The sequence below is a fragment of the Pseudoliparis swirei genome, chromosome 20 (genome assembly GCF_029220125.1).
Source record: "Pseudoliparis swirei isolate HS2019 ecotype Mariana Trench chromosome 20, NWPU_hadal_v1, whole genome shotgun sequence".
NCBI classification, from domain to species: domain Eukaryota; kingdom Metazoa; phylum Chordata; class Actinopteri; order Perciformes; family Liparidae; genus Pseudoliparis; species Pseudoliparis swirei.
Genome location: NC_079407.1, coordinates 14,125,713 through 14,250,383, shown reverse-complemented (window position 1 = coordinate 14,250,383; position 124,671 = coordinate 14,125,713). Strand labels below are relative to the sequence as shown.

The following is a 124,671-nucleotide window of genomic DNA, read 5'->3' as shown; positions in this document are numbered from 1 at the left end:
ATTAAAGTCCTGCAAGTCATAATTATGACTTACTATCTCATAATCAAGAGGGGCGTAACAAAGCAGAGCAGGGAAGCCATGGTGAAGAAACTGAAGTAAAGATGAGGTTTGAGTTAACTCCACGTGTCACTGTAACAACCTGCGCAGGTGAAAGCCAATGAGAGGAGGCTAACGGCCGCGATATTTGACGCTATTTTCATCGCAGTGTTAAGCTAGCATCACATCGTTGTAAAAAAATAAGCTAAAGATGTCTGTGTGACCGACCTGTTCAGTTTCGAGTTTGTAATGTAGGATATCTTAAAAAATGGCTACCTTTGGTACCTGCGCGCGGGTCAATGCGAAACACAACTGTTTTGTTGTCAGTGATTTGTTGTATCATTATGAATTTGTGACACGGTATTATATTACTAAGTTTATATATAAGCTATGTATAGACTCGTGTATATACATTCACAACAATACCCGTACACTATGCATAGGGTACTTCAGTGGGTCGTACTACATTGTATGATTCCATTTTCAAATACTGGCGTGGACCAAGTTTAAGATAATATAATTAAACTGTTATTGTTACAGAAATGTATTTGACCATAACTTTACTGGAGGTACAGCAGCAACTAATTAGAGTGACTGCCTCAAACCTCAACATAATATTTAGTGGCCATTTTTATAAGCTGCATTTAAGACTTTCCTTGTAGGTGTTTAACTGTTTAACTGTAGAAGGTGTTTAACTGCAAAAGCAGAGCATTTGAGTCAAACAACTGTAATTTTCAAAGATGTTTTAGTGTTTGTAAATTATTAAACAAATTACCAAAAATTATTAGGTTATCTAATCAGGAAAAGATTGCTCTTTTTTAAACAATGTGTCCATGTTTACATTGATGCCAGCACCATACAGCTGATGACAGATGAACAATTATAGATGTATTTGCCATCATATGGTGATCGCCTAGCAGTATTAGGATTTTGTAATTCGAAGGAAAACAGCCACAACAAAACTGAAGCTAAAGCTTTTTGAGCACCTGAAACAAAAATTGGCCAAAAGAAACCCTTGTTATGATGGAGAAGCAAGGGGAGCACTAACAACCATCTCAGAAAAGAAATGGAAAAACAATGAGAAAAGTAAAAATAGGATGGATGAATTATGATAATGAAAAAGAGGCTTTAATGCAAGTGAGAGTCAGACGAGGGGGCGGAACAAGGAAAGTCGATGTTTCAAAGGATGCTCGGAAAAGAGATTTGATTCAGCAAACAATTGACCCGTTCTTTCCACAAGGTGTAACACCCTCCTCTGTGTCACCTCTGTGTTGATTGTTTCATTCCCTGCACCTGCCCTCAGCCACTCCGGTATTGATTGTTCATTCCCTTCACCTGCCCCCAGCCACTCCTGTCTTGATTTTCGGAATCACATAAGCGATGACATTTTTTACTTTGCACTGTATTCCACCCAGGGTGGGTGTGAGGATGTTTTTTGAGAGCAGCAATGTTGTTTTTGTAGGAGACTTTTCTGAAAATGAGCAACAGAAATTGGATGATACACTTCCTGTTTCACCACTAACTATTTAGGCGATGAGGGACTTCAAGAAGTTTGTGAAGGACCAGGGGCCACAGAACTTGGAGAGCAGGTAAAGGTGGATCAAATATGGATTTCATTCACCCAATAATATATACAAGGATTTAAGATGGGAATAAAATCAGGTGCAAGATAAGTGCAAAATAAGAACAAATAAATAAGTTCCACATAATTGCGCCATAGTTGACAAAAATGTATTTAACTAGAATTTAAATTACGAAGGACAACATGCTGAGGACTGTATGGGTTAAGAGCCACTTCGATCCATCTTCACAATGCAGAATATATAAGGATAAGTCTGTAGATGATTGAAGGGGAGACAAGTCCTCTGTCCTTAGATAGACTGCCGTTGAGCACACCCATGTGGCTGTGGGAACATTGTGACAGATAGTTCAGCCGTCACAATGTTGACATGAAAATCTAGCTTGTTCTGCCAGATTGAACATCTGAGATGGGGTATGATGACGGCGGAGCTGTAAAAGATTGTCTCTCATAATTCTGGAGTGAATTTTACGACGAGGGAGAAATATCTTCCTGTGAAGATCGCGCCTTTCATATTAGAGCACGCTGATTTTGGATACGTGAAGAGTGATGTAGTGGATAAATTCCTCAAATACATACCTGAGTCCGAACGTAGTGTTTGAATCCTGAAGATCAGAATTTTACAGCGTCGACCAAGAATAATTCATTGAGATCCTAGATAACCACAGCTGCAGAAGGTTACCAACAGCCAGCAATGTCAATAACATCCTCCTGGAGCGTGCCCACAAAAGGCTGTTGAAGAGCCTGCCTACGTCATTTAACATTGGGCAAAAATACTCGGCACCACCGGGCACAGCCTTCAGGACCTCACAACTGACTACGAAACCCTGCAACCGACTGTGAGAAAGGTTGGAAAGTCTCTCTCCTTCTGAGAGACAATGAATGTCCACAAAAAGGACATTCAAAAGTACCTCACCACATATTTGAGGAATGCTTATTTGCAGCATATCTGTGTCTGTTCCTCAGGTTGTGCACAGAGTCGGATGTATTCCTGGGGAAAGACATTATTATTGACGTCCCCCAGGAGCCTAAAAGCCTATAGCATCATATCTAGGGGCTGGACCAGGGCAAACCTGATTCAGCCCTAAACCTGCCACTGAACGCACCATGACTGTCTTCACGATCGGCAACACCATGAACAGGTCAGGTAATACAACTTCGGAAGAGCCGGCGGTGTAAATTGATTAGCTCCGGAGTCCGGACCCGTTGCTACGGGCTATCCGGTCTCTGTACGCCTGCAGTAGGAGCTGTGTTCGCATCCTCGGCATTGTCAGACACGTTCCCGGTGGGTGTTGGTCTCCGCCAGGGCTGCCCTTTATCACCGGTCCTGTTTGTGATTTTCATGGACAGGATATCTAGGCGCAGCCTGGGGGTGGAGCAGGTCAGGTTTGGGGGTCTTGGGATCGCCTCTCTGCTGTTTGCAGATGATGTGGTCCTGTTAGCATCCTCAGACCATGACCTCCGGCACTCACTGGGACGTTTTGCAGCCAAGTGTGAAGCGGCAGGGATGAGAGTCAGCTCCTCCAAATCTGAGGTGGATTGCTCCCTCCAGGTGGGGACAGAGTGCCTGCCTCAAGCGAAGGAGTTCAAGTATCTCGGGGGCTTGTTCACGAGTGAGGGTAAGATGGAGCGGGAGATCGACAGGCGGATCGGTGCGGCTGCAGCAGTGAAACAGGCGCTGTACTGGTCTGTCTTGGCGAAGAGGTGCTGAGCCGAAAGGCAAAGCTCTCAATGTACTGGTCGGTCTACGTTCCAACCCTCACCAATGGTCACGAACTTTGGGTAGTAACCGAAAGAACAAGGTCGCGAATACAAGCGACCCAAATGAGTTTCCTCCGTAGGGTGGCCGGGCTCAGAGAGAGGGTAAGGAGCTCGGACATCAGGAGGGAGCTGGGAGTCGAGCTGCTACTCCTTCGCGTCGAAAGGAGTCAGCTGAGGTGGTTCGGGCATCTGTTTCGGATGCCTCCTGGACGCCTCCATTCAGAGGTTTTTCTGGCACGTCCACTGGGAGGAGACCCGGGGAAGACCCAGGAGACGCTGGAGGGATTATATCTCCCACTTGGTCTGTGAACAGCTCGGGATCCCCCAGAAGGAGCTGGAAAATGTTGCGGGTGAGAGGGAAGTCTGGGTCAGCCTGCAGTTGAAAATGGATGGATGGATTTTTTTAAATACATATGTATATATCTATATATCTATATATATACGTGTTTCCTCTCTCTCATTCACTGTATCCTTGCCCGCCCAATTAGTAGGCCAAGTATACTAAGAGACTACATTACCCATGAGTGTTGAGTGTTGACTTCAACTCCCAGAATGCACCACCAGCCAGTCAGTGCAGGTAGTAAGTTTATTTAAGTGGGAACACCTGATGCGCTTTTTTGTTTGAAATAATTTGTTGGATGGAAATTGTTAAAAGAAAGAATAAATATTGAGCTGTGTTGAAGAGTTGTCCCGTGCGTCCATTGGGGTAACGCTAAATGTACAAGGCCGTTTCAAGTTGGGCAAGAGATGAAAAGAAAACACTTAGGAATTTGACAGTGAGTATGATCTTTTGTCAGGGAGATGTTTTGCATTGGGGCTAAGTGTTGTGCAGCTAAGTGGTGCCCGTAGTGCATGAAGAAGGTCGATGACCAAAAATGTGTTTATTATGAAATAGAGTGCAAGGAACAAGGAGTATGTTTTTGTGTCCACTTGTGATTGTCCTTCCAGCACCTCCATCTATCAGCCAGGTAAGCATGCAGTTGACACAATATGACAAAGACATTGACTGCTTTCTAATTCCAAAATCGCTTGACATACCTAACAGCCCATTGAAGTAAAAAATGCCATTTTTTACATTTCAGTGATTACTTAAAAGTTGATTTCCAGAGCCTAAATTAATTATTGTATCTGCCTGGATGCTGGTAGTGTTATTTTGAGTCCAGCAGTTAGGTCTGCTACTATGTAAATAATTGGTTTTATTTAGTGTTTAAAAAAATGTATGGATATAAATAGTATATTGTAGCATTAAAAGAAAGTGTCACGGTAAAGTTGTGAAAGATTCATAAAAGAAGAAATGTAATGTCATGGTCAAAAGTCTTCGCATAATATGCCATCAAATAAATCATAATATAGTATGTTATAGAACATGTAACTCTTTAGTATGCTAATGCTAATATTATCATGCTACTTAAGTCAAGATATGATCTTAATGCCACAATAAACATGTTGTACCATGCTGAGTATTGCAATAACATAGTTTGTTATATTGCAATTTTTTACCATTTTTATCAGCAAATTATGCGGTTTGTCAACTTGTGTTTAATCGAATAAGATCAAGTTTTCACCATGCACTTGGAAAACTGGACTGTTTTTATTTCAGTCTAAATAGTCTAATGCCGCTGACTTTACCCATGACATCACCAGAAAAAAAGCTCAGCACCATCTAGTGGACCAACAAACTATTGTTAAAGGTTGATTTTGTATTTGCAATATCACGTTTGCATAATAAACTAGAATGGGCACTCGGTAGAGCGCATACCTTCGCATATCACAAGATTGGGCATTGAATTATGAACATTTTGGCATTAGTTGCATGCCAATTAGATAAAAAATTGACCGCTATGGTAAAAAGAAGATGTTGACCTTTATATGACCTTGACCTTTGACCCGATCGATCGCAACAACTAATAAAATGGTCCCCGGATAATAACCAATCATCCCACCAAATTTCATGCGATTCGGTTTAATGCTTTTTGAGTTATGCGAGTAACACGCATACAAATAAATAAATATATACACGGCTATCAAAACATAACCTTCCGCATTTTCAATGCGAAGGTAAATATTGTATGGATGTAGTAGGAATAAAAACTAAACCAATAGCTATTATATAGGATAAGTAAAAAAGTATTTAAAAAAAGTCATAAATAGGTCATAACATGTCGAACTAGAATGGGCACTCGGTAGAGCGCATATCTTCGCATATCACAAGATTGGGCATTGAATTATGAACATGTTGGCATTAGTTGCATGCCAATTGGATAAAAATTGACCATGCTATGGTAAAAAGAAGGTGTTGACCTTTCCATGACCTTGACCCGATTGATCCCAAAATCTAATCAAATGGTCCCCGGATAATAACCAATCATCCCACCAAATTTCATGGGATTCAAGAAGATTTTGACCTTTTCTTGACCTTGACCTTTGACCCGATCGATCCCAAAATCGAATCAAATGGTCCCCGGCTAATAACCAATCATCCCACCAAATTTCATGCGATTCGGTTTAAAACATTTTTTGTTATGCGAGGAACACGTATACAAATAAATAAATAAATAAATACAAGGCGATCAAAACATAACCTTTCGCATTTTCAATGCGAAGGGGTAAAGATATAACTTTCCAATAGTACAGTTAAATCCCTTTTCATGGTATATCTAAAATAAGTCATGAAAAATTCAAAGCATAGTATGTTCAAAATAATTAAAAGAAAAAAAATAAATGCAAAGAAATTTGTGTTTGTCCGAAAAAGCAATTGTATGACAAGTCACGTCGAAGTAATACAAATGTGATAGTATATGTTGGAAAGTTATTTAATAGCCCTAATATATTATGTCAAAAAACAAATATAAGTTAGTGTAGTAAGTCAGAAGTCATTACAAAGTAATGTTTGTGAAGAAAAACTAACAGACTATAGTGTATTAATACAAATAATTAAAGCGTCATACTATAAGCGACTGTCAAAAATCATAGAGTATGTCCCAACTAATTAAATTAAATAAATTGTATTTTATAGCATGCCATAAAAAAAGAAGTTTGTAAAATCTTAATCCGCACAGTAACTATTTAACTCCAGCTGTCTGCTAAATGTTGAGGAATAAAAGTTAAATATTTCCCTCTGAAATGCCATGGAATAGAATTATATAATATAGTAAATTCAAATACACAAGATACAAACATTTTACTCTAGTCCAGTGCTTGAGTAATTTGGAATCATGTTTAGTTACTCAGGGAGGAACTGAAGCATATGAAAAGCACTTCAAATCTTTCAACATGAGAACATTTTGTTAAAAATAAAAGACAATTCGTGACTTTTCTAGTCATGGACAAAGCAAAAGCCAACATGACGCATGAGCTAAGAATGTTAATTTGCTTAAAATAGATTCTTAAAAAAACGATGAAATACAATGCCACCACACAAGAAAAATATTAACACAAAAGTATATACTTTATTTCAGGCCAATTTCAAAGTATCATATGAAGCAAGATATAATGTAACAGAATTTATTGTTCTAAAAACACATGCACATATCTATCAACAAAAAAGAAAACAGATCATTACTGAATAAAAATTCATTTCATGTGCATTTAGAAAAGTCGAAATACAAAATCCTTTAACTTGTGTGATTAGTTCTACGGCTACAATGACAGTCAACAGCTAATATGCTCAGACAATTACACACTAAGTAAGCATAAAATCAGGTTTGTGTGACAAAATGCGGCATTGCATCACAATGAAAACCGAAGCCGTGCAATACAAGCACTGTAGTGTACCACTCGTTTTAGTTGCATTGTTCTCAACAACACTGTTTATCCATCTTAAATTCATCAACACATGATTTAATGATCAATAAAATCCAAATTTAAAAAAGATTTCTCACACAGAATAAAAAAAATTGTTCATGATCTCTGATCCCAAAAAAAAAAAAAAAAAATTGTTCCATCAAGTTAATGCCACCAACTATTTGTTGGCAACATAAATCAGTGTGACACCCTCCAAGGATTCAACCAAGGGCATGCACAGCAGGCTGATTATTCAAAGGTTACTGCAGTCATGCAAGGATGTAGTCATGGTGTAAACATCAAAACAATGGGATTATGAGAGAATTGCCAGTGGGTTGTCTCCACTGCAGCTGTAGCAGTTTCCTACTCCGATAATGTAAACATGTGAGCGCTTATAGAAGAATCACTTACTGAAACCTCATCCTTAAATCTCAGGGTTAGTCACTCAAAACAACCATCTTGTCTCAAGGAAAGAAAGAAAGAAAGAAAGAAATAATCTCTCAGCTAGACCTATTCATAGACATGTCCATTAACACTTTTTTAAACCTACATCATTTTCTCATTAGCTTATACAGTGTGTTCAGAGGCTGATTTACAAATCATACTGGTTCTGGACTCTGTGAAAATGGAAGCAAAATTAAGTGTTAGCGTCATTACAAAAACATCTTTGGAATCTGCCACAACAATTCCTGACTGAGATAACTGATTGTTTTTTAATTATTTCACACACAAAAAAAACAATCTGCGTAAGTCCCCGCCGTCAGTCAAACCCTGGCCTTCTACACACCCCTCAACATGGCTCTCAAACCTGCTTAAACTTGTCTTAGCTATAGTCTCTAACCCCTCATTTCAACACATAGCGTTGCACAGAGGGGTCCGCTGCCCCGTAGGAAGACTGTTGTTGTAACGGTTGTATACTGTACATTGTCACAAGGTTCAATGGATCAAAGAGCTGTACTTTCTGTTAAGCCAAGAGATCTACCTTTTTGGTTACTGTTTAGGAAAGATAGTAAAAGCTGCATGTGATCATAAACAACAACAACAACAACATGAATATGTATAAAGGAAATGGGAAACGAGTAGTGAATCAGCAAAATGGTTAAAAAATAAAAAAGCCCAAACTGAATCATTCTGTGTCTTGGCAGACCTCATCTTGGTGAAGTGGTCAAAACAGTCAACTCATTAAAAAAAATAAAAGTATTAATTAATCTATGAAAGAAATTCAAAACAAGAAGCAAAATGCCATTTGATCAAAGCAATCATACATATGTAGTAACCTACAAATAAAAGGATACTAAAAAGATTAAACAAAGAATGACTCATGAGTTAGGCTTGGATAAGACTCAGATACCGAGAGAGAAAAAGCAGAAATCCAGAAATCCCCTTATGAGTTTATACAATACAATTTTGATTATTGAACATTAGATAGAGGAAAGTGTGGCTGATGTAAGTGAACACAGCCTAATGCTTATTGCTGTATTACAGAAACTTAGTAATTGTTCATGTTGCTCGCATCTTAAAAAAAATACTACTGAAGGCACTTGATCTATCAAAGGTTTAACTTAGACTTGCTGGCACAGCCAAGAAGCAATGTAGTCGGGCCCCAGGCTACAACCCCCCCCCCCCACCCCCACCCCCCACCCCAAAGGAAGCCAACATGTCCAAACTGGGCCTCACATTACCTTTACTCCAAATCAGTATTGTTCTTTATGCTTCAAATACATCATTTTTGGTTTCTCAGGTTCGTTGAAAACAAACTAAAAATGGATGAAAACGTACATGGCCCAATATAAAGCTATATAAGCTAGATGCAATAGTCCCACGCGCAGTTAGGTAGTGCTGCTTGATGCTATATTGCAAGAAAAAGAAGGCACCAGAGACTCCAGGCGATTAATCGATGACGGCAGTCCTTGCATCAGAGTTCATGCAGCCGCCCAGCGCAGCTCTGAGGGGAGGCCAGGGGAAGAAGCGCCCCTGCCCTAGGTAAAGATGCCCTAAATTCACTGACAGATCTGTGAAAGATTTGGGGACCCTTGCGTTATTGTCTGTTCATGGGCCAGCCTTGAAGACACAGACAAAATAAAGAGATAACACACCAGTGAAAAGAACAATACTGCCTCAAAAAGAGGTTGGCCTTACATGCCGAGACAGAAACCGAAGTCCAGAGAGGCTCGCTGAAATGTCTTGTCAAAGCATCTACGACTCCTTCACAGATAAGAGCAGGCAGCAGTTCAGTGTGGGGAGAGGAGTGAGGAGGGTCCTGCTCGGATCGTCTATAACCACGTGAGGAAGCTCTCCTTGTCGATCTTGGTAGCTGCCAGCACCGTTTCCATGTCATTGAGGATGTCGGAGCTCAGCGCCTCCTGGAGACTGGGCATCAGCTCCTCGCCCTCCACCGCCATGCTCTCACTCTCCAGGGTGCCCAGGTCGACGTCTGTTCCCGGGATGGCGTCCAGGTAGTCGGGGAAACGACTGGGCTGCGTTGCCATGGAGGGTGGAAGAGGGTCCCCTAATGAACAGACAACATATGTGTTAGAAAAGGGCACATCGTGAAACTGTAGAGATGCTCCGACACTTGCTGATCCTCGATAAACCGCATCGACCAACACAGACTTGTTTCTGCCGTTACAGCAGCTGGTAAACAAGGTTCCAGACAAACGTCACAAAAAAAAGTTCTCTCTCTAGTTTTTATATTGCTGTGAAAACATCTCTCTATTTATTCAAGTTCAGCACACACCTGAGGATCCACATGTGCAGGTGGGACTCCACGAGGCAGGCTCATGTTGCACAACACGGTTGAACCCGCATCCACAGGCGTGTTGTTATTTTCCAACCTGGATCCTGTTTTACCATGTGTTTGTGTCAATCTGGCAGATTTCTGGTGAATTAATTGGTCCAGTGGGGAGAGAGACCTGGAGATGCGTCATCACCATCGGCTCTCGCTTGTTTACATTATTTATATTTCTTGTTCTGCAATCTCACGCGGTGCCAAAGGACAACAGTGTGCTGGGCCAGCAGAGGGTTCTGTAGTTGTTTGTGCATTTACAGAAACGTGAGTACAGCTCAACCCATTCCGTCACGGCTTTATACAGTATGTGGAGCTTTTTTGACGGTATGTATGGAGGTCTTTGCATTTGACAGCCGCCCATATTTATCTGAGCCAGAATAAACGGATGAAGATTTCCCACAAATCGGAGAGCAGTCGCGGGGAGAGACCGAGGAAAAATGACAGTCGGACCGGCTGCTGGCTCCCCCGCGTACGTCGGGTGAGGTAAATGATTCTGCATGCGAGTATCTCCAGACACTTCTTGACCACTACCGTTGCAAAGGTGCGCCACATTTTTCTTGCAAGCCTATCAGAGCAGACTGGAATTTTTGGGGGAGGGGGGGTTAAAGAAACGGATGCTTGAACTGACCAATTTACAGTATTACTTTTTACATTTAATTATGTAAGCATGTTCTAATAGAAAACTTAGACTACAAGTACAAACCTGCTAATTAGTATAATACATCCACAATAGATGATTTAGATTAAGCCAACAAGAGAATGTTTGGAAGATCTCGTCAGCTTAGTCTAGTAGTTTAGCTAATTGAACCACATCTTTTTGTACAGACTGTAAATATGAGCCGCCTAGTGGGCCACTTTTGGTAAGTAGAACTGGCGCTGCGGGATGAACCGAAAATGACTCCACCCCTTCCCCGACCCACTCCCCCAGCAAACACGAGTCACGGTCTCAATTATTTTCCGCAAAAACAACAAACAGTCACATACACAGACTCCTAGCAGTAACCACGAGCCAAAGATCAGGGGGAAGACGGCTATGACATCTGCCTCGTGGCGGCCGAAAGAACTGTGAAACACAAACGAGCCACGATGGTGATGTTTCATTTTTTAAACACGGGATCACTCTGGTCTACCTAATTGGCGAACATGAGCACACAGCTAAACCGGGAGAAAAGAACTGAGCACCGACGACAGAAGGTTCACCAACGGCCTCACACAGACCGGTCAGAGAAGATGCCCATTTGGTGTCCAGCCTCACCTGTGTCCATCTCATCCACGCTGTTGAGGAAGTCGTCTGGAGTGCGAGGGACGCTGTAGCTGCTCATACTCAAGCCGCTGTCTGTGCTCTCATCCCTGGAGTGGTAGGTCCCGCTGAAAGAATGAAGATAAAGCAACCTCTGTTGTAAACTCTGCACAATCGCTAATAAACACCAGGATTCAAACCGAAGTGAATAAAAAAGCTTTTGGTCTCGGCAGAGTGTGTGGATGACCTTAATGACCTTCACGTCACTACGTTAATCTAATTGACTGATCCAACAAAGCAAACGCACTCGGTTATTAAAGGCGCAGAGGCTGAAAAGCAACAGAGTGGCCTTAATACTCTCGGGGAGCTTCAGCATGAAGCCACAGTTTACACACTCATATTGATTTGAGCGACTGTGGTGAATAATCCACGGTGGCACCGAGCCTCAATATCTCGCGCTCTGTGGCAGAAGATAGGAAACCGGCCACAATGTAAGGGACAACAGAGAGACCAAGAGGCAGAGAGAGGACTTGTGACAAGCCTATACTAATTAGCAGAGGAAAAATATGTAGGCAGAGTATGGCAGAGGCAGGATGAATGAGACCATTGTGAGAGTAAAGGAGTGGAGGCAACGGGGGGAGGAGGGGAGATTAGGTCGGGCTGTCTACTGACTGGACCACATGTTCTCATGGCCTGCTTACTATTCAGCTCTTTTCTCACTTCCTCCGCTCACAGAAGAACTAGAGCTTAAACTACTTGGAATGACTTCCCAGAATGCCATGCAGCAGTATTTAGGAAGGGACAAGGGTTATTTTTTTGATTACATGTTTTTCAAACTAAGTGCGGCCGTTTTCACATCTAGTGTCAGTGCATCGAGTTTTGTGTCGTTACCTATCAAATTCTAAAAGTAGTTCATCTCCACTTAAAACAAATATGATGAAACCACACTTTATTTAAACACCGCTATTTCGGTTGTGATGGCCTGCAGAGCAGCAGTTGTCCACCAGGGGTCATCCTTGTGCAGCAAACGCTGTCCCAAAGCTGCAGGTCTGCATGAGACATGACCATGTGAGGAGGGTGAAGCCCAGAGACTGGCCTCCTGTTTGTCCTGCTTGTGTAACTCGAGGAGCTCTCACCAGAGCTCAAACATACATCAAGTCTGACGAGCCGGACAGGAATGGAAGCCCTCGCCAACTGCACCTCAGCTGTGATTGTACTGTACTGGATGGGAAGTGACGACAAGGAGGCTGCCTCCGAGTTTTGTATTGAACCAACCTGTTGAGGAATGGGTCAGAGCTGTTGGCGGTCATGGTCCGGGCGTCCTGGGCCATAGGGGAGGAAACGGGGTTTGTGCCGCCATCTTGATCCATACTAGTAGGCTGCTGATTCCTTATAGCGAGCTCCTGTGGACAATAAAGCACAAAACCCATGAGCAACACAATCCACCCCGAACCCTAACCCAGGTGCTAATTACACACAGCTTTGTAAAAAAACAACATTTTTTCACCCCTGCTGCTCTGCTGTCACTGCATTAAATGGTAAATTAAGGAATTACACACAGACGGCCAACATGCTCCATTCCTCCCCATACAGGGTGTCACATTACACGAGGGGCCCGACAACAGTTGGACACAATTGTTTTCTGCACATGCTCAGATCATGCTCCGATCAGACAAGGCAGCGGATGTGAAGTCGTGCTCTTTTTCGCCTCCTTCCTCTGGAAGTCCTTGAACGGGAAGGTGAAGGGACTCGACCAATGTCACCGATTGAGATCTCATGAAACATTTATGGGGTCGTAGACGACAGAGAGGCAGCCACTGGGAGGTTGTTAGTATAGACGGAGAACCGCCACAGGACACCTCTGAGGGCTTATGAGAAGCTTTTATTGGTCGTGGAGGAGAAATGGACAACGTTCTCCGGGGCAAAGAGATGAAGAGAAAGCCTGAATCGGCTCTTGATAAGATTACCATGTTCCTCAGCTTTACTCGCAGCAGTGCTGGAAGGCGTCTCCTTCTCAAACTACTACATTGCACACATGCAATCAATCTTGTGTAGTTTAAGCGGGGTTATGAGGGCTGTGTACTGTCAACAACTTTATAAGCTTCCTTTTTTCAGCATTACTGAGCAGCCTTAGCACTGGACTGCCACTAGTGAGTTGTATACCCCGTTCATCATACTGCTGCCATGTGGAATCCATTTGGGTGTGGCAGGTTTTGCCCTGAAGTTGAACTCCCTCCACAAGCATATAGCCTGAGCACACACACTTGCAATTTCCTACTACACTCATGCTCTCCTATATTTGTGCGCACAGTATTCGCCTGCAACTTCCAAATCTCATGAAAAGTTACAGAGATTTAGGGTTTACTAGATTCTAGTCAATAAATAGCCTGATGGTGGAGCTCTTGAGATGTGAACCGCCTGGTCTGCAATCCCATCTGTTATTTTCCATGAGGCTTTGTTTAACAGGATAGCGAGGATGTCTGAGGTTTGGATGGACTGGGCTGCTCATGTGTCATAATGTTTTCCTGACGAGGTCAAAACTCCATCTACACTTGTAGTATATACAACTGGTCAAAGATTACGGTTGTTCCATGTACTTGTGTCGCTGGAGTTTGGACCTCTCCGTGCACCTTGGAAGTAGTCGTGCCAGAAACCCCCACTCTGCGTCAGAATGTTTTCCTGGTCGGGAAAGCAGGAAATAGAAAATGCATGCACTGCAATAACCTGGTTACTATAAAACCTTTGGTTTCAAACTTTTGGTTTTAATGCTTCTGTTGTGCATGTAAACAGTTTAGAGCGTTGACATGGTTCATAAATAGTGATACTCCAGCGGAGGGCATATTGTGTCAATTGCATTTCTCTTAATGCCTTACCCCATTATGGCAACTAAATTTCTCCTTTGCCCGACATGTCAGAAAGGCGACAATAACCAGGCCACTAGAGCTTACATTGCATGTGCTCGGAGTACTTTCAGTAAGGAAAGTCCAAATCCTCTTTCCCCGGCTCCAGCCAGGAGCATGTGCACATGCGGGGCACTTCCTAAATGATGAACTTTAAACAACCCGTGGGACTGGCTTGGGAAACAGGTAACCAGCAGCCTCATTTATAATAATAAAGCTCTCTGACACGGCCTTGAGTAAACGACTGGTCTCGGCTGCACCACCCTGTGTGGGCGGTGCGGTGACACATCACAGTTAGGAAGTGATCAAATCACCACGTATGACTCACGGGACTTCATTGCAGGGTGCTCGAACAATAAAGAACGATCAAAGAAGCAAAAACCGCTCTACCTATGAATGGTGACTGATTTTTTTTTTTAAAGGGCACAATCAGGATGTTTCATCACATTTAAAAGATAAACATGTTCCCGATTATCTCATTCAGGAGCAGCTAGGGATCCGGTGTCCTGCTGCTACAGCGAGGGACGTTCACATCATGAAAGTATCAACCGTGAGACGTTTTGATACAGGTTGGTTGTTCCTCCATGAGGCCACGACGCCTCCCGAAGGCCGTAGAACCTTTTCTTTAAAAAGAAAAAAACGCTTTAACTTATTCCTGACCTGTGGTCTCTGCCGAAGCAGCTCCTGCTGCTTCGGTCTCGGCCTCTCCTTCTCGATCTGCTGCTGTCTCATCTGGTTGTTGCCTCCCATGACTCCGGGAGGGAGCTGCCCTCCCTGCTTCACTGGAGCACTCTGGGAGATCCTCTGCTGGTTCAGGGCTGCAAAAGAGAAGGGGATGAGTTGAAATCGGTTGCTGCTATAGTATACATCGTGTGGTGTTCATTTTAAAACATTGCTTACTTGTGTTACTACAGTATAAGGTGTATAGGGTTTAAACTGTGCACACCAAGACTGTAAACGGTGCATCTAAACTTTTAAAAAGTAGCTGCTAGATATCAAAGGAACTAGAGGTCAATGGTAGATCGGTGAAGCCACTATATCCGTGTCCAGATTGAGCACAGTCTATTTTCTGAAAAGTAAAAACCTAACAGCAAAATGGTCTTTGGCGCAAACAGGGGAAATCTTCAGGGTCTCAATTAAGTGGGATGAGCGATCTTTGTTTCTTCCCCTCACTGGTGTTGGGCGATAAACGATACGAGCAGTTTCAATGAGGACAATTGTCAATATCGGATGCAGGTTCCCCGGTGGACTAAAAATACACTACCGTATCCAGATCGTACACCTATTCACGCCTGGCTGCGTAACAAGACCGACAACTTGAGCGTTTTTATTGACATGGTGAACTTGTTAAAGAGTGAATCCAGTGCAGCAGGTTATGTAGGGCACGGGAAGTCTCCTACCTAGTGTGTGAAACAATCACTGTTCCTGTAAGACCTGATCCCCTCCCACTCACTGACTAAGACGGGCTCTGTTACTTTCGTACATTGCATCAGTTATGACTTGTCCTTTCATTGTGCTTTCCGTTTCCTTCTCAACAGATTATCCTGCGAAACCGACTGCCTGACGGCTCTGTGCACCAATCAGACAAATGCATTTTATAATAGATTAGGTTCCGTAAACACTGCACCACTATCAACTTTCGTTTGAATGTTCTTCCATCCGAGAAATGTAATTGCATTGTGCCCCGACAAGCTAACGGCGAGTTTACATTATCAGGACAAATGCGTGTGTATTGAAAAACACAGCTGTCCGGTTCTCCCCCCCCCTCCCCCCCCCCCAGTGAAATCTTTGTTATTCTTTACTCTAGAGAGGGTGGGTCTAATAAACATGAGTATGAAAGCAGCACAGCAATCTCATGCATGTAAAGTAGGTCACACACTTTGTCGCTACAGTGGGGAAAGAAAAGCAAATGTGCTCGACCACGAGGGGTGTAACAGTAACGGCACCAATGGCTAAAGCTGTTTGCTTATGCGGTTGAAGCACCAACCAAAACAAAGCCTTTGGTGGGAGGCAGAGGGGGGGGGGGCACAATTTTCATGCGGGGCTGCCTCTCTGGGCTGTCCTGCCCACCCCGGCACCTTTCTCATCACCATTCAATCACTGTCTGTTTACACTATCTCAGGAGCTGAATGAACACCGTGGCTCAGGGCTCTCCCTGGGAAGCTCTGCATGCCCCGCCCTGCCTGCAGTCATCCCCCTCTCTCGCTCTCTGTCCACGCTGCCTCCCCCAACAACCCCACCCCACTCCTGCACACAAACACACACAGAGCCATAGAGCCGCCTCCTCTCTCCCACACATGCATATCAACTGAAGCCATGGGAGAGAGTGTGTTACTACTCCCCGCTTCTTATCTTTTGCAGATACTGAGGGCTTTTGAGGCCGGATAGCTCCACTGTTGGGGCTCCATTAGCAGTTCCCGAGGTAGATGGTGCTGCACATGGGCCTCGTCAGCAGCAGTAGTTCTGCAGAGGCCTGAGCTTTGAAGCAGAGGCACGGGGGGAAATATTTGTCGATACACAAGGCCGCACATTAAACCACCTGGGTCTTTATTTTCACAGTCTGACCATCGCTTGGAACAATAAGAACAATCGAAATGTAGTATTGATAATATGAAGTCCGACAGGGCATTGAACCACAACCAGCTACACTTATTTGGAACAGAAACTAACTTTTTGTTTTTATTACCACGACTGACATGCTCCGAGATTAAAGCAATCCCAATGGAGAGTACTACGTTATCATAAACTGTCATAATGTCAACGTAGCCAGATTAGCTACGTCAATAATGCCAAGTTGTTGGCAATGTTTCTTTAAAAAAAAAAGGTGGCAGTCACAAGGAAGAGTATGCATTAAAAAAGCGAGTGGTTAATTTGATGCACGAAACCGTATGTCGACAAATGGAGTCGTACAGCAGAGTTTCTACTGAACCACCACGTCAAGGACTCCCTCGCAGACCAAACAGCGAGCAGTAACCAACGCTACTGGAGGAACTATGCCTAAACAATGAGCGTATCGCTGCAGGGAATTACATCTGTGTCGAAGATAGCCACGAAGGACAGGTTCACGTCAGGGCCAGAGTGAAAGCAGAAAAGAAACCGAGCCCAGGCTCGTCTGAAGAGACGTGTGCGAGTGTATGCGTGTGGTTTTGAAAACGCCGGTTGCAGTCAGCAGCACATATGGGCTGTGATGGCTGGTGGCCCGGGCAGATTAGAGACAAGTTAATGCCGTCTGCCTTTTGTCTTCTTCACACGTCCCTGCAAAACAGGCCCTTATCAGCCAGATCACACCGTCAGGCATATTGAGCCACGAGATCACCTGGGGCTGCTAGGCTTCAGGGTGTGCCAGCTGTGGGAAGTTCTCCATGTGAACAGGGCACAGTACCTTTTGAAGGCATGGTAAATATTTGTCTGCTGTCAATTTAACAAGTCTTTCAAAAGAGGCCCCGAGCAAAGGTGTTGCGTTTCTATTGTCGGGATAGAAAGAGTCTGGATGTGAATAAAACCCTATTTTATCATCTTGTACAACAGTCATGTCGGAGTAAAGCCAGCAGGCTGTGTCGACCGGGCTCTGCATGGCGAGGAGATGAGGGGGAAACCCAGAGCCAGTGATCAACAGCGTACCTCAGCATTTATGGGAATTAGTTTGCTACAAAACTGCTTAAAATTGGAAGTTGTGTTGCAGTTAACTGTTTAATTAAAGTAGTGTCGTTTTACTAAAAACTAGAATGCAAATATTACTTCTATGGAAATGAACTGGAAGGTATCCCTTTTAAAATAGTTTGTTCAATAAAAAATAGTCGGTCCGAAATCAATAAATTGAATAAAGCTGCTCAAAACCTGGTCGGCAGGTGATCCAAAGTGAATGCGATATTGTTTTTTTAAGTAAGTTACATTTGAGTTCTAAATGTATTGTTAAAGCTTTATGGCACCACAAACAACATTAGTTTCAACTCCATGGTATTGGAGTTGGTGCAAATACCGAAGATGTTAAAAAAATAAACAGTGCATATGTGGACAAATATGAACCGACCCTTTAAACTGACTCACTGCTGCCTCATCACACGATGCCAACTTTTCTTGTACTCTTGACGGCAGAGGAAGGAAGAAAACAAATTTACAAAAATAATACCCATCACATGACAGTTAATGAAGCAATGCGTTTAGCAAACGGCTTTAGATTAGGCCTTCAAAGCAAACCATTATACTTCCAGGGGGAAATCAGTGTAATTGTTTTCTCCAGTATCCTCCTCGTATACTTGTGCCACGCTATTCCTCCGGAGCAGTGCGTTCAGAAAACAACAATCTACATAGCGGCGGCCCCCTTTCGGGCTCGGCCACAGTGCACTCATGGCTCATTCGCTGCTCACCACCTCCTTGTATGTTAAAGAGGATGCATGCTTATCCTGTCGGCATATTCCCTCTGTTCCTCTGTTTTTCTTTCTTCCCCTTTCGCCCTGTCTCTCCCTGCCCCCACGTCCCCTCTCACATTGGAGTTCTTTGACTGAAAAGGTCTGGAACAGATTAAGAGTTGGACCACAGAATAAAGAGGTCTGGCAGAGCTTCAAGTCTGTCTGGAGCTGGAGCAGAATGGGGCTGTGCCTGCGCTGGGCCTCACGCAGGGGAAAGCCAGCCGGCAACAGCCCTCAGTTAAAGGCGCTCCGCTGCTTTTCTTCTCAAAGCTCAAATTAGCCTCCATTATCAAAGCAGCTGGCTTATGATGGAAGACCTACATAGCACAAGTATACACGTTTCTGAAGCTGAGGAGTGCATTGCTGTGAACAAATGTAAAAAAAGAAAAGGGAGGAAAAATGTGATTGAAGAACAACTACAAAGAATATCATTACATTTTCCTTCAACCACCGAGCCACACTATGAAATGTAAAGCAGTTTCAAGTGCAGATCACTCAACAACAGCATGTGAGCAACATATGTGGGATAAATGTGAACCATTTAAATTATTAAAGCACAGAAAGATTTGATCTCATGTAGCGCAAAATGATGTTTGATGGCACATAATGAGTTAACATGATCTCTTTCTCCCTCTCACTCGCTTTCAGGGGCCCAGCAGCCTTGTGTGTTCAAGACTTATAAATCTTCAAAGAGCTCCGCCGATCGGAGCCGCCATCTCTCCCCAGCTAACCCCACTCCCCTTACAACTCTGTTACGAACTGCCCTGCCTACCTTCAGAGTGGGACTCGCAATATGCAGCAGCAACAACAACAACAACAAAACGTTGCTTTAGGTGCCCAGGCAAAAAGAAAAAAGGAGGACAACTAAAATTAAACAGGATAATAGGCTGCATGCTGATTCACACATGTTGCCTTTGTGAACCAGGGTGAGCCTCCCTGGGGAACGCTGCTGTAATGAAGGGATGGCACCTGAAGCATAAATGAGCCAGAGTGACATAAGCAGGAACCTTCATCTCTGGGAGTCTTCCTTGCACAGGAGGATTAGCTCATTCCCATGGCCGCAGAGGAATCTCAACACATGTACCAGGTCCTGTTGCTAATTCACCAAACCCTGGCCACCACACACTGAAAGCTGACTGTCAAACTTAAGCTTGGCCTGGGGGATTAATGACTAACTCAGCTGTTGCTCCAACACTAAAATGGCTGACAAAAGGTTAGGTGCAGATCTTTGAGAAGGGGGTGTTTGTGGAATCTGGTTTTAACAACCGATGGAATGGCGAGTCACTCCAGAACAATGTGGTGCGGTGAAATAAACAATGAATCATACAGAACTGAACTCACTCTGACATTGTGGTGATCATTTATGGATTAGCCGGAACTTTCTACTGGGAAAAGTAAACTGCCATCTCAAAAACATCATGTCAAGGAAACTTTTTACCCAATAAAGGCAGTCCCTGTTAAGACTCCCTTGTTCAATATATTATATAATAAACATATTACTCTAACTTTTAAGTAGCTACAATGATTTTGGAGTTCCTGACAATAAAGTGTATTAATTTAATAAGAAGAACATACATATTATTGTAATTAAATCAAGAACTAAATCTAAGAAAATCCTCTCTATAGCAAACTCACCAAAGTGCGGGTCAAGTCGTGGGTCAAGCCAGGATGTGGTCTTGTTCTTGTGGTTGATGTAGTAAATTTCTCCCTCTGATGTAATAGCTTGTTCCCAGGCCTCAGGGAGAGGACCTGAGGGATGACAGGCAACAATAATGTTGGAGATGCTGGTGGTTCAGTCACGCCTCAGATTGTTCTTTGAAGTCATAATTGTGCAACATATAGCAACGGTTACAATGGTAACACATGTACTAGTGTACATAATTGGGCATTATTACAAGATACTGTAGTTGAAGAAGCAGTAATACATATACTAATATATATATATATAATGTAGTACATGGATTTGGTAGCGTTAAAGACCACACAAATTATGTACAAAGCAAAAAACGATTTACTTCCTGGTAACATACCAAAAAAAAGATTCCGACGGAGAGGTAGGCTCAGGAGGTTCATAACTTCAGAGGGAAATGTAATCCAAGTGTGCTATCGCGCTAAACCTTTTGGGTTTGCAGGTCCGTTTGCTCAGTTGGGATAGTCTATAAAAGCTGTCAATCAAACCCTGGTGTGAACCATAAACAACAGACCCAGACTGAACACGGGGTCTCGGTCCTCCATGTCTCTCTCAAGACTATGATTTTCATTTTTTGTTCGTTCTTTAATTTTTATTGACATGTTAATTTACGTATTATTGGGATATAAATTAAATTAATCTAAGTTAAGGGGGCAGAACCCTTAACCTCAGCCTATTCCTTTTTAAAATACGTAATATTTATGCATTTTGAATTTGCTGTGTATGTTTGTCGTTCATTTTATTGCCGATTCTGTTTGCTGTTGATTAAAATCTATCCACCCACTCGCTCATCCATCCATCTCTTCCACTAGCTCGGACAAAAACAAACACGCTTAATGGGAAAGTGACATCAAAAGACAAAAAGTAGCACATTACTTTGATAACCTTGAACCACATTCAAGATTATTGTATCCTTTTAGGGATTCTCTTGTAGGTTGCCAGCAGCGCTTTGAGAATACAGAAATACTTCATCAGTAAACTCTAATCTGTGAGTCACGGAGCTCCCAAACATGTCAGACAGGACCTGTCACGTTCTACCTCAGTCTTACCTCACCTAGGGCAAATTCCAACAGCATCGGCCAGAAGTGAGGTACACAGACTCTTCCTGACATGTAAAAACTAGACCAGACTGCTCCTGCCTACTACAGTATGTGGTACAAAAGTAAGAAGATGGCCCGAAAAAACATCAGATTTAGTTTAATGCTGAAAATCCCACATTGAGGAACTTGATCTGTTATGCGACATGTGCTGCTTCTCAGGTAAAACTACAAACTTAATGAAGTCAAAGTATACATACCACTGGCTGGGTTCATAATGTTCTGTTGCTGGACTGGCACAGACGTGGGAGGGGGAGCCTGGTTCATCTGGAGCAGGGCCTTGCGAGGATCCTGCCAGGTTGTGGTCTGATCAATGTGGCTGTAGGGAGACGAGATATCCAAAATAAATAAGTCCTAAAAAAGACCATCAATGTGTGTGGCAGCGGGGGGTGTTTAAGCTCGGCTGCAGAGTAGGTGGAGCGGGGGTGTGGTTCAGGGAACGGTGTCTGATTGTCATCAGCTGGTCTGATTGTCATCAGACCAGCTGATGACAATCTGGGTTTGTGTATCTGCGAGGCTCTGTCCCCATAAAGGAGCTGGACAGGAGGAAGAGGGGAGCGATGAGCAGAGACACAGTCGGCGGTCAGAGCGCTCAAATAAAACACGTTACCAACGTTCCCTCTGGTTGTGCATTCCTTGGGGCTTAGGGGGGGGAAAACCTACCGGTGACGGCCACGAACCTGTCACAATGTGTTTTTTCCAGCAGTAATCAGTAGTAAGTTCAGACCAGGGGCCGTATCAATGTGAAACAGCAGGTCACAAGCAGGAATTGATGACTCAGAGCAGTTTCTCTTTGATGAAAACACTGAATTCAACGCCAGCATTCTGTAAACGATGACTGTTACAGGAAACCAAACTCAGCTGTGTCTGCTTGGACCCAGTCTGAACCCATAATTGAATCTAGGACCGGGATATGTTTTCCCCTGTAATTCACTTCGAAGTTGAATCGAAGTGGGCAAACTGCAAATTCTTTGGAATTCAAATAAAATCCTAAATGATAAAGACACATAAAAAAGCAGCAGACTACCACAGCAGACAACGAGAAATGAATCGAGTCAAACATCTGGGACTGTAGGGAAGCCGAACACCACTTCTTGAAAATGTCTAAGGGTCTACGATTGGCTTCAAAACAACTATTGTAATGCCAAACAATGTTGCTCCATCTATTCTACGGCTCGTCTTTGCCCGGACAGGAGAGGGGGGGCGGGGTAAGGGGGCATTGAGTTGCATTCTGTGAAGGCATTGATAATTAGTGCTTTGTTGGTACTTGTTGCTTGATTAAGATGGAAAGCTAATACAGGAAGACCTCCTCTCCCGAGCAGGACCCTCTCTATTGAGGGAGGGTCAGTCCCAGGGCTCAACGCAGGGGGTCCTTTTTCCTGGAAGTGGCTCGGACACTGTGGAGTGTCAGGGGCTTTAACAATCTGGCGCCACATTTACAAAGCTTTCACCTGCTTGACAAAGGCATAGACTGAGCTACGACCTAAAACCCCACTATTCACTTGTTCTTTTTTTTCTTCTTTTTTTTTCGAAACATCCCATTAAAAAAGAAAGAAAGAAGACTTTGCCTCCATTGCCAGTAGCTTGTTTTTGCAATGACACAACAACCCCATTTATAATATTGGAATTATTTTATACAAGTAAGAAAAAGAGTTTGTTCATTGTGCAATTAAATATTACCCTGAGCAATCGAAACCTTCAATAATCACCCTCTTCAAGTTAGTGGGATTCTATACGACTTGCTGTTAATTTGATCCAAGAGCGCCATTAGCCCAGATTTGAGAACAGCTGGGTGAAGTGAGGTTCTTTTGGCCTCTGCGGTAATCCCAGCCTGCCTGTCTGCTCTCTCTCCCAGGCCAGAGAGCGAGAGGGCCTGACTCAGCACCCCCCCTCTACACAATGCAACCCATTTTGAAGCCCCCTCTTGTTTATGCTTTACTGATCAAAGGAGCTGCCAAATCCCCTACCAAACCCTCCCCCAGCCCTCACACACCACAAACCAAGCAAAATAGCTGGAAGTGGGGGCCCCTTGAAAAAGAAGGGTCACAGGGAGCGGGGTGAGACAACTACAGAAAAGAAAGGGGGGATGGGGGGGCATCTACGGAAGCAATCCCTCTGAATTCCATTGGCTGCGTGAGTTGCTGTGGTCCTGTTACACTCCGAGCCCCCACCCTGACCGCCCCCCTTTCACTGCCTCCTTCCCACTCTGGAAACTATGACATTTATTATAGAGGGGAGGTGGAGAACAGGGGAGGAGACTCAGAGAGAAGCACTGGCATATGGGAAGGGAGGGCTTATCATAAATGAGAGGCCTGCACATCCTGGTACACAAACACTACAAGTGGAAAACACGGATGGAAATATACATCTCAAAGCCGCCAAGAACTCTGATTATGAACCCTTATACGCAGCCCCTTAACTTGGGCTTCTCCAAGCGCCAATGAAAGAACAAATATTGGATTTTCGATCAAGCCTCTCACCCCGGGAGGCCCATGTTTGTAGCTTGATCAATCAGAACAGATGTAAACATGGCTTCAGCCTGAAACGGCGGGGATTTTTATCAAGAAGCCTGTGATGAAATCCACAAGCAGCGAGCGGTTCCAAGCACTGTATTCAAAGAGCTGTAAGTGGGATCTAGTAAATAAGTTACAGAGAGCCAAGTCATTCATCCCCAGATTCTTAAAACTAAAAGATAATCCATTCACTCGACCTGCCCCGAACTAGGGCTGCAACAACGAATCGATAAAAATCGATTATTAAAATAGTTGGCAACGAATTTCATTATCGATTCGTTGTGTCGCACGATTATTACGGCGCTCAATAAGTCACGGAGTATAAACAAAGTTGAGTTGAGCGCAGAGCGGCGCAGGAGAAACAAGAGCGGAGCGAGAGGAGAGACTGAACGCTGCGTTGTGAGAGCCAATCAGCGCTGAGCTGCTCCTCTGTTGATAAATCTAATTGGCTGCTGCTGCTCACGTGGCGCTGGATGCGGAAGTCATTCACGTCGTCGGAGACATTCACGGAGCACGTTATGAACCCAGACACCAGGGCGCTACATGTCACGACGTGTGTGGCATTTCCACAAGAGTATAACGTAGAAAACGTGGTTATTTATTCCGTTGCGGATAGCGGAAAATATTTTTCCACGGTGAAAGGCAACGGAGATAAGCCACGACGCCACTCGCTGTGAGCGCTGCGCGTGCAGACAACATGTAACGGAGCGGAGCAGCGCGTGCGCTCTGATCGCTCTTTTAATGAAGTATCGATACTAAAAATATGCTAAATCACATCGTTTTTAACGTACGGGTACTTTGTTAGTATCGCTACACCGTGCAGCGTGACAGCAGTAGATGTAGCGGACTAACATTCAAGCTAACCTAACTTCCCAAACGCTGTCGACATCTGAACGATGATTGGCCGAGACTCGACATGTCCCATCAAAGATGTTTAATTGCGAAGAGCACCACTTCACATTTTTTCCGCGTCTCACTGTAATCTCAACGGCAGCGGGCCAGGTGAAAAAATTTATAAACTAAACTAAACTAAATAACTCGGAACGCGTCTCTGATATTGTTCAGGGGGCCGGTCCACATGGGGACCACTGCTCAGGAGAGGAAAGCTGTCAGTCTGTTTGTGATGGTTCATCCACATGCTGACCAGTGAACAGGTTCATCCACATGCTGACCAGTGAACAGGTTCATCCACATGCTGACCAGTGAACAGGTTCATCACCATGGTGACCAGTGGATCTCCAGGACCTTTCCATGACTTTAAACCAAATTTCCATGATTAAACATTTTGTGAAAACTGTCTATACGTGACAAAGTGAGAAGATGTAGTATTTAAACTAACAATGATAATTCCAAAGCATACCGTATATATACCGTGTAAATTAAAATTTGAATAAAACACATTTTCATTACTTTTCCAAATATTTTGGGATTTTATTTTTTTCAATTACTTTTCTAGGCCTGCTAATAGCCATTTAAAAATTCCATGACTTTTCCAGGTTTTCCATGACCGTACGGACCCTGTTTTGTATAAAGGGTTGAAAATTAAAGTTTTTGTTTTTTTATCCGATTAATCGATAAAATAATCAACCGATTAATCGATTATCAAAATAATCGTTAGTTGCAGCCCTACCCCGAACCCTATATGGCCGGGTCTATACGCCGCTTCCTGTCGCCGAGACATAAAACAAAAAAATGTCATGGCAACTGTTGGGACGGCTGGAGGCCACCAGTTGCTGTTAGAAATCGCTGATGATCCGCAACCTCCGCGGTCACAACTGCTCGGTGTTGTCTTTACATGTCATGACACCACGGCGAGCTCAGCAGGACAGCCCCCCCGCACACATACACTCCAGGGCAGGGCAGTGAACACAGAGCGAACAAGCTGTTGGTCAGACCTAAAACACGTGTTTCTACCGTTTTTTGCGCCGTTGTCCAACCCAACATGCCAAAACACTTCATGTGTTTTTGGTCACGTGGACAGAGAGCTTTACACTCAAGGAGCGGCTACGTTACTCCAGCCATCCAAACCGCTGCTCGTCTTAAATGAAGGAGTAAACTACACTCCTTAACACCCACCTTTCAAGCCTCGAGAGACGAGAAGGCAGCTTTAAACTATTTCTGTCGAATGGTTTGCACCGTTTAATTTATAAAAATAAAATAGAAGTGGGGCACCCCATTTGTAAACCACTATCCAATGATTGGCAGGCCAAAGTGGAAATAAAAAAACATCTGCGTATCTGCAGTGTCGTGGATATGGCCTCAGTCTGACGGTTGGTATTCTGTTTGTGAATCACCAAAGACCAAACATGGCCCGTCGCTCACTTCTTCATGGGGGAGACCGAGTTGGCTCAGGTACTGCAGCAAAGGAGAGCAACGCAGTTCAAACGCGACCCGTTGCCGAGCCGGCTCGTTTTCTGCTCAAGCTATCATCGTGGTCGACTGTGGCTCAGCAGAGGAGGACTCTTGGTCCACCCAGGCACTTGACATCTCCTTGACTGATGGGCCCAATTATCAAGGTGGCGTTTATTGTGTCAGCGTTATTTATAATGCGTCTTGCTGAGGAGGGAGTGGGACCTTTCGCACAAAGGCTAAACTTGACGTTGCTTAAATTATTTGGCATTCAACTTTTCCATTCGGTGCCGTTAACATGAAAGCCGGTGCGCACCAAAGGAAATTCGTGATAGAACTTTTATTTCAGTAGTGTAATGTCTGCCGAGTAACTTTGTGAAGCCGAATTCAGTAAAATCTTTTGATTCAGTCACTGAGGTTCAACATCTTTAAAGAGATCCAAGTAAAGTCGTCTGAAAGTTGCACTTCTTTCACAGTCCCCGTCTGATAAAAGCGGTACGAAAGACCTCTGAACACGGAGATCGTCTGTTTACATCCACGAAAAGGGTGGCGTTCAAAACATCGAAACGTTCCATCCAAAATCAAGTCTGCTGCGTGGTTTAAATGACCCAGAATGAGCCTGCTACCTGCCAACACAGCTGATCAAAGCTAGATCTGAGGGCCGATAGAGCGCTCACTGCGCTGAAACCGTCCCTCTTCAAGGCCATATGTCAAAATCTGCTTTTCACTGGTGTGAAACAAGGGAGTGAAGCTATGCAGCAGCGATGAAAACCGCCGCACAGCTGAGTTGCCAAATGTTAAAAATGGGATCCTCAGGCCACAGTGGCTCCACCCAGGGAGTATGTGCTTGGAAGGTGGTTGAAGCCGATGACTAAAGGGTGCACAGAGGGAGGCAAGATGTAATCAGGCCTCTAAGATGAGGATGACCACCTCCACTCTGGTTGACTGGGGATGCCTGGCTGCCTCTCTATCAGCAGGACATCATCAAGAGAGATTATTGGGGCAACCCCTGTGACCCTATTGTGGCTTTAAGTTTCCCTTTGAAGGAGGGTTTGTCTCATCATACTTCCTAACGAAGCAACTAATTCACAAAGTACCAGGGCAGAGCTTGGAAGGTTCAGTGTGACTGCTGATAATTTTCAAAGAACAATCCAAAAGACTAATTTATTTTAAGTGTCCTTTTAAAGAGTGTCATGCGAGATTACTCAGACAAAAACTGGCTGCACTAAATAGGCACAAATAAATACAATTGGTAGGCTACTTCTCTCACATGCATTTTAAAAGTAAAACATAGTTCAACAGTAGTTCAGGTTCTGCAACTGACAACATAAATACAAATGTTTCTCTATTTTGTTATCCAATTGCTGTTGCCTTGCCCACGAGGTCCTACGGTTCGAGCAGTTTTGGGAACTCTCGATCCCACCTGAGATAGTCCCAGAGCCAGATACTACACCTCTGTGGAGATGCACTTGGTGACAGTGGAGGCATTGATGTCTGGGACAGAGATGTTACATCAAGACTTTGGTAAACACTAGCCGGACCTTCTCACAGTCCCATTTGTGTACCGAGCTGACAGGCCCTAGTTGAACAGGAAGAGCCTTGTCTGTGTGTGGTCAATAAACCAAAAGTTTGTCAAACACAAAGTTGCTCCAAATGAGGGCTCCACGCAGGCTTACAGCCCAGTCTTCCCAGCAGCATTTGTGACTGGCCGAGTGGTCCCAACAGCTTAATTTAAAATCCAATTAGCGTGCTTATCACGTCAAGCTTTAAGTAAATGACATAACTGTTGATATTTAAAATATTACGGTACGTACAATGCTTACATAAGATGGAGAATACGAGATCAGCGGGAGCCAAGCGATTAGACAATAGACAGTCAGCTCTGCTACGATGTAACAAGTCGACAACAAATGTGGAGCACAAACAGCAGGCCAGGGACGAGCAGAAATCACTGCAACTGTAATTTTTCTTTGCTCATGTTGGAGATTTTAAAACCTGCCATTTATGTTAATATCATAGTCCAAATCAGCACCACACAGATATGGACTGCATACAACAAGAGCATACGGTCCAAATAAACACGTTGAGCTTTCCGGCTCCAATAGGGGCTCTTTGACTGGTTTTAGGACACCAGATGTCCAGGAAACCCCATATAGTGTACACTGAAGCTCCACTGGTGCTCAGCCTGCCTTATGTTCCTTTCTAACCAGGATAGAGGCACAATTTACAGTGTTAAAATCAGTAGTAGCCTACTATGTAGTATTAAATGTTGGTATTAACAAATCTGCTCAATAATGTCCTCCTTTTACAAATCCCTGTTAAAGTTTGGAAAGAGGCGAGTCAGCCATTCTGGTTACGAGAAACCAAGCTCATCAAAACAGTTTAAAATCCAATTGAGAAAAGACAAAAGTGTCCATCAACACAGAGCTCTCTCTACCTGCCCCTGAGGGCAGACAATAGCAACCCCCCCTTACCCCCCACCCCCAAAGCTTCCCTCTGCTTAGGGCTGACTTCCCACGGACTAAAAGCTCATTCAAAGCTGCATTTAATAAGCGCCCGGAAACGGTGATTACCCCTCCTAGTTTACCGGTGTGTCTAAATTAGAAACCTTCATTAGTTTATGACCCAGCCCTGGAGACCGGCCCTGCCCCCCACCCCAGCACCAAGCAAGGTGACCCAACCTCCCTGCCCCTGCTGTCATAAATCAAAGGCCACAGCACACTGCTGGAAGAAAGAGGAGGAAAGGTCATCAGACTTTGTTGACATTCTCTCAGTGTTCTCAGACTTCTCCTCAGCTTAAGGTTCTTATAGTCACAACAAAATAGAGTTGTTTTATGCAGCAGATTGCTCATATATGACTCTTGACCGTTTTTTTTATATATTAGCATTTCCTAAGTAGACATCAATAACAGTTTGAAATAAAAAATATACAATGATAGAAAACCGAGAACAGCGAAATATCCTAAAAGAAAACATTCAGAAACTGCAGACGAATATAGTTATACATTTCCTCAATAAATGACCAATATATTGCAAAGAATCATGTACTGACCAAGACAATGATCTACTAATTGTTACAGCAGTAATCACTATTCATAGGAAGGGACTTGAAGCCGTTCCTCCTGCACAAGCTCGATTTCCTACCATCAACCGTTTCGGATGGGAGGAACATGGTAAGAGTCCTAAGAAGGCCCTCTTCCACCGCCATCTTTAAAACTTCAAGTTAACCATTTGACTATTTTGGGAAGGCTCACATGAGTCTTGACAGGCCTGTGGTCTGAATAAAGATCACTGTTTCAGTGCGGGGACAAAGGGCCAGAGTTTCTCTTGGCCCCTCTTCTAGTCATCTCCACATGCCTGTTATTTAACTCCATTGACACAAAAGAGGCGCCATCACAGCACCACGGCTCCATTCATGCCAGAGCGGAGCCGGGCCTTTAAAGGGAGTAGGACATCGGCGTCCGATGTGACTCACCGAGCCCCCCCCCCACCAATGAGTCGGTAGTGTAATAGAAAACATGTATTTATTGAACATTTTAAAACGTGATTTATCTCTAAGGACACCAGCGGTCACCTGAGTGAAATGTGAGCCCCTGTTCTCTGCTTGGCTCTGCTGGCTGGTGACAGACTCCCAACCCCCACCCGACTTCACTCCTCCTGCAACGCGTCTCGGTCAGACAACCCTGTTTATAAATAGGGGAGTGTCTTTTCCAGCAGCTCTGCTGAGGCCGCCTGTATTCCAGATCAAATATCTGCACTTTGATGTTCCGCGTATGGAAGATGTCTCCCGGAGTTTTCCCTTACTTGAACACAAACACCGTACTACACTCACTCCAGTTGTACAACATGCCAGTGGAAACACGGCTCTCAACAGGGACCAGACTAGTTTGTCAAAGCCCTAGAAAACGGTTTTGGAGTTGACTTGTAAACACAGACGAGCAAAGACTAAAATAAACAACTTAAAAATCTGTATTCTATGAATATTTAGCCAATGCCCTTTTAAAACAGGACGGCATTTAATAGTCAGGATTTAGATAACTTTTTTTTTTTAGTATAGAGTAAGAATCTCTGTTACATAGTACAAAATCTAAATTGCGTCTTTATCAATGATCAATCAATCAAATCAATAAGAGGTAGGGATGCACCGATCTGATCGGCGCCGATCCATATCGGCCGATATTCCCATTATCGGTTTTGATCGGCGTTCTCAAAACGGCCGATCAGATGACGTAACATCTGCGAGAACTATCAGAGACGTTTCAATCGCCGCGCACCGCAACGGAGACGATGCGCCCGGCGAGGGCCGCAGAGTGAGAGGTCCACGAGGGGATCCTCACGCACCGAGCGGCGTCCCCGTCCCCCGAGTTGAATCACTGGGTCAACTCAGCCGACGCTCACATGTCTGCCCCTATAGACCAGCGGTTCCCAAACTTTTTAGGCCACGCACCCCCTTCTACATCCCGACCGGGTTCACGCACCCCCAATCCCCCACACCTTGCGAGTTGGGGGGGGGGGGGGGTGCGAGTGACTTTTTCTTTGCTCCGAGAAGAGTTGTTGACGGGGGGGGCGAGTGACTTTTTATTTGCGCCGTCCCGATGCGCGCAGACCGGCGTCGGAGCTCTGCGGACGTATTGAGCACCCCTGCATTCAAACATTGAATGGCCGAGAGTTTTTTTCAGCATGAGAAATACGATGTGTGGCGGGAGTGCGGGAGTTAAGACCGAAATGCGTGAGTCTCACGCTCAATGCGTGACACTTGAGAGCCCTGAGAATGTTTAATATTAATTATTACACCATTAGACCACCATTACATTTTTCCTCTCGCGCACCCCCTAGAGACAGCTCACGCACCCCCAGGGGTGCGCGCACCACACTTTGGGAATCCCTGCTATAGACTGATGCTCACGGTAAACGCATTCGATCGGGAGCGCGCGAGGGTTTTGATCAAGTTAGCAGAAGGATTTAAGTGACAACATCCGGTTTTGCAAAGTTAGCGGAAAGAACCACGTGAAACAACATCCGTTTATCAAAATAAGATGACGACAAATCATACACTAGCATATAAAATTAAACAATGAACTGATTTTGTATCTTTATAGATCTTTTCTGATATTTAGCTTAAATTATGCTAACATTAAAACAGTTTTACTGTACCAAGGAAGAGTTTATAAAAATAAGTCAGACTTTTGTATGTTAAGAAAAGTCCTGTATATAGATTTGCCCAAGAGTTCCAGGAAATGAATGATGCAGATGTGTTCCATACATATCTGAAATCCCCTACAATAGCAATAAAACAATTTTAATGTATCAATTAGGACATTTTTCAAAGTAAAAGTCCTAAATGTTTAAAGAAATCGGTAATTTCTTTAATGTTTGAGGTGCTTTTTAAATGTATTTCCTCATAGTCCTAGGCAATAATGCTACACAATAAATAGAATGCTTCAATCGACACCGTGATCCGTGATCGGTATTATCAGATCGGCAGATACTGATTTCGGTGATCGGCACCAAAAACCTGATCGGTGCATCTCTAATAAGAGGTAATCATTATTTATCTGTATGTCTTCTGTATGAAAGCAGGAGAAAAAAACTCAACTCTTTGGAAATTATGCAATTTGTTATACAACAAGAAACTAATTACACATCCTTTCAATTTTCCAAAAGAAATTGACATTTTCCTACAACAATAAATGTAATAGTGCAACAAATGTTTGAACTAAGGTTATACAAGATTGGCTTTTCCAAAGCTGAACTTTAGTTTTGTTTACAATGTTGCTTCATTGTCTGGAGGCACATGTGTCTCTATCCTCCTCCTCCTCCGTACAATTTTAGAAGATCCTTTACAAAACGGCCCAGATGTTCTCCAGATGTGAAACCGTAAAACATCTGGTACTGAAAGCTTTCTTTGGGATCCAAGTACATCTAAGGCTATCATGTTTGTTCAGACCCCGTGTCAGAGTGTAATATTTTCAAGAACAGACAACATTTTGCCTCCGAGGGGAGAAAGAATGACGACTTTCAACGTCAACTCGGCTCTACAAACAAGCTGCTGAGCTTTTTAATAAACTTTCAAACGTTTCACAGAGAGACGATTATATTCAGGACGTCACTTTTCTGAAAGATTTTGTGCAGAACTACAGATGCATGAGAAAAACCCTCCCAGCCCCAAATGTCACAGATAAACTGATGGGTGTAACCACTACCTACTATTTAAAGAAAGTATACTCTGGATCATCCATGTGGAAGAGATATGCTGCTTAGCATCTGAGCTTTGCAGAGACGTCTGTCCTTTGCCGTTTGGGGAAGCTACAATGATCCATTGTTTCTGCTGAAACCTGAGCCTAAGAAAAAGAATCACCACATACAGCAGCAGCCCCACAAAAGACATCTCACTTGTTTTCAGATGCCACCAAATGTAATAACCCACAATTCAACTATCGCAATTGTCTCTTTTTGAGCACACTGGCCACCATTGTGCACCGCAGCAGATTTGCAAATTATTGTCAGCACAATATGCACTGTACAGAGCTGTACAATGGGAGTCCCATGCCAAGGCCACTTCTCCGGTTGTTGGACTTGTATAAAACATTAGCGCAAGATTAAATGTCCCCTTCTTCAAACTTGTAATGCTGCATATGTGGCACACAAGTTAAGATGCATCTCTGTTGAACATTAAAGAGATGCTCAAGTATTATTTATAATGAATACATGGTATGGTGACTGGACATCCTGGAGTGGCTCTTCTGAACTTGTTGCAATTTTAAGATGTTATATAATGGAGAGAAAAAATGAATTAATTGTAAAGCCATGTCTGTCAAAACAAATATTCACAGTACATAGCCTTCACCAAAATGGTGTCAGTAGGATAGAGGGATGTCTGCAGGGCTGGTGACTCGATGTGCTATACACACAAACATAAATAAAACACTTCCAACTACTTTCAAAGCCGCCCATTCATTTGTCAAAGCGCTCCAGGTTTCTCAAAGACTGTATAATGCAAGACAATGTTGACACTTGTTGCCAGCATACTTACTTGAGGAAGTATCTCTGGCCAGAGGCGGTCTTGGCCATCTCCCACCCCGGGGGCAGGGGTACGTCATCGGGAATCTCATACGAAGACTGGCGGAGATGTTGAGGGGAGGGCGGGGGCATGCAAGCCAGGGAGCCACCGGAAACAACACCCAGCTGAAGGGAGGCCGGGGACGAGTGTGCTCGGACGTGGTGGGGTGTGAGGACTCCGCCGGTCCCAGCGTCGTTGCTGACCTGTGTTGAAGGAGAGGCAGTTTGAATGCAGTCCGACAATTTTCCCCTTGGAGACACGCTCATTTAAAAAAGTGTGTGTTATGCTGAAGCAAAACATGTTTGTCCAAAAGTAGAAGTTAGTATGAATATTTAAAGTTCAAAAAGGTTATAGCGTCATGGTTATTCTATAATTGACATTCGTTTAATTGAGGACATTACACAAATAGGACAAATGGTATTTATAAAAATAACATTAATATTTTAATTTGTAATAGAAACACAATGTATTTGAGGGCAGTTGCCCAATAATAGTAAGGATTCAAGGAACGACAGGACACGTAAAGGATATATGTTGTTTTGTTGGTGCACATTAAGTTTGCATGAATTATTCCGATTTCACATTTCAGCCACGTCTCCCACAGATGTTGGTTTGTTTCATCTGCATGTGGAGGCAAGTTTGAGAGTCGTTCAAGGATGAGGCGAAGGCCCGTGTGGCACTGAGAGCATACAACAGCGCATGCGCACTAACGAGAAGGAAAAAAAGTCCAGAGACCACAAGCAACAGTTGTGCGTGCGTGTGCGTGTGTGGGGGCTTAATAGCAGGATTTGAACTATCGTATGGTTTTATAATAGCACATTATCTTGATTACAAACACACGAAATAGTATTTGATTATGTCAACATCACTGTTATCTTTTCTAAACAACCTGAACAGTTACATATGTCCGTGCACGTTGGCTCAAATCCCGTGCGGGTTCAGCCAATGTGACAACTCACTGAAAGTAATACTATTTGTTTTGTTTACCACTAATAAAAGACAAACAAACGGCTTTTGAGGATAATGTTGTTGACTCTTCCACACAGTTTTACACACAGGCTCTTTGGCCTTTCCTCTGCAGTGATTACAGATCCAATAACAACTTGTTTACGCAAATGTACTTTTACAGAACATTACAAAAATAGTGGAAGACCGAAATATAAATAATGTTTATAATAGAATATAATTTAGGCTCCAAAAAATCTGCCGTTTTAAGCAATGGCAAGATCCGAAATGTGAAGGGACTGTCGGCTCCCACTCCTGGACCGAGGGCCCCGGGTCCCACCAGGACGGGCCTGCGCTCGGGCTTTCTGGGAAGGAGCAGAGGATTGACAGGGCGGGCTTACTTGTCTGGAATGGGACTTTGGTTCAGGGGGTTTGAAGAAGGAGTCTGGCAGTTTCCTCATCCTCATGGGTACGGAAGGGGGCACGATAGTGTTTTTCGGGTTCATCACGGCGTTAAAAAGAGCCTCCAGGTCTGTCTCGGAGTCGCCCCGTACATGGACGATCTGGTGTCCCGCAGGAGGGTTGTGCTGGGTCGGATCCATTGCCCCAAAACAGCCTGCGAACTGTATGTGAGAGGGTGGGTGTCCGAATATGTCGCGTTCAGGAACTCACAAAAAGTAGTTTGAGCCAATCCCAAACTTGTTCTTTCTTTCACACAGCTGGAAATCTCGACGACAGTCAGAAAAAGTTATCCCCGGTCATTCTAAAGTTTAACAGTCGAGTACTTTTCGTTTTCTTCCGAAGTGTGTTAGCTGTCGAAATCTGCAGTGAAAGACAGCGCTTTCCTGTTGTTTCTTGCTGGCATTCTTGAGAATGTAACAAAGCGCATATCTACTCCACACTGGAATCTATGTTGTCGTCCGGCCCAAAACTTTTCCACCAAAAAAAAAAGAAAAGAAAAGAAAGCACACGTCGCGACAAAAGACGAAGAAAAAACACCACCAGAAACACACTTCTGCTGTGTTTCGGGCAAAGTTTAAGCTGTTAGTCAATATTCGTACAAGAGAGATTCATAGTACGAAGAGCAAATCTCTGCAGCGCACTTTCCAGAAAGAAAAAAAACTTTTTGCTCCAGTCGGGTCTAAACTTTGGGCAGGACATCAAACTTTATGACTCATGGGATGTCTGCTCCGGAGGCGGGGTTTAGGATTAATTGGGACTAGAGTCTTTAAAGGTACAGTCAGCACTTTAACTTAAACACACGCCACGCGTAACATACACTTTTAACTAAAACACACCACTTGAAGCACACACCCAAACACTTTCACATTATTTGTTGTCTTTCTGTCGTGTTGATTGTTGTTTGTTTGTCATGTCCAAATGTTGCACCTTCCACCAAAAAAAAAATCCTCGTTTGTGTAAACATTCCTGGCAATAAAACTGTTTCTGATTCTGATTCTGATTCTGATTCTGAAGCCCCGGGGCCGGAGAGGTTTATGGTGCCATAGTTTTACACTTTTACAATAAAAAAACAAACTTTCATACATCGAAACAAAAAAAAGACCCGCATTGAATGAGAAATGTGTCACAACTTTGTAATAATACTGAAATCCCCTTATCACATCAAATCAGGAAATTGACATTTCATTGTAACATGGTGACTTTTGGTCATTTCAATTCTATAATCGATTGGGCAACCGAACGGTAAGTCGTACACAATAATGAGATAATATGGGCAAGAATTGCCAAATTAAAGTGTTCCCTATGTTGTTGGCAACCCATTAAATACAACGGGAACCCCTGCTGAAGCAAACTGGAGCCCACTTGGTAACACATTAAATAATGAATCTGCCAAAGTGTTCAGTAATTATAAACAAATAATACACAATTTTCATAATTTGAACAGCTGTATAACCAACAATGCACACGCAGGTGAGCAATAGCTTTGTATAAGCAATTTCAAAATCGCACCCATTATTATTATTATATTTCTATTTTATCTTTTTCAATTATATCTGCTTTAAGGGTTTTAAAGGGCTACTCAAACATTCCTATACAATTGAGTCCTATTCCATCTATATTTAGTGTTTATGTATAACATGTTATATATTTTGTCTGTGCATGATTATGCATGATTATCACAACTCAATGATTTTAAGAATAACTCAGAGCCACGATTTCTCTCATCAGTATATATAATGGTATACTCATTTATTTCCCTTTTTTACAGTCCTCATGAAAAGTAGATCCATGCAGTTTCCCACAATTGTTATGCTAATGAGGCCCCTCTTCCATTGAGAAATCATTTTGTCAAGATCCACTCCCTCAGGATACAGAGGCTCTGTTTAAACTCTTTTTTCCCATACATACTGAATGAATGATTATGAATCCCTATTAAATACCCGTAGACATTGTCAAAAAGATTAAAAGGGATTTGCTCTGCCAATCACATGCTCACGTTTCTTAACATGCACGTCTCAAGTTGAATCTGTCCATATATAATTATTTATGGAAGTTATTCCTTTTTATTCGATTATGGAAGTTTGAGAACTCCGAATTGAAAGATGAGTAAAAAATTACTTGTTAAAAAAAATAAGAGCACGAAACATTCACTCTTCACTGTAATTATTCATGTAGTGTATCAGTATCTATTAATATACTTATCCTGCATATCCATATTAATCCGAGCATCATCCAATGTCTCCATGCAAGACGCATCAAATGATTGTATAACTCACAACACACTTTTGCTATTTTTCTTTTTCAAATCTGTGCAATACTTCTGGATTGTGTCACAAAGCCTCCACATATGTTGATGCACAAACGATACGTTGCTTGCACACATGCTGCCAGTCAAGAGATGCCCATTGTTAGGGGGAAAGTGGTCATTTTCACATCATTGTAACGCACTCAGACACATTAAAGAGATGAACTGCAGCCGGGCGGGGACCACCCACTGAGCACAGTTTAGTCACTTTTGGCTAACATCTCTTCGTCCCTCCGAGGCGACTCAGTGGCACCGACGGTTCAGTTGGATCCTCCCGGATATCGGCAGAAAGGATGTATTCCCTGCGTGGGCTCTATTTCTAAGAATGTATCTGAGGTCCTCTCGGTTTAAAACGCGTCGGTCCGGTGTTATTATTGGATATAGTGACGCACGCTGTTGTTGCAGACAGTCGGATAGATGTGAGTTTGAGTGCCCCCTACAGTCCCTAATGGGCACATACAGTCCATGGACATGGCGATCATAATAAACAAACTCTCTTTTGTTATCTTTTACAAGCGTGTGTAGTTTTTTGTTGCAGTTTTATGCACAACACCTAATTTTCTTTCCTTCGTGTTATGCATCAACCCTGGGCAGGTGGGATGCGTATTTGGTTTTATGACAGATTCGGCCACATTCATTTCAGTATTTGTCCCCCGATGTATGCAGTGTATGCAATGATGTGTGCAAACAGCTGTAACCTACTATCGAGTCAGTCTAGCATGCGACAAATGATTTGGTGTTTCAGACCAGACACCCATCCATCGCATGTTAAACGGACTGGAACAAAACATGGGAACACGCCTCACCACGGGCCGAAACACAAGCTGGAACACGCGTCTGTGGAAATGGCTTCCTTTATTTTCAGCACTCTTGCCCTTTCTTGTTGAGTTTCTGGGTGCTGTTCTGGTTGAGCCTTAAAGCTCACCATTGTATGGAATAATGACTCTGTACAGTGAACCACAGGCCAAAGACAAGAGATTTCAGAGAACACCTGCAGTGGAGTATTCTGGTCAGTGAGAATGTGCACAGATGAACTCCAACTTTACATGATTCTTTTGTTTATTTTTATACCGTTTTCATGTGAGTTTAGTCTATTTCACTCACTGATGCAGGTGAAAAGATGGATTTAATGAACAGTATTTTACTATAATATAGCTCTTTATATAAATACAATATACAATGAGTTGATAAGGCCTGCTCATTGGTCTGGGCTGGTTGTTTCCCCCTAGACACACTTTGGATTCAGTGACACTTAAATAAGTTAAGTCTCAGCACTGACCTCTCCAGATAGTGTCTCCTCTTATGCACATTGGCTAAGAAGTGACATCGATGTCCCTCCTCAAATAACCACAGCGGACATCTTTTGTCCTTTTTTACTAGAGAATCTTTTAAGCACACAACTCCTGAAAGGGCCTCTGCTGCTGCAGGCGCCACCGTCCACCAAAGCCAAGCATATCTTCTCTCTTTCTGTCTGTTCTCTATTTTTTTGGTGTGTAAGATAACAAGGAGACGATGCGTGACTCTACATGGCAGCGAGAGACCGCAGTTGAAACGCTCAAGAATGTATGCAGGCATAGAACCAGAAACCTGCAGTTAAACCAAAAAAATGTCATCACCGATTGGGGCCCGAGTCTTCAAGTGAGCTGGGGCTTCCTCCGCCTCTCGGAGCAAGTCCTAGCTGGTCGACTGGGGGGCGAATCCAGACATGCTGGTGAAGGAGGGGCAACTGAACTCACTTAAATAATCCTTTTTTTCTTCTTTTTAACCCTTATGCACATGTTTTTGGCAGGGGAGAGAGAAAGACATTATATTAATATCCTTTCTTTCACAAAATAGTCAACCACAACTAAGATGTTGCTTTAATTAAAGGACTATGAAATAGTAACTTCAGCCAAAAGTAAAGGTCAGGGTGGATGCTTGCAACAGAAGGCAAGAAGGCCTCTGGCAACGGCTCACCTGGTTGAGCCAGTAGGTTGAGTCGACTGCACAAGATATAATCGTCCTTTCTCCATCTACCAAAGAAAGACAAACACACCTTCAACGTTGCGACACGTCTCTCTCTCTGAACCACTTCCTGTCGCCGGTCCATTTATCGACCGCTCCATGCACCATTTAGGAAACACACTGCACCCAATCAGTCGATCAGTACGTTGACAACATTTTTTATTTGGTTCACTGCCAGTTTTGGTCCCAAAATAGCTTCCATCAAATTATAGTTTTACAATATATATAAAAAGAATACAGAATGAGACAGCTTTCTAAATAAATAACAATATCATGCAAATCTACAGTGTATGTTTTATGACAATTATGAGAAGGGATCTTTTTCTTTCCATGAGGGAATAAAAAACAAATTGAAGCCGGGATAATTTTCAAAGGCACTTTCTTGTCCAAGCAGATAACCCAAAAAATACAAAACCTCTGTCAGCTCAAAAATCAGTGTTGTTGTATTGCCGCTTCAGTTTGCTTCCGACCTCTTAGCTCTTGGAGATAGTGGTGGGGGCGTGTATACCTGAAGTGGATGGTATTGCATGTATATTACAGGTATAAAGCACTGATGGGAGAGAAAACCATTGTGAACCATACGCGCTGAATGTCAGAACTTCTTCTGGTACCGAGTGCGGTTGTTTGCTGAGGACGCACGATGCTTGTGATGGCTTGTGACTTTTACTTCCCTCATCTGAAAACAGAAGAAGAAGGTCAGTAATACAACAAAGTCCTCTGGTGCGTTGAAGCGAGCAACGAATCCCTTCCAAAATCCATACTCACAGAGGGTGCCTCGGTAAGTACGAGACCACACGAGCCAGTATCAGCCCCCACGTGTGCCCGCACACCTACAAACAGTAACAGGCAGGAGTGGTTGCTCTGAATGGAAATGGCATCACATTTAATGGCCTAATCATGCAGACAGCCTCGACAAAGTGCTCACGGTACAGCTGGTGGTTGAGTCTGTCCAGAGAGAGGAGGATCTTCTGCTCTTCCAATGAAATGGCGGTGGGTCCCCGCTGTTGGCTGTGCTGCTGTGCCGCGCCAGGCCTCTGTGTTTGGGCCGTTTCCACGGCAGCCACAATGTCCGTTTCCCCCAGCAGGCCTCCGGCACGTCCTCCGGCCAGGTGTAACTGGGCCGCACTCGCCACACTCGCCGCACCTGAGAGCACGTGTCAAGGTCACTTCAAAGGCTTGCGTTTATTGGTCTTTTTAAATCCATTTCTGTGTAAAATAATGATGTGCTGTTTTCTTTCTCAATTTATGGTGTACATGTATATCATTTGGGTTAAAAACATAACATCAGAGACACAGGAAACACTCTCACCTTCATATGGAAAGGCCATGTTGTAAGAACTGGAAAACGTCCGGACTGGCTTCGTAGTCTGTTTTGTTGGCGCCACAAAACAAATTTAACATTAGTACATCTTAGCCATGTATTTTATAGTACACTGCAACAAATATACATATCGGTGATCGGTATAAAGCACAATGAACAGGAATAGCAAGTTGTAAACACAAACATTACGCATCAACGCTTATGTTTTTGCAAAACCCCAACAACTCAAGTCCATCCGGAAAGTCTCGTTCTGGGAAGCATAAATCGAAGGCGTCTAGTCAGTTTTGCTGCCGCATGAAAGGGACTGCAAACGAACTGATTCAACAAGTTCAAACACACCCGTTAACTGATCTTTAGCTATTATTCTTGCTCTTCTTCCCCTACGGGGCGCCCGCATGCATGTACCTGAGAGGGCGCAGGAAGCCTTCTGTGCCCTGAGCCGGGGGGCTGTCTGCTGTGCTCCACGCAAGGCTTCCTCCCAACACGCCCGCCGTACAGGGCCTGTCTGCGGAGCAGGGTTTGAGCTGAAAGAAGATGTATTGGCTGAAATCATTAACACACACACACACACAAACACATCAACATCAATGATAACTATGTGGTAAGCTCAGGCTATGTGGTCCTCGAAAGAGGATACAATACAAAATAGTCCCCATCATTACTCTTCAATAAAGATGATGATAAGCTTGTGAATAAGAACTGCATGTGTGGATTATTTGTCGGCAATATGCAAAAAAAAAGAAAGGAAAAAGAAAGATATTCCTTATCAAATTGCACTGCAATTGTTGTTCTGTCCGGTTTCTCGCTGAGTTTGTCGCTTCTGATGAGACCATCATGGACATGGGGACTGACTGGCACTGGTTTGAGCTTTCGACATGATTAGGAGGAAATGCCGTGAGTGTTAAGGGATTGTCAACCAAATTATGAATCGTAATCAACCTTACCCTCCTTGGTGGCCAGGGCACTGCGGACACCGTGCCAGAGGTGTGAGATCTCCTCATCCGTGGGAGTGCAATCGAAACAGAGGCCGTTGTCTTTACACACCATCCCCCTCCGTCTGCTGCCGGAGCACGGAGATTCCTGACGGCCTGAGCTGGACGTGCCCTTTGTGTTGCCCTTCGAGGCAGAGTGGGTGCACGAGGGTGGCAGTGGTGTGTACAGAACAGTGCTATCTGTTCTCACTGCCTCATGTGTGCAAGGTGAGAAAAGGCCGTCAGAGGCGTCCTTGTGCAGGGCCAGTGGTTGTTTACAGCTGACGCCGGCACGGTCCACGCCGTGAGGAGTCCTGGCGACGCTCGCCGTCTTTTCCCATTCCGTCCTCGGGGGTGGGCGGGGCACCATGATATTCCCTTGGGTTTTGGCAATCTGACTCACCTCGGTGGCAGATTGAGGTCGAATGACTGTGCCCTTTCTTGTCCGCGAGGAAACAGGACCCCCTCCAGCTCTGGCGGAGCGCTCTCTCCGAGGGACCCTGGGGCCACCGGTCCTGGTGGTGCTCCGCGGCACCTTGACCTCGTCTGCTCGTTCCTGGGGCGAGCTGACTTGAACCCCGACATCTGCCCACGCTTGCTTTGTAAAGTGATAACCAGTGGAGGCCGGTGGGGTCACGCCGGGTCCAGGCTTGGAAGCCCCTGAGACTGTAGCGAGACTTAGCTGGTGGTCCTCTGAGTTGTTGTTAAGCTTGGGAGACATGGCTGTCATCTGTTCCCCTGCGCTCCGCTCTGGGTCCTCTTCCTCCACCTCATCAAACCAACGTAGCTTCTTTTTCACGGCGTTGTTGCCCTCCACAACTTTACTTCTGGTCCTCGTCAGTTCAACGCTGTCTCTGATCCCTAAGGCTACTTCTTTGGCAAAAATGAAATGTCCCGGGCCAAATGCACGCGCGGTATCTCCGGGCATATATTTGGAGGTCTTTTTGAGGATTCCTTTCAGGAATCGGACTTCACACACCGAATGAGACGCCCTCGCAGAAACAGGCCCGCCACGAACTCCCCCCTCCGGACACTTGAGGACCTCAGGAGTGTCCGACCGAATGTTGGACAAGCATGCGCGCTGCTGCGACGCTGCATTAATGGGCTTCCCGGTCTTGGGCTCTGAGTTTGAAAGCTTATTGAGGTTATTTCTGGAAGCACTCAGCTCTTTCTGTGACAACAGACTGTGGTTTTCTTTTCCTATTTGCTGAAGCGTTCCCTCTCGTGATGCATTGTCTGACGCCCGGTCGCTCAGGACAATATTGGGCTTTGGGGGAGGCCCAAACAAAAAGTCTCTGCTGTCGCCAGTTTGAGCAGGCAGAAGAATTTCTGTGGCTGACGGATGCCTCAAGTGTCTGTCATCATGGGCCCCGTACTGCCTGAGTCCTAACAGAGCCTCCTGTTTCGGACATGAAGAATCAAGTGCTGCGTTGCCAGGGGCAACTCTGTTTGTAGCGACGATGTCGTCACTGGGACTGTTTTGTGAGTTTCCCTCAAAGTGCTCCGGGCCCGCACTAACAATTTCACAAAGAGTGAATAAGTTGCAGTCGTGCAGAGCGGGCTGGGTCTGCGTTCTAGGCGTGAACCCCCATGAGGCTTTGGTAACGTGCATCTTATTATTGCCAGGCCCTTCCGAGTCCGCTTGTTTTTGCCGCTCAGGATCTCGCAGTTTTCTTGACGGGGATAAGTCATCACCGAGGAGCATCGTGGCTGAGAGAGACGTTAGCTCTGATGTGGGACACAAATCATTTGGCTTTCTCCCGTCTGGGCGGGGTTTCTTTGAGTCGAGCAGGAATGACGAATAGGAATACTGTAGATTGGTTGTGCTGTGTTCCTCATTCTCTAAACTGTCCTTACTTGAAACACTTTCAGAATTGCCGCAATCAGACAGTTGGCTGTCCTGAAATATGGAAACAAAAGAGGAGGCGATGCATGGAAAGTAATAATATGAGTTACATCTTCCGTGTACAGTTAATACAGGGGCGCAGGAGGAGAGAGTGTAATAGAGAAATTAATGGTTATTGCCGGATGGTTATGAGATCCCATTTCACTTTCTTGTGTCATCTCAAATCAGGTGTCATAGAAGGTGAACTGTTTGCCAGAGTACCGCAGTGGGAGGAGAGTAGCTTCACTGTATAGTGTTATTTTTATTTATTTTTCCGACATTAAACATGGCATGTGAACATTTATGATGTTGCTAGTATGACCAAACAGCACATAATGAATGATATGTATGCAACACAAATCTATGAACTGGACATGAACTGATCTTTGAAGGAGTTTTGGTGGGATCGTCTCATCTTTGGAGCGGTACTGGATCAGTACGTTCAAACTCATTGATATTTTTTTGTTCGAGCATATCAACTCAAGTCTCACTGAAGAAAAAACAACGACTCAAGAATGTCTGTTACAAATAAGATAATTTGTTTTAAACAGCTATTCACACACATTTCAACAGAGGATGTGACGTTGAAGCCAGTGGCAAGGGATTGTGGCACACGGCTGCCCCCTAGGGGTTTACTTGTGGAGGGTGAGATATAAAAGAACAACAACAGGCATTTGAATTGCCCAAGATGGAACCCGAGTGAGTATTAACTTAACTCCATCAAAAACAGTCAGACTTCTTGATGAATTGTAGTCTGATTATAGCACAGAAACTCTTCTGAGCCGTCTTTTAGCAGCAGACAGCGGTCGCTCTAATGTCGCTAAGTATTTTTAAAAATCATGTTCACTTTATTAAACCAGGTGAAATGAAAAATATTTTTTTACACTTTCGAGTGTGTGTGTTAGAGAGAAAGCAGCATCAATGGGGAAGGGGAAAACAAATTCCAATACCTTAAAAATACATTCAAATGAAACAACCGACATACCTGAGGACTGCGGTCGTGTTGCTTCTCTTCCGTTGGTGGACTGCTCCTGAAGCCAGTCCGGCTCTGCTCCTGGAGCAGTTTAGTGTAGGCCTCCACAGCAGAGAGCGCCTGGCGGTGAGAGGATCGAGAAACTGTGGGCGGCTTAGGAGAGGGAGTGCAGCTCCTTGAGGAAAAAACCGAACACGTGTTACACACATCAAATAACAAAAGTCCAAAGCATGGAGGACACATGGATCAGACTTTTTACCTGCTAATGTTAAAGTGGCCGGAGAACCTAGAGGACGGCTGGGGGGATGAACTCGAGGAGCCTTGAATTTGATTGAGCGCATCTTCAATATTTGAGACATTTCTTCTAAAAGCTAGAACACCCCCATCGAGGGAAAGCAGACGAACAAAGTGTTAAGACTGTCAGTGTGTGTTATGTCTCAGTTCTCAACAGGCACCGGTTGGATCGGTCACTCACATTGTCTGCGTCTCTGAGAAGGGGGCAGGTGGGCTCTTTGGAAGCGCTCGGTTGCATCCTGTACTCGCTCTCTGCGTTGCTTCAGGATGTTCTCGATCAGCTGTTGCTCGACCACGTCCCGCTGCTTCTGTCTTTCCTCCACAGCCCTGAGCCACGAGAGAGCAGAGCGCGTGAAGCCGGAGCCCATTTCCATTGATCGAGTGCAGGCCACGATTTGGATAGAGAAACCCGAGTGGGTTCATCCAGATGTATTTCAACACAGTCATCAATAAATTAAAGCTTCCACTCAAGACCAGGTTCACAGACAAAGCCGGTAATAATATCAGGTCAATCAAGTTCAGCATTGGGTCTTTTAAATAGGCAAACGTGGTAATCACCGCCGATATTTAGATGAAACATTCCTTTCCAATTCAAAATGGACAGATTATTTTTCATCTTACATTATCTTGATTAATAAACTGTGATAGTCTAGAGAAGTTTGATCAGCGCATCGTTTCCTGTTGGACATTGTTCTCTGAGGTGAGAACAGATATATTCTGTTGATTTTTTTCTTTTTCAAATAATTAACCCACATTATATTTAAGGTATAATGATCACCTGCCTCTGTAAAACCTAAATCTGTCTCATATTACACAATTAGTCTGAGCTCCACTTACAGCTATCCTCAAGCTCACACGAACACTCACCTTTAGCCTGTGCCGTGAAACTACATTTAGGAGTTATTTATACCTGTAAAGGACTTGAGCCCTGCGTGGTGCTGCTGTATTTAGCAGCTTTAGTTGTCAGAAAGTTGACGCTTCAGCCACTGCTCTGGCCCAGTTACCCTCTGGGCCAACAGATCTAATTCCAGGTCTAGACAGAAAACCCCCGCCAACAGCACCCCATCTCTCAAAGGTGCGAAGCCCAGAACAGAACCATAAGCTGCTGTCCAGGAGGTGCATTCAGTACACCAGCAAAGCAGGGCGCGGGTTTGGGCTGCAGACTGAGATGACACAAAAAAACAAAAACAACAAGGCATAATTAATATAAAATTGACCTCCTGCGTCGGTTGGTTTCCAGGGAGAACTTGCGAGCTCGAGATCTACACAACTTTTGCTCTTCAACCAAAAGTTGCCTCTCATCTTCGAGGCCTCCGTCGGCTCCCAGCCTGCAATTTCTGGAAGTGAGTTGCTAAGGAGAGCCGTTATAAAAGGCAGAGAGTAGCGATGTGTCCCCTGCATGTGACGGGAACCGTCGACTTAAGAGCACGAAGGCGGATCGTCTTTGTATATCGTACAGGCTGATTGACAGTGGTGGAAAGTAACGTTTGAGGTACTCGTACATATATATAAAGAAGCCTCACCTTCACAAGTTGTAACATTACTGATTACTGTAAAGTACACATGAATATAAAAAATAGATATAGATATATATATAGATATCTATAGATATATCTATATATCTATAGATATATATAGTTATATATATATATATATATATATTATAGTATAACACGTTTCACTGTGTTCATGTCGAGAAATTAAGTCCAAGTATCAATATCACAGTAACGTAAAGTAGAAGTACTGTCTTCCAAGTAACGTTATAAATTCTCTTATTTCTACCTGTATATAATTAGTTTCTCGACATGAACACAGGGAGACGTGTAATACACATGTTTCTATAACAACTCTCCGGTACACTAACATAACGTTCAGAGGATACGAGTGGTAGAAGAAGGGGCCCTGGACATCTTGCATCCTCCGAGGCTGCCGGTCCTCGCTGACCCCGGGCGGACATACACGTCCAGCTCCTCGCAGAGCTGCTCTTATTTTAGCTACCGGAAGTGCTCCTTCGTTCAAACTCCTTCAACCCTTTGTCGGGGCGAAGAGAAGCATGCAAAAGACACGTTTTAATCCACATCGTAGCAAAAAAAGTCGGAATTAAAAAACACGGCTGAGTTGGGTTGAGTCTGTGTACGGGCGTCCCTCCTGGATAGCAACCGCAGACGCAGTTCCTTGACAACCGAGACAGGAAATACCCGACATGTCCAGCAGAGGGCCCCGGGCTCAATACCCGCCCTGTTGCCTTCAGGTACTCCTGGAATAAATATACTCAAACAAATGGGCTCAGACAAATAGCAAAGGAGATAGAGACAACGAGTGTATACGATATTGTTTATATTGTTTGCTTCATTGATTTGTACATTTGTTTTGTTGATGTAATGACCGTGTGAGATATCGTTTAAGGTTTAGATCGGAAACAGACTGTGTTACATTTTATTATGTAATGTCTATGACTGTTTTCAGTTATCTGCCTCTCCTACATACATACATCGGTAAATTTAATATATCCTGTAAAAGTGTATGCTATTAAGTACAATAATACATCTGAAAGCTTTACAGTTCAAATCGACAACACCAACGACACGTATTAAAATTAATATATTTGGTGAACTGTGACCTGTCGACACTTTCATCATCTCTTTATCTGTAATCATCATCGTTTCTGCTTAGCTTTACATCTGCGCGAGGATGGTGACATATAAAGGTGCGTTGTTCTGACCTGTTACATTTGATTGCACCATCAGTTCAGAGGATTTATGAAAACCTTTCTTCCAGATTGTTTAGGGCTGTTTTAGAGACGGCCATACTCCATTAAATAATCTATTTTTAGTGTAACGCCAAATAGAGAACGAATGGTGCCCTTTCCTGCAGCGTGCACACGGTACTGTATAGTATGTAATTAAACAATCTCTTAATCCTCTGTCTTGAATTATGACGGAAAGGTCTGAGTATTAAATACTCTATTAGTTTGACAAAGTGCTTTGATATTTTTATTGGGAGGGGGGGGGGGGGCTAACTGGATACATTGGTGGGAAAATACGTATATTAAACTGAGATATAACCAAGTTATATAATCTCCAAAACAGGGACCTACAGTAGTCGACACCTGCTAATATTCTAGATTATAAAACACGCTGCTAGAGCCACGCCCACTGGGCAGCACCGTCAGCATCCAGACCCAAGGTGCCGTCGGTCAGACAGGTGGTCCAGGGCGGAGATGAGTCGGGCGGCATCTGAACGCGCGGACACGTACATGTGGTTCCGGATTTCTACGACCCGGTGAAGTGAGAATGAAGTTATTCGGCGCATCCGGTTTCGATGAGGTGAGTGGAGCGTCCTGTCAGGAGTTTGTTCATTTAGATTGGACTCATACAAGACGATGCATGTAGGTCACGAAATCCGCGGCTCGTTTTCAACGTTTATTTGAGATGTGTCGGTGTGTGGTGTGAGGTTTGTATACGTTGAAGCCCGCATGATATTCATAAAACACAAAATGACAATAGCCAGTGATCTCATGCTGCAGTGTCCCATTTGCTACTTGTCATCCACACACCGGAGTCTTCCTCTCTGCACGAGCAGACGTGGCAGGACACATATTCTTCTTCTTTTTTCAGTTGCAATACATGTTTAGTGTTCATATAAAAAAATGCCCACAGCTCACCTATAACAATGTAAATTGCAGATTATTTGTTTTGTAATCATCAAAGTAGTATTGTTACTGCCAGTGTTGTTCTCTTATTGTGCCACAGCATTGGTTGTTTTGTTTTGTTGCAGCAGAACAGCAACAACAAGGCATTCTCAGAAATCCAGGCAGGTAAATCCACATGGAGCAGCCTATGCCATTTTAAAAGGCAAACTACAACAACAAACTGTGTTATTGATACAGTTTATTTGTGATGTTCACACCTTCCCTCTAGCTGAACGACATGACACCATTTTCATTTCATCTAGTCTCAGCTGATATCGACTAGATGTCAAAGATGAATCATTTGTCTGTATTAGAACTTTCTGTATAAACTGCGTGCGCCCATCAGATCTCTCAGTTCTGTAAAATCGTATTAACACTAATTAGGATTGAATGAAGGGAAGTTGTCATCATCGATCATCATCTGTGCTCAATTAGCTCCAGAGATAATGATGTAACACATATATAGGCTACAGTGCATACTATGGTCACTGTTGTATTAGTTGTATCAATAAATACAGTTTGTCACTGAACACTTTATGACATTGTGTTTTGCATGATATTTGACAAAATACAGTTCATATTATAATATAAAATGTATCTAGTCAACTATCATGCAGAGGCTGATTCGTTCCAGGCCATGAAATGAAGGAGAGCAGATGCTGACTGTGGGTGGTGTCACACATGTAGTGCGAGTTATAATTCATCTGAGACCAGCTGTCCATCGCACACTGTGTCCCATTCACCACAGGCCATCGCTGTCTCCTTCCCAGGGACTTTTGTTTTTTGGAACAATAGATTGAGCTGATGTTACTTTACCTAAACCAGTAGACCTATGAAAGGGGACACATCATGATAATGTCACTCGTTCAGTGCTTGTGCACATAGAACTGGGAAGTGCCAACCGACACACAAACAATAATAATAAGATAATAATAAGACAGTCAGTTTTTTCATGGGCTGCAGAAAACATTTGATTTGACAACTTCCTATGTCCCATGCAGGCTCATTCCAAGATACCGCGACTGAGTATCTCCACCCCCGGCTGGAGTACTAAGACCTTTACAAAGGAGACGTCACACGTCATGTGATTGGGGTACAACAGTCAAATTAAATCCAAAAAGTCACGTCTATGTTCTGTCAGGCCGAGCGGAACCGAAGAGTACCTGAGGGGTCGCCATCTTTTATTTATAGCGCAACCTTCACTAACCCTCTAACAACGCCGCTCCAATCACACTGCGCATTTGTCCCAGTCTGCCGGTCCAGACCTCGTCACTGCAGCCTTCATTTATTTCAATAGGCTTTGTGCGCCATATTTTCAGAGCATACTGGGCTTTTGGTTAAGGGGGCTTAAAGAGACAGGTGTTGAAACGGAGCGTTTCAGACAGCGGATGTATCCGGGTATATTCAGAGTATGAGTTTGTTTTTTTACATAAAAGCTTGCAAACATGTAGAATGACCCATAAATTAATCATATGTCCCCTTTAATGTTATGTGCTTAGTAAGAAAATAATAGTTCATCTTACTTATCCAGATATTGAGAGAGGGCGAGTGCAATCACTGGCACCGACAACTCAATGGCAACTCAATGGCACCTCAGTGGCAAGTCTGTGGCAAGTGCATAGATAATGTATTTTTTTAGACTTACTTACAATATGCAATACGATATTGCTGTACAATACTGCTGTACTATATTGAATATTGTTTTGCTACTACTACGTTTCACTTCGTAATATATAACACTTATATACCATGATATGTATAATGTACCCGCCTTTCTTTAATAATAAAAAATATATAATTAATTTTTTTACCATGTCATACTGTTATACCTCCATGAAATTCTCCTTTGAGGAGATGCCACTGTTAGTCTAAAGTTTAAGCACTGGCACTCAGTGACACTTGCCAGCAGTTGCCAGCAGATGCCGCAGCTAGTCAAAAAGTGCCACTACTAGTCAAAAAGTGTCACAGCTAGTCAAAAAGTGCCAGCAGACGGAGGGTCGGCCAGGCGCGTCTGCGGCATGTCTGCGCAGTGACGAGTCTGCGACGACTCAGTGACGTTGTTGTTGACGTTCGACCTGCTAAGCTGAGAGGAACACGCTGTATGTGTTGGTGGATGCCCAATAAAGGGAGGATTAATAACGTCGTCCCGTCTCCGTGTCATCAGTGCCATAACGTCCGAGACGTTACAATATCATGGTATATAAGTGTAATAGATTACGAAGTGAAACGTAGTAGTAGCAAAACAATATTAAATATAGTACAGCAGTAATGTACAGCACTATCTTATTGCATATTGTCAGTAGTGTCTAAAAGACACTAATTAATATATATATATATATATTAATTAGTGTCTTTTTTATATATATATACACACACATCCATCTGTGTATCTAGCTATTTTAGCTATCTATCTAGCTAAACCGCAGCTCCTCCATTGTGTGATCATGAAAGTGATTTCTTCCGCTGTCCGGGCACTTCAGTGGAGCTTGTCACTGAGTCGTCGCAGACTCGTCACTGCGCAGACATGCCGCAGACGCGCCTGGCCGACCCTCCGTCTGCTGGCACTTTTGACTCGCTGTGGCACTTTTTGACTAGTAGTGGCACTTTTTGACTAGTAGTGGCATCTGCTGGCAACTGCTGGCATCTGCTGGCAAGTGCCACTGAAGTTGCGGCACCTGCTGGCAAGTGCTGGCAAGTGCCACTGAGTAGCTGCAGCACCTGCTGGCAAGTGCCACTGAGTGCCAGCGTCGCTAGGGGGATCTCGCCCCTACTGCAGATATTTGTGTGATAAGGATTTGAGACTGCAATTTGAGTTTTTCAGCATACACAAATACATTTACACAGACAAGGTGTTCACCTGTGTTTAGGTGGAGGAATGAAGGGAGAGCCATGATGCAGCAGCAAGTTGGGGCCAAACCCCGGCGCCAAGTCTTCCGGGGAGCCGGTTACCTGTATCACGCTCAGTCCTCCTCCCGCCTTTCCACGACAGAGGAGCTTTTCTTAGATGCTGCAGAATATGGCAACGCTCCCGAAGTGAGGCGGGTATTAGAGGAGCTGCCAGAGCTCAACGTCAACTGTGTGAACTACATGGGCCAGAATGCGCTGCAGCTGGCGGTTGCCAATGAGCATTTAGAGGTGACTAAGCTCTTACTGAGGACGAAGGACCTCTCCAGAATAGGAGATGCCTTGCTGTTAGCCATCAGCAAAGGCTACATCCGTATAGTGGACGCCATACTGAGCCATCAGGCCTTCGCGAACGGAGAGAGGCTGACCAACAGACCCTGCCAGGCGGACACGCACGACGACTTCTTTGCCTACGACGAGGATGGCACGCGTTTCTCTCAAGACATCACTCCAATCATCCTGGCCTCCCAGTGCCATGAGTATGAAATCGTGCACATTCTTCTGATGAAGGGGTCCCACGTGGAGCGGCCCCATGATTACTTCTGCCAGTGCAAGACCTGCAGCGAGCAGCAGCGGCATGACTCTTTCAGCCACTCACTATCGCGCATTAACGCGTATAAATGTCTGGCCAGTCCGGCATATCTGTCTCTCTCCAACGAAGACCCGGTGATGGCGGCTCTGGAGCTGAGCAACGAGCTTGCAGTACTGGCCAACATCGAGAAGGAGTTCAAGGTACTAAGTTAAATTTACCTTATTTAATACTCAAATTACAGTGGCTGCATGCCATGTTGATTTAAAGGTTGCTGGCTGCAGTGATGCCGGGATGTGAGTTTTGTTTCCGGTGATATTGGTATTCATTAAAGTATATGAATAAGGAGCTAGAGATGTTGCCTTTGTCTGTTGCAGAATGATTATAAGAAACTATCCATGCAGTGCAAAGACTTTGTGGTGGGAGTCCTGGACTTGTGTCGAAACACAGAGGAAGTGAAGGCCATCATAAACGGGGACAGTGAATCATGTCAAAGCTCGGAGACCTTGGGCAGACAAAACCTTATCAGGTTAAAACTTGCAATCAAATATGAAGTTAAAAAGGTAAGCATGTGAGAAAAGCACTTGAATAGAATTGAAGCACTTGTTTTCAGATTTAACGTAATCTATTTTACGTTCTGGGTGTCCTTAAATAACCCTTCTCCCTTGATCTCCCTCTCTATGGCTCTCTCTCACACACACACCTACACACACACACACACACACACACACACACACACACACACACACACACTACTGCTCACGGGCTAGTTTGTGGCACATCCAAACTGCCAACAGCAACTCCTCTCCATCTGGTACGAAAACTTATCGGGACTACGTCAGCAGACCACAGCAGTGAAAAACCTTCTCGTCCTCGGTGTGGCTGCTGGGTTGCCGGTTCTGTCCTTCATATACTGGATAGCACCATCGAGTAAGGTGAGCCGTCCACACTTGAAGGGGATAATCTTGCGCCTTTAATGCGGGCGTCTAATCAGTGTTGATTATTAATCTAGTCGATTGAAAGAGTAAATTCCTAATCACGCACTTGCTACACATGAGTAAGGAATTGGAGTTATAGGTCCTGCAGCCAGCACCTTGATGTGACAGTGACTTAGTTGGTGGTGGGGTAGGGGGCGTGGGGGGCTGCAAGGCTGCCATCTCAGCTCGGGCCTCTCTTTGGCAGCCAGGGGGCGCACACACACAGAACCACCTTGGTTTAGCTGACTCAGCAAGTTCTCGTTCCAAACTATCCTTTCTGGACCCCTTGGCCTCACTTTTCGATCAAAGAAAAGTTGTTCCGCTGGCAACCAAACCACTTAGAAAAACGTTGTGGCTGGCCTTAATATAACTACGTGCCACAAGTAAAAACTTAAACGACGTAACAGAAGTACGAGTTAATTACAATCACGTTTACTTTGGGACACGAACACTCGCCTACTGGTTGTTTGTTTGACCCAACCTTCAACCACAGAGTTAATGGTTCGATCCACGGTTTCTCTTTTTGCACTTTTTTGCAGCTTGTTGTGAAACTGCAAGGATAATGAAGCTATCCTTCTGCCAAGTTGTGTACAGATTTCATTAGCCGCTAGCTCTCAGAGCCATGTCTCATCTTCTGATTGGTTTTAAAGAAGTCTGTCCCAAGTTGTGATTCATCTCTCACGGTGTGCAAAGCTGTAATGCTCGTCAGAGGCTGTACCCATACAATGTGAAATAAATTCAGTGCAGCTCAAAACAATGTTTGTTCTGTTTGCCGCTCACTGACTTCTCCATCAGGTAGGGAAGCTGATGTGTGGACCTTTCCTGAAGTTCGTGGCCCATGCGGCCTCCTTCATGATGTTCCTTTGCCTGCTGGTCCTGAACGCGGCGGACCGTTTCGGGGGAACATCGCTGCTGCCCAACATGACCATCCACGATCACCCCTCACAGCTGTTTCGTATGAAGACCACCCCCTTCACCTGGATGGAGATTCTCATCATATCCTGGGTCATAGGTCATGAGTGCAAAAACTTCTCCCCATTCTGTCACAACAACTAGCTGTCCAAAGCTTTTCTATGACATGAGGAAATCTCTCTCGTTATGTTAAGTTATTCCTCTCCCGTCTTTCTGACACACCCACACTACAGTTACACCACTTGGCTCTGCGCTCAGGGTCAAGGATACAGCACGACATTGATGCGGTCTATATCTCCAAACATATATCATGCACGGAAATTGGCCCTCATAGATACTTATGTATTCCCACCGCGTTTGACAGAATACATCAGACCGCTGATGACTTTCCATAGATGGAAATAAATGGCACGGTGACACTTTCACTTATCTCTGCAGGAGAGACTTTGGAGCTATTTATCACGCTCGCTTTGCCAGTGTACAGCGGCAGTACCTTGTATGTGATTTGACTCACAATTCATGTTATCATCCACATTTTTTCTTTTGTTTATTCCTACAGGAAAGATCTGGGAAGAATGTAAAGAAATTTGGTCGCAGGACTTCCGGGAATACATCTCAGAACTCTGGAACCTTCTTGACTTTAGTATTTTGGCCATTTTCATGACCTCTTTCATTGCCAGATTAATGGCTTTCTGGCATGCATATTCTGCCCAGTGTTATGTTGACAAGCATCACACTGACCTGTCCAGCATGAACTTGCCCTCTGAGATACAGTACTTCCAGTTGGGTAAGTGTCAACTCAAGAATACATTATAAGGTGTCGTGTTTCAGGAGATTGTTTTACGATACGTGTCAAACTAACCTTATATTTGTATTAAAGAGGATTTCTTGGTTCATACTTCAATGTTAGGTTGCATCAGTGTTACACTTTTTAAGTATTCATTTCACCCCCATAATAATTAGGCAAAGAACAAAACAAATAATAATACTTCTTCTGCCAAGTTGTGAATGGTATCATCACAACCTTTTCTGGCTACTTGATTTTCTGGCTAAATCATCATCTAAATACACAGGCTGAATGATATTCTCTGGACGAGTTCTTAAGGCGGGTGGTGGTCTAAATGGAGGGAAAGTTTACAGCATGAAAAGCGTCACATTCACCATCCGTCTGTTTTCAGCCCGAATCAACTGGATGCCCTCTGACCCGCAGCTTATTTCTGAGGGCCTCTACGCAATTGCAGTTGTGCTCAGTTTCTCCCGCATTGCATACATCCTGCCCGCCAACGAGAGCTTCGGGCCATTGCAGATCTCTCTGGGAAGAACAGTGAAAGACATCTTTAAGTTCATGGTGATTTTCATAACGGTTTTCGTGGCTTTCATGGTGGGAATGTTCAATCTGTACTCGTACTACCTCGGAGCCAAGCACAACAACGCCTTCACTACGTGAGTGTGGCCTACAGACTGTTGCCTGAAAAAGCTTTGAAATTGTGCCTTTGGATACAATGTGTGTCGAATGAATGTGACGTAATCGGTTGCACTACACATATTTCATTCTCTATTCCTCCAGACTCGAAGAGAGTTTTAAAACTTTGTTTTGGGCCATCTTCGGCTTGTCGGAAGTGAAATCAGTGGTCATTAACATCGACCATAAATTCATTGAGAATATTGGCTATGTTCTGTATGGGGTGTACAACATCATCATGGTGATCGTCTTGCTCAACATGCTCATTGCCATGTTCAACAGCTCCTTCCAGGAAATAGAGGTACGTCTCAACAATCCATAAATAAGTGTGTATTTTTGTGACTCGTATAATAGTAGTGACGATAATGACTGTTTTATTCTCGGACCATAATAATAATAATATTTTAAATGTCAACAGATGTTATAGATGCAATAGTAGTGCAGATTTATTGGTTAAGTGTGGATTAGAAGATGGATGTTGCGCAATAGAAATGCAATCTGCCAAATTCCTGTCCCTCGACAAATGTTTTCCTTTGGCTCTTCCCCCATGCTTACCGTCTCCTCTCTGTGGGTGCAGGACCACGCTGATGTTGAGTGGAAGTTTGCCAGAGCAAAGCTGTGGTTCTCGTACTTTGAGCCTGGTGGCACACTGCCCGTCCCCTTCAACCTGGTCCCCAGCCCCACGTCTGTCATCTCCCTCTTGATGGGGATCAGGGAATTCCTCTGGGATGTACCTGAAGGCAAAAGCCGAGACAATTCAAACGATGAGACGGAGCTCAACAAGGTGAGGCATCCGCTGCTGACACGGATGATAATTCATGCAATGACATGACTAAAATCTTTTTGCAGGATACAGATGCAAGGCTAGAGAAATTAGTAATTTGTCTATTTAAGAATATCTATGTTCTCTGATACAGGTCTACATGGCCCTCTTGTGTTACATTTAAACGTTGCATATGTGAGTGTTCATTGAAAGCCTGATTTAAAGGTGTCTTTTCTCTTTGTTGTTGTTGTTGTTGTTTCTCATCTTAGCTGAGGCAACAGGAAGATCTGAGTGTGGAAGCATCACTTTGTCCAACCCGTCACCAAGTAAAGCCATTTTTCCCTAATGATGAGGAACCTGTTAATAACTGTAGAAACATTAAAAAAAGATAATGCAGTGTTAGTACATTATTGTATTCCTTGTATCTTGAGGATACATTGAGGTACTAACACAAGAGTTGCTGTATTTCCGGTTAAGCGACAATACAATCAGTAAAAAAGATATTTAATAATCAAACATGCTCATTAAAAAACTTGGCAGCTGTCTTTTCCCCTTAACCTACTCTACATTTTAGGAACCATTATCTCATCCAGTTAAGACTGAAATCCTGTGTTCCTAATCACAGAATATAATGAACCGCCTCATCAAAAGATTCATTCTAAAAGCCCAGAGAGATAAACACAATGATGAAATTAATGAAGGTGAGTTCAACAGATTTTGTGGATGAAGTGCTTTTCTTATCACCGAATTACATGACGATTTATTTGACTTACAGGTGAACTGAAGGAGATCAAACAAGACATCTCCAGCCTCCGCTATGAGCTTCTGGAGAGGGCGAACCACGACATGGAGACGCTGGCAAAGCTCATTAGCCAACTGGGAGAAGTCATGCACGCTCGCCAGAGAGAAGATAAGAAGAATGAGCTGGCTACACTTTTTTGATGACTTAAAAAAGAAAAGAAAGATTTGAGATGTATTTACATGACACACTGCACTCCTCTCATTAATGAGGAATTCAGTAGAAGTCAAAGGGCCGTTAGCCACAGACACGTTTTTGGACACAAGCACCTGATGAAAATGTATATTATATCCACCCCCCCCCCCCCCCCCTCTCCATCCCTGAGAGTATAGTGTATCTACCCTAGAAGAGAATTATCTTTGTCCCTGTATCTGTATAGTTAATAAAATGGTGGCACTACTGGATTTTTAAAATCGGGTTCCCATACTATGCACTAAAGACTGCTAACATATGACGGTGCTGCCTGTGACCAGCTGTTTGTGTGGCTTGCTTTTGAGGCGATCTTTTTCCATCTGGAGTAGAGAAGCTGATTAAATAAATATACATACAAAAGAAGCATATGTTTGGATGCGTCAGGCTTGTAACAGAAATAAATGAAGGCATGTTGATAATTACTGCCCTCAGAAAACTCAAGTTATATATAGGAGGTAGCTTGTAACCCATCAACAAGATTGGTTTTAATTTTTCCAACAGGACATTAACTTTTAGTTGTTTTAAAAAAATGTTTAGAATCACTTAAGCATAATATAGTTGAAGTGTGTTGATTATCCTCAAGTCATGGAGTGCCGAGGTTTTATGGGTTTAAAAAAAAACATTGCAACAGATGGTTGTCTCTCTCCCTCTCTCTCTCTCCCCCGCTCTCTCCCTCTCTCTCCCTTCCTGTGAGGCAAGACAAATGTCTGAGTACAGTCTGACCTGTCAGAGAGCCAAATACCTCCATCTACGGTCGGGCCAGGAGTGCAAAAGACAAAACCACACTGACATTCCTAAACAGAGATACTGTGAATCATTTATATGGAGGCAGAGAGCCGTTATTTAAATAGCTCCACTGAAAAAATAACCATACAATTACTATAGAAGATGAACATCGAGGGCCCAGATATATGCCCAGATTCCGTCAGTCTGCCCCAGGGCAGCTGTGGCTACTGATGTAGCTTACCACCACCGGTATGACTGTGTGTGTGTGTGACTACTGGACTCTGTAAAGCGACTTCGGGTGCCTTGAGAAGCGCTATATAAAATAAATGATTATTATTATTATTATTATATGCAGAATTTGATGGGGGTTGCAGAAGATTTGAAGTGTGGTGGTCACCATGAGCCATGGGCGTCACATTCACAGATTATAAGCATGTCTGAAACATAGGCCGTTACTGCATTTCAAGAACACATCCTAAAGATTTGAATATGAAACAGTTATCCAGGACTTACGTCAGGCCACAGCATGAGAAACCCCTCCGATGTTGTCGGACGACTGACGTAGGTCGTAAATAGGGCCAAGGCCTATGTGTGCATCATAGCGACGTGAATCAGCAACATCCACACTCGGCTGATTAACTCGAAAAGTAATCAGCTGAGTTATCCAACCGAGATAGCGGAAATATGAATTTAACTTAGGTGGTGAGATGGCCAAAGGTGTTTGAGAAGTGTAGAGGATCATGATACAGAAGATGGATTGGGAAATAGTCTTTATTTTATCAAAGGCTATTCATGTGCATTTGGTCAATTTATCAGAATTATTATTTTGTTTAAATCTCCAATAAAGCTCTTAAACTGAGAACTTTAGAAGCAACTTCTTCATGGCACATCATTCGAAAATCCTAAATAAACTCCAACCCCCCTCCCACGACAGATCCAATACGAAGACCTTCTGTCAAAGCGCTCCATAATCAGGCCCTCTCCGACCTCACCGAGCTGCTCCACCACCACGCTCCATCCCGTCGGCTCCGCTCCTCTGATAGCAACCTGCTAATCCAACCCACATGGGACGAGCACCCGCCACAGGGTGACAGAGACATATCTATATCTGACCCCTCCCTCCGGAACTCTCACCAAATTTATCAGAGACAGCACTGACCTGTCCATTTTCAAATCTCAAACAAAAAGCCACCTCTTCAGAACTGCTTTTAATTTGTGATTTTGAGCTCTGTGTTTTTATTGTCTCTAGCTCTTTTATGATATGATCTTTTTGGTAATAATTTTAAAAAGATGCGAATTGGCAACTATTTGAAATGGAAACATAAATAATGTTTGTTCTTAAGAATTACATTTCTAATTTCATTGTCTTAACGTGGGCCTAATTGAACGGCTCGCTGTCACTTAGATTAGAAGATGTCCCAAAGTGGGAAATAAATCGTCAAAAGCACAACAGAAATACATTTTCTCCTCTGATTCTCTAATCGGTCCTCTTGTGATGGCTGAAATAGATATTACTCATAATAATAAATAAAATATATAATTATTATAATATAATATACATTTATAATATATATACACTACCGTTCAAAAGTTTGGGGTCACTTAAAATTTCTTTATTTTTCAAAGAAAAGCACTGTTTTTTCAATAAAGATAACATTAATCAAAAATACACACTATACATTGTTAATGTGGTAAATGACTATTCTAGGTGGAAACGTCTGGTTTCAAATGAAATATCTCCATAGGTGTATAGAGGCCCATTTCCATCAACTATCACTCCAGTGTTCTAATGGTACATTGTGTTCAGACTAATATCTGATTAGAAAACCCTTGTGCAATTATGTTAGCACAGCTGAAAACAGTTATGCTGGTGATATAAGCTATACAACTGGCCTTCCTTTGAGCTTGAAGTTTGAAGAACAAAATTAATACTTCAAATATTAATCATTATTTCTAACCTTGTCAATGTCTTGACTATATTTTCTATTCAATTTTCAATTCATTTGATAAATAAAAGTGAGTTTTCATGGAAGACACGAAATTGTCTGGATGACCACAAACTTTTGAACAGTAGTGTATATATATATAATATACATATACAATATATAGAATATAAATAAAATATAGCTAGATCTTTTAATATATATAGTATATATATTATAATATAATATAGCGGTCTACCCGCTAAGGCCATCCGACCTCTGCAGCTCGTCCAGAATGAAGCAGCTCGACTGGTCTTCAGTCTCCCGAAATTCACCCACACCACTCCGCTCCTCCGCTCTCTCCACTGGTTACCGGTGGCTGCTCGCATCCGCTTCAAAACACTGGTTCTGGCGTACCGTGCTCTGAACGGATCGGGCCCCGTCTACATCCGGGATATGGTCACACCGTACACCCCGGCACGGTCGCTCCGCTCGGCAACAGCCAATCGACTTGTGACTCCTGCACCTCGAGCTAACCACTCGAAATCTAGACTGTTTGCTGTCCTGGCTCCTCAGTGGTGGAATGAGCTCCCCACTGACATCAGGACAGCAGAAAGTCTCTACATCTTCCGCCGGAGACTGAAAACACACCTTTTCCGACTATATCTGGATTAAAACACAGATTAGCACTTCAGTGGCACTTAAATAGCTCTTATTGTGGTACTTTAGTAGTTCGACTATGTTGAGGAAATGTTACTTCCTGTATTCTTGTTGTTCTTAGTTTGTACTCTAGGTTGAAATGCACTTATTGTAAGTTGCTTTGGATAAAAGCGTCTGCTAAATGACATGTAATGTAATGTAATACATATATAATATTTATTTATTTATATATATTGTGTATGTATATATGTAAATATATATATATTATATATATAAATATATCTATATATACATACTAATAATGACAACATATGAGTCTTGACCCTGAGCAGGGCTGGTATAGAATGACTGAGTGTTGAAATGATTATTAACTTTGTGAAATAATTGTGGTGTTATCTTTCAAGAGGAAACTCGTCTCCAATACTTTCTCACTGTGGTCATGTGTCTCCATCATGAGCAGTAGGGTGGAGACTGCGGCCCTATAGGCATTGGAGTGACGCCCTCTCCTCATTGGCTGCCTATGTTACTGTCGGTCTGCTGCCCCTTCATACATCTGTGGAGGGGCTGCGCACTGATTCTTCCCCTTGGCATCCTTCGGAGGATTGGTCGTGTGGTCTGAATGAGGACGGCTATTGGAAGTCTGTGAAAGTGGAATAGAGCAGCCAGTCTGCGCTGAAACATGAAGCCAACCATCAGAACAACTTGTCATTTACTTCAACATGCCAAGTGTATCTTCTGAAAGAGTTCCTAACCGCGCACTTTTTAAACCTCGCCATAAACACGCAGGCTAAAACTATAACTTGTCTTCTCTGTCCCGGACATGTGAACGAGAGACGTAGTCACAACTTTTCTCTCGGCCGGGAGGAGGCTTACCGGAAAGACTCCGAGCAGCCACTGTTTATCCGGCCGCGTCCAGCCTCCGGGGCGCACTCCAGTCTCTGTTGCGCACACAATGGAAAACAAAACAAGCGGAAGGATGAGCGCCATCAGCACCTCGCTCGCCGACTCCACCGACAAGAGAGTAAGTGACTTGATTGAAGCTAGCTTCATGAATGATAAACTACCAAACGAGTCACAGCCTCTGACTCGCATGTCCTCCGCCGCGCGTAATTTTGGAAACGTCGGCGCACTGTTCCACGGCTTTAATTCGAGCGGCGACGGCGCGGTTTTCAAAGACTGCGCAGTGCTCGATGCTTCTTCACCCGCCGTAAAACAGTTCTACGACCGCGGCGCCGAGTATCTGAAGTGTGACGCTGTGTCGTGGGAGGATTTTGCAAAAGTTCAGAGGACGAACGTGGCCAGGTCCGAAAGTTTAAGCCTCTCCTCGGCCACCGGAGCGTTTAAGTTCATCAAAGACGAAAAGGAGCCCTCTGTGATTATGGACACCCCGTGTCCCAACTTCGACCCGTCGTCAGCGATGCCGGCCATCGACACCTGCTGCGACACCGACCGGAAGCTGGTGCTGACCGACGGGGAGTCGACCGGCTTCACGCCGGCTGCGGCGGGATCTCCGAACTTCTTGCTCGAGCTGAACCAGGTGGAGCAGCTCCCGGCGCTCAGCCAGGTGAGGACCGACTCCAGGAGCTGCCTGTCCGGGAAGGCTGTCGTCGGTTTTGACGCCGACACGAACACAGGCCAGCAGCTGACGGCGTACAAGAGCGAAGCCCCGCGCTGGCAGACGCAGACGTCTCCGGCCGAGCCTCAGTACTGGTGCCAGTCCGCGGGGGGGACCGAGGAGCTGTTCGCGCACGGCAGCTTCGAAGGGTTCCAGACTCCGGCCCTGACGCACAGGAACCCGTCCCCTTACTCCGCCTTCCCCGGGTAACTACTCCATGAATGTACATGTGATGTTCCATCAACACAGATCACCCACGGGTGACCCACGCTGCTATACTTAATATCAGTCTGGTATCAGTTTTATAAGCTTTAAATTCTCCCATAACAAGTCAAGTATTACTGTATTAGTATTGTAGTGTTTTTGTCGTATATGTACTTGGTGTATGACTGTTACAGTAAATCTACATATCAATAAGTTTAAATGAAGGTTTGAGATCAGGATGTTCTGCAATATATATTCTGGAGTCTAAATGAATGCAGTTTAGTATGAATGTAGCTTCATGACTTTACCAACATATATGTTGATGTTTATGTTTATGTTTATGTCCCAGCATGCCACCTCAGAGGCTGTGTGTGATCTGTGGCGATGAGGCGTCTGGTTGCCACTACGGAGTTTTAACCTGCGGGAGCTGCAAAGTCTTCTTCAAGAGAGCAGTGGAAGGTGAGAGAAGAAAGCTCATGGAAATGTTATGTTCCATCTATTAAATCATTTAAGGTAATGTTGTTTGAACTACTAAACATTTCAAGCTCACATTCAAAGTTTTCTGTTCTGTTCTAGTTGTACGATTGTCTCAGCAACATGTGTACCGTATTGGGATTATAATGAAAGGGAATAAACACATTAGCAGAAGATAGTTTAACTGCTTTCTTTCCAGAACACATTTAATTATTTTCAGTTGCCTTTTAACATCTGGCCAGCGATCAAACATTCCAGTTTTATTAGCCAGGCCCTTTTATTTTTTGCCTTACTCCAATCTACACTGCGGGACAGTGTTTCTTTTCTGTTACGCATATCTGAGTCTGTTATTGCATGTGTACAGTATAATTTAGTAAACTAAAAGATAAAAAGGAATACAAAATAAATAATATTAATCTCTAATGTCCACTATCACACGTCTACAGTAAAGGCTGCATCAGAGGAGTTACCACATTACATGTGACTGACCTTCTATGGCAGTTAATAAAGGTCATTAGCAACAGTATCACATGAACCAGCGTTCACTGTGTTCTTCAGATCGGACTTGTTTTTCTCGTTATCTCGCAGATAGAGAAGAGTCACGATGTCTCACCACGGCCGTGTCACTGTGTCCTCGCAGCCTGACTTTTATTGAATTTCCCTCTTCAGATCTCTCATCAGAGCGCTGCCTCGGTGCCGATGCCCCGTTCATCAATCGAGAGCCCTTCAACACCGCTCTTGTTACGCGCCTCCTCCGCGATGTATAATTGAGAATTAAGCCCTCGTTAAAATGAGGTGCGTTTGTCTCGTCCTCTGTTTCCGATCCACAGGCCATCACAGCTACCTCTGCGCTGGGCGGAATGACTGCATTGTGGACAAAATTCGGCGGAAGAATTGCCCCGCCTGCCGCCTCCGAAAGTGCTACCAAGCGGGAATGATGCTCGGAGGTAGTAACCCCTCGGTCGGATTGCCTTTTGCACGCCGACATGCAGCCAATGCACACACACACACACATGCAGAAGTTAAACCGGTTGGTTATGCAACACCGGCTCTTTCGCAATTAGCATCAAGTTGTATTTAAACATGATCCTTTCTCACATTTGTTATCGACTTGGCATAGATGGAGAAAAAAAAGAAAAGCTGTGCGATTCGTTATCATCCGATTTAACCGAGCCTTGCACTCATGTCACAGGCAGGAAGCTGAAGCGTTTCGGGGCCTTGAAGGCCTTGGGTTTCGACCCGTCCCTGATGTTCCAGTCTCACTTGGCCATGTCTGGCGACAACCAGGCCTTGACCTCCATGTCTTGCGTACCGGGCATCCGTGAGGTGCAACTCTCCCAACAGATCCTCAACATCCTGGAAAACATCGAACCGGAGACGGTGTACTCCGGCTACGACAGCAGCCAGTCCGAGGGGCCGCACATTCTGCTCAACAGCCTCAACCGGCTGTGTGAGAAGCAGCTGCTGTGGATCGTCAAGTGGTCCAAGTCCCTGCCAGGTAACGGCGCTCCGCAGCTCAGGGTCAGCACAGCTGTCGTCATGGCGACTCACCGGCAGTACTCGCCGAAGGTCTCAGCCTTAAGCGCCGGCCATAGTTAGAAGGCCGTACTCGTTGATTCAGAGAGAGGTGATTCCATGTAGGAAGCATTTTGTTTGGAACAGGAAATGATAGAAAAAAACTAAAACACAGTTCTGGTAAAGCAATGATGTCATGACAGGTTGTATCTACTATGACATAATATACACGGACTCTAAATAAATAAAGATACATTCTCTTTTCTTCCTTAGGGTTTCGTAATCTTCACATCACTGATCAGATGACCCTCATCCAGTACTCGTGGATGAACCTGATGGTGTTCTCTCTTGGCTGGCGCTCCTTTCAGAACGTCACCAGTGAATATTTGTACTTTGCTCCTGATCTTATTCTCAGTCAGTAAGTCACCGTCACCACACGGGCAGTTACAAGAGTTAAGCTTGTTACTCACAAAGCGGTGGTTTGGGATGAAGAGGCATTTTGTGTTATTTTTTCTTCTTTTCTGTCAGGGAGCAAATGAGGAGATCTCCGATTTACGACCTCTGCCTGGCAATACAGTTCATCCCCCAAGAGTTTTCAAATCTCCAAGTGACCCGTGAGGAATTTCTCTGCATGAAAGCCATCATTTTACTTAACACAGGTGAAAGCCAGAAGCCTTCATCCAGATGACTCACTTTTATGCCAAACCTTGTCATTTGAATTAACCGCCCACCATAGCTGTTGCGAATAGAGACAGTCGGAGCTTTGAAGATTGTACACAATAAAAGGGAGTGTTTCACACGGCGGGCCAGACCGCAACCAGATTTATGTAGCAGCTGCTATCAAGTCCGTTTTACGACGGATAAAATCATTGTTTTTAGCAGCTGTGATTTCAAAAAACGGCCTTTGTTGACTGCTGCATTTACATCGCGTTTGTTGAGCTTTTGTCTACATTTTAAAAGTGTATTAAAAAAAGAATGAAAACCTTTTCACCGATAAGTGTCTTCTCTGTTTTCAGTGCCTTTGGAGGGACTCAAAAGTCAGGCCGCATTTGAAGACATGAGACAAAACTACATCCGGGAGCTGACCAAGGCCATCCACGTCAGGGAGAAGGGCTTGGTGGCGAGCTCACAGCGATTCTTCCACCTCACCAAACTGATGGACGTCATGCACGATGTGCGCCCCCTCCCCCCCCCCCCCCCCTCCCCGACACACACACATCTGAGCACAGCAGCACTGACTCACGTCTTAATCTAACCGCGACTTTAACGAGTGCCAAGATAAACGTTTGTTGTTGTTTTTGCTTCTCTCTTGACAGATTGTGAAAAAGGTCAACTTGTTCTGTCTGACCACCTTCATCCAGGCAGACGCCATGAGGGTTGAGTTTCCAGAGATGATGTCAGAGGTCATTGCCTCCCAGCTTCCCAAGGTCCTGGCTGGCATGGTGAGGCCCCTGGTGTTCCACACCAAGTGATGAAGCCCAGCGCACACGTCAGAAACCGGCGGAGACTTCTTGTGAATTATTTCCCCCACAATTACTGGATTCTTTATAGCCTTCGTCTATTGCAGTCAGTCATTTATACTCTCCCCAATTTCCTGTAATGGTTTTTAAGGGTTAAACAGAATGTCGTCCTTTAAAAATGTGTTCTTCAGGACAGAGCTATCTTGAATATTATAAAGTTAGAAGCACCAATCAATAAATCTCCTCTGTTTAAGTCTGGTGTATCCAAGCGTTTCCATCCTACAGCTCGGGTATAGATGGTACACACTAGCTGATGAAAGTTGAGAATCACTAATTTCTATTTTTGTACTGAAGCTGAACAAAAAAGCATTCTCACCAACCATTTATTCAGGAGACACTGAAACCTGCGACTAATTAAATTACACAATCAGTTACATATTTGATTAAAAACAAGCAAATCTTAATTTTTTTTAATTTCAGAAGGTGAGATTTCAAGTGAGTACAGAAGTTCATAAAAAGGCCCCATTTCACAATAAAATGTCTGGATCAGTCCAAACAAATAATCTCTTTCTCCTCGAAATCAAAATGAATTACAACTAAAACCCGTACACATGTTTTTGAGCTGTACACACGACACAAATAAATGTGATAAATATATAACTTCCCTGGTGGAAGTATTAGAAACGTGTTATTAAGATGTTAAACTGCATCATCTCTCAGTCTAATCTTAGCTTTAAAAAACAAAATAGACCAACCAAAAGCAGAGACAGTTCACGCCCTCACAATATATTCTCACTTCCTGCTTTACATTTTAAACTTCTAGCTGCAGTGAAACTCGCCAACTGGGACAAAGAATTTGGACCACAGGTCGAATGAATCACGCCGTTTATTTAAAGACATGTTTATGCACCGTCAAAATACAGTAGATGATTGCAAGGAAACAAGCAATATATATTTAAAATACCAAAATGTTACATATTTAGGATATGAATATCACTTCCCCTCCAAATTCAGACTGTAAGGGAGTATTACTCCAGCATATATGCTCAGGTCGCCTCGCACTCTTAAAAATGTAAGTACAAAAGAACATCATGATCCTGACATTTGGAGTACATTCTCAGTTTGTAATTACTGCATAGCGTGTGTGTTGTTGATCAGTCTCTATATTTAAAAACGGTTCCTTTTTTCCTGAAATAGTACCACTGAAGTTACCTTCTTTTCAATAATCGTGACCATTGTACCTTGGAAATGTTGTGGCAGAAATTTAAAAAAGAAATATAAAATGATATCGTGACCACTATATAATCTGGTGCCAGTGTACCAGTGAGTACAGTACCACAAGGGACATTAAACTTAACCTCCAGAAAGCATTCATGAGATTATAACAAAAAAACAAAAAAAAGAAATTGTAAAAATATTTGGCACGGCATATATTTGCTGTGATAATTTAAAGTAATAAACAGTTAAACAAAGTAAATATTTTGGATTAACAAGTACAGAAGAAGTCATGAGCACTACTGTCCAGTGCAGTACTGTGTAGCTCACAGGAACGTGAGCCGGTTCAGTGGATGGACAACGATCACAAACATGGACGTTAAGGTGCAAACCCATTCTGCTTCTCTTCATTAGATTCTCATAGATTAGATCAGTGTCACGGTTCAAAAAATCCCATTTTGTTTCAATTACAGCTGATAGAGGATTTTTGTGAAACTGGATTTCCTTTGATGAAAGGAAAGTGTTATGTCGATATAATGAGAATGTTAAAAGATAATATATTTCTGAGAATAAAACTTGTGAAATTAGTTGTGATCATTTCTTGATTCTGGAGGCGAATACTGGGATTTAAAACATCAGTGTGGTCGACGAGTAATATATTTTCACCTGACAATTTGTGAATCTCTGCAGATTCATTTAACATTTCACGATTGAAGTCCTTACAGAAAGGGAGGTACATTATTTGGGATTTATAGAGCTGTCAAAGCAATGACTGCACTGCTTGATACCTGGTGAGACTATGCAGAAACATCAGTTACCAGCAATAATAGAAACATTACAACAATCAGCCACATCGTGTATCGTCTGTTTTCTTCTTTTTCTTCATGGATACCATGAAAACGATGCAATGTTTACCAGCTTGTTAGAGGAAGATGACATAATTCTCAGGGATTAAACCGGTTTTCCCCTCGTATGTTGCTTGGAGCCAGCCGGGTTCAACAGAGGGGTAGACTACGGGACAAAAAGAGAGGACATACTCAAATAGAAGAGAAGCCACAAGTAGACTCTTGATCTGATAAGAACCACTGAGCTGGTATTTAGATCCATTATTTCCAAGACTTAGTGAATCGTGGCATAAAAAAAAGGAAAAAGATGCTATTAGGCGTACAAAATAAACATGGAAAGCTGATTGAAAAGACTCCGGGTCAGCCTGCTCTTTGCGTTCAGACCCTCCGGAGTGGTTCAGCGAGCATGGAAGAAGATCTGCCTCGCCTCGTCACACACATACAGTATGAGCCTTTAAAAATGGCAAAGTTAATCATAGCTCAGATGGGGGAAGAATAGCTTTAAAATGTATCTGCTGAAACAATCTGGCAGAAATAGATGCTGAATAAGAATGTGGAGAAAACTGCCCCGTGATGGCGGGAGCAATAAAAGTACTAAAAGTGCTGCTCGCTGTTAAGTGGGGGGGAGCGTTTGTTGATGTTTTGGCGCTGCTGCCTGTGTTAACAGGGAACAGGCACTGGCGCCTTCCATCACTAGGTTACAGTGACCTGCCTGCGCTGGTTGAGGGCCAAGTCATCTCCTGCTGGAAACGGCAAGAAGCCATAAAAACTAAAAAAATCTCGGGGCCGTTTATACGTCAGCAATGCATATGGGGGCGTCACGCCAAGAGCACAGCAACAAATGCTGTGTGCCTCTGTGTGCTGCCAGGACTCAGCATACGCTGTTGTGTCCACTGTCCACGACTCAGCTCAGTCTGCAGGAGGAGGCTTCTGCAGCCACTTTGATCCCAACCACATCGTGTTTTACAGTGTGCGCTGGCGCCGCTTACCGTTGGAGAAGTGCGCCCCCTGTGGGAAGCTGAGCTCGTGGCTGTGCTCGGCCTCGCAGGAATACATCGCCTTGGCATCCCTGTGCCAACAAAAGAAGAAAACGGGCCACGGTTGAAGCAATGAGAGAGGGATCGAAGAGGGGGAATGTGCTGTGGATGGCGTCATGTCTACAGTACCGGCCGACTGGAACAGACTGCGATGAAGAGGCGTGTTCAAAAAGCAGCGCTCTGGCAGAGACCCTGAAACCACACGGGGAAGTTTAGACCACTTGATCGTATTAGAGGTCAAATAAACAGCAGGCTTGGTCAAGGGGCAAAAATACCCCGTGATCACATGGACAGAGTCAGTAAAAGAGTTTTCTATTTTGATAAATCATTATTTATAAAATGCAACGGTCAGGGAGAGAAACAAAAACAAGTCTGTCCACTCGCTCCCGGCCGGCAATCCTCATTGTTTTAGATTGAGGTGAAATGCGTAACAACACATTACGGGAGGTTTCCTTCCTCCAGCGTGGAGAGAATCGAGTTTAAACCACATAACAAGGCTGCACTTGACCCTCACGCACACCTCGGAGTCAAGGGGACGTCAGCGGCCGGGGCGAGCTGGGCGGGTGCTGAGCAAGGAAACTACTTGAGTGACTGTGTGACTGGCTTCTCACACAGGACAAGTCAAACAACCCATTAGTCTCGAGAGGAGGCGCGCAGAGCGCTGCTGGGTCACGTCAACCCAGGAGCGGGTGGAGCGTGATTAGAGCCGGCTCTCCCACCAGAGAGGAAGAGGCATAAATCTCCCAACGCACACTCATCTGATCTCAGAGAACTCTCATTGCTCATAAACAGGAGGAGGAGGAGGCTGATGACTCAGGGGGGAGGGGCGAAGAGCAATGCGGCTGCACTGCTGTCCTCGAGCTTTATGGACCTGCGGTTATTTAGTTGAGGAACAGTAAACTGCACACAGACACATTGCTCTGATATGAACTGTATATCCACAAGAGGCATCAGAGGACAGCAACCAACAATTACTTTCATAATTAGCATTATCATCATCAATTGATCTGTAGAATAATCAATGAATCATGTTGTCTATGAAATGACAGAAAATATTGACACGTGCCCCATTATGTTTTCTCAGACTAACAGTCCAAAACCCGATGTCTACTCGATGTATAATGATACACAACCAAAGAAAAGCAGCGAATCCAAACCCTCTGTGTTCGTAGGAAAATAAACAAATCAGTTGGAATCATAAGGAGGGATAAACATCTCGTCTCTGCAAACTGTCTCTTTATTCTTTATTAGTTTAATGTATCCTTATCTTTCATACTGCAACATAGTTTGGGCAAGTACTTTTCCTACTTCTGAGAAAAATGCTGGTCCTCCAGAATCGTTTTGTTAGGATTGCAACATGATCCCACATGTCTCACATCTCAGCTGCTCCTTTATTTCAATAACTACAGATTCTTACTATTTATGACATTAACATTTCTTTAACTTGCATTTTCCTGTATAAGATACTTTTAGGTGAAGGAACTATTCCTGATCATTTCAAGACTTTCTTCAAAGTCAGTCCACAGATTCATTCTTACTCAGCTCGTCAATCTTAACATCTTCATCCTCCCAAAGTGCTAACTAGTAGAGGTACATTTCCTATTAGATTTCGGGGAACCAAATTATGGAATGACTTTTCCCACCCAACAAAGACATGTCCTTCTATAAAATGTTTAAAAAATGGTCTCAGAAAAAGTCTCATTGCTGTTTTGCAAGAGTTTTTTATGGATTAGTGTTCATGTCTTTCTTGTTTTAGCTGTAATATCAAAATGTTTAGCGGTTTCACTCATGGGGACACGGAGCATCACCACGGTGAGGAACCGCCACACACCGGGGGAAACTCCAATGTGAACAAACCCAAGCCATGCTTACTTTCACATGCACACACACACACACATGCACACACAGAATCGATATAATGAGATTATTCTTCTTTCTTTTGTTGTCCATCTTATGCATTTTTCATTTTATGTTTGTAATTTTGTAAAATGTTAAATATTATATAGGTGGAGGCTTCAAATAAGCCTAGTTGGCTGTTTGTCTCTTCCTGCACTGAGATATTTATTTATCTCTTTTGTGATTTTTATTTGGTTTGATTGTATTGAAAATAAATAAATTGAAGATTTGCCGATAACTCTGATGATTGGCTCATCAATTATTCAACTGATATTTTCAGCACTGTTTTTTAGGCGCGTAATAAACAATGAATGAAATGTCTACAAGACATCATTTCACGGACGGCATTAAGAGTTCAAATAAGCAAAATGACGAGCGTTTCAGAAGCCATTACACTGAGCCGGGCCGTTGGTTGCCGTTGCTGACGGAGGCGTCTGCTCTGCAGCGGCGGAGCTCTCGTTTGGGAGGAAGGTCTGGGTGCTCCGAGGGCTTCAGACTCTCGCTGGGCTCCAGCGTTGACAGACTTTGGACGGATCCAGAGCAGCTCCGGTGGCCTTGAGGGAGACATGCGAGTTATACGTCTCCTGCTAAATGACACAAAGACATTCAAGTGGCACCGAAACCGCTCGCACTCTGCACCATCTGACAGAACAAGTCCTTCAAATCACATTTGACCACGGCTGTTTGAATTGTGCTAAAGTCAAGGGAGTGCTGTCAGTCGGAAGTCCTGCTGGAATAACTACAAAATATAAGGAATTCTGTCCCGAAGAGGACAGATTCATGAAGTTCCTCTCCGCTTCATTACTGCGCAGGAAACAAAAGCAACGACCGGCTCGACGTGACGATCCTCCTACCTTCAGAAATATGCAGTGATTTCAGGGAGGGGCCAGCGGAGCGGTTCAGCAGCGCTGGCCTGAGGTCCATGCGGCAGTGCGGGGCTTTTTTGGGGGCGGGAGACAGCCAGGGCGCTGTTCTCACTGAGGACAGGCTGAGAGCGTCCTCCGACCCCCCGTCTGTAGGGCCCGCGTCCTCCCTGGAGCTGGACTCCGGGCTGCTGACACACACGCCGCTCCTGGGGCCAATCGAGAGCTGCGACGCCGTTCGGCGGAGGTCCAGCAGCGACTTGTCCTTGACCTGAGCAGAGCAGGCGGATTTGGAGGAGCCATTCTGCTCTGAGGAGTGCGAGGACAAAGACTCCATGCTGCCCGTGGGGGTGCTGCTTGGACTGCTGCTCAAAGTGTCACCTATGCAGGGGCCAGAGAGGAGGCATACAAGGCCCTAATTAAAACCGGCTGCACCAGCTCGTCTGAGGTTAAGCCTTCAGAACGTGGAGAGACAGTGTTGCAGACATCAGAGAGATTATTAAAGGTCTCCGACAGGGTTTGGTCAAACTGAGGTGTGATGGCGCACGGCGCTAATCACCGCGTTGGGACTCACTCTCTGCATCGGCCAGGCACAGGGTCGGGGTGTAGAGGCTGCGGGGCTTCCTGGGCCCCGGGGACAGACAGATGGCCCGGCTCCTGCGAGAGCCGGGTTGGCTCTGGGGCTGAGGCAGGGGCATGTTGGGGTCCGGAGGTTGGTGGAAGATCTGGAGGTCCAGAGAGGAGCACTGATTATGAAACACTGTTGGTATTCACATTGTGTTTGAGCTTTGTTCCAAACATGTTACGACTCTCGCTGTCCAGTATTGAGCTGGATGACATTTCTCCATTTAATTTCCAGAAAATGTAACGGATCATCGGTTTAACAATAATGCAATTTGCATTTACTGCACCGTGATACAATAAACTATCCACATTGCCCACCTGCATGCAGTGTCAGGCTCAGTGTGTTTTACTCCAACATAAAGAAAGAAAGCACACAACAGGGTTTACCACCATACATGTTGAAAAATGGAAACGGCAAACCCAACTTACCTTGCTGAAGTTCTGGATGAGTATCTCCATCACTATGTTCTGAAACTTGATGTTCATCATGGCGGCCACGGTTTCCTCTTGTGAGCGCATCAGGGTGGGCCCAAAGATGACACCCAGGTTGGACACCGTCATCAGGTTGGAGGAGCTTTGTGTGGAAACTCTGCAGGTGGAGGACATGGGGGTGAGATGCTGTCCTGTCTCTTCACCAAGCGGAGACGCGTTCATTCTTTACCAGCGGCCGACAGTATTAGAAACACCGACAAATGCATGAGCAAACTGTGAAGACTATTTAATCCGTTTCAGCGATTTTTATCGTCTCTTTTTTTCTTTTTAAAGGCTGCAGTGTAACCGATCCACGACGGGAACACGTACGTGACGAGGTGCTTTATAAGCAGCTCCAGCATGTCCTTGTTCCTCTCGGGCAGCTTGTGAACCAAAGCATGGACGGCACACACCCGGTAGTTCTGGTCATCAGACTCTGAGGAACGACACGAGGATATCAAATGATCACGAGGCGACTATGGGTCATTGGGTAGCAGGTCCGTCGTTCAATCAGGGGGTTGGAGGTTCAATCCCCGCCCTAGTCGATGTGTCCTTGAGCAAGACACTTAACCCTGAATTGCTCCGTGTAGCTGCGTCTACGATGTATGAATGTAACAGGATTGTAAGTCGCTTTGGATAAAAGCGTCAGCCAAATGACATGTAATGTAAAGTGGCTCATGTACCAACACCAGAAAAAGACAATAACCTGACAATCATTGACTTTTAGAATGGTAATATGTTTTATTACGGTGAGTCTGATCAGAGGGATATAATATTGTATTGTATTTACTATTTTGTCATGTAATATGTAATATGAATACAGCTATACAGACACTTTAACATTAGATTCGAGCAACTTGAATTACACGTGTATGTAAATAGACCACTTGAAATTGTGGTGAAAACAGAAAAATGTCAAATTTAGATCTGCAGATTCACATTAAACTTGAGACGCTATATTCACAGAGGTGTAGAGATTAAGCCAGTTTAAGAGAGCTTTGTAATGCACATGGCATGGAGCCATTTTCAGAGACGGACACTTTTTAAATTGGTCTAATCTCTACTCATTTCATTTCCCCGCTGTCTGGCTGGTGCAACCACACAGCATCTCATTCTAGATATTACATTTGACATGCAATTTAAACTCAGTTCCCCTTGAAAAAGGGTGGATACAAATTCACAATATGTCAGACTAATTAAATCGGATCTAAATAAATGAAAGCACACATAACCTTCTAATCCATATGCACTACCGAATGGCACAGACACAATTAACCCATTATTGATCAAACATCCCACAGCAAACAGAGGAGAGGTCCTAAGTTTGACCACCAGATTGGTATATTCATATAACAATAAATGGTGAATTATGTCTGCTGTCATAACTAACTGCAGCCATCATAGTAATTTGCTTAACTTACTGACAGCCAAGATGAAATCTTTGTGGAGCTTGAAGGTCATTATAGGCTCAGAGAGACACCTGGTGAATAAAGAGAACAGTTGGCACTTACTTCCTGCGGGATACGGGTCTTTTGAATGCAGCCACCTCTCTTTGTGAGTGACTGGCAGCGCACAATGCACGACTAACACCGGGTAACTTTCACAGAGGTATTATGGAGATGATGATTCCTGAAAGCTGAGGACGAGCAGCCACCGGGGCGAGCTGACCTGAGGTAATTCTTTAGGCCGCTGGTAATAGTTTTGTTGTCCCACGTCTCTGGATCCAGGTCCATATCCACAGGTGCCCTGGATGCTATTGGAAACACATTTTACTTTGACCACAGTGCGTAAGCTGTACATTACCAATACAACCAGACACGGCCCGACAGGCTGCCTGGCAGAGCATTAATACCACCCTCTGTCTTCCTATGTGGAGAGGAGAATCTAAAATGAATGCACACTTACAATGTGTGGCATTTCCCAGAGATGGAGATCAAGTCTGAGGAGGAATTTAATAAATCTCTCAGACATGTTCTGTTCAAATGTTCAAATGTACATGCAAACAGGATTAGCCTGTATCATCTAATAAAGTAATGACATAGTAATATGGGAGGGGGTTGCTGTTGCGCTGTCTCGCCACAAGGAGGACCTCTTTCCTCAAGCTGCAGGCTCACGTTGTGTTTGCTAAAGCTCCATTCAACTTAAGATGGTGGACACAAAGAGACGAGCTGTTCATCCACTAAAGCTTCACAAGCTACAGATACACATACATGGTCAATCAGAATTGTCTACTTATTCTAGTTTTGCTACATGACACGTGAGAATGCCATTTAATACTGTATATACTACACTAAGAAATACTCTCATGAAAAAGGCCTCAACATTTTTTTAAAAGTTCCTTTAAATACAGGGCTAATTAGACATTTATACAATGCTGAGCTGTGTAATCACATTATTTTCTGATTTTACGGTTACTTACAAAAGACTGTGGTCATCAGCTTCTGTACTTTGGAGTTGACTCCTCCAATCCGGTACAGTCCCATTGTATTTATGCCTGCGTGACAATGAGAGAGAAATGGAAAGGGTTGGAACAAAGATGTTTCTGTTTCGTTAAGAATGTACAAATGCCACGTGTTGCCATGTCCACGAATGAACGAAGCACATTGATATTCATAATCACAGCCAGGCTGCACTCAGGTGAGAGATGAAAGCTGGGAGATGTAAATGCCTCACCTCTAGTCTCCACCAGGTCGATGCATTTCCTGACGAAGTTAAAGCCCGCCTCATTAAGAAATGCTGTGATACAACATGAGAATAAGTTTGACGCGTCAATTACCGGCTGCGTAAAGCAGGCATCGTGCATGAGTAACAATATCTCCCCTCTTGGGCTCTGGGTCATAATGCACAGCCCTTATGATGAAAGGCGCCGCTGTGTCAAGTTATTGTGTTTATGAATGCATGCGTTTGATATGTGCAGGCTGGGGAGATTTATTCAACGTCTTGGGAAGCTAAATTTACACATTTCAATGATGAAAAGAGATTGGAATGACATATACATATTAAATCAAAATGAAACACACTTACTTTCTTCCTTTTTGTGTAATATCGCTGGCAGGTTGTAAATCTAGAGAAAGTTCACAGAATCATTCTTTTAACGAGCCCTCTGGTTAAAATGTATTCCCAGAAAGAACGGAATTCAGTTTCCCCCCCCCGAGATCTGTTCAGCGGGCTGTCCTATTAGTACAAGTGGACAGTGAGGTCATGGTTTCTCCACAAAGGACATCACCTGAACCCTCCAGACAAGGGTGCTAGTGTCAAATAAGTCCGCTTGGGTATTGTTGGGTACTGGACTTCCTGTCTAAGAGCAGCAGCCTGCCTCACAATTAATACTTCAAAGACAATCGGGCAGAGTTCCTCACCGGCTCCTTGCCATCCATGGCCTCCAGCCACAATCTTCTGTTGGGCTCAGAGAGTGCCTGAAGTGTCATAACGCCATGCCTGAAAAGATTTCAGAGAAAAGTTGCTCTCAGTCTGATCTCATTGCCTCGGGGCCCCTGGACAGACCTTGTTTACATTGGCTCTGACCACTATAAAAGGACAAGTGCGACTAAAATAACTCATGTGCAAATGCTTGACTTCAAACCGGGCCCTCGCTCGGCTTGGTGCTTCGCATTCCACTCCCAGTTGTAAACGCTACATGTGTTTCAGATTAAAGTGATTGGTTTTGATTTTCTTTGGCACCCAACATGCATATAACACCTCAGGTTTTCTTCCTCGCCTCACTCATTGATACGGAGCTTGAAAACTGAGCATTACCTGCAGTCGATACACAGCGCTGGACACATTATCTGAGGACACTGGCAAAGAAAAAAAAAGCCCACCCGGTAGTGATAGTTAGTACGAGCATGGAGCCGTGTGTCACGTGGCGTGTGTCGCGATTAACAGGGAATCTTCACCACGTTTTCAGTGATAAGAGAACCTCGAGCGGCGCAGAGAGTTTTGCATTCTGTTCGCCACGTTTGAGACATCTTTCTCAGACATTAATGCGTCTACCCTTGAATACGGTGGATGGATTTATGTTTATGATGCTCATAATACTGAAAACATTTCAAAGATTCAACAGTGTCACCTTGATCCCCCCCTTCCCCTCGTGTTACCACTTTTTTTTGGAAGTATTTTCTGTTGAAGTCCCTCTGAAAACTGCTGACAGTAATTTTTGTGAAACACTCTTTCTAGAGAGACACATTGCTGGTATATTTATTTAATTACACTTTGTTTTCATTGCCATGAGCACCTCAAATTAAATTCTATTCACTGCGTAAATCTGTGCAAATCAAATGAAACCATTCTCATGGCCAAATACCCCTTTAGTAATGTGCGTGAACCAACCCCTTAAAGAGGAGTTTGTGAGGAGCGGGGCTATAGGTGTAACAGCATGTTTATTATAATAAGGATAAATGGATGAGGTTGAAGCCGACTGGCGCTTGGCTCACATTGTCCTTGTGGTTGGAACAAGCACCTTGGGGCCATCGCACGTTTATGATAAATGAGTTGTCCTGCGAATAAACTGCAGTTATTGTCCATGCTCAGCAGCAACACGCCAAGGGTGAGCGCTGCCGCTGGCGCCCGCTGCAACAGTAACGCATGGCGACGAGCTGGCTCTATATCCTGGAGCACAAGTTTCAATAAAGAGCTCATTCCAAGCCCTCGTAACTTGATCACTCCGGCCACCGTTCATCAGAATGCCCCTGAAGGTGTTTGATCTTTGGCCAAACCCGTATCCCATTCCCAGAGTACCGCAGTAAATCCAAATATGTTATGAATGATTTCACAGCGCTTGAAGATTTCAAACTTCCGAAATGATCGATTGATTCTCAGGAGGATGTAAATCAATGTGTTATTTGAGTAATTGCAGGCAAGTAGAAATCATTTCAGAATATGTCTGTGTCCTTAAGCCCATATTGACCAACAGATTGTGTGAAGCGCCAAGACGACGACAGCATTCCATTAGAGGGTTTGGATTAGAGATCGAGCGGGTGACACAATTAGCAGCGCACATGCAGCACATGCAACTGCCCCGAGAGGGCAGCACTGGTCAGTTCACATACCGGACTTTATAGAAAAACGGAAGCGGCCTGAAAAGAGTTCCACGATAGATGTCATTTCTACATTGACATGAACACAGAGAAAAGACGGACTGGTTAAATATCCATGTTGTGGACTCACAACAAACAAGAGCCTGGGTGGGAGGGGACTTGAGGGACATGCAGGAGACAAACAGAGCTGAAAACATCTGGTACACAGAGAGTCCTTGAAGATGTTAATCAAACCTGCACTCTCATGATAATCTAGGTTAATTGAAAAGTTGTTTAAAAACATGGAGTGACTTTTGCTTTGATAGACTGATATGCAAACACTTTGGTATTTTTCAACCAAAATATCCCATGTTTTGTGTGTAAGTGACCAACGTTTTTATAAATTGGCACTGAGGGTGAACGCTGCTGAGCCGAGAGGGCATGTAACGTTACGTCAAGTGCTTGTTTTTGACACCGAGAGGCTCGGAATGTGTAACGCTATGGAAAGTACCCGACAGAGAAATACAACCAGTGGAACACAAGGGTAAGAAACACAAGGAAACAAGAGTATCAAGAGACCACTTGATTGACACTTCAGATGGGGGGGGGGGGGAGACTCTAAAATCATAAGACAATGTAATGCCACTCACACCCACTTTTTTTCTTTTTAAGAGTGAGATTGTCCAACAGTTTTATATTATTCAAACTGAATATTATTTATTCACAAATATGAATAATGAGTGCGAGAAGAGTCTGTCTTCATGTCTGTTTGTGTGTATGAGTGTGTGTGTGTGTGTGTGTGTGTGTGTGTGTGTGTGTGTGGAGGGAGGGGGGTGACGAACACCCACTACAGGACCATTATCAGACATTGTTGTCGCTAATAATCAGTTGCACACAGAAACATGAAAAAATAGGGGAAAGGGTGAAAAATACCAAAGTTACCCTCAAACTTCAAAATATATCGTTACTAAAGCGACGCCATCATTATTTACACCACCGCAGCATGCTGGTTCGGTTCACACTGTTCCAAGTTGGGATGGAAGACAAACGTCGGCATGCTGAGGTGGTGATTATTATGTTTTCTGGATGTTTTCAGTCCATGCCAGTGTGGAGAACTCTTTGGGAACACGTGTATGATCCAGGCAATCACAGACCTCTCCATCACTTCGATATCAAAGCAGAAACGCTTGTCGATGGAGTCAGTTTTCCTCCGAATGCAGGACTTGAGCTTGAACATCTCCGGCTGGTTAAGGACAAGACCGTTCTAAAAAAATAAACATACCGTACATCAATAAATACAAATAAAACATATATAAAAAAGGACAATTGAAAGCACCCTTCTTCGATTCTTTCCTTCATGCAAATCTGAAAACAGCAGGACAATCCGATTCGTAAATGCAAATTAAATGTGGTTACGGGTGGTTAATCTAATCCACAATTACATCATTAGAACTATATTATTTGATCTATAGGAAGTCTCGAGAAGTTTAACTCATATTTGACTACAAATGCTTGAAAATTAAGCGAATCTGTTTCGTTGATGGTGTACAAAACAAAACACACACTCTCTGTAATGAGGTTATTTGTATTCCTTCAGTCCCCTTTCTTGTTCTTTGTGGATTTCGTTATCTGTGAACCCTTTGAGTTAATAAGTCTTGTTTTCTGTGCTGTCATCACTGAGCACCTCTCTCCTCTTCTCTCTCTACTTATGGATGCATTTGCATCTCTCCATCACACATTGTTAACTCGGCTTCCTCCCCGGAGTCTTTGTGACATCACGTCTCATGGGTCCATTGGACCTGGCCGGGTCTGATGCCTCCTACCTGGTGAGCTTTCTCCTGTCATGGCCCTGCTGATGAGCTGATATTGGGCTGTATAAAATAAACTGAATTGAATTGAATCCTGATTTCTCTTTTCCCCTCTGGGGCGAGGCGTCCGTATCAGCCACGGGAGAGTTCTTCGCTTCGCCCACACAGGTGATCATGTGCAACTAAACTGAAACAAAAATCCCAAACTAAAATACCTGTTTGGCAGCAGATTTACTTTCAGTGTTGCTCAGGCTGAAGGTCTTGCTGCCTTTGTCGTATGTGCAGTAGTGACGCATCCAGGTGCATCCCAGGGGACCTGACACAAACACACAAGTGCTTGACACAAAATATTTTTCTCTGAATCACAGGCTTATGGAAAGACTTCTGAAAATCAATTTGCAATTAATGTGTGATGAATCAAATGTTTATCAGTGGTGATCTACCATTTGGGTGCATCTCGGCCCCCCCCTCGTGTTTGAGACAACATCAAGGTGAATCGGTAAACAGGATGAATTATGAGCTCTGTGCGAGAGGATCTCCTCTGCAGAGGCCTGGGAAAGCTCCAGACATGTTTATGGTGATGGATGTAAAACCATGCACTTAGAAGTGAGGTCTGAAGGGGTGGGGTGGGGTGGGTGGGGGGACTCTGACTGGCTGACAGCCCGGCTAGAAAGACTCACGTTTCTCCTGGACGTACAGGAAGCCTTCCATCGTCCACTGGCCCGGGGGTTTATAGTCCTGATCTGCAGACCGTATCCTCTTCATCAGCTTCTCCACTTCCTGCTTAGTGCTCATAAAGTTGTTTCGGGCCTGCGCAGGATTGGATTGTAATTGCATTAGCAGAGGAAGTCTTGTGCGACTTCATTTCTTTCCCTGCAGTTTCTCATCTCAAGTACCCTTACTTTGCCTGCATCAAGGCGCAGACTGAAACCAACAAAGCAAAACACGTCACCCGATGATAAATGCTTCACATTTGTGCAGCGGCGTGAGGACACCTGAGGGAACGAACGCATCGGCAAACTGTTTGGAAGTACAACACGCAGCATCTAATTCAAAAACACTGGATTCATTTCGGAGGAACACACACGAGGTGATGAGCATTCAGGACTCACTCGTTAACGCTCCCTGAACACCGTTTTTTGTATGTTTCTTTACTTAGAAAGGTCAGTGTGAGGCCGTCTTATATCCCCTGCTAGACAGATGCTGAGACAGCTTCACCTTGTCCAGCTCCTATTAGAGCCCTCTGCATCAGAGGACATGGAGGGAGGGTCAGGGGAGTGGAAATTGTCAGGGCAACGGCACTGACATTTTGGGTCAGAGTGAAATTTGAGCCCTCAGGCTGCAAGTGGTGAGGTCATGGTGATGGAAAGGAGAGGGCACGGCAGCAGCTGTAGCGTTACACCCAGTTCTACCTCTATTATTATTTTTTGACACAGGACCATTACATGGCTTGCAGTAACTGCTTGCAATACAACACTCTGAAACTATTGATCCTCAGTGCAGCACCGAATCCCGTTTAAATTGGGCGTCTATCCATTTGTGAAAACTCTTGCTTGTTATATCGCGGTGTGATAAGCTGCAGAGTCGGACCACGTGACTGGTTGCTTTTGTGTGCAACCCCCAAGATGGTGAGACTTACGTTCTGTAGGTTGAACTGGAGCTGTTGTTTGTACGGATCAAATTCATGAGCCAGCTCGTATCCTTCGTGGTAGAACGTAAACAATCCCTGAAGAAAGGCCAGCAGCTGGAGAGGAACGATATGTAAAGGTGATCGAGAGAGTTCATATAAAGCACATTTAAGAACATTTAAAAAAGAGTTGCGACATAAAACACGCCACCCGGAACACCCAAAACGATCACCACCACTATAATCACACAATTACGATTCAGTCTCTACAACATGGGGAGTTCTGTCGTGATTTGCATTTCAAAACTTATGATTTAATTATAATACCGTTGCCTAAAACTCGCTTTAATTCTGTAAATGTCACACTGTGTGCATTTCCACTTTTGGAGGAGAACTCTAATTATAATATACACGTTGCACCCTCAGTTAAAAAGTCATTCATTTCTCATCAAACATATTAGCAACATTTGGAAATCTGCCAAAAAAGTTATATTTTCATCTCGACGCACTGGCTCGTATACATATGATGCCAATATAACTAACAGGACAATTTCTTAAAGTTGAAGCTCTTTATGGCTGACAGATATTGATCAGATTTTCTGTCTAACAGGGGGGGGGGGGCTGATCCCATCTCTAACATGGAGAATCCTACAGACATGGAGCTGCTCTCGGACAACTCCTCAGACACAAGCACTGATTCTCATTTGTGGGATGAGGTGTGAGGCGGGGTATCTCAAGTGTTCAAGGATGAAGCATCTCAACAGTGGCCCAGATTCATCATTGGCAAGGTTGAGTCGTGTCATGTCTCCCCACCACTACCTGGGGCCAGGAGAGTTACATTTCTGGCCCGGATTCTGGGTGAGCTGCCAGCGGATGTAAACAAATACAAGTCCATTTATTTTCACTTTGCTCCGATCTCACATTTCCAGACATTTAACACCAAGAGGACGTAATGTTTGCTGGTAACTTCTCTGCTAAAGGTGTTAGAATTGACTCCACATATCTGGAAGGCGGAGGCTTTGATTTGCACTCACACTCCGTTTTGTTTGACTCGACAACAACCACTTGATCTAATTCTACCCACTACCTTCCACAAATGGATTTGACTTTATTAGAGAATTTGGAATGAAAATGACAAATGTGTAGCTCACACACACACACACACACACACACACACACAGACACACACACGTGTGCCATTTCAATTTAAACTACATATTTAGTTATACAGCATCTTCAATATGCATTCAGCACTAACTGAGCGCAAAAATATTCAAAACGGATACTTCTCTTACCGGCTCAACAAATTCAAATTTCTTCTTCTCTTGCACTTCTTGTATTTTGAAAACATACTCAAGGGATGCATCATAGAAGAGTTGCCTCTCCTTATCAATCTGCGTGTCAGCCTGAGAATGAGAAAACAAACTGTTATTGCCACAACAAAGGGGGCGGGTCCAAATGAGAGAGCCCTGTGTGGCCAGAGCGCTAATCCCCACCTGGAGACTTTGGGCACAAACCATGGCTTTATTCTTTTGGGAGACACTCTGCCATAAAACCACATTAGTCAAAGACATGTTTGGAGATCAGGAATATTCGTTTAGCCGTTTACCTCCTGCAGATATGCCTCCTTCTTTTTGGATGATAAGCTGAGGTGTCTCTCAAGCGTAGAGTAGTATTTCTCAGTCTCCTTATCGAATTTCTTCTTCCCCTCCTAAACACGGTCCACAAGACACATGAAGAGGCATGAACATCAGCAAAAATAAAATAAAATTGTCATGCAGCCCTTTCCACCTGATGTGGGGGTGTGCGTGTCTCAACTGCCACTAGGTGGGGGTCAAGGTACGTTACCGCATGCCGTTCCCCACATGTCATTTGAAATTCCAGACCATAGATTATCACAGGTCATAAAGGGGGCATATGACTGTAATGACAAGTAGACAAAGCTGGCATGGCCAATAAGGATGATTCATTATCAACTGGCCAATAAACGTAATATATTCTCACAGTGCCCAAGCTGGGGACACAAGTTCCAGAAAAATACAAAAGTGTATATCATCAATAACACAATGTCACAGTCGGGATTGGCAGGATGCGGTTTGTGTGTTTCTCACGGGACTCAGGATTAAGACGAGGTGTCCCAGGAGGCTCCGAGGAAGAAAATGGGCTTCAAGGAAAAACAGAAAAAGCATTTGGATGAAGAGACTGAACATCTCACCCACAAAAAAAGGAATAATTAAAAATCCAGTTTGCAGGTTTTCATCCAACTCTGCCCAAGCAGAGAGGAGGAGCCGTCTGCGTGGGGGCAGGAGGTTGTCTCATCTGCATGTTTGACCTCTAACCCAAGCGCTGCCCTCTGAACGGCCGTCTCGCTGTGCAAACATTCATGAAGGTGCTAGTGGAGGGACAGCACGAGGGAGGGGAAGTGCGAGGACACGGCCAATGTAACCAGATCCTGCTTGTTTGTTTTCGTTCCCATGGCCCTGAAATTTAGCAAGTCTAATCTACGAGCTACTGATATGACATAGAAGACGGTTCTGCCTCAGCAGCCCCCAGAGCAGTTAAACACACCAGTAGAATTCACCACGAGACGCTGTTCCCCTTCCACATAACCACTACAACCACAGCGGGGAAAATCAATAGATCATTTAGCGTCTTATTTCCATCTCTCTTGTCATGAGTGGTCCAGGAATGATCTTTTCATGCGTGGAGAGAAAAAAAATCAAATAAAAAAATCAATTGCCCACTATTCAGGAACAAAGTGAAAATAAACAGGTGGATGGTAAAACAAACGTATGATTAAATATCATATACTACGCTGACAGGAAATATATTTCCCTTTAGGATCGAGTGTTTTTTCTTATGAGAGAACAAAAACGAGCCGATTGTGACTGCTGTTTGACGTGACATTGTTTTGTGAGCATGCATTTGAAGCCCTGGGAGACAGACACACACACACACACACACACACAATGGAGCTCACATTAAATTAAGAGCTTTGGTTTGGCCGAGCCCCGCAGTCACAGCAGGAATCTCCCGGCACTGCTGACGAGTGCGAGTGTGCCAGAAGACTCCTTGACCCCCCCCCCCCCACGTCTGGACCAACTTTTTCACACTTACAAAGAGCGAGGAGTGACTCAGATCAGCGAGGCAGAGCCAGCATGATTAAGTCACACATAGTGTCCTGCCTTTCTTTTGATCCAGGCACGACATTTGCAAACTGGCACTACCCTAATGATAGCCTTGGAGAACACCAGGTGTGTATTGGTTTGTCCATGTGCTAACCCCTCCCCCTGCAATCAGAGTGGAATGTGAGCCCAATTCAAATTGAACAGACTCTTCCAGAGAAGGCGCAATATATATAAATATTTCCACATTCACATCCATGTCTTCTTCCGCCATGTTTTGGACTGCACTGCTCCCTCCTTCTCTGGGAGAGTGCATACGTACACACATATACATGTATACCCCAAAGTACACACGAGCAGGGAGTTTGTGACTAATGCCATCTCCCCCAGAAGTAATCAGCTGGTTGGCCATGGATGAAGCCGAGCCACTTCCCAACACTCTGTGGTGCGCAAAACACACATGAACCCGGCACTTGGGAGATTTCCTCGTCGGATTGCTTTGTTCACCCTCATGAATAAATCAGATGCAGGAAGAAGAAGATTCTGATGCGGATTCCTGAGCGGGGAAATTTCAAACCGGCACATCTCATGTCACTGTTTAAGGAGTGCTTTGATGCCAGCTGTAGGGTGGGTGGGTTTGCTAATTGCGAATACGACGGTCCCAAAGAGGAGAAGGTGGAGAGAAACTGCGGGCGACTTTCCTTCCGGTCATCAGGTGTTGCTCAGGCTGCTGAAGAAAGGATGCTGAGGAGAGGCACGAAGACAGCGGGAGGAGTGTGTGGACACTGGCCGTGCATCGCTCGTTTTGACACTGTCCCCAACGGGCCTCAGGGCCATTATTTTTGAGCTTATCGTCACCATGGCAACAGATGTAAGCAGCACGGGAGTTTGAAACGTGTGTGTGTACATAGTTAAAAAAGCCCGGATTCCACAACACGATCACACGACACTTCCTCACTTGCGTCAAACATCAGAAAGATGTCTGTCCCCTCACCTGAGATCCCACTTCCTGAGAAGGCATCACGACAGCAAGAAGTTGGCTAATTAACTTGCAATAATTACAAACATCTGCTTCTGAGGAGTTGAAAAAACAACTTCCCGACTTCTTAAAATATCCGTGTTTTGTGCGTGCCGTGCTATGAGTGAAACTGCCATGCTCGGGTCTGAAAAATGAATATTTATCAACATCTAAAGTAGTTTATAGTACTGAAGCTCTGTAGACGACACACACTTTGCTGGTGAACAAAGATCTTTCCTTTGTGTTTGATCTGAGGCTAACTCTGAAGGTCGGAGCAAAGCTGCAGGGAGAGGGAAGAAAAGGCTTCGCACAGGTCAGCGATGACTAAGCGACCCCTCACACGGCCCTAAACATGTTCCAGTTGACAGGATGTTATCTAATCTTCTCATAAAGTTCAGTTAGAAATGTCTAACAGAACCGAATAGTGTCCATACTAACAGTTTCTGCTTTGAAGAATAAACACGACATGAGCGCCTCCTCTGCGTCTCATTCTCAGCCATGAAAACGGAAAACACACAATAAAATCATCTGTCCTTAAGAACCAATCATCTGTTTGAAGGATTATGGGAGACACTTAATAGAAACTCTGCAGCCTTACAATACGCTCAGGCCCTTTACTTTAGATCGGTGCTGTATGATGTCGCCGTTCAGAGTTCTCACAACTCATTCAATACATTCGGCTTTTGCAGAAGGCCAGAAGATGATCTTTTTGCAGAGGATAGCTTCTGCCGCCCAACAGGTAAAGGCCGACCTGCCTCGTGGAATTCAAGAGAAAAAGTCATTAGATTGTGACGCTGTTAGATTAATGGTGTTTCTGATGTATTGAGTAGCGCACAATGATGGGGCAGACATGAGAATAATGGAAAGAAATGGGTTTATTCATGCATTTTTGTTGTTTACCGCAGTGCAACGTTTAAGTCATCCGCACTGCTGTCACCTTAATTTCTATTATTTTCTCACTGTTATGAGGGGTTTTCAACGCGCAGGCTGCTCGCCTGTCTTGTGTGTCCATTTGCTTTGCGTGTAATCTGTGATATACTAAACGACAGTCGGACAAAATGTATTATGCAATATGATTGGGTACGTCTCCGACAACAGTTCCATGTTTCGCTCGTTTGGTGGTTTAAGTAACGCTGTGTGTGTGTGTGTGTGTGTGTGTGTGGGGGGGGGTCCCAACCTGTGATGCATTAACAGTGTGAATAGTTTAGCGCTCAAACCATGAGTCGATAAACGTTAGATTAACCTGAATAAAATAGGTACCCGCCTATCTACGGACCTTTTTTGTGTGATTGAAAAGTGTTTGTGTCGCCCACAGCTCGCGAGCATATCTCGATGGCACTTCAATTGATCCCCTTTTACTCCGCTCCGCGTTTTGGGTCGCATACTTTGGGATTCTCCAGCATGAATGCTCTGCCTCTCGAGGCCAAAACTCGCCAAGAATCATCCCATGTCTGTGCACCCTTTGTAGGCCGAGGACAGCTCACATTATCGTGGCCATCCGACTCCCATCTGGGTTTCACTAATCACACTCAGCCAGTGAGGGCTCCCTATGGTGCCCCGAACGTTGAAGACCCTTGAAAGGGAGCAGGAATACCACCCACCAGTTAGAAACCCTGGTATTTTCTTGAGGGAAACTCCCCTGGGGAAAATTCTAAAAGGCCGTAAAAGAAAATCTGAGCGCACACACAAAAAATAAATGTGTGGATCAACTTTAGGCTTCTGTTGGTTGCTCAGTCTGTGGAAGAACAACCACATTACAGTGTGAGCGTTCAGGCCCATGGTTGAGGTCCGAGTTGGAGGAGATTAGTTGGGGTTAAGGGTTAGCAGATGTACCCTGAAACCAGAGCAGATTTTCATTCATGGTGTCAGTTCTTTGCCTGGGAAACTACCAGCCAACAACAAATGCCTCGAAACTTACATCTTTTAAAAAGACGTGGTAAATCCATGTTGCAGTGAAAATACACAATTGTTTAATTTCTCAAAGCCTCCTTGCTGTGCATTTCCTCAATTGAGGGTTTTATTCCTAAACATTCTTTGCTTCAGCCTCGTGTGAAGCAGACTGTGCCTAATTTGTCCTGCAATGCTGCAGTCAATCTGCTGGTGTGCTATGGCCGTGGAAGTGTTGTGCTTGTGCCTCAGAAGCTGATACACTGGTACGTAACCTCGGTGGGATTACTCGCATTTTATACCCAAATAAGGCAAGAGCTCCGCCGTTTTGTCCGTCTGACGTTCACAGACATGAAGCGCAGTAACTGGAGGGGTCAGGCAGCCCGCGGATCTCTCCAGATTCTCGAAACAGTGGAAAGTTACTCTGTCACTCGTGATGTCTGCCTTTTATCTCACTCTGGTTTGGGCTAATGTTCAGCGGCCAGGGGGTCGCAGGGGGACAGGGGGGGATGGGCCGTATGAGGAGAAAGCCATTAGGAGGAAGTGGTCGGAGGAAATAAGAAGTAGTGGGAGTGACGGGGGCTGTGGAACCATTTCATAAACAGAGCGTCGGCGCAATAACAAATTCTCTCTCTCTCACTCCACTATGATGGTGGAGAGAGAGAGAGAGAGACAGATGGCAGCAGAATGTGCCGTTTCATTACAGTAGATGCATCGGATGGTTGAGACATGAAGCGACAATGGTTATTTAGTCTGAGGCAGTAGAAGGGGAGAGTGATTGATGTTCACACCTCAGCACCAAGAAGTGCAGTAGAAATGACTACCTTTGCAGACCAGCGGCTGTCAAGTCCTGTTAAATAAATCAAGATGGACGAGGAGGGAGACTTTGAGGCTGGAATGTCCCTCACAGGGTTTGGGCTTGTGTAAAGATGTGCAAATAATTCACAGAGTCCAGTGGAGAGTTAGAAGTGGACTCAGGAACTCAGTGGGAGATCTGTGTAAGGGCTCGAGTTCTACCAATGCGGTCATGTGTGATCTCATCAAGGGAGAGACCACAAACAAGCTGCTGTACTTTCATTTCATGCCTTTGCGTTGGCTGGGCATGAAAGCCTGGCTTGTAGGAAAAAGGCCACACTATTCTTTGCAGTCCGACAACACATCCACCGTGGAACCCGGACGCCTCCAAGCAGCACGGTGCCGGACCCCGACTGATATCAAGCCACTATGGCCAATCGGTGAGGAGAGGAATGCATTGGCTGGAATAGCACCACAGTAATCTGATTACAAAAAAGGTGAATGCATTTAAATAAATACTGTAAATATACAATATGATGGGTGAGTCACACAGAAATTTGAACTCGCACGTCTTCAAATCTTTTAATACCTCACACTTATTTAAACACCCCTTCTGTCTAATTAAAACACTTCTTCTGATAGTGTCGTGTTTGATTTTGATTTAACATATTTATACTGTTTGGGGCGTTGTGGAGGGGAGAGGCTGAGAGGTAAATGTGTCAGAATTATCGTGAATTACCCTCCGCAGTTCAGTTGCCAATAGAACGTACCGTCTCTCCCGGTCTCTTACCTTTGCAGCGCCGATTTGCTCCTTACGAAATTTTTCCAGGGGAGTAATCAACACATCATCAGCATTCTGAATCTGAAATCAGAAACAAGGAGAAAATAAAATACAGACAAATGTCAGACGGAGAGGAATGTGATCTGATTAACCCGGAACACGTCATAAAGAAAATGTGTCTCGTAATCTAGCAGTAAAATCAAACCCAGAATGACTTAGAATCCAATCATCCAGTCGTTTTATTACACAGGTCTTGCTTCACACAGAAAATCTAAGCCCCCGAGAATTATCCAGCCCGAGTCAAATACAGATGCATTGGGTACAAACACAAGTGGAGGAGAAAGCAATCGCATTCATTAATATCTCCTCAGCCGGTCTCAAAGAACAATGTGCTGCCGTGAGGGACCCAGAACGAGTACAGCAGAGATAAGAGGTAGAGCACTCAACAATGGGTTCAGCGCGATTGAAGAAAATGGAGCCGTTTTATGAGCTGTGAAGCACCGGCGTCGTCAGACATCACTGAATGATGACACGGCGCAGCAGACGAGGGAGCTCGACAATGGCAGCCTGCGATGCATTTAAATGTTTGAGGCATGTCCTCACACATTGGTGACCTCTAAATGAATAAATAAATAAAAAGGTCTCTGCCGGAGCCTCCACCTTCTCATTCCAGACAGAAACAGATTAGGGGAGATATATCGCGCCAATTACAGTCTGCACCCAATCCTTTGTTGTCGAGCGTTTCGGAGAAGGTGCCATTAAGGTGCTTCTGAATTCCCGCCGAAGATGGGCTCTCAGCCACCGAGATCAGATGACATCAGACCGGCTGGGGCGGCTCCACGGGAGGCACCGTCACAAACGACATGGCTCTTTGGTTGATTAAGGGTGTTATTCTGCGTGTATGTGATCAACTGAAGGGCTGAGCTCCAGAATACATCTGTGACACCAGCACTAATTTAGAGGTGTCGGCTCAGACGGACTGTCAGTTTCCCAGCTCCTTTCCTCTGAACACACACACACACACACACACACACACACACACACACACACACACACACACACACACACACACACACACACACACACACACACACACACACACACACACACACACACACACACACACACACACACACACACACACACACACACACACACACCGTCTCGGGGATGTAGCTTTTGTTTTGAGCCATTAATCACGGCGCATTTTCATTGTCCCAAAATAACCCTGTCAGCACGATCACCCAACCGGAACGAGTTGCTTCAAAGGGAAGCTGCAATCTCTCTGCAGCCCACGGTGTCTCCCTCCCATTGTTACATGCCGTGTTGTGGGATGTTGTGAGCGTGTACTGTGGACTCCTAACTTTGTTGCAATGATTTCATTAATTGATTTCATTACACCGCGGTATTTGTGGTCCGTCAAATATAGAAGCTTCACAAGCACAACCTTGTTCGGATGATGGTGGTTACGCTGTGTTACAACTGACAATACCTTCGGTCTAATGTCGTACACGACATTTACTCTATAGAGTCAACAGAACACTGAGATTTCACCCATCATGACTTATCATTGTGCGCCATCACTGGAGGGTGCAATGGTGCATTATGGTTGTTTGTGCAAGTAGTATTGCATTGACTTAGCAACATGTGGTAAACAAGCAGCTGGCTTGTTTCATTCTGCTTGTGCATACATTTGAAAACAAAAAGGAACAAAAAAACGAAAGTGAGTCGAGTAACATCCTGATGAAATGATTCATTGATTAGTTTAATTGTGACAACTTTCATTCTTTATCTATATGTTGTTTCATATCACTGTTTTGTATTACTGGTTTGATTTTCTGTTCGTCATCCTCAATATGTTATGTTTTTGCAATATTTGACAATTACAGACAGTCATTGGACAAATGGAAACATAATCAACACTCATCTGCGTGCTCCCCTCCCAAATAAAGTCTCAATTGTCCCTCCCGGCTCCCCGTACAGTCAAGATGGCGGCGAATATAACAAGAACTGGGGTCTTGTATTGAGCCTCGTATTAAATAAGTGGAAGGAAGACGATGACATTGAACCAAAGCCATTTAGTTACAAGTGACTTCACTGGGAGCGTGGAGGGCATCTGACGTTCATCAAGTCTCGCTGGTCTAATCCTCCAGTCATGTCAAAGTCATCACGTTATCTACCGCGTCAACAGCAAGAATTCTACCACTCGGCCAGTGTGATGATGTCATTTCCTCCGCCTTATCTCACATGCTTTCAGTCTAATTGAGCCTGCAGCATTACCCCGTTTTAAATGTAGATTTCCAATATTCACGCCGTACTTTTTTTAAATTTTCAGTTGGACAGACCTATTAAATATACAGCACCGGGAGCCTGTGGGATCCAATATTAGGAATTGAACTTACACTTTAAAATTGTTCATTTCAAATGGATCAACAGTAAAGTGCTGGTGGGGGGCAATTAGTGAACATCCCAACCAAACCAATGCAGAATACAGACAAAGGGCATTGCGATCAGCATGTCAAGATTCCAGAGGCTCAAGAGTTCAGATCACTTAACTTCCAATAAGCCAATTTAGATACATACCGTATATTGAAAGAGACCAACTTATTCAAGACTCAATGGATCATTTCAAACGGGCATTGTGCCGAACGTCCTCAGCAACAGCCTCTGAACAGGATTTAATCCATATGAGCGCGCACAGTGTGACGCTTGAGAGGATGCACTAGTGCTAGGCAATCACCATTCAAGATAGGGGCAGGAATGTCAACGTGTTATATTCCCTTTGCTCCTGCTTTTAGCCGTCCTAGTATAAATTTACGCTCGGAGGTTAATTTTTCGGAGACAGATCAGGATGACTCGTGAAAAGCGTGATTTTGCCTTTGAGTATTTAGTATCTGTTTGAATGAGAGTAGTTTTGAAAAACAGCAGTCTTCTCTGCCTCCATCTCTCCATGAGAAATGAACCCTTATGCATTTCGCCTTTTTTTCCCCCACAGCTTTTCCAACACGTTCAGTACAATTTTGAAAACAATATCTTTTCATATTTCCCTCGCAGTGAAGTCGACAGAACACCGACGGCCAGGTGAGCGCTCATCACTTCATCGGCGCACAAAACGCTTCGACGACACAATTTTTGGGAGAGGATCGTCTTATGTGTTCTGGAAATGTTTATATTATACATGCATATTGTGTTTCAGATCTACTGCAATGGCTTCCGGTGCATACACTGTAGGTTGTACGCGGTTCATTCAGGGGGGATGTGTTTGTGCAATTCCGTTCCTATATGCCTCTCGGTTATAATCATCACAGCATTTACTTGTAAACGGCTCCGCCTCACTGGCTACAGTCGGCACGTCTAGAACTGGGTAGTAAATAACTTTTATAGGCTTTTTGCCCGTTCCGTTTTGACAATGTCCTCACAATGAAAAAGTCATCTTAATGCACCTAAAGCCCCGCTGCCAGACTGAAAATCTAACACACACACAGACTTCTCCAAAACTAATTTCCAACCTTTCACCGCTATATTTTTGTGGCATCCACTGCAATTTTTTTAGCCTTAGCACCTGATGTTTATTGAATCCAGACAAATAATTATTGATGACGGATTGACAGGAGGCTAATATTCACTGAAGTTTGACCGTGCCCCAAGTCTGATGCTGTCAACAAGCTATTGATCTTGGAACAGTAAAAAAAAAAACTGCAAGAACAATATATTGTAAGTTTATTCAAGGGTAAAAGTACCGGCCAGGTAATTGTGTCCATCCGTTTCTGAATTAAGCAACAATATTGGCAGACAATGGAGGGATTCTTGGAAGGGATCACATTTCCCCGTTAGGTCCTCACTTCAGTTTAGCTGTTGCGTGTGAATGATCGACTTAAATATTTTGACATTGATATGCAGCTGATTTCAATGTACAATAATGTTGATTTATTAGGCGCGAGATCCAGAAGCAAGACCCAGTGTCGACGAGGAATGTTAATAGGTGCTGCTGGTAGAGCTTCGGGGGTGAAGAACACGGGTGTGTTGTGTTCCTTTTGTCTGAGTGCCGGACATCTACTCTTCTTGGTGAGTCGTATTACAGCTAACGAAAGCCAGCGCCGTCAAATAAAAGTACCGGCATCACTCGCACCAGTAATCACAATGACGGCAGCGGTACCCAAAAGGAATTTGCTCACACCTCCTTTAATGAGTTTGGCTAAGACCCCACAGCCTAATTAATGTGTTCAATAATGTGTTTAATAAATAGTTTTGCCATTGTCATTACGATGTCCCCCTTTATGCAGGCGGTGTGACCTTTGTCAAAGGTGGGGATGCCGTGTGTCTCAGTCACTTCTGTCTGAAGATTGTTTTGGAGGTGTGTGTGTGCGCCCGTGTGTGTGGCAGAAGGTAACAATCTCATTGCAGAGCTAAATCTCTATCTGGTGCAGCACTGGTACCTGCAACAAGCTGAAGAAAAAAAGTCAGCCTCCCCTCACTTTTTATGAGCTACGGAATTAAAAACAGACATTCTAAAAAGGTGGAGCCGCAGTGCGAGAGTGGATGCGACACATTTGCCCCACACGTGTCATCACAGTGGCTGGTTCGATTAGGTTTGAAGAAAAGTACAGCTGTCCCCGGGCTGCAGTCCCACCGAAACTAAACATTTAAAACGACGACCTGACTGTAGTCATAACAAGTGAAATTGGATCCTAAAATGTTTTACTTGCTGTCAGGAAGTGCGTAAAGTTGGCGGGGGGAGTTTACCGAGGGCCCCGAGTCAGAGCGATAATTTGTCATATATTCACGGCCTAATTTCTGGATACCTGGTGAAGCTTCAGGTTGATGGATCAGATGCAAAGAGAGGGTCGCATGGCTCTGTTGGATCCAGTTCCCGATGATCTCCACCTGGAACGCACCGAGTCAATAAGGCTTGGTTTGTTGGACTAATCAGGGTTTGGCCATTATCTGGAAGACTTTTTGTGCTCGTCATTTTCAACATATCCTTTGTTTATCGATTTAGATTGAGGAGAAACGGTTTCCTCCACCTTTGCCTTCACTAAGCCATTAAAAAAAAGAAACCGGGAACCTAAGCTGCCATCACAATGCCTCCATGTAATTTCTCGAACCACATGTAAAGAAAAAAACCCCAGAAAGGTTACATTTTGTTACGTATTGTAAGACTTTGAATTATCCTCCCTGCAATTATAGATTAAATGCAGTATACCGTGAGTTAACGTGTTGGATGCAGCCAGAGACGTCATGTCAAGGTGAGGTGTATTTTAGCTGCATGGTGGATTGCACAAAGGTTTGATATAGTGAGCTCCAAATACTTCCCAGACTTTGATTAAACAAACCACCAAGCATGTTCAGAGGAACAATGGCCGCCTTTCTTTCACACTGTTGTTTCAGGGTCAACAAGGACATTCCTCACAGTGCACAGCCCGGCACACAAGTCACCCACAGAGCAGAGTTAGTGTACCGTTAAATCCTGAGAAAACGGCAGCACTTTATACCATTTAGTTTCAGCTCTGTGGCAGAGACAAACGATGTATAATTGAACATGTTTAAAGGCCATTGATGAAAATGTACACCAAAGGAAAAACGCTGCACTGCAAACCGGCTCTTCAGGGACTGTGAGGTATTTTGTGTTGTTTATCTCAAAGAAGAGGAAATGGGGAACAGCTTGTTGAATATTGTTTTAAGATGTGGACGATAGCTGTTCAAAACAAAGGAATTTTTATTTGTATTCAATTGAAATTGAGAAAACTTAGACTCTAAATGAGTACATTGAACAATAATCTACGTCTTAACTTTTTTCACCATCTGCCATACACGGCTGGATTTAAAAATCCAGGAATCATTTTTTTACTTGTAATAAGCCCTGGCTGAAGCTTTCTTCGTGCGAGAACACTGTTCTCAACACAGCCAGAATAAAACTATGGCAACACTCGGCTGGCATACAAGAGCAGCAGAGGGCATCACAACAAGCCACACCAACCATTCAAAATGAAGTTTAATTAAAATGTATACAATTTAATGCGACTGTTCACAAGTCGGATTTACATGACACTATACTGTATGTATGATAAGAGTTTATATATGAATATTTTCTTCTACCTTTCAATAAAAATAACAGGAAACCCTATCTGTTGACCAGTGCAGTGATAAAAGGCTTCCTCCCAGAGGGATACGAGCGTCCAGAACCCACAACATCAGGGCCCTGCCCTTCCACTCCTAAATGCCATCCGAGCTCAGCAGTGCTGAACCTTCTCAAGCCATGCAGAACTTGAACCACTTTCACTTTTTTTGATGCTGCTGAAAGGTTTTTCAGCAAGGGAATTATAGCAGACCTTTTTTCATTTTTTTTTAAAGATAGAATTTGGGAGGAAGTCTTCCTGTGGAATAACACGCTTGGGGTAGCCGGTGAGCCAATCATAAAGAGCCCAAGCTGAAAGATGTCAGGCCCGGCCACCTGCCAAACCAACAGACAATAAAGCGCTTCATGCCTGACGAGGCCAACAGAGATTGGGCTCTTGGTAAGAGTCCATCCTTCTGTACAGTATGCTAGTTAACAATCCACAAAGGACGGGAGGCCCCATATGAGATAAACATTTCAAAGCTGATGGAGGAAGCCGGTGAATGCAGAGCCTCTTATCAGTCTGTGTCCTTCTATTTTCACCGCATAGATTAAGTGCAGATGTGAAATGGGAGTTAGTGGGATGGGGCCTGGAATCTGGACTTTATTTCAGAATCAGCTGCTGAAAGTTTAGACCCATTCAGCGTGACAAGTATCGCAAGTATTTTTTTTAACCAATTTGTGGAACTGGCTTATCTGCCGCCATCTCCGAGCAGCTACAACCCTGACCAATAGAAGCCCCATCTGGGAGCCATTGCAGTTAAAGTCGAGTCTCATCTAGTACAATTCACAATATTTCATGTTTTGCAGATCGTATCCGTCCCTTGTCGAGACGGATTTCATGCGTTTGGCAAACATGTCTGTTTGAGATGCGCTAATTGAGTTTCGGCAGACCAACTGCCTTCAAATGACATAAAAACCAGAATGAAACCTTCTGGTCATCTCCTCTCTCTCCGCCCCAACCAGATGCGCACACTATGATGGAGACTATCTGGGAAACATTTCAGGAATTTCCTCTGTGTGCTCGCTCATGCGCCAGTGAGCGCTTTATCGTGGAGTGAAAGATGTTCGGTTCAAAGCACTCTGGCAAATGAGATTTTCGAAAAGAATATTTGAGCCAATGACAGACGTCTGAAAAGTCATGTTTGGCACTTTTCAACCTGACAATCGGACGTCTCCATATTTTGGTTTGCGCGCAGTCATCCCCGCTTCTGTATCTGCGTTTTGCTCAGTGTGAGATACGCCGTCTGCCGTTTGCTGCATCAGTTTCCAGTCAGAGACCAGCACACAAAGCACGTTAAACAATAAAAAAGTCGGAATTTCACTGTGAAAGAGCGACTGTTCAAACTACACGCCAACACAAGTGTCTCCACTAAAGTTCCATTGTGAATCGTCTATTCTCAGCTACGATTTTTATCAAACATAATGACTAGAATGCGGACATGTTTGTGAAACACAAACTAATGCAAGTCCTGAAAGGAAAACGGATCTCCGCAGATCGCGCTATATTCTTTTGTTCCTCATGGCGTCGAAACAATTTGTTTGTTGCCACCGACATGTCTTTTGAAGTAAAACGATGAATTATTGAACAGCTGTAGAACAATATATCAGTTGTGTATTTGAGTGAGTTAAATTGGACTATTATCCTGGCCTTTACACTTTAAAAAAGGTTTTTGGAACAGTGATTCAACGACCATGGGGAATAATATAATATGCTCACAATGAGTTTATGGCTACTTTGAGAACTACAGCATTCCCTTTCATTCTACAAATGGGTATGATTGAAATAGAAATCTGTAATTATTCACTTTTCATGTGAGCATTTACAAACTCCCCTTCTCTCTTGCTGCTAGTCACACCGACTGGGGCCATTACAGCTTGCGACTATACATGAAGGCTTCATTCAATCTTTTGCATAGTGACAAATAATATTGAGGAGTACCAGACATCCGGATCTTATGGATGTATTAGTTATCGCACAGCTCTCTAAAGACAATAGCATTGTGTACGCTATAGATTCTGAATTAAAGAAGAACTACACCCACTTTTTAAAAGTCACACCTTATTCCTACGGTCTCAGACAGTTAAAAATATCTCTCCCACGGACAAAATACATGTGCTAAAACTCAAATGTTAATGACATTAGGGATAGAGTGTGGAACTGCTCCACAGAGAGAAGTTGTAGAGATGACAGAGAGGACCCAGGGGAATGATCGGAGAATATACAGTAAGTGTACATGTTCTGTTTCACTCCTGGCAACCACAATACAATACATTTTATTTGGATTAAAAAAATTAAAAAAACATTCAGTCTCCCACTCTTCACAAATATTCATTGGAATATTAAACTCTCTTCAGGGATCGCAATAACATATTTGAATTGTTCATCAGGGGATGTACGTACCCATTTTAGATAAATACTCAACTTGTGAATTCAATCTGGATGCATGAGAAGAGCTATATTTACTAGAGATGCTCCGATAAGCATTTTTGGGGCCGATCACCGATTACCGATCACCAAAATCATTGCCGATCACAGAATGGCAGGGCAATGGTAATCTGTTATCTATAATTTAGCAGAGTTCACTTTGTTTAAAAGGCTGCCGCTATCAAACAGTTACAGCCATATATTCATTCACCTATTTCATAACTTTCATACAGATCCCTTTGGGATTCATTCAGCGCAATACCCCCCTATTTTATGTGCACAATTTGTAGAAATTAAACTAACTATGAATTAACTGTATTGAAGAAGAAAAAAACACACAAGTAGCGCTCACTCACAGCGAGTGATGGAGACATGGCATCAAGTGCAGCGCTTTTGCTGGCCAGCCGCGGCTTTTTGGAAGTACTACGTCTACATTTGACATCATTCCAGACGGGAGAAGTCATTTTGCTTTCCACAGCCAAGCTTCGCTCTGCTGTTGCGGCCCGTTTGCCGCGCATGCAGGTGGAAGTCGCGCAATTAATTTACGCCACGTGATTGGCTTTTATGATCTGCGCTTTTGGCCGATCAAGCCATTTTTACCAATATCGGCCGATCATGATCGGCGATCGATCAATCGGAGCATTAATAATATTTACAATAGATTACTGCATAACTTGATGTTCAATACATTTCCAAGAAGCTATTTTAGTATTTAAAAGACATGTATTGCCATTGAAGTTAATGTCATACGTGGGGGTGTTCCAAAAGAATAATAGCGGGCCTTGGAATCAAACTATATAAGAAGTTAGCATGCCTTTTAGCTCCTTCAGCCTTGATTACATGAAAGACATTGTTTTATTATTTACGTTGGAGCTTAATTTATGCCACGGTGGCACTGTGAATGAAATTGAGACGTACAAACACGCTTGATGCAAGACACGTTCCTGGCAACCTGCCTAATAATCACTGAACTTGGTATACACGGCATGTTTCTATAGTAAAACTAGAACGGGCACTCGGTAGAGCGCATACCTTCACATATCACAAGATTGGGCATTGAATTATGAACAAGTTGGCATTAGTTGCATGCCAATTGGATACAAATTGACCGTGCTATGGAAAAAAGAAGATTTTGACCTATCCATGACCTTGACCTTGACCTTTGACCCGATTGATCCCAAAATCTAATCAAATGGTCCCCGGATAATAACCAATCATCCCACCAAATTTCATGCGATTCGGTTTGAAACTTTTTTTGTAATGCGACGAACACGCATACAAATAAATAAATAAATAGATACACAGCGATCAAAACATAACCTTCCGCATTTTCAATGCGAAGGTAATGAGCTGGAAAATGAGCACAGCATCTATACTATAGATCCCATAGATTCTATAGGATCTGATCAAGCAATGTCAACCACAGCGTTACACCACCAAGTGAGGCATGGCAGTAGCAGCTTCAAGTTTATACACAAGGGCAGGAAAGGGGGAAGAAGGGTGGCTTGTCATTCACCTCAGAGTGTGCTCCACCTCGTTATAATCTTCCTACAACGTCTAAATATGACTTTAGTTGCATTGCTGACACCGGTGTCCCAGGAGATTTAAAAGCACATGCAAGAGGAGAATAAGCATCGGCAACATGACATCAACCCGGAGCTCAAAGGGCAGCGATCAGGGCGCATTCCTGTGATCTCATGAGACAGAAGACTGCAAGGGTGAAGAGAAAGAGAAGCGAGAGGATGCAAAGAGGTTGCCTTTCAAGCAAGTAGAGAAGAATGCAGTATTAGAAATGGGGGGGAGGCAGTGTGTGCTATGAATATATGTGTACTTATTAAATCCATCACAGCTGAATGAGCTATGCTTCCTATAGCCTCTGTAACTAGTCATCGCTGCAAGTTATTGACATTACTCTCCTCCGCTTGCATTGTCATTTCTTTTTGGTCCGTCTTTGCTTGTCATCTGGATTTGTTTTTTTATCCCTTTGCAATTAGATGCTATTATACAAAATAAACCTGCAAAACTAACACGCATTTATCTTCTGTGTTTTTGCTCATACAAATGCAGTAAACACATCAAGCTGTAAAGCAGTGTTCCCTCTGTGTGCCTTCCAGATTTCTGACCCCAAATATGCACTGTATGTAAAAAATAAAAAATAGATGAAAAAGAAAAGAGCAGTTTAAGAAATGCAACCTCGTGCACAAATCTGCCCTGATCGTCCTCGACAGCCGTCAAACGACCGCCACTGCACCAGAAAGACAGAGGTACCACCAAATGCTGCAGCCTCGATTAAGGCGCCGCCTGAGAGCCAACACCGTTGTGTCACACCGAGTTTGTTGGCAAGTTTTTGTCCTTGCTTGAGAAAGTATTTTCAAGCTCGGCATAATTGAATTAGCCACAACATTGCTAGCTCAGACCGACAGGAGTGTCACGCTCTACCCTTCCATCGAGAGCAATTAAAGCATTTACGAGCATCAGTTTTGAGAAAAACTAAATTAAAATAGGACATGTGAATTGATGAAAGGTTCCTTTGCGCTTGTCAAACTGATTAGGATGACACAATGTTCCATTAAGCAACATAGCTTCCTTCTGTACACATGACATCTACTGCTTCTGTCCATCCTGGAGAGGGACCCTCCTCTTTCCATCACAAAGGTAGCCAGGTAGGGACAAGTCTTTATATTACCATCAATAGGACAGGCCTGTATTCTAGCAGCCGCCGCTGTAAAACCTTGACGCTGGATATAGAGTGTGAATGGGAATGTTGTGCGGTGTGAGAGCTGGAGCAGTTTGTTCTTAGAATTACCTAAACCCTCCTGTTACTTTAGGGTCAATTTGACCCCACCCATTCAATAACCTCCCCCCCCCTTTATATTTATTTTACATTTTTTTTTTGGGGGTCAATTTGACCCAGCAAATAAAACCTCCAGAAAATTATTAGAATTAATATTGTTTTCAAGTTTTAAGTGTGAATACTTTATGTTTGTTTGTTGGCGACCTAAATAGCCCTTTAAATATATAAAAAGTTGATATTTCTATTATATGTTTGACAAACAGCCTGGGGTCAAATTGACCCGAAAGAACACCGACATTAAACATTGAATGGGGTCAAATTGACCCTAAGGTAACAGGAGGGTTAAACTTAATTTGGTTTGTCCTCAAAAGCCTCCCCCGTCCCGGTGTTATTCCAAACCAAGTCTGTTCATTACCCCCCCCCCCCCCCCCCCCTAAACGGTAGCTGTTTAAAGTCTGCCCCTTCACGGAGAACGGAGTCCTAATGGAAATGTGTTGGATTGTTAGAAAACCTGGGACTGCAAACCTGCAGCTGATCTCATTTACATATCAGACGTGTTCAATTCGATGCACAGATGAAGTGTGTGGACGAAGGTAATTCCTGCCTCGAGGCACCCTCTGAAACGTCTACTTTTGAAAAACAAATGCTACGTGTAGGCCTTGGCGAAGAATGTTGTGCAGTGAAGTATGAAACCGGAGATTTAAGCAGATCAATGAAGAACAAGGTGTTGCATGTTCCGTAACTGTATGCCGTCGCTGTTTTTCTCTCCAAGTTCCTGCTACTGTGACTTTGTGTCAACCTCATCGTCTTTCCACAGCTGAATACGACTGCTCTGCAGAGAAATGATCAGAATACACGGGGAAAAACTTGCATGATGTCAAAAGAAAAGTGCTTACCAAGCGTCTTCTTTCCTCTTCAACAGTGGTCAACAGCTGGGAGAACTCTTTGAACGACTGAGCTGAAACACAAAGAAACATCAATCCTACAAAACACCACAGTAAAAGGTGAAAGACTGTATGTTCGGTCAATGACTGCATCAATGCTTTTTTGTGCGGGATGAACAATATGTTGACATTTTAAAAAGGGACTATAGGGTGATGCACTGTGTTGTTATATTCAGATGATGGGAAAAAGAAATACATTTTAACACCGTTGTTAAAGCATCCGATGTTCCAGGAAACACCACAAGCACTGAAGCATGGTGCTAACATGTTTATTTGCACTGCAGCTTCATTTTAGAACCTAATAAAACCATGCAGCTCTCCAATTTTAAGTCAAGACTTGCGGTAACAAATAAATAAATAATTAAATTGAAGTATTTTTATTTTTAAAGAACACACTGAATGAGTCTCTTTTCTTCCTTTCCCCTGCCAGGCTTTACAATATGCTGTCGACGTGCGGGAGTGACCGCTGTGGCCGAGCGCCATCTGGTCTATACGGTCCTCCGGTAGCTTATATGACGTTCTGAGGGCCCAGATGGTCGCACCGCATCCAGCCTCATCTGGCAGAGACTTGTGGCCCCGATAGCTTCACTGCGTGGCCTCCGTTGGTCAGCCCCCGTGTCATCCAGCGTACGGACATTTAACGGCGGCCGGGCCACCCCGCTTGCCAAACACTGTTACATCATTATCGTCCGAGATGGCCTGGCTCAGGGAGCCATGCATCATGTCGGACATTTCGGTCCATTTACACAGCAGAGCTTTTTAAAAGACCAGGGGGCAATGATTTTGTGCCAGTTATCCTGCAGGCAGGCTGGCCTCCTATTAACGCCACTCGCTCCTTTATCAACAGCACAGTCCTCTCGGGGGGTAAAGGGCACAGCTGGAGCCGTTGATGGGACAAGATTAGACTCAGAAGAAAGGAAATGGGAGTCAAAGTGCGGTTATGGCTTGCATATCATTCAATGGAAGGAAGGCAATAGACCTGATGAATCACTGAGGGAAATACAATTCACTATCTCAAGACGAATAAGATTTTTAAAAAGACATTTACTGTACATGCACAGTGTTTTTCTGCATCTTACAAGATTGCTCTTGGGATCAATTGAATGGATTTAAATGGCGATCTGCTTGCTATTTCACTTTTTAGATCTATATTGCGTCCGACTCTTGGAGACTAAAGGATTGACCTTCTGAGAGAAGGGCATGTAACTTTTCTAAAAATCACAAATTCTATAGCCACATCAATCTTTTGCCCCATTGATTCCTGGATAACTGGCAAAGAAATGTGAATGTCACTGCAGGAAGTCGAGGAGTGAAATCAATAAAAGGTCAGGTGAACACGTCTGGCAGCACCACGCAGGATCTCGGCGTTGTGCGGGGAAGTTGGGAGCATCAAAGTGATCTGTACCAATATTGCATCGAGATTACGGCTGGCATTCACACAAGGGTCCCGCTATGTCAGTCAGAAAGCTCACTGATGACTGGATTGATTGTTTCATTTCCCCACCCTACCCCCCTCAAAACAGTCATCATGGCATTTTCTCTCCGAGACGGTGAGCGAACATGGTCGTGTTGCTTCGAGCACGAGGAAATAATGTATCTTTCAATTAGTTGCCCCATAGTTGCACTAAGTGTGTTACGTATGCCTGTAAGCAATGAGTATGTGTGCTGTGGATGCAAACATTTTAAAATCTTGAAGATTAATGGTGTTATCTTGAATATTGATTTGTCATGTTATTTGTGTGAATGTTGCAGCCGCGGCGTTCTTCATTCAAGACCTCCCAAGTGAATTTACGAGTGTCTGTATTACGCAGTCCATCAAATGCTCCGTCGTATGAGCCACATGCAGACACAAAACTGGCTTCTAATTGTGTCAGTGGTGTACACCGTAAATACTGAGCCGGTCCATCGTCATGTCAACAGGTGGGCAGCTAAAACATCCCCTGTTCAAAGTGCGATCGCCGGTGCTCCTGACCGAGGGCCAGGAACGAGTGTCATTGTCTCAAATTAAAGCGTGCTTGATTCTAATGAGGCTTGCATTTGGGTGTGGATTTTTCCAAGAAGCCTAACTGATCCGCTGTACCGCCTGCCCATCAGACAGCCTCTTCAGCCGTCTGTGCAAAGCAGAACTGTTCATTACGCATTCAGATGACCATTACAGTCTCATGTGGAGGAGGTCGGTATTCAGTCTAACCCTCACAGATGGACAGTAATTCAGCATTCTCCAACGCCGCGGAGCAAAGGACTCAAGCTGGGAATAATGAGCAGTGCAAAAGAGAAAAAAGTGAAAAGAGGGAGAAGAGGCCAGACTGGGAGTCCTGCCCATTAGAGCCTAAAGGCCCTCTCTACAGCTGCTTTCATATTCCAGTTGGAGGCTAGGAGGCTCGCACCTCCATTAATCTCTGACACTGATCACAATTAGTTCCTCTAATCCTTTAAAGGCTTGAGAAGCTACAGGGGATGCATCATAATCAAATCAATAGCATCAATTATTCATGCTTCACAGACAACTTTAAGATCTACACACAATGGCCAAATGCCATCCCAAGTATGTGCAGTTGTGTGCTTGGTAGTCTCTGAAAAGAGTTTCCAGTGACTGATAAAGCCTTCCCATGTTTTCCTATTTAGTTATTTTACTTATCTACAATTGCTCTAATGTAATCATGGTATACATCGCACTTGGTCCTGAGACAGAGGACACGTGCCCGCACGACGGCCAACGGCGTTCTGGTATTATCCAAGAGGATCTGAAGGGAAACTAAACACAGGGTTCTGCTCGAGGTGACAATCCGACTGATTGGGAAGAGAAAGGAGGGAAGATGAGAGACATCCTGGCCAAACGGAGCTTACCAATGTTCACCTCGTCATCCGTCTCTGCATCACCGATGCACTCAAACTGGAACTCCTGCAGGGACTGGGAGAACTTCTGGACGGCAGCGGAGAGATCTGGAAAGTCGAGAGGGTCTGAGCATCACAATAATACGCACAAACGGATCCCTGAAGGCGTGGATCACCATCGGCAGGCTTCGTATTACAATAACTGCAGCATTGATATAGTGGAACATAAGAAGAGTATTGGCTCCATAACTTTGGGGAGCAGCAGAGTGAGATAATACCCTTTTGTGATCTGCTGACTGTCCAGTTCCATGCCCACTGACATTCATACAACAGCAGTTCTGCAAGAAGCTGCAATATCTTTTTAATTAAATGTATCGCTTGTCCATTGATCATCATTCCGACATCTATCCGGAGATATTAAGCTCAGCTGAGCTGTCTAACCTTTGTGTCAGAAATGATACAGTACCTTTGGATGCTCTCTCTGCTCTAGTTGAATCTATTACAATCCAGGAGTTTAGTTGTGATAAAGGGTTGTCCGAATTTTTGACGGTTGACAGTCGCATTCCAGCTTTTTGGTCGAAAAAAGTCCTGCCTTTAATTTAAACATTCGCTCGTGATCTCAGTGGGAAAATAGAACCTCAACACACTCGGTATTTTTCCAATTGTAATTTTGCATTCAACGGTTAACTTTTAATGACTTTAAATAACATGACATAATTTATGATACATTTTGGTCCATCTGTTTGGTACGTTGAATGGGTCTAAATACTCCAGTACCGTGAGCCTTAGCAATCGTTGTTGAAGAGAACAATAAGCCAGAATGTACCAAGAAGAACTGTTTGATGTTTGTTGTGATGAGTCAATCAGAATGGTCCAAGTCAGGGGCTTTAACGGTCTCTCCCCCAATACTGAAAACTAGATCTGTATTGCTGCGGTTTACCTCCACATCTGTCCTAAATGTGATCACTTCAACATTTTGACATTTGAGGCAATTTGTCATAATAAGTATTCTGAATTTGAGTTGTGGCCAAAAACGTGTTTTTGTGAGGCCGCAGGAGACCACCACAGTCGGTTGTTCATTGAGTGCGAGAATTGAAGAAATCCCCCCTCTACATCCACTTCTCTAGGGACTAAAAAACAAACAATAAAAGGCCAGTAAATGCAATTTATATTTACCAGATTTCTCAGATTAAACATCCAATTTATTGTGACAACTAGACTTTTTCCCCCCTTTTTCATAGATAAATTGTAACGCTAATAGTCTCACTTTTTGGAAAACAAATGAAAAAGTTTATGTGGGGTTTCAAAATATTAAACTCCCCAATTAGTCAATATCACAACTGGCTGAACTGCCTCGGAGCCGATAGGTTTGGGAGTTCACCTCTCGGAAATAACTGCGAAAAAGCTCAACAAAACGTCTGAGGAGCTGGTGCTTCCCTTTAAAGCGGGCCGGCCGAAGCTCACTGGGTCCATTAACCACAAGGGTGGCGGTTCCATCTCCGGCTCCGACTGACCGCATGTCACGGTTGCCCATGAGCAAGACACTCAAGTCGCGGTGGTTCACAGCCCCCTGCTCCTCATGCTTAGGATGGGTTTAATGCAGCATGTTTATGAAAATGAAACCATGAAAACACTTTTCTATAATGGGATGAATTTTGAGTTATGACTTGGAAACAGGTTTAAACAATGCCTGTAACAGATCCCCGTATATGAATCAGCGTGAGACTTACTGCTGGTGAAACTTTTATTTTCTTTCTTTCGGTGAATCAAAATGAACCATAACTGTTAAATAAATACCACCTTAATTGTCACCACCGTAAGAGCATTAGCCTCACACGGCTCCATTAAAACTATGAAACTTTGTATGAAATGCGCATCCGTCCGTAACATCTGTAGCCGTACTGTCAGGTTTGTATTTTAACATAAAATAAAAGGTGCGCTTCCTTTTAACATTTAAAAATAAAAGTCAGATTTAAGTCTTAAGAGTAAGTAAATTAAAACGTCTATAAAATTATTAAAACAATACAATATAAAAAGGCATACATCAAAACCAATAAAGCAGATACAAAAGAAGGCAATCAACACAAAAGAATAAACCTTTCATGGGGTTATTTACAATGACTACAAGACAAAAACAACCACTACTCTCAGGGTGTCAAATATAACCTGGCTTTTATCTTAAAGGTGCTAAATCAGAGCAGAAGTATTTCCTTCACGCAGCTCTCAACGTGGCGGCGGCTTGCAGCCAACAGTGCTTGCAGCCAACAGTGCTAGCAGCGCTAACAACAAAACAAATGCTTACTGCGCTAAATATGTTTACCTGAGGGCGAACCAGAGGGTAAGCGCTACGCTTCTGAGTTGATGACACACACACACACACACACACACACACACCTTTATTCTCTGCTCAGGGATACACTACATATTTCCATAACTTTTAACGCTCTGGTTACTGAATCTAGCGCCTTCATGAATGAATCATTAATGTATGAAAAAGTAGACTTAAAAAGTACAGCCTATGAAAACAATGATCTGGAGTTGATTTACACAAAAATCATGTTGTGAGCAAAAGCAATTAGGCTGACCAGTGAATAGCTGACCACTGCATGAATCACTTCTGATTTTATTTATTATCCTTATGCAATTTGTTTCATACCTCGGTTACATAAAAGGTTAGGTATGGGTCGGCTGTGGCTGCAATCCAAGTAGATTCTTGCTTTGGTGAAAGTGCCCTATGTTTACGAGTACTTTAAGGAGTGGGACGGAGCTTCAGCACATTAGAGGCTTTTAACATTTTATAATTCAGCAGCGTATATAATTAAAACGCAACATGGAGGTTCTGAAATACCCTGACATTTGTTGCTAGCCCACGCGGTTTGAAACATACACACTTTTCTCACATCAAGTGCCTCATTAATTGCTTCTCTCCTTTGTATCGCTCCCCGACAGTCATGTCTTCACTAAAAAGAAATAAATGAAGAAAAAAACCTGAAGAAAAAAACCTATGAACTTAAAGGATTCCTGCACGCAACATAAGAAAAGGCACACGTTAATATACGCTGCCTACTGCTCATAACTGTAATTACTGTGCATACACGGCTACGCATACTTATCATCCTCTGCATGTGCTTCATATCTTTTGGTATTGAACATGTAACAGCCCTGAAGAAGGATCCCATAACCACATTTACTACAACATAAAAAGTATAAAAGTCAGAATAAAAGCAGTAATTGTATTGGTCACGTCTGACAAATTTCTATTTTTTTTAACGAATAAAAACTGATTTCCCCAAAGTGACTGATCTTTATCAACTGTTCGGCGGCTAAAAGTTAAAAAGGTATAACATTACTAGCCTTTAAATTTTCCAGTGTCTTGTCCAAGTCCATAATGAATCTGGTGTTGAAACCTACACGGCTCCTCCGACCCACAGAAATCAATGCCCTCATCTCCACAGGAGCATTCATTGCTTGTAAAGCCTGAATCATGTGGGTAGCTTTCCCTGAACCAAAGAGCAACCATGGTTGCATTGTTTCTCAGTGTATTGTAGTTATTGCTTGGAACAGAACAACAAGACTTTGACTCAATGAGACCGCAGACTGAAAGGCTCTTAAAGACATCTGCTCCATATTGAATGAGCGCGTCTGACCACTGCATTTTGCCGAGTTGGCCCAGAGACAAACTTGTTCCACTGTACTGTGCCAGTGATTTGCTCCCATCATTCCTGCTTTGACTCTATGGCTGCTGATTTGAAATCAATAGCTTGCTGCAGTCATCTGGATATGCTCACAGGGCCATCAATAATGGATGATGTTCTAGCTGTGATGCTCAGCCTCAACCCCGCCAAACAAAGCGTTGTTACAGCCAACCAAGTGCTGCAGATAGCCACCAAAACCCAAGGAATAGTCAAACGATAATAAAACCAACAAGATCATCTGGGCGTTGCTTTCCTTGTCATCATGTCTAAGTAACATGAGCCAATATCAAGTCTGGCTATGTTTGCAGCTTCTCAGCTGCTCATATATGTAGACAAGTGAAGTCATGTTTACTTGTTCTTCAATCAGATAGCTTCGGATTTAAATACCATTTATTTGGATTTAGTCATTTTGTATACTTTCCCCCCAGGCTTGGAACCTTTTGAGGAACTCGCCGCGTCTAAATTTAGTTCAATGGACATTTTTCTGCCAAAAAAGGCCCTGGTCTGGGCAGTGGCGTGAGAGTTTATTTGTACAGCAACATTTCAACAACAAGGCAGTTCAAAGTGCTTCACATTAAACCATTAAAAGCATCAAACCATAATGGAAAAAAACAAGATTTAAAAACAATAAAGAACATTCATTAAAACATTAGAAACAGCCCAAAAGCTAGAAATAGAATAAAAATTGCAGTGCAGTTGGAGAAATAAAATATAGTGAGATGCAGAAATGAATTGCTATCCTGTGGGGCGGCTGAGGGTCAGTGGTTAGCAGGTCCATCTTTCTTTTGGCGGTTCAATCCCCGCCCTCGTTGATGTGTCCTTGAGCAAGATACTGAACCCTGAATTGCTCCCTGTAGCTGCGTCTACGGGGTATGAATGTAACAGGACTGTCTGTCACTTTAGAGAAGAGTGTCGGCTAACTGAAATGTAATGTAGTCCTTGATTCAAATGAAGGAAACAGAAAAGGTCTTTAATCTGGATTTAAAGGAGTTGAGGGTCTCAGCAGACCTGCAGCGTTCAGGGACCTTTGGAGATGTTGTGCCGAAATTAGTCAATGTATATCATCACGTGATCAAATTAGAGACTTGAACAACATACAAATGCATATTACCCAGTAAGTGTCATTGCATATTGATAAATATGAGAAAAAAAATCGAATCAATTTTTTTTAAATATTGTTTTTGTAGTTTTTTATGGTGTATGGAGATTAAGCGTATACGTTTGTAATAAATTACTCATTTTATGGATATTATATTATGAAAGTACAGGGACTTTTGTGGTGGGGTTTGTGAGGATGATCGTCGCTGACTAGTAAAACACACACACACACAGCACTGCCGCTTGTGCACCCTTCCATTATTTAAACAGGGTTTGTCTTTAATAACATAAAAGGTAAAGTTGGCTTGTGGTTTAAGCTTCCAGACTCTTTAAAACAATGTTTTAGAGTGAGATCACACGAGTGAACTAATAGTTCTAAAAGTAGGAGGGAGATAGTGTTGTGCATAAGAATAAAAGTTGTTTTTTCCCGTCATGTTTCAGGATAGTTTTTTCCCACTGTGCTGATAACGCATACAACAATGGGCTAAAGCAAGCTTTTAGTTCCTTGAAAAGAAGCTCTGTGATCCTTATTTGATCATAATGTGACTCTGGATGAAGACATCGTTCAACCCGTTTAGTTAAATGAAAAACAAGTTTAAAAAAACATTCATGCATCTGCAATTGTCCTTGTTGGTACATTCTGAGCACCATTTCACTTCCACAGAAATGAAAATGATGCTCATCTTAGCATTAGCATTCCACATCGACAGCTCCCTTTGGGCTTTGCCAGCTGCTGGAGTGGAAGTGGGACAGAACTTTGGTTCCCTTTCCCTGTGAAACAAAAAGGACTACAGCAGCCACAAGCTGTGGCTCCGTTTACCCACTCCCCTCACTCGGAGTAGCACAGAACCGACAGAGAGCTGTTCGTGCCATCGCAAATAGTGTGTGTTCTCCGGCATCCCCATCGGTCAAGCTCTCGGTTCATGTTTCCGCAGCAGCCTCCCGTGCAGGACTCCACGCATGCTGCCTGCTCTTGCCGGCTTTCCATTATGTTTTTTCGAAGGAGAAAACCAAATGAGTCGTGCCTGTTGAAAAAAATACATTAACAGTATAATAACTGGATGAATATCCAAATGTTGGTTTTATTTTGCATCTGCACGCTAAATTAACGAGCCTCAACAGTAAATAAGCAGTGTGTAGGATTTCAGCCGTGGCATACATCAGCAGAGCTGAAGGAACTAAGTTGCCTCCAGGATGAGGCTGTCCAGCACCACCCTCCTGCTGCTGCTGCTGCTGCTGCTGCTGCTGCACCTCTATGGGAACGTACGCCGGAGTAAATATGTACCGTATTTTAATTAGGCAAGTGCTCAAGTACTGGCACGACAACTTTTTGGTTTGTTTGCTGTCTATATGCATAATTTATGGAGTTGGGGAATCGCCACAAATGATTTTGGCCCTCTCCTCATTAGTGGGTACGGCAGGAAATATTGCTCAAGCAGTTAAAAAGGAAAAAAGAAACTAGTCGGTTGAAGTGATCACAAGACCGAGCAGCAGAGATAAATGGGAACGGAATGGGTATAAAAAGGAAGATAAATGAACAGCTTATTTATTTTGTAACCTTGGGGAAGGCACGATTAGTGAGACATGCTTGTGGAAACAATGCAGGCAAAGACCCTCTGCTGCCCGGCTGCTTGACCCCTCTAAATGCTAACTGTTGGTATTCTGCGACGACTGATGATTAATTTTTTGTTCATTAACTTTTTAACTGAGCAAATTAGTTTATAGTAACTAGTGCATTAAAAGCTTGTCATGCAATAAGTGGCTATATTCCCAGTATTAGAGTAAAAAGCACCTCACAGTTGATGTCATACGGGACCCACAGCAGCCCAAATTGCTTCCATTGGTGAAGCAAAAGGGGAGAAAACCAGGAATAAAAGACAGAAGAACCGGCGGGTGAGGAGGAAGCAGAGACTTCGCAGATATTCCATCTTCCTCCACCACATCTCTTCTGACAGAGGCAGGGAATTTGGTGCACTCCACTTTGAGCATGTGTGGAGAAAAAGAGCTGTTCTGTGCAGGGGAGTAATACAAGGAGAGAAGCAGTTTGATGAGATCTGAATCAGAAGACCGGATTTACCACATGAGGTGGAACAGTGGGAAATAAATGGAAAGAAAGAGCCATTGAAGTACGAGTAGCAAAAGGTACACAAAAATAACTTTTAGAAATTTTGACTCAATAAACTATTCATACCACCGCCTTAAAATAGAGCCTTCTAATCTTATGACACACGGCAAACGTTGTAATCCCCCACCCCCCTTTCTGCGTGTGATTTTCAACAAAACACACATTTGACCTGCACTGAGGGTTCTTCACACAGCGGGCAGGAAGCACAAAGAACAATCGTCATGGTGCACCGTCCTCCCATGCAGGCTTTACATCACAGGGCAGCGCCCTGACCACCCAGCCAAGCCGGGGCAGGATGGAGCGGCTCCTCAGGTCAGTGCTCGGTGTGGGTGTGTGTGTGTGTGTGTGTGTGTGTGTGTGTGTGTGTGAGTGAGTGAGTGAGTGAGTGAGTGAGAGAAAGGGCTATGGCTGTCAGTCAGCACAAAGCACAGCCCCCCCCTGGTTACACTCTTTATCTCATCTCCAGGGCAACCGCACAGGCTGGTACCAAATTCTGTCTGCTTTGGAATAGGTATTGAAAAAAACATCAGAATACCAGTATCCCAGAACATTGCCTCACTTACTTAATCATCAACCGTCCGTATTGGCCATCCAAATACAAAACAGCTGAGGTCTTTTAATTGCTTCAGGTTTCCATGCAGCGTGTGAACATGCCTCCAAGGACACCGATTGGACCGGCATTGGTCATAACACTGTTTCACAAATATATAAATAGTCCAAAGAAATGGCAAACAACAAAGAGCCGACATGAAACTCAAAATTAACGAATAGCGTTGTGGCTAATGCAAAAAAAGTAGTGATCGTCAAGCAGATTATCAGTGAACGTTTGAAATGTATCAAGATCAATGCGAAGAAGCTTTCCCACCAACTGGTTTGGAGCGATTGATCTCGCAGCTCGGTCCGAACATGTCGGCTTGAACGGCAGTAATCCGCCCGGACAGAGTAGAGATTACCAACTGGGGAAAAAAAAGAAGTCGCTTGCCTGATCCAAGTCGAGAGAAAAGTGGAACGAGGCCTTCGGGATTTAGTTTCAACTGGACAAGTTTGACGTGTTGCTAAATTTGAGCCACTATAGAGTATATATGATGCCCGATACTTGCGATACAATAACAGAATCCGATACAATACCACAGATACCTTATGATACCGTTATAGGTATCCATAATAGTAATAAATACATGTTACCAGTTTATTCCTGCCCATCTTTTTGAACACACAATGGCATTACTATAGTAGAAGCCTAGTGCAGTGCTTGTCAAACTTGTTCTGTCGCGCCCCACTTCAGAGAAACAAAGATGTTCGTGCACAACTGTAACTAAATGGTCCACACTGAATTTGTATTGATATTACGACTACATCTTTGCTTTTTCAAATAATAGAATAAAGAAAAATGCAATCACTTTTAATCAAACCAGATTGCTCTATTAGACAAAAACTATGGAAATAAAGTTGTGCAAAAACGAACTAGTATTTGGCAAATAGCTTATTGTGGCTACAATGAACATGTTTTGCACTGGATATCTTTTCAAGATAATAACAATAAGTGCAGTCTGTGAAACAAGTTCAAATATTTGTCAATAAAGAGTGTTATACTAAATATCTTTTCAAAACAATAACATGCTAAACTAAATTAGTGCAGATATGTGTGCGTCATCACGTTGCATCAGTATTAGTGCATCGAGTGCATCGAGTCTCCTGTCCCACGGCTCAGCTTGAGTGAAACCTGATCTGGTCAGCAGCGGAGGAAGCTGCTGCTCTCTGCCTTGAAGATGAATATTAAATTCATTCAGCTTTCCAAATGTCACAAATGTGGACAATTTCATCAGAAAGTATTCATCAGCAAACTTAATTATGTTTTAATGAATACATTTGACTCCAAAAAGTATATACATGTGTAACGTTACAAAGATAAAATAAATGATAAACTGAGTCCACCTCTTCTTTACAGAGTATTGTGCATGGATATTATGTGTACAATTGTAATTGTATTGTCCTGTATGACATGTGTCATCATAAGGGTTGTTTGGGAGTTTTTCCTGATCCGATGTGAGGTTTTGGGACAGGGATGTCTATGTTTACAGATTGTAAAGCACTCCGAGACAAATTTGGAATTTGTGAAATTGGGCTATACAAATAAACTGAATTGAATGAGTCATGACGGGTGTTTAATGTCTCTGAGCTCAACGACTTGACAACACGTTTCGTTGTGAGAGCCGCCGAGCTTCATGTGAACAGCTGAAGGCTCCGTCTCCTCACAGAGAACACAGTGGTGCTTTCAGGGACCGTGTTTTTACAAAATTGACCACGCCGATAGCATCGGTCAAAACCTTGTGTAGTTCACGGCACATCTAGCGCTACTCTGTGTAGGACAGTGTGTCCATTGCACATTGGAGACACTCTTGACCAGCGCCTGCAAGCCCTTCCTTTGCCCTGCCACGGTTTGCAGACCATCTGTGACGTTGCGATCGCGCAAGCGTAACCTGTTAGCGCCGTAACGTAAATATTTACACGTACTTTTGTAATAGGTGAAGTTCTCCGCACTGCACCCCGCGCCCCACCTGTAATACCTCGGCGCCCCACAGTTTGAGAACCACTGGCCTAAGCAAGATGGGTGGATGACATGACACATGATTCTTCTGTAATTAAGTGTGAATGTTTATTTAGATGCATTTTACCACTTAAACAACACATAGTAGTGAAGCATATTATGGTACTTTGTTTTAAACTCATGATTTTGTATGAAATCTGTTATGTTTTGAGTATATTTTATGGTGAATACGCAAAATGTCCTGCGGTGTGACCGTAACAAAGGTGAAGCATTAAACTTACACATGAACAAAATAAACCAGAAATATCTGGAGCAGCTAATAACTGCCATGGCATTATATTGGATATATTTACATTATTGGTATTGGGTTTTAATATGCGCAAAACTAGTAAATTAGTCTTTACAGCAAAATAACTTTCGTAACACAAATGCTGTCCTGTGGCGTGACATGGAAAATCAGATTTTTGAAACGGCAGTTACATGGACAACTATAGGGGTCCTTAGTCAATCCCCCCAGATGTTGGAATGAACAGTGAAGGTTGAAAGATGAGTGTTTACCTCTGATTAATTTCATAAATTTCACTGTTTCTGTCAGACTGAGTGTGTCATATTTTGAGAGTCCTGTAGTGTGACAGCTGTAGTTCAAAATTTGTAAAAAATATTTTTCTTAAATTAAACATGAGTGATGAAAGATGGCATAAGTGAATAATCAAATAAAAAAACAGCTGTGAAAAATAATCATATGCAGAATTTTAATGAATATTCTGAAAGAGGACTTCTTAAACTTTAAACATACCTAATTTGTACTTCAAATCAATAATAGTAAAATATTTACATTTTTGTCATAGTGACATGTCACACCACAGGACAAATTGTATAAGAAAAGCTTCAAAAATAATGAAATTATTTGTAAAAAATCAACGGAACACTAGCAGTTTAGAAAAATTCAGCATTTGAACATTATAATTTCATACAACTATAATCCTAATTAGAACTTTATTTAAAAAAAATACTGTTTCACCCTTACATGTCAACTACCCAGATATTAATGAAAACTTCATGGTGCCAGCATTGATGATATACAGCTATATAGGATTGTTGCGTGTATCTGACAGATGACTACATAGTTTCTTCCATAAGTATGAGCAATTGTAGAGTTGCATAATGTTACTTCATCTGTGTGGCTTTGAAACACGTTTTGCAGACGGCTCTCTGTATGTCCGCGGGCTGTCCTTCACCGTCTGTGTCCAAAGGACTTCCAAAAAGCAGAGGACGGACGGCAAAAGCTGCTGCACGTGGTGGCGTGTCTCCCCAGGGCTCACTCGCTGTGGGGAGACACGCCCACTTGCAATCAGTGCGTGCAGGCAGCATGACAGGGGGCGGAGCAGGGAGTGCTCTCTGATAGCTATTTTAACGAAGAATCGATTTTTAAAAAATGCTAAATCGTATAGTTTCTAACATGCGTGTACGGCGGGACCTTTAGGACACGGTGCAACTTTACTATCGGGCGAGCTTCATGTTCTCCAATTCACAACTAGATTGTCCCAGGCGTTTCCATATTTAATTTATCAACTCTTTTTAAACAAAAGGCAAAAAGGTAACAATTTAAACTCAAGTGAGTGTAAACATGTTTTTAAAGCACATCCGTTTCTCTAGAGCTTTGCGACATACAATTTGCAAATGAAATGGAATCCTGGCTAGTCCTTTTTCGCAACGTTTCTACGCCATTTATTATTTCTTTGCAAAAGAAATTGCAGACAAAGTACAAATACAGCCTCTGCAAGTATTTATAACATTAAGTGTTTACATTTTTTCCTGTTGGCTGGCAGGTGTTCAGGCATGCTGGGACGTCAGTCGCTGCACTCCCACGACGTCAGTGTGGTGTGACTGACGTACTTCACAGCACTAGTTGCCGAGCAGCAGCCCCGTTCTTCCTCACCTGCCAATATTCTTTAGGGTTTTAATGAGGTGCTATATTACAAATGAGGCTGACAAGCTTTTTAAAACCAGGGGCTGAAATGTCCGCTTTGGTTTCCCAAGTCGTGTACACTTCTCTCCCGACATGATTCAGAATGCACTCAGGGCGCACACACACATTTGTCTTTTTAACCGAAGCACAAATGCACTCCTTTTGTTCACGGCCATCGTAGCGAGAGGCACTCTGATTTCAGATGAGACGCTCTTCAAAAGTGGGACCGCCTCGTGCACCCGGCTTAATGAGAGACCAGTCCATCTCTTTGATGCAACAGTAGGGTGCATTGTGCCACTTTGATTCCATTTGGAGAGATTGTAACCTGGGGGGGGGGGGGGGGGGGTAATGCACCATTCGTAGAGTCGTTTCAAAGAAGAAGAAGAAAAGAAAAAACGTATCCAATAGCTGCACACTCGCTGCTGTAGAAGCAGGCAGTTACTTTAGGTAGCAGTTGGTCAACCTGCGAACCAATTCTTAAGTAGCAGAGAGCTCTCGGCTGAATAAAACATCAAGGAAGAGATAATAGAACATAGAGTCTGTCGCAGTGATACAGACTCATATACACACACACACACACACACACATACACACATACACACTCAGTCTGTTCTACCAGCTGGTAACGCTCTTAAAACAGCTTTCACATCACTGACTTCCAGAGCAGGCAAGGATGTTTGGGTTGTTGATACGATCGGGAGCTCGACTATTGTATCGTTTAATGAAATAAACATATTGATCAATCAATAATGAAAGACGATTAATAGAAATAGATTTCAGCAAAACACAAGTCGCTGATGATCAGAATGTTATAGGGTAGAAAGTTACCTTTTATACCCACCGACCTCTGAAGAATACACTTATTGTTAAAAACTATTGAAGAAACTAAATAAGCTCAGAGCGGTTCTTTGATATGACGCTGATGCAATGCAGCGGCCCATTCTGAAGCTCCAAATAAAAAGTTCTCAGTTATTACCGCCACGATTCAGCTAGGATGGAATAACCGCCGGCTCGGCCACCTCCAGCGCTCATCAGCTGCGAAGTGCCCAGTTTCAGAACTACTTTACAAGGTCCACAGTGAGACTTTCATTCAGAAGACACACATGCTGCAACACATCAGACACAACTTCAGAACTACACAAATAAGATTCGACAAATTATTTGTCAGCGCTCAAGGCAAGCGAAATTAGCAGACAACACCCATCAAGTGAGACAATTCAACATTGTAAAAAGGAGGTGTGAGAAGGTGGTGTAAACCCCCTCCCATCCATTGTTCAAACACTCCTTGACAAAACTTGGCAACCCACGCTGGAGACTTCCTAATGTGTCATCCAAAGTCTGCATTTAGCCTCTGCGGAGGCTCAGTGGACGTGCAGACTCACCGCCGGGTGCCACGCAAAGCACACTTGTGCCGTTGTTTGCCAGCCAAGTGTGCGCAAGTCGTTTTCAACAGGTAGCCGACACAGATCACGTGTTTAGCCAAGCAGAAGCACAGCAAGACCATGTGACCAATGCCGTTTCATCTTAATCGACTCGCATTGCATTTATTTTTTGTGAAACACAGAACTTAGCTCAAACACTTCATGAACGCTGCGGAGGACAAACGCGCCACCTTCTCCGTTTCAGCCGGAGGAAGCGACTTGCATGAGCGCGAGAGAGAGCGGCGTGACGATCACTCTGGCTGAGGAACAGCAGAGAGCTGCAGAACAGACCTCACATCTGGAGTCGAGCGCCTGTGCGCAGTCTGAGGTGAGGAGGCTTTAAGGAACACAACGTCTAATCCCTTCTATCAAAAGCACGAGAGGCCCCTCGCAGTGCTGCGCTCGTCTGCCCTCTTATTACTAAACAGGTCGCAAAACGTCCTGCTTAGTATTTCTGCTGCCGTTACACAAGTAAGCAGAGTAGCCAGAGCAGCAGCAATACATGGAGAAAACAGTATCATCCTGCAACACACACTCTGCTCTACGGACGCGTGGGAAACACATCCAGCCACACACGGAGGCAGCATGATGGCCGGCCAAATGCGATCTGCGGGAGGATGGAGAGGGGGGAGGGGGGAGGGGATGGTTGGTTACACAAGCATGTTTACAGGGCACTTCCTGTGGCTGAGCCTTGGGAGCATCATCTGTCCTCAGACAAACACAGTCAAGACTTCTGAAAGCTGAGAGCTATTGTGAAATCACTTTTAAGATGGAAGGAGAAAAAGAAAAAAGGCCAACGTGTATTAAAACAGTGCCTCATTTCAGCTCGATTAAGTCGCATGACTACTTTGGAATTATGCAGGAGCACAGTTGAGCGAGTCAAGAAGCTGTTAAATACTGCGGTTTTATTTTTTATAATAACCCAGTGCATGTCAGCCGTTCATTACTGCATGGGGAACAGGCGTGGGCACGGGGTGGCAGCCAAGACTCTGGAGGCTAACATAATAACAGGCTGTCTTCTAGTTTAAAGTGGGGCTAATCTGCCGGCATTTCAGGCTTATGACAATAAAATGCTTTCTCGGCTTCAAGAATCTTCTTAAAGAGCAGCTTTAAAAAAAGAAGAAAAAAAAGGTTTTAAGAACTGAAGAGAAAAGAACCTTAAAATGCATCTTCTTTCGGAACACTTAGGCTGCCGGCCTTCAGAGCAGATATCTGCAGGAGGGCAGGAGGACACACCTTACCTGCTCACTGATACAAGCAGCCGCCTCATTGTTTTGAAAAGGTGTAGAAATGATGTGTGAAGGACACGAGCCATTGCCCAAAGGCTGCCAGAGTCTCTGAGGACTCCCTCGCTGCACCGGGACCAGCTGTGTGCCTTTAGTGCAGTGTTTCTCTAACACATTTTTCAGTGACATTAAATGTGATCAGTATTTGTTATGTTCAATAGCTAATGTACCACATAATAATAGTCGGTGTCTTGGCATAATACTACATTTTCTGTCAGAAGCTCAGTCTAAACCAGTCGGTCGAGCAACTGTGACATCATCCATGGCCCTCTGAAAGGTAGTTGTGGACCTGGCCCTCTAGAGCAATCGGCCGGCTGCAGAGCAGCCGCTCTCCGGAGGTCACCGGCTCAGACACCGGCCAACTACGGGCTCAGCGTGAAATGATGGAGCGAATTAAGAAGAATATACACTTTTATTAATCCCCAAGGGGAAATTAGTTCTCTGCATTTAACCCATCCTTAGTTATTAAGGAGCAGTGGGCTGCGGTGAAGCGCCCAGGAAGCAACTGGGGTTCAGTGCCTGCTCAAGGACACTTCGACTTGCAACTAATGGGGAGAGCGGGGATCGAACCCACAACCCTGCGGTTGCAGGACGGCCCTCTTACCCCACTGAGCTAAAGCCGCCCCCTTAACAAGTTAGTGTTGGAAAACAAGTCATCTAGGGATGGGGAGATGAATCGTCTCAAGTATTTTGTTCCTGGGAGCTGGCCAGTCAACCCCCGTCGAAGAAAGATAATGAATCGGATTTACAGGACATAACAGGTGGCGGGAAATGGGATGCCAAGTGATCACCATGATGATTTGTTCCCATTCTGATACACAGACATGATGGAGGAGGTGCACTGCAGGATTCCTGCGCCATGTCACTCATTTTGTATACACACACACACACACACACACACACCGCATGAGTGAAGATGACAGATGCAATTTGTAACACCTTCCAGTCCAAAATAAGACAAACAACGTTGCAAACATTTGGAACAACCAACTGTTTTACTATGAACATAATTTATTTCCAATTGTCCATGAAAGAAAAGATACAATGTTTGTGTGGATGCTGTCAATTCTAGTTTTTAGAAAGCGAAAATAGAAATCTTAAAAAAGAAAAAATATATATTTGTCATTGTGACTGTGGCTTCAATTAAAACTTGATATTATAGTTAGTTGTGATCTAAAACAGCAAATCAGGCTACACAGTTGATTATTAAACACATGTGGAATAGCTGACATTTCAGGTCCCCCATCACCCACACCTTTCCTGAATCTGAATGTTACCACATGGATTTAAAGTAGACGTCAGCCTCCGACGTTGCCCGGCTACCTGCCCCAGAGCTTTGTAGACAAACTCACCGAACACATCTAAAGTGCATCATGATTGGCGTCGTGTCTGGTTTCTCCCACCCGACTCAAGGGATAAGTCGTGTACCTTCTGTGTATTCAATGACTGCAGTCACGCAAGGGGATTAACAAAAGTAAGCACTTGTAGTTTGTACCAGGTGTGAAGAGTCAGTGCAGCCACCGATAGTAAGGAGAAGCTATTGACTGCATCTGCGGATAGATACCTCGAACCTGGAACACATTATTCCGACCAACAAATAAATCAATTCAAAATATAATGGGATTTGGATCCCATCCTCATTGTGGACATCAATACATTAAAATGGATTTATGCTCAAGACGACAATGTTTTTCAGCACAGAGGGGAGGCACACATGTATTAGACATTGGTGAATTGTATATTCAGACCAAGAAAAGACCATGCCGAGATGATTGACGGTAATTAGTTTGATACTATGATTAATTCAACAGAGTAAAGAGAGAAAGACCCTTTTCTAACCAGACTAAAGTGACTTTAAACATACCGACTTCCCATATACATTAAGCACACGCACACTGTCGTTACACACCCATGAGGCAGTCAACTCTTTAAAAGCAGTCTCAGGAATGCGCATGACCATTTTACAGGTGACGTGTTAACACCAACGCCTTGTTCGCACCAACAGCACAAAAGAAGAGCGATGATCTATGGTTTACTATTCAATTTTGAAACATTAAATGATCGCCATAAAAAAAAAGTATTCCGGTAATGTCACCGCTGCTGACGGGTCATAAACCTCTGTGGCGTCCCAATTTAAAGACCATCAATCATTTACTTCCATCTGCTCTCACTCCGCCCCCGATTGGGCTGTCGAGTTAAAGGACTGTTCCGCTCGTCACATCGAAGACCAACATGCCTCTTATAACTGGTTGAGTTGTGAATTTGGGGTTATTTACGACAAAAGGATTGCTCATTGAGGTGCATCTACAGTTGATCTTACGTCCCTCTATTTTAACTTTTAATTTCTCCAGAGACAGGCCACCCGGGACATGAAGGGCGGGATCCAACAGGGTCTAAACTAGACCTTTTCTGCATCAATAAACCAATCAAAGTCTCAGTGCCCTTGCAACTGTCTTATATGCATCACACAACCTGGAGCGTTCAGGTCTTATTTAGTATTGGTCCTCAGACATCCTGCTACCGAGTCTCCTCCATGAATAAACCATTCAGCGGGGCATCCTGCCAATGACAAGTGCAGGCTGCAGAGCATCATCCGCTCGGCCGAGAGGGTTATCGGTTGCAATCTGCCTTCCCTCCAGGTCCTGTTCACTTCCAGGTCACTGAAGCGGGCCGGAAAGATTGTCGCTGACCCCTCCCACCCTGGACACTCCCTGTTCGAGTCCCTCCTCGGGAGGAGGCTGCGTCCATCATGACCAAGACCACCCGCCACACCAAAAGCTTTTCCCGACGGCGGTCGGGCTCATCAATGGACCCCGGGACTGACTGACTGTCACCCCCAGGACTACCACCTCTTCTTCCACCTTCCTCTCTCTCCTTCTTCCCGCTCCTTCCTCTTCCTCCTCCTCACTCCTCCTCCCTCCTCCTTCTTCTTCCCTCCTCCACACACGTCACTTTAACATGCACTTTAACTAAAACACACCACTTGAAGCACACACCCAAACACTTCACATTATTTGTTGTCTTTCTGTCGTGTTGATTGTTGTTTGTTTGTCATGTCCAAATGTTGCACCTTCCACCAAAAAAAATTCCTCGTTTGTTTGTGAAAACATTCCTGGCAATAAAACTGTTTCTGATTCTGATTCTGATTCTTGTGGTGCCCTGCCCACTGACATAACAGCGCCAAGTATGAAGTAGCTTTGGCCTACAGATTATTCCACCGGTAAGCAGCGGCGGTGCGTCCATAGAGGGCGCTAGGGCGCCGTCCCTCTTAAAATTTTGAGATGAAAAAAAAAGAAGAAAAAAATATAATATATCCTGTCAAAAAACATTATATACCAAATCATTTAAATAGTAAATATACCGTGTTGACGCACTAAATGTGTGTGGGAGACCGTCAGCCCCTGTCAACAACCACTTAAGTTAAATGTGACATAAATAATATATCGCCACTCATCATCACGGAGAGAAGCCCCGCCCCATTTTCGGGGCTCCGGCCCAACGTGTGTGTGCGGCAGTGAGCAAACATTTCACGGGCGTTTCCTCATTGGCGGATGAAACGTGAATCTTGGGGCGCAAAAATGTGCGCCCTGGCCAATGACATTGTTTCTTATTTCACGTGACTGGACTATTCGGCCAATCAGAGACCGGTATCGTTCCCTCAGCCACAGAGCTCCACGGAGCTACGCAAGCAGGTCGCTAACCGGAGCTGTTAGCTGGAGGCTCAGTGAGTAATGCGCTGTTTAGTTTCCCCTGTCTGTTGTTCCAAAGTCCTGGGACTGAAACTCTCTGGACTACAACGGGGGGAGGGATCTAAAGAGCTTCAGACAAGTGTAAAGCACAAATCTTGCCGCAGTTATCTAGCTAAGAGCATGAAGCTAACTCGCTAACAGCCTGAAGCTAACCCTGTTTGCAGAGCAGCAGAAGGAGACCGAACTGGCATCGAAAACACAACGAAGAAGTTCTGAAAAACAGACACATTCCCTCAAGAATAATGGAAACAGGCTGGTTACAGACATGATTGACTTTAACCAGAGAGTTATTGAGAAGTTTGCCAACTTTAATGAGAGGAGGGCTATTTTCTTTACACGTAGTGCGTCTACTCTGTCAAACACTCAATGTAACATGTGATCTCTTTCTGACTCTATTCTGCTCTGAACCTCTTTCATGTGAGGGTGAAACTCTTTTATTTTGAAAACCTCTGAAACCCAACCCAATGTTCCTTAAAGCTGCTCTGAACCTCTCATGCCCAAAGGTACAGTGTGTTGATAGTTGTTATTGGACAGTGTTGAGCACGCTGTGTTCTTGAAATAAAGCTTTGTTTTTTACAATATTCTACTCAAAACCTCTTTTCTTCTCATTGTTGAGTGCTATTTAAACCGCGTCGCCAAACTGCGCTCCCCCCCAAAAAAAATTCACCAGCCGCCACTGCCGGTAAGGCATGATGACCCAAATGGCAAGTGCTCCTCACTGTTGTTGTTGACCTCAAATATTCCCGTAGAGAGATGGAACTAAAACCGCATGAACAAAATATCACTCAAACAAACTATATTGCATGTATTTTCCCCCCTCATCCGCGTCGGCTCAATTATTGAATGAGAAAATCCTTTCTTAACATTAAGTTCAAATCTCTAAACAAATAGTTAAAAAATTCAATTCAATTGCTTGTGTGCAAAAGAAGAATGAAAAATATTGTGTCCAATTTGCCCAATAACCACTCACACGTGTGTGGATGAGTTGACGTCATTCTCTTTGAAAACTTCTTGCATAGTTGGAGCCATCAAGCATGCATGACATACATATATCTGACATTGTGCTGTGTACTGTAAACCAAACCAGGTCATTTAATAAATGTAGCTCTTTTTTTTTAGCATGGATGTTATTTGGAGACAAATTCCATACCATGTATGCAACACCGTTAAAACATACAAATGTATCCTTTTACAGTGTACTACAATTGTATGCAATACTGACTTTTTTTCTGCGGTCAAATTTGTAATCTGTAAGGCTCAGCTATTACATAACAGCGGGACAAACCTGACATGTACAGAACAGTACGCTTGTGGTGTCAACAAAAAAAACATTTGTACAAAAGAAACATTTCCAGACAGCTGTGATGGAAAAAAAAAACTTTTCATTTTGATGGTGTTTGACAATTTAGTCACACAATAAAGTTTTGAGACACTATTTTTTGCAGACATGAGTTAGAGTTGTGAGGTTAAATAAAAAGTGTTGGAAATCGCATTTTTGTCTTAATGAAGGATAGGACAAAAAAATTGATTGAAACTGTCTTTTCCTGTCGTTGTCATTGTGTTTAATTAACCATCCATCTCTTCATCATGCTTGAGAATAAAAATGGGACACGATATCAAGCACTTCATTGTCCCATTTCTAGAAAAAACAACAAATTAGTCCAGGAGAGCTGATCAGTATCCCAAAAATAGGGATCATTTCTAAGGACAAATACGAATAGGCCAATCTTGCTTGCCTTACACTTCTATGGTTTATTACGCATGCCATCATGCCATCCTGCCATGGCCCTGCTGATGTGCCCCTCCCCCCACTTTCTGGATCATAGACTATGCCTACTACGAACTATTCATACACCGTCATATTCATTGAATGTGTTGTAACTCTGTAATATGTCATCTATTGCTTCTGTCCATCCGGGGAGAAGGATCCTTCTCTGTCCCTCTCCTGAAGGTGTCTTCCCTTGTTAGAGGGAGGGGGAGGAGGATAGTTATTGCACTGAATGATGTCCTCCTCTACCAGCCGGGCTTACTTTCTATATTTATTAGGCCAACTATTTCTAATCTTTCTCCATTTCACAGACACTTTTGTTGTACCAGAACATACTTCACCCCCTATACGAGATTCTAAGAGCAAGAACGGGAAGTCCCCTTTAAAAATCAACATTGTGGTATTTGAGATGGAGCTCGGAAGTCGAGGACATTGACCCGTGACTAAAAGCAGTGCAAGCATCCTCATCAAGACTACTAGTCTCACGACGGGACACTTTATTTTCTTCATGCAGTTCTCAGGAGGGACTTAAACGCCTCTGAGGTTTGAAGCCCGTGTCAGTAGCCTCCAGAAGCATCGAACAGCTAAATATGTTATGCCTCTGCACTAACGCTCTCAGTGTCAGATTAAGGTACTCAGCGCCGCCGCTCCCATAACGCGCACTACGCGCTGTGCGGAGGGCACCAAGTCCTGAGGGGGCACCACAAAGTAGGCAACTAAAAAAATCCTCATAGTTATAATAATTATAGGCCTAATGCCGATATTATTTCAGTCTCGAAACATTAGGCACCATTTAGGCATGTATATCACAAAACAGGCAGAACAAGAGATATATGTAATCGCTCAGCAGAGTACAACACAGAAAAAAAGGAAAATACCACCTCCGAGTAATAATAATAATTATGTGTGCGTGGGCTTTATGGGTCCAGATTTAAAACCTTTTACCACGGCAGGAGAGGGGGGGTTGCGAGGGTTATTAAGCTCGCAGTGGTTTCAGAGGGACGGAACTATTCAGACACTTGCACAATGGACTTTCAACAAGCTGCTATGAATGAATGTACCCGCTAATTACAGGTCGCCCCTGGCTTTCAGGTAGTCAGTTTCTTTGAAAAGGTTGGTCTGGACCCTGTGGGTGTGTTTAAAAAAAAGACTACTTACTCTTGAGCGCAGTGATAAGCATGTTCCCGTCCTTGATTAGCTCTTTGATGAATTTATTGGTCCGCTCCAGCTCGATTTCGTGGCATTTGAGACGCTCTCTGAAGTCCGGACTGTCCAGGAACGAGTCACTGAACTCCAAAGTGGGGAGTCCCATTGTACTTTCCTTAACCGGCGAAGTGTCCTTTCAAACTTTACTCGAAGTATACGCGGTTTACTTTGCATCACGTAGCGCTGCTGTGATGCAGCCGTCTCACTCTCCAAAGTTCCCCCCAAAAAGTTGAGCAGCTCCGCTTCTTCGTCTCACTTCCGCTTGGATTTTTCTCTTTTTTCCCCTTCTTTTTCGGCTACCTGTGGTAAAAAATACATAAAATAGTGGTCGTGTGACTCCTGCTGGTTAGTTTAGGATCGTTTGAAAGAGACTCTAATCTCAAACATGTTGTACACGCCAGAACGATAATAATATCCAAACAACGCATTTCGCACACAAATAAAATGAAACATATAGATCCATAGCCCTTCCTTTTAGTCACACGCCATTTGTCGAGGAGTAGAGTTAAAACA

At 43.7% G+C, this 124,671-nt stretch overlaps 5 protein-coding genes across 11 annotated transcripts; 2 read left to right on the top strand and 3 right to left on the bottom strand.

Moving 5' to 3' along the window:
- Positions 1-6,805: 6,805 nt before the first annotated feature.
- yap1 (Yes1 associated transcriptional regulator) lies at positions 6,806-35,320 on the bottom strand. 2 transcript variants are annotated; one of them, XM_056441406.1, is made up of 8 exons: positions 34,552-35,317; positions 33,179-33,408; positions 21,484-21,602; positions 20,132-20,245; positions 14,748-14,905; positions 12,463-12,590; positions 11,203-11,315; positions 6,806-9,668 (listed from the first exon to the last, which is right to left on the bottom strand). In XM_056441406.1, the coding sequence occupies exons 1-8, from the start codon at positions 34,750-34,752 to the stop codon at positions 9,433-9,435; spliced, it is 1,299 nt and encodes a 432-aa protein (XP_056297381.1). In that variant the 5' UTR covers positions 34,753-35,317; the 3' UTR covers positions 6,806-9,432. The 2 variants fall into 2 exon arrangements, with proteins under 2 accessions (XP_056297381.1, XP_056297382.1); XM_056441407.1 differs by lacking the exon at positions 20,132-20,245 and having other exon boundaries at positions 34,552-35,320.
- A 4,026-nt stretch (positions 35,321-39,346) lies between these two features.
- On the bottom strand, positions 39,347-47,601 carry cep126 (centrosomal protein 126). The gene is made up of 11 exons (XM_056441268.1): positions 47,522-47,601; positions 45,583-45,693; positions 44,547-44,692; positions 44,331-44,442; positions 44,084-44,246; positions 41,187-43,113; positions 40,648-40,766; positions 40,231-40,288; positions 39,847-40,065; positions 39,687-39,751; positions 39,347-39,597 (listed from the first exon to the last, which is right to left on the bottom strand). Exons 1-11 carry the CDS (start codon positions 47,599-47,601, stop codon positions 39,514-39,516), a joined length of 3,084 nt encoding a protein of 1,027 aa, XP_056297243.1. The 3' UTR covers positions 39,347-39,513.
- Positions 47,602-47,610: 9 nt separating this feature from the next.
- On the top strand, positions 47,611-56,958 carry trpc6b (transient receptor potential cation channel, subfamily C, member 6b). 3 transcript variants are annotated; one of them, XM_056440294.1, is made up of 14 exons: positions 47,611-47,691; positions 48,143-48,182; positions 49,058-49,149; positions 50,924-51,692; positions 51,867-52,052; positions 52,260-52,424; positions 53,262-53,478; positions 53,938-54,165; positions 54,557-54,821; positions 54,946-55,141; positions 55,418-55,624; positions 55,873-55,929; positions 56,229-56,304; positions 56,379-56,958. In XM_056440294.1, the coding sequence occupies exons 4-14, from the start codon at positions 50,946-50,948 to the stop codon at positions 56,543-56,545; spliced, it is 2,511 nt and encodes an 836-aa protein (XP_056296269.1). In that variant the 5' UTR covers positions 47,611-47,691; positions 48,143-48,182; positions 49,058-49,149; positions 50,924-50,945; the 3' UTR covers positions 56,546-56,958. The 3 variants fall into 3 exon arrangements, with proteins under 3 accessions (XP_056296269.1, XP_056296270.1, XP_056296268.1); XM_056440295.1 differs by lacking the exon at positions 49,058-49,149; XM_056440293.1 differs by lacking the exons at positions 48,143-48,182; positions 49,058-49,149.
- Positions 56,959-60,550: 3,592 nt separating this feature from the next.
- Positions 60,551-66,972, top strand: pgr (progesterone receptor). The gene is made up of 8 exons (XM_056440297.1): positions 60,551-61,723; positions 62,071-62,180; positions 63,026-63,142; positions 63,388-63,693; positions 63,984-64,128; positions 64,239-64,369; positions 64,727-64,884; positions 65,027-66,972. Exons 1-8 carry the CDS (start codon positions 60,855-60,857, stop codon positions 65,180-65,182), a joined length of 1,992 nt encoding a protein of 663 aa, XP_056296272.1. The 5' UTR covers positions 60,551-60,854; the 3' UTR covers positions 65,183-66,972.
- On the bottom strand, positions 66,039-124,373 carry LOC130210264 (rho GTPase-activating protein 42). 4 transcript variants are annotated; one of them, XM_056440289.1, is made up of 25 exons: positions 124,111-124,373; positions 103,306-103,401; positions 100,411-100,472; positions 88,187-88,258; positions 82,181-82,282; positions 81,867-81,977; positions 80,584-80,688; positions 79,625-79,754; positions 79,160-79,260; positions 78,291-78,400; positions 77,170-77,226; positions 75,481-75,559; positions 75,146-75,185; positions 74,795-74,857; positions 74,541-74,615; positions 73,790-73,874; positions 73,543-73,601; positions 72,452-72,557; positions 72,080-72,239; positions 71,601-71,751; positions 71,018-71,419; positions 70,558-70,717; positions 68,397-68,459; positions 68,220-68,299; positions 66,039-67,396 (listed from the first exon to the last, which is right to left on the bottom strand). In XM_056440289.1, exons 1-25 carry the CDS (start codon positions 124,262-124,264, stop codon positions 67,308-67,310), a joined length of 2,712 nt encoding a protein of 903 aa, XP_056296264.1. In that variant the 5' UTR covers positions 124,265-124,373; the 3' UTR covers positions 66,039-67,307. The 4 variants fall into 4 exon arrangements, with proteins under 4 accessions (XP_056296264.1, XP_056296265.1, XP_056296266.1 ...); XM_056440290.1 differs by having other exon boundaries at positions 71,018-71,407; XM_056440291.1 differs by lacking the exon at positions 77,170-77,226.
- Positions 124,374-124,671: the final 298 nt, after the last annotated feature.

What these genes read in the sequence shown, in the direction of transcription:
- yap1 (XM_056441406.1), bottom strand. Translation starts at nt 34,752, where the DNA reads ATGGATCCGACCCAGCACAACCCTCCTGCGGGACACCAGATCGTCCAT. An exon ending in CATTATGAACCCAGCCAGTG is followed by an intron (nt 20,246 to 21,483) that starts GTATGTATACTT and finishes GTCATCCCTCAG; the next exon opens with GTCCTCTCCCTGAGGCCTGG. An exon ending in CGTGGATGAGATGGACACAG is followed by an intron (nt 9,669 to 11,202) that starts GTGAGGCTGGAC and finishes TCTGTTCATTAG; the next exon opens with GGGACCCTCTTCCACCCTCC.
- cep126 (XM_056441268.1), bottom strand. Translation starts at nt 47,601, where the DNA reads ATGCCGCCCGACTCATCTCCGCCCTGGACCACCTGTCTGACCGACGGC. An exon ending in GGCCACTTTAACATTAGCAG is followed by an intron (nt 44,247 to 44,330) that starts GTAAAAAGTCTG and finishes TTTTTCCTCAAG; the next exon opens with GAGCTGCACTCCCTCTCCTA. An exon ending in CATGGCCTTTCCATATGAAG is followed by an intron (nt 40,066 to 40,230) that starts GTGAGAGTGTTT and finishes ACGTGCTCTCAG; the next exon opens with GTGCGGCGAGTGTGGCGAGT.
- trpc6b (XM_056440293.1), top strand. An exon ending in CACAACAACGCCTTCACTAC is followed by an intron (nt 54,822 to 54,945) that starts GTGAGTGTGGCC and finishes CTATTCCTCCAG; the next exon opens with ACTCGAAGAGAGTTTTAAAA. An exon ending in TTTGTCCAACCCGTCACCAA is followed by an intron (nt 55,930 to 56,228) that starts GTAAAGCCATTT and finishes TCCTAATCACAG; the next exon opens with AATATAATGAACCGCCTCAT.
- pgr (XM_056440297.1), top strand. Translation starts at nt 60,855, where the DNA reads ATGGAAAACAAAACAAGCGGAAGGATGAGCGCCATCAGCACCTCGCTC. An exon ending in AGCGGGAATGATGCTCGGAG is followed by an intron (nt 63,143 to 63,387) that starts GTAGTAACCCCT and finishes CTCATGTCACAG; the next exon opens with GCAGGAAGCTGAAGCGTTTC. An exon ending in GTGGTCCAAGTCCCTGCCAG is followed by an intron (nt 63,694 to 63,983) that starts GTAACGGCGCTC and finishes TTTCTTCCTTAG; the next exon opens with GGTTTCGTAATCTTCACATC.
- LOC130210264 (XM_056440289.1), bottom strand. Translation starts at nt 124,264, where the DNA reads ATGGGACTCCCCACTTTGGAGTTCAGTGACTCGTTCCTGGACAGTCCG. An exon ending in CTTATAAAGCACCTCGTCAC is followed by an intron (nt 72,240 to 72,451) that starts GTACGTGTTCCC and finishes CTCCACCTGCAG; the next exon opens with AGTTTCCACACAAAGCTCCT. An exon ending in CAGTCTGTTCCAGTCGGCCG is followed by an intron (nt 68,300 to 68,396) that starts GTACTGTAGACA and finishes TTGTTGGCACAG; the next exon opens with GGATGCCAAGGCGATGTATT.